The sequence below is a fragment of the Rhamphochromis longiceps genome, linkage group LG10 (genome assembly GCF_057381845.1).
Source record: "Rhamphochromis longiceps isolate RC_006_pf linkage group LG10, R_longiceps_female_GT1.1, whole genome shotgun sequence".
NCBI lineage: Eukaryota > Metazoa > Chordata > Actinopteri > Cichliformes > Cichlidae > Rhamphochromis > Rhamphochromis longiceps.
Genome location: NC_140566.1, coordinates 22,287,270 through 22,430,601, shown reverse-complemented (window position 1 = coordinate 22,430,601; position 143,332 = coordinate 22,287,270). Strand labels below are relative to the sequence as shown.

The 143,332-nt window shown below is 40.8% G+C and overlaps 5 protein-coding genes and 1 long non-coding RNA gene across 10 annotated transcripts; 2 read left to right on the top strand and 4 right to left on the bottom strand.

The window, feature by feature from the left end:
* Positions 1 to 17,407: 17,407 nt before the first annotated feature.
* Positions 17,408 to 38,176, bottom strand: LOC146660922 (uncharacterized). Its single transcript, XR_014913464.1, has 3 exons — positions 38,034 to 38,176; positions 35,976 to 36,087; positions 17,408 to 17,952 (listed from the first exon to the last, which is right to left on the bottom strand). It is a non-coding gene; the product is annotated as an uncharacterized LOC146660922 (long non-coding RNA).
* A 29,781-nt stretch (positions 38,177 to 67,957) lies between these two features.
* On the top strand, positions 67,958 to 89,549 carry adad2 (adenosine deaminase domain containing 2). Of its 5 annotated transcripts, XM_085419655.1 has the most exons (14): positions 67,958 to 68,077; positions 68,809 to 68,971; positions 69,683 to 69,827; positions 72,458 to 72,596; positions 74,361 to 74,489; positions 77,306 to 77,456; positions 77,703 to 77,873; positions 78,150 to 78,364; positions 79,002 to 79,236; positions 85,658 to 85,790; positions 85,909 to 86,378; positions 86,483 to 86,533; positions 88,564 to 88,717; positions 89,227 to 89,536. In XM_085419655.1, exons 2-11 carry the CDS (start codon positions 68,823 to 68,825, stop codon positions 86,017 to 86,019), a joined length of 1,578 nt encoding a protein of 525 aa, XP_085275781.1. In that variant the 5' UTR covers positions 67,958 to 68,077; positions 68,809 to 68,822; the 3' UTR covers positions 86,020 to 86,378; positions 86,483 to 86,533; positions 88,564 to 88,717; positions 89,227 to 89,536. The 5 variants fall into 5 exon arrangements, with proteins under 5 accessions (XP_085275781.1, XP_085275779.1, XP_085275780.1 ...); XM_085419653.1 differs by having other exon boundaries at positions 85,909 to 88,193; positions 89,227 to 89,548; XM_085419654.1 differs by having other exon boundaries at positions 85,909 to 86,533; positions 89,227 to 89,537.
* On the bottom strand, positions 88,560 to 105,014 carry adgrg4b (adhesion G protein-coupled receptor G4b). Its single transcript, XM_085421665.1, is given in 29 exon segments — positions 88,560 to 88,681; positions 89,207 to 89,371; positions 89,643 to 89,744; positions 90,441 to 90,642; positions 91,224 to 91,302; positions 91,769 to 91,886; positions 92,485 to 92,753; positions 93,060 to 93,181; positions 94,113 to 94,216; positions 94,303 to 94,339; positions 94,432 to 94,566; positions 94,663 to 94,809; positions 95,491 to 95,656; positions 95,739 to 95,943; positions 96,093 to 96,193; positions 97,070 to 97,199; positions 97,289 to 97,449; positions 97,892 to 97,986; positions 98,127 to 98,200; positions 98,288 to 98,494; positions 99,327 to 99,481; positions 99,758 to 99,786; positions 99,963 to 100,008; positions 100,154 to 100,215; positions 100,589 to 100,686; positions 102,000 to 102,272; positions 102,751 to 102,988; positions 103,101 to 103,231; positions 104,936 to 105,014. Coding segments are annotated over 29 exon segments (3,852 nt in total).
* Positions 105,015 to 105,672: 658 nt separating this feature from the next.
* Positions 105,673 to 122,851, bottom strand: LOC146660919 (four and a half LIM domains protein 1-like). Its single transcript, XM_085420998.1, has 6 exons — positions 122,707 to 122,851; positions 109,186 to 109,360; positions 108,892 to 109,066; positions 108,435 to 108,604; positions 107,613 to 107,799; positions 105,673 to 106,754 (listed from the first exon to the last, which is right to left on the bottom strand). The coding sequence occupies exons 2-6, from the start codon at positions 109,339 to 109,341 to the stop codon at positions 106,603 to 106,605; spliced, it is 840 nt and encodes a 279-aa protein (XP_085277124.1). The 5' UTR covers positions 109,342 to 109,360; positions 122,707 to 122,851; the 3' UTR covers positions 105,673 to 106,602.
* Positions 122,852 to 124,094: 1,243 nt separating this feature from the next.
* Positions 124,095 to 137,448, bottom strand: LOC146660918 (sodium/hydrogen exchanger 6-like). Its single transcript, XM_085420997.1, has 16 exons — positions 137,037 to 137,448; positions 136,416 to 136,615; positions 136,183 to 136,260; positions 135,944 to 136,020; positions 135,225 to 135,337; positions 135,011 to 135,116; positions 133,619 to 133,760; positions 133,361 to 133,466; positions 131,961 to 132,049; positions 130,516 to 130,629; positions 130,109 to 130,220; positions 128,813 to 128,966; positions 128,688 to 128,718; positions 128,508 to 128,596; positions 128,043 to 128,148; positions 124,095 to 126,526 (listed from the first exon to the last, which is right to left on the bottom strand). Exons 1-16 carry the CDS (start codon positions 137,311 to 137,313, stop codon positions 126,197 to 126,199), a joined length of 2,124 nt encoding a protein of 707 aa, XP_085277123.1. The 5' UTR covers positions 137,314 to 137,448; the 3' UTR covers positions 124,095 to 126,196.
* A 1,157-nt stretch (positions 137,449 to 138,605) lies between these two features.
* LOC146660917 (cytokine receptor common subunit gamma-like) lies at positions 138,606 to 143,049 on the top strand. The gene is made up of 8 exons (XM_085419652.1): positions 138,606 to 138,672; positions 139,032 to 139,122; positions 139,415 to 139,581; positions 139,805 to 139,947; positions 140,047 to 140,212; positions 140,505 to 140,598; positions 141,549 to 141,609; positions 142,119 to 143,049. The coding sequence occupies exons 1-8, from the start codon at positions 138,606 to 138,608 to the stop codon at positions 142,374 to 142,376; spliced, it is 1,047 nt and encodes a 348-aa protein (XP_085275778.1). The 3' UTR covers positions 142,377 to 143,049.
* Positions 143,050 to 143,332: the final 283 nt, after the last annotated feature.

Genomic DNA, 143,332 nt, shown 5'->3' with positions numbered 1-143,332 from the left:
GACTCCTCTTTTCAATGTTTCCCAATCAGTCAATCTTTATTCAGCACTCATTGTCCATAGAAAGAAATACACCCACAAAGAGACTACAGGAGTGCCTCCAATAAAGACTCATGTTTTGCCAAACCTGATATCCATTTAGCCCAGTGATCTCATTCTCAGGCGTGTTGAGCCTGAATATAAATTTTAACATGAGATTTCTTAATAAAGCTTTAAATATACTGATTCCAGCAGTTACAAGCATCTCACTTGCCATTTTAGTCTCTTTAGTAACAACCTCATGGCATCATTATAAGCTACATGTAGCTCGCTTCCCTGTATTTCATCCACAGGTGTTCTGTATACAAATGTGTACAGTATGCTCTAAATGAAGAAATATTCACTCATTCTGTACATGCAGTAAATATGCATAAGAGGATGTTCGCTTGAGCATACATTAACTGTCATGCCTATAAATATTGTTGTCATCTGTCATTGGATCTGCAGAAAGATCTGCAGGATATTTGATCTCATTACTGACAGTAAGATTATTATCTGACAATGTAAACTTTGGAAATCTGAGATAGATTTCCTCCTTAATCTATATAGAATCTAGAAATCATATCGCTCTTACAGGCATTGCGAGTAATACGCAGAACATATGTGAAGTAGCTGCTGGAGAGAAGCACTACTAGGACTGAAGACCACAAGATCATCTGCATACATGATGTGGTTCACTAAATTTACAGGCTCTCATATTCTTTGACACATCATCGACATAAAGATTCAAAAGAATTGTGGATAAAATCTCTCCTTGTTAGACAAGGAGTTATGTTGTATACCAAAAGAAAAGCTGGTTAATGTAATATCTCCTATCTGTGTTACATCTGTACTCACACTGTCTTATAATAGGTTTTATTATGAGAAAACAGCCTATTCAATCCAAAATCAAAAGCAGCTGTCATGTAATCATACAGTTAAATATGTAGTGACAACCAGGAAGCAGATTGCTTAGCAAAAAAGCTTCATGGCTATCAAATTGTCCCATCTACATTACAGGAAAAACAAGAGCCAGAAAGAGAGCTTTAAGTTTTTTAAACCCATTTCACCTCTCATCCAAGAGGCTCTTTCAGTTCAAAAACCAAAAGTCCCAGGTATTTAAGCCCTAATGCTGCTTAGGAGGTGGTCGTTGACACACTATTAATCACGTATGTCATCACATGAGACAAGGTGTGAAAAAAGGCGTGGGTCATTACCACCAGAGGTTTCAGGTGAAACCACTGTGAGACCTTGCCCCACCCTATCATGTGACCTGTTGAGGTTACTTGATGTGAGTCAGGGTTGAGGCACCTGCCGTAAGCCACCACCTCCTTCGATGATGGTCCTCCACAGTGGACATAGGTGGCCTCTTTTACTCCTATTTCAAACCATCTGTCACTCCTCACTGCACTGCGCAGCGTACACTATGTTGCTTAGTTTCTGTTTGGGAGCTTTGTTTTACGGATGAACAGGTTTATGTCCGAGGGTGTGGCTGGGTCTGAAGTACAGTATGTACTTGTGTACACGTATATGTTCCTTTTGTTTCCCTTCTGCCATAGGGAACATTTTCTGTCAAGTATGGCAGGGTCCTGATCACCCCAAGCTTGTGTTCCGGAGGGTGGTGGGAGTTAAAAGTACAGATTTGTGTATGTGGGCTTCCAGTGAACTTCAGTGTTAAGGCTTATATGTCACGATCCTGGGTCTTAGGACCCAGTGTTTTGAGTTTTAGTTCATTTTGATGTTTATAGTATGTTTAGCTCATTAGGCCTCCTATGTTGATTTGCTTATTAGTTCCCCCTTGTGTTTCAACCCATGTTAAGTCTCCCCTGCCCTTCATGTCTCTCTGTGCCCCCTCTGTTCTGTTTATGGTGTGTCTTTGCATGTTTGAGTTTCTTGTTTTCTGTCACCCTGCATTGTGCATTATGTTCTCATGGTTGGTCTTTTGTTACTCCCTCTAGTCTAGTCTCTTGTGTTCAAAGCTGAGTATTTCCCTCTGTGTATTTTGGTTCTTAGACCTCTGCCTTATGGTTTGTCTCTGTTTCTTAGTTGCTGTCTCCACTGTGTCTAGTTCGCGTCTCTGTGTGATACTTCCTGTTTTACTTTGAAGGTCCATGCCTCATGTGAGTGTTTCTAGTTTTGCGTCTCTGTCTCGTCCAGTCCTGATTTCTCCCAGCTGTGCCCTCCTTCTGTGTCTCATTCCCTCGTTATCCCTCTGTGTATTTAAGCCCTGTGTTTCTCTTTGTCAGTGTCGTAGTCTCCATCATAGCTGTGTGATTTTTCCCTGTGGCTCCTTGTGCTTTAGTTTTCCCAGTTTAGTTTATTTTGTATTGTTTTTCGTGTCCCACTCCACGCCAGCAATAAAGCTGTGTTTTTTGAGTTTACCTTTTGTCTCTGTGAGTTTGCGTTTGGGTCCTACTTTTGCCTGCACACAGCCGTACTGTGACAGAAGACTACGACCATTACATGGACCCAGCAAACCGCTCTCAGCTGCGTGAGCGTCAGGATGCTGCCTTTGCTGAGCTAGAGGAGGAGCTCCGCTTGAGGCCGTGGCGCACTCCTGACTACGGGCGGATTTTCCGAGGAACACGGCTGGCTCTCGGTGGTCCCCGGAGCTGCCGAAAGCCCCCACCTGCCGCTTCACCTGCACCCAAGCCGCGGCCGCTTCAGGTGGGAATTCTCCGCGTCCCTTCAATTGCCCACGCTCCAGCCTCCGTGTCGCCGTTCTGCACGCCGGAGGCTCGGCTATTCTCTCCGCCCGCTTCCCCTCCCCGTAGGAAGCGGCGCACACGCCGCAATAAGATGGACCATGTTAAGCAACTCCCGGTGGTGAGTAACACTGATTATCCTTCTTCCACTTCTCTGGACATTAAGAACAATAGACACACTCCTGATCCTGTCGATGTGTCCCTGATGGACGATGACATAGACTGGGAGAAGTTTTTTCATTTTGCTCCCTCTGAACAGGGAGAAATCACAGACAATAAGCACTCGCCAAAGGCTGTAAATGCTGTTAAAGGGAAAACTGTGAACCACTCTACCAGGTCAAACACATTCAGTTCCGGTTCCGTCTGTTCGGGTTTTGTCAGGTCCGGTTCAGTCATCCCCAAGTCAGCTCACTCTACAACTGTCAACCCAAGGATTTCAAAAACTATTAAAACAAGGACTGCTAATACTAAGACTGCAAAACATGAAGTGGACGGCGGGTTCATTTTTGATAGATCTGTTTTTGTCGACCCTGAGCCTGCTGTTTCTAAGACTGTTTTTTCTGAGCCTGCTCCTTTTCCTGCTCGTGTTTCTCCTCCCGGGGCAGCTCGGGCCCAGCGTACCTCTGCACCCGTACCAGTTCCTCGGGTGGGGGAGGCTGAGGCCCAGTTGGTCCCCGCTCTGGTTTCCAGGCCGGCTGAGGCTCTGTCCCTTTCTGCACCCGTACCAGCTCCTCGGGTGGGAAGGGCAGTTGCCCTGCCGGTGCCTGTTCCGGTCCCCAGGGTGAGGTCAGCCAGGATACAGCCCGTCTCCGCACCCGTACCTACTCCTCGGGTGGGAGTGGCTAGTGTCCGGCATGTGCCTGCGCCCGTCCCTGTTTCTACTAAGGGCTCAGGAGAATTCGGTCTGCAATCCACACCGCCATCACTACTGCATGCCTTTCAGTCTTTAGCTCAGTCATTAGCGCTGTTAGCCACCCAGTCCATAGTACACTTTCCCGTGCTTCCGTTAGCTCAGCCCTTAGCCCACTGTGCAGCTCAGCCAGCTCCCCATTGTTCAGCTCAGTCGTCTGTTCCGTCACCCACTCAGCCTTCTGTTCAGCCGGTGGTCTCTGCACCTACTGGTCATGCCACGTCAGCTGGTGGTTCCGGAGAACCACACCAGCCTCATGCCTCGTCCGCTGGAGGGCCCGAGGGGCCCGTCCAGCCTCATGCCTCGTCCGCTGGAGGGCCCGAGGGGCCCGTCCAGCCTCACGCCTCATCAGCTGGAGGGTCCGAGGGGCCCGTTCAGCCGCCACCTGCGACCGCCTCGTCGTCGCCTGGTCCGGCTGCATCCGAGTCTTCGTCATCGCCTGGTCCGGCTGCATCCGCCTGTGCTTCTGCTACGCCTGGTCCGGCTGCATCCGCCTGTGCTTCTGCTACGCCTGGGCCAGCCTCTGCCTGTGCTTCTGCTACGCCTGGGCCAGCCTCTGCCTGTGCTTCTGCTACGCCTGGGCCAGCCTCTGCCTGTGCTTCTGCTACGCCTGGGCCAGCCTCTGCCTGTGCTTCTGCTACGCCTGGGCCAGCCTCTGCCTGTGCTTCTGCTACGCCTGGGCCAGCCTCTGCCTGTGCTTCTGCTACGCCTGGGCCAGCCTCTGCCTGTGCTTCTGCTACGCCTGGGCCAGCCTCTGCCTGTGCTTCTGCTACGCCTGGGCCAGCCTCTGCCTGTGCTTCTGCTACGCCTGGGCCAGCCTCTGCCTGTGCTTCTGCTACGCCTGGGCCAGCCTCTGCCTGTGCTTCTGCTACGCCTGGGCCAGCCTCTGCCTGTGCTTCTGCTACGCCTGGGCCAGCCTCTGCCTGTGCTTCTGCTACGCCTGGGCCAGCCTCTGCCTGTGCTTCTGCTACGCCTGGGCCAGCCTCTGCCTCAGCGTCGCCTGGGCCAGCCTCTGCCTCAGCGTCGCCTGGGCCAGCCTCTGCCTCAGCGTCGCCTGGGCCAGCCTCTGCCTCAGCGTCGCCTGGGCCAGCCTCTGCCTCAGCGTCGCCTGGGCCAGCCTCTGCCTCAGCGTCGCCTGGGCCAGCCTCTGCCTCAGCGTCGCCTGGGCCAGCCTCTGCCTCAGCGTCGCCTGGTCCTGTGCCCTCCAAGCCTCGGCCGGTACGCCTGACACTTGGGCGCCGCCGTTGCCGTCCGCACGGACGGCCCCCTGATCAAATGGACTTCTGGACCGTCACCCTCCGGGTCGGCCCCCTGAGGAGTTGTGAACTGTTCCCTGCGCTCCTGTGTTTTTGATGGACATTGTGTTTTTGTGGCTTTGTTTCTGGCCCTCCGTCCTGGACCCCCGCCGCCCGCCCTGGGTGGGTTGTTTTTGGTTTGGTTTTGTTTTTCCTGGTTTTGGGCGTCTGGAATCCGCCCTTGAAGGGGGGGCTCTGTCACGATCCTGGGACCCAGTGTTTTGAGTTTTAGTTCATTTTGATGTTTATAGTATGTTTAGCTCATTAGGCCTCCTATGTTGATTTGCTTATTAGTTCCCCCTTGTGTTTCAACCCATGTTAAGTCTCCCCTGCCCTTCATGTCTCTCTGTGCCCCCTCTGTTCTGTTTATGGTGTGTCTTTGCATGTTTGAGTTTCTTGTTTTCTGTCACCCTGCATTGTGCATTATGTTCTCATGGTTGGTCTTTTGTTACTCCCTCTAGTCTAGTCTAGTCTCTTGTGTTCAAAGCTGAGTATTTCCCTCTGTGTATTTTGGTTCTTAGACCTCTGCCTTATGGTTTGTCTCTGTTTCTTAGTTGCTGTCTCCACTGTGTCTAGTTCGCGTCTCTGTGTGATACTTCCTGTTTTACTTTGAAGGTCCATGCCTCATGTGAGTGTTTCTAGTTTTGCGTCTCTGTCTCGTCCAGTCCTGATTTCTCCCAGCTGTGCCCTCCTTCTGTGTCTCATTCCCTCGTTATCCCTCTGTGTATTTAAGCCCTGTGTTTCTCTTTGTCAGTGTCGTAGTCTCCATCATAGCTGTGTGATTTTTTTTTTTTTTTTTTTTTTTTTTTTTTTTTCCCCTGTGGCTCCTTGTGCTTTAGTTTTCCCAGTTTAGTTTATTTTGTATTGTTTTTCGTGTCCCACTCCACGCCAGCAATAAAGCTGTGTTTTTTGAGTTTACCTTTTGTCTCTGTGAGTTTGCGTTTGGGTCCTACTTTTGCCTGCACACAGCCGTACTGTGACATATCCTTGTCAGTGTGCACAGCACAGTCCAGAAATGACAAACTATTATCCTTTGTACATTACACAAAATACACAAATCCATTATATTAGGCAGATTACAAGTGTCAGCTATGGTTCTATCTTGTGACCCAAACTTCATGTATGTAGTATATAAATGCTTTATTCATTAAATCCATCTGTCCGTCCGTCTGTCCGTCCATCCATCCATCCATCAGTCTATCCATTCATTCTCTTCGGTTTATCCAATTCAGGGTCAAGACAGGGCAAGAAGCAGGGTGCCGATGCCATTTTATCTTCAAATTTTGTTTTGGTTGATTATTTTAATCATTTGGCACATTTTCTGAGATGTTTCAATGAACAAGGAGCATACTAGGAAATATATTACTTTTACCTCTGACTCTGGTCATAGTCCATTGTAGTGATCAGAAGCTGGAATGAAGATGCTATACTTATAGTGTGTGAGAGAGACATAGTATATTCTGCCCCAGGCCCTAACAGAGTTTGAAGCCTGTGGGATAAAGCACCCTTAAGAGATAGAGCTATAGGTGCTTGTGTTTTCACCTTTGCACAAAGCCAGGTTAGTGTTTATGCTAACAAAACGTTGAATAAGCCTGCTTGTGTCCTGATTTAATGGACAGAAATTAGAGAGGAGACAATCTTATAATCTCAAATTCAGTAAAAAAGCATTCAAGAAAAGATTTCTTCTTTTGATCTAAAAAAGCAATTTTCTCCGTGTACAGTGTTAACTGACATCTAAGATTGATTTGATTCGTCATACCGATATGAATCTGTCCCAGTTTTTTCTAGGGTATCACATGTAGCCCATTTAAGAGATGTGGTTGTGTCTGCTTTACTCTGTCAGATGACCATCCAACCACCTTTTTTCCTTCATCACCCACCCACACCAATAACCTTCTACTCCTTTTATCTGTTTCCCTGTCCTTCTGTGTCCTTCTCTCTTGTATGGTCATTATCACAGAGAGGTCATCAAACAGCTTTGACTCTGTCAGTCTCACTGACCCTCAACTGGCAGTATTACACGCAAGCCGCAAATGGCAATCTCATAAATCTGTCACTTCAAATCCAGCTGGGAGAGAGCGATAAATTAGGGGAACATGCAGTCTCCTGCATTATTTAATATATACAGGAAGGATGAACAGGCCATGGAGCAGGTATTAGCAGCGTTAAGGAGTGACCGGATTAAAGCAATCAGATTAAGAGAATAGATTGCAGATGCCTGATAATGTGGCCATTCACATTGTGCTCAGAGGTTGGCGTGAGCTGTGCAAATACCCGTAGATGTGTACAAATAAGACAATATTGCAATAAGAAATCCATCCACCTATCCTCTGCCACTTGATCTGGTTGTGGAGACAGTTAAGACAAGATGCCCAGACTTCCCTCACCCAGCTACTTCCTGCAGCTCTTCTGGGGGAACTCCAAGATGTTCCCCAGCCAGCCAAAACGCAGTATGTCCAGGGGCCTCTTCCAACTTGGGCATGTCCAAGAAACCCTCACATATAAGGCATCCAGGGGGTGATCAGATGCCCGGACCACCTCAACTGTTTTGTGTTTTTTTTACTGTAGAGGAGCTTAACTGCAGTCTAACACTCGTATCACAAATTTCTATCATCATTTGCATTTCCTCTCCTCATTTTTTAAAATGTCTGTTCTGTTCCGCAAACAAAACTGTTCAAGGGAAATCTTCATGCACTGGAGGGTGAAAAACAGCAGGAAGAAGGAGTAATGTTTTTTTGTTTTTTGTTTTTTTTAAAAATCACAAATGAGATCCAGCTTTCTGCCACTCCTCATGCTCTACACTACAGTAGTATGAATAAAGAGAGCACAAGGAATTCGATTTGTCTCAGTAGGAGATGGTTCTTACCTAAAGATCTGTGGCTTGGAAACAATGCCAAATATTATTTTTTGTTCATGTTCTGCTTCAGAAATATTTATATTGAATTTAAGTTGCACAATTAAATCCTCTTTTTATATTCTCCAAAATATAATTAAGCCCCATGACTGTCTAAACATAATAAAATAATCATTTTACCCCTACTGCTTTTGTTAATTAGAGTATCGTGTCCACAGTAGCTCCATCCTAACACTTTTATCTTAAATTTCTATCATATACACGTGACCTCCGTTTCCCTTTTTCATCATTCTTCAATCTCCACTCTGGTCTGCAAACAAAATTGCTTAAAAGAAATCTTCTTCATACACTGGGGGGAGAAAATCAGCAGGAGGAAGGACTAATATTTAAAAATCCTAAATGTGATCCAGTTTTATGGCCCTTCTTGAGTGTAGGACACAGTATTCCTTTCACAGTGGGGCAGATGATTAGGCAGAGTGCTCGGTGCTGTAAATGGATTTCTAGGACAGAATAACCGGTCCTGCTGGCCTCACTCAGGAGACAACACCCTCTCCTCCTACTGTCCCTTTTCTCTGCCTTTTGCTGTCTGTCACAAAAATACATTGTTTTGTTCCAAATTCTTCATGCCCAGAACAACCCTAAATAAAGCACGAGGCAGAAGGGGAAGTAAATTACATATTTATGAAACTATTTATAAGACCTACTGTGAATCTACAGTTTCAGCCTGAAATTCGACTTTTTTCAAAGCTACCGAGATGTGTAATTTATCTACTGTATGAACTTACTAATAGCCAGTTTTATCATGTATTCACTTTCTGGCAATGGTTTTCTGTGCGCTCTGCCATATTCAAGAGTGGATAGGTACTATGAATAAAACATTGAATCCATTAAAAAATTAATCACCTCTACCTAAGGCATAATTATGGTGCAATTCCTCCCAGAGTGTACGCGCGCATGTGTGTGTGTGTTTGTGAGTCAAGTGTGCATTTATAAGCGTGCACAGAGGTGCCTGAGAGCAAATGCATACAAGTTCACAATATTTGATGTTTAATTTCTTAAAATCTCATTTCAACAATTTCCTGCCGTTTTGATTTTCGGTAGAAAATTCTGCAGCCAAACCCAAAAGTGCATAGAAGACAATTCTGCATTCCCAAGTTTACACACGAATAATACAGAATTTTGACTTTGACACCGATTGTATTTGTGTAAATTATGTAGATGTTTACATGTGTAGTGTTGACCAGCGCAACAAAGCCTTATGGTGTGCTATTGTAGAGTTGTGTTTGGGTCCTATAAAATATTCATTTGGATCGGGCATGTGGCTGAGAAAGAAAACCGTGTGGGTAGTTTGGGGATGCAAAGGACCTTGGGGTATGGATGGGAAGCTTCTCATTGATCTATGGGTAATATTTATAATCACTAACAACCTCACTCTAAATATAAGCTGAAAACCCCCCAACTTGCTCCACTTTTTATATAACAGAAAAGCTCATCTCCTCAATGTTTTTCTTTTTTCTTTATTTTTTTGCCTGACAGCCTCAAACCCTTCATCCTTCCTTCATCCATCCAGTGTATTTTCCCCTGTTGTGCGCTCCCTGGGGACCCTATACTAATTAAGCCGAAGAGGTCTTTCTGGGTAGCGGGCTGAGATGACTGTTTGAAAAAGACACGTGAACTGTGTGTGTGTGTGTGTGTGTGTGTGCATCCATGTGGGTGTGTGTGTGTCACAAAGGCCAGGCTGATTTCATGACTCCACTGGGCACAGAAGGGATAATAAATTACAACAGAGCAGCAGCTGGGGGCCTGTGATGTGAGGGTCAGTGTGCGTGTGCATCGTATGCATGTGTACGCTACACTGAGCAAATAAGTGGTTAAGTGTGTTGAAAGAAATTTCAAAATTTTCCAGAGCAAAAACTGACAAATCTGCAAGTTTTATGTGATAATTATGCAGCTTTCCATATTGGTAAATAAAAAACTAACACAGGCAATGAAAAAAATAGTTTTTAATTTGCTGCATAATTTCAGGAGTGAAAACAATTATTTTATTTGGAGAGGCACCAAAGTCAGAGAGCAAACAGGAACAATTAGCATAACTGTTGTAGAAAATTAGTAGCGGTGGATTATCCGTTATTGCCCTGGTGGTAATCAGATGTGAACAGCACACATCACTGTAAAAAAAGGGTCATAAAGATTTTAGCCTCTATTCAAACAGGGACTGAACATGGTGTCTTGAGCAAAGTGGGTCAAGGATGTACAAAAGTACAGTTGTGTTTGTCCGTCTTTATATCTTTCACTACAGTACATCCCTGTATGTTGAGCCGTTTCTGTAGTATGCACGGCAGCATGCAATTTGTGAATTTGTTGTTACCATGGTGATGTCAAATTTGGGCGACTTGCTCATTCATTCACGGTTCGTGACATAAAAAGGAGTCTAATTCTGCTCATTTTCATGTTATCCTATTTTTCTTATGAAGCAACGCAAGAAACGTTTCAAACCCATTCATTAGCCAAAGGTTCTCTGTGTGTGTGTGTGTGTGTGTGTGTGTGTGTGTGTGTGTGTGTGTGTGTGTGTGTGTGTGTAAATGTGTAATTAAAGAATGTGCGCAAACGTGGGTGTGAAATCAATTGAGGACCTCTGCCTCTAAAGCCAGAGTGGTTTCATTTACCTTCTGGGCACTTCTCCATGGCCGAGGAGTCTGGCTGTGTGACAGGCTGGAAGGAGCCACAAAAACAGTCACTGGGTGGAAGTGGTGGCCAGCTTCAAAAAAAAAAAAAAACCCTATGAAATACACCATTTTTAGTTCTCTTCCACATGATGTGTGATGGGATGTATTAGGGCCACATTAAGATAAAAAGATATTATTGATCATTTTGAGAAGAAAGTCGAAATTTAGAGATTAGAGCTGTTGTTTCAAGACAAACTGCCACGGCTGCTATGGCCTCTACAAAACGTCTTGTGTAGATGAGTTAGCAAAATCGTACTTCAGAATCGGTTTTACTTACAAGGTAATGACTTCTCTTTTAGCACATAAACAAAAGGAGATGGTGCAGAAAACTGCATCTGGTCAAAATGAAATGGCAGGCAGTGGACAGGTGCAAGGGTAAGCGTAACCCGATTGCTAAAATGATGATCGAGACTAGTTATCTATGTTATCTAACATAGCCTGAATTAACTCAAAACTTTTTTATGATGGTGGGGTGTTTAAATTACTGGTGATAAATGGCTGATTAGGAATTAACTCGAGTCTAATATTGTTTCAATTTAATTTAAACCTGCTGACATCGCCAGTTGTTTCTTTGTAGCATAACCGCATTAACGCGGCAAATCTCTGCTAGCGAGTTAGCACGGATCATGGGGCTGCCCGGCGCTAACGCGTTGACGCCAGGCAGCCCCACGCACGGGGCGATCTGCACTAACTCGCAAACGGAGATTTGCCGCGTTAATGGTGTTAACGTCATTTTAACAAGATTAACGCAGACAAAGCTGATTATTGTTATTTAATTTTTAAACTACCAAGAAGCAGACATCATAGTTCTTAAAATTCCCAAGCCTCACACTATAAATAATGCCCAGGAGGCTGACACTCTTGCCAGCATTTTGTCATATCAGCTGAGCTGAAGCCACAGCTGAAGGACAAATTGGTGGCTCTGCCTCCACTATGAGTGCAGTCCTTCAGCTGTGAGGTCAACAGCAAAACCTGATGTTTGCCACCAGTAACATTTTATTTTCTTTCAGGAGTCTGAAAATTGCTATTGACCTACAAAACGAGATTATAAAGGTCCACTGACCTGTTAGTTGTTCACCAACTTGTGTCTCTTGTTTAGTCTACGTTGGCTTTATCGTCTGTGTTTGTCTGTCTAGTTTTCCCTTTTGTGTGTTTCTCAACAGATGATTTACCAACACACACTCACTGTGCTGACAGAGGCTGAAAGAAAAAGCAATGGACAGAGAAATGCTGAGTCAAGCCCACCCGAGACTCCCTTTGCCTCAATAAAGGTACAAAGCACGTGGCCTCATCAATAATTGAAAGTTCTCCTTAAAGCTCTGAAAGTCCCAGATGCATGTGTGTTTATGTTGTGTGCTTTTTTTCTTGGACTTGTGGGTATGAGGTGCGCTCTTTTTCATAGTTTATGTGTGTATACAGTTGTGGTCAGAGGTTTACAGACACTTATCATTGGCATAAAAGTCATGGTAATTTGGGGCTTTTAAGGATTTCTTGGAACTGTTCTTTTTCCACTGTGCACAAGTTTGATGTTATTTTGGATTTCTCTAATCCACACAGTATCAAAAGTATACATACATCCCAACCGATATTTGATTAATTTGGTAACCTTTAAAGAATTAGTAGAGTTCATTTAAATTGGATGGTTTCCTGACATGGACCCAGCCGTTAAGTGTAAGCCACAAATTTTGGTTTGTTGTGGTCGGGTTTAGGGAAGGCCATTCCACAAACTCAATGTTAGTCTGATTTATTCATTCCAAAACCAGATTTGATGTATGTTTGGGATTACTGTCCTGTAGTAGCATCCAGTTTTGTCCAAGTTTCCACCTTCTAGCTGTTGATTTGAAATGAAGGTAAGAATTTGAAGGTGGATCTCCTCCTTCATTATTCCATCCATTGAAAACATCACCTTATCACGTCATGTGATTATGCCTTGTCTTGTCTCACCCATGTTGGCAGCTGCAAATTTCAGTCAAGACTGAAGGTGTGTATTTTGGAGCAGGGTGAATCGTTCCAGTGCTGCAAAACAAGAATCAACACCTCCAAGTCTGAGGCCATGGTCCTCAGGCAGAAAAGGGTGGAGTCCCCACTCTGAGTCAGGGACTGGTTACTGCCCCAAGTGGAAGAGTTTAAGTATCTCAGAGTCTTGTTCACAAGTGAAGGAAGAGGAAAGCGGGAATTCGACAGACAGATTGGTGGTATGGACGCTAGGACGCTGCATCGGTCTGTTGTGGTGAAGAGAGAGCTGAGCATAAAAGCGAAGCCAGTTGATCTATATCTCCACCCTCACCTATGGTCGTGTACTTTGGGTGGTGACCGAAAGAATGAGATCGCAGATACAAGCGGCAGAAATGAGCTTTCTCCGAAGGATGGCTGGCCTCTCTTTTAGAGAAAGTTCAGCCATGTGAGAGGGACTCATAGTAGAGCCGTCTTCTCCTCCACATTGAAAGGAGCCTTTTGAGGTGGTTCAGGCATCTGACAAGGATGCCTCCTGGGTGTTCTGGGCATCTCCTCACCGGGAGGAGGCCCTGAGGCAGACCCAGGAGAGATTATAACTCTTGGCTAGCCTGGGGGAGGCTTGGTGTTCCCCAGACAAGCTGGAGGACGTGGCTAGGGAGAGGGAGGTCTGGGTTTCTCCGCTTAGGCTGCTACGGCATTATCCTGTAAGTGGAAGAAGATCGATGGATGGTTTCTTTCTTGGTCGGCGCCCTATCAGTTCTTGATGATGTAAACTCACTTTACTGTAGACAATGACACTGGTGTTCCAGCAGTTTCTAGTTCGTGACAGGCTTTGTGGTTCTTGAGTTGCTCCTGAGTATCCTAATAAATTTCCTCTCATCTGAGGGTGACAGTCTGTGTTTTCTTAGCAGACCTTAGCAAAATGGTGAGACATCTCAATAACTGGAATCCCTGGAATCTGAAGTTGTTTAGATATGGCTCAGAGACCTTCCCAGCTTGAGTAAATCTACAACTTTCCTTAGATCTTCACCGAGTTCCTTGGAATTTCTTATTGATCTGAATATTGGTCAGTCCAATGAGCGCTGTCAAACAATTCCTTTTCATTCTGGCAAAGAGAAACAATCATGATCACTAATGAAAAGTTAACAAGTCATGTCAAGTTAAAAGATGTCACATAACCTTCAGTACCACTTATTAAAAGGTTTAAGCAAGCGTATGTATATATTTGAACCTGTATGTATAGTAAAACAGTCACACTTCCGGGACTAAAGGCAAGTCACACATCAGTCATTTCCTTTTACAGTAAAAATTCAGCTTAATGTTACTATCATGCTAGTGTTTGTAGTTAGAGCTGGGTAAGGTTACTTTAAGTACATGTCAGTGCAATGTCCTTCAGTGTGATGGAAAAGCAGCTGTGAGCAAGTCTGAGCTTCCAGTTGGGAGGAGGATGCACAAGAAGAGATAATTTGGCTCATAGTATTTTCAGATCACTCGGAGGTGGAGCTTCAAGAGTCTCTTATCAGTCGACACAGCTGTACCTCCGAGGACACTGTGATGTACTGTGATGTGTGTCAGACGGCAGATGTAGCGAAAAGCGTGTGTGAATAATGTGAAACCTACCAGCTGAAGGTTTCCAGACAGGACTACATGTTACTCCCTCCAGCAACTCTGTAATCCCCCCAAATCTTAGTTTACTCAACTGCGAACTGAGAATTAAGGAATTTCTGGCACACGCTCCTAAAGGCTGAACCTTATGCCACAAGCATGCAAAGTGCCAGCCATTTCACTTTGCATTGCTTTGAACTATCAAAGTCTATCACTTGCAGACATGAATTAGGTGTTTTGAAACACCCAGGAGACTTTTCACGTTATTTAATGGTTTAATTGAAAGAAATCTTTTTGTTTAATTATATTTTCTCTCTTTGATTTCACAAAAACAGAAAAAATAACTGTGACCATAATTCCACGTGAATATGCAATGTCCAAATTCCAATGCAAATTACTGTATTTCACCAAATATAGCGTGGCGAATGCAAAACGACAGGGGCTTTTCTTGCTGCACGGCTTAGGGACCTACACGTAAAAATGGGGAATTCATCCAGCGAGGGAAATCTCAAAGGATGATGAGATGCTGTCTTTCAACAAAAATCGAAAGGGTACATTTAAGGTCAGGGTTAGGCCAGCATACATGGTTCATCTCAAATTTCAATTCAATTTTGAGTTATATAGCTGTCTTTTTATTTTACCTCATGGCCTCATGTATGAAATTACATGCGAAAAAGTAACAAATACATAGAAGCAACATGCACGTGCACTCACATTTTATTCATATTCTGCTTCATGTTAAGTGGGGTTTAAAAGTGTTTTTCTGCCTTAAATTTACACCATATGTCATAAATGGAAACTTGTCTGAAGTCTTAAGGTTTGATTTGACTTCTCAGATGAATCTATATAAAAAAATATAACGTAGCCTATGCAAGTGGCTGATATCATTACCAGCATTCATGCTTTTGTATGGTATATTATGAATAAATTACCTTGTGGTGATTTCCCAGAGTTTTATATGCGGTGGCAGCCATGATAGAAAAGAGCGAGGACCCTCCTAGGGTTTGTTTGGTTTTTTCAGAGGCAAACATATTTGTCCTGTCTTTGTCCCTTCCTTCACATCTTTCAAGTAGTTTTGGCAATCTCCCTCCAGCTGTTTGCTGACATCTTTGAGTCCTTTTAGTAAAGCTACGATTTTGATTCCTTATATTTTGCTAGCGATTGTTATTTTCTCTGAAGAGTATGAAGAAGAACAAGCTACTTGTTACCTCTAACTCTATTCAAAACGTTTTTGTTTTTTTTTAACACCAGATCTCCTTCCTAATGCAATCTTACTGGAGATTTGTGCTACATCATAACTGCAAACCCTTCTGAAACATTACGGCATAGCCTTAAATGTAACTACATGTTGCATCCACACAGCCTGCAATTACTGTGAATGGTCAGTTCATTACTGTCGATTCCTCTTTCCAGCTACTTTAAGAAGGTATGGTTCCTAATTATAATAAAAACCATGCCTTCAGCCGTAGCATGTCAGCAAATGCCTGTAATATTTCTGAAACTATTAAAATGGACATCAGGGAATTGTGCAAAGAAGCGTGAAAACCTAAAGCATAAATATATTTGCCCCTGAAAAAACTACAACCACAACAGCATTAGTATATGTGCAACACTGTTAGCCACGTTGCTGGAGGAGGTGCACATTAGGTGATTTACATTTACCAACGTGAAACAAAGACTTTGCTTCTCACCACATTTTTGATGAAGCCCACTCGGCCGCATATGATGTAGACATCGCTGACAACATAACAGAGTCAGGACCAGTTTGCCAGTGAACTATTTTTATGACACATTTTTAAATTCCACATTGGCTAACTGATAAATAAGTCAAGGTCTAGGTAGACATAAAATATCTTCTTCCTTTCTTATAGATGTGGGTATTTTTTTTTCTTCATTAAATAAAGTTGTCCCTTTGTTTCATGACAGAATTTATCTGTATATCAGTTTAAGCTTTTGATATACCCCTATTTGTAAAATCCCCTGTTTAAAGCACTGATTGTGTAAATTCACAAATACATGTTGTGGTTGTTGCAACCCTGCTGAGAAAATTCAGTGTGATGGGTATTATCAGGTTCGTTTGGCATGCTTTTCTAATATCGAGAATCAGTGGGAGTTGCGAGCTTTGGAAGGAATAAGTGATTCCTCCTCGTCGAAGATTTATATTCTGACAGCCAGATTGTTCTATCCTAATTACTCCTCCAGATGTTTCTGTCCCTGCCGCAGTCCCCTTACACCTTGTAGCTCTGCCAGCCAAAAACTAACTGGGGTTAACTCCCTAAGTCGTAACGTGCTGAAGCCTCATTCCCGTTCAACTCAGGTGTCTCTCAAACTTGGTACAAGAACATTTTGAACTAGGAGCCCTAGCTGAAATAAAAGACGTTAATAGCTTTCTGGTTTAGTCCATTATAAGGGTCAAGCCTGTATGTATTTAGCTAGCTGGACGATACAAGGGCAAAGTTATATAACATGATATGCCCTAAGATTTTTTTTAATGTGCTATTAAAATGCTGATCTCAGAAGACTGAGTAGTTTTCTAAATGATCTGAGGGAAGGCTACTGTAAAATGAAGGTCACAGATCCACACAAGGTCACAGGAGTTTACAGGATCTAATTAATCCTTTTTGATACGGCTGGTTGATGTTTGTTTTATGAGCTGTGTTAGCATTATTATCAATGAGAAAATCTTGATGACCTTTGGAGTAAGAAAAAGTACAAGACAGGGCCCTTTAGTAAAGCTATTGAAAGCTTCCCCCCAGCTCCAAACCCTTCAGCTTACCCCCAGGATGTGTTGTGTTTATTGACACAATCTAACCCACTGGTAGTTAAAACACACATGATTGCACTACTCATCAGTCTATGGGGTCATGGAGGCACACAGCAACGTGACATCTGGGTGGGGTGCAACGGGTTGTCCCTGCATGCATGCACACAAAGCATTTTGTGTGTACTGATGCATATCTGTATCATACATTCAACAAACACACTCATTAAGATGCAGCATGCACTCTGTGTAAACATACATTAATCATCACATGCTTTCCTCACACAAAATTCCACAGCGAACCAGCAGATTCATTAATCAGGTTTAATTCTGCCCTCTGAAGGGCATTTTAAAGCAGATCAAACGGATAAATGGAGAGTAAATGTCAAAGTCTCTTTCTTCATCTTTACAGCAATAAAATCTATTTGCACAGTTCCATTCAAAAACAATTAAGTGCTTTACACACGCGAACAGTAAAAGTAAATACACTCAAACACCACCGGTAGGTTTCACTTTCCTCTTTTATTCATGTCATTTATTCATTAAATGGTCATAGAAGCAAAATAAGAGTCATGTGCAAATAAACAAACACAAAATGAATCTTTTGTGTGCAAAAATTATAACAAAGATTCCTGCCCAGAATTAGACCTCAGACATTACTGGGTTGTCTCCAGTTAATGACTGAAGATTGTAAAAACTTCATGTTTCTCAGGTGACCTGTTAAGGTTTTTACAGGATTTCCTAGAATGATGGGAAATATCTTATTGCTAATTTACAAGTGTATGGTCATCCGTTTGCAATAGAAATGTTGTGTATTTTAGTGCGTATGCTGTGAAGTTAAATTTGATATATTTGTAACAGGTGTCTGATTCCTTCTTCTGCAGATAGTGGACCTTCATAATGCAGCTCCATCGTTGCAGCAAAGACATTCCAATAACATTTTGAAAAGAGTCCAGCATCATCCTGAGAGCTGATCCTGTAAGCTGTTGCAAACTTAAATGAGACAGGAAATGCCCATGTTTTCCTCCTCTTGTCAAATTCAGGGTCGCGGGTGCGCTGGAGCCGATCCCAGCTACCATAGGACGTGAGGGTACACCCTGGACAGGTTGCCACCTTGTTGCAGGGCTAAAACAGAGAAACAGACAACCAGTTACACTCACGTTCACACCTGTGGGCAATTTAAAACCACCAATTAACTTAATGTTACAGAATGCTTATTAATGATGTGACTATGTGACAGAAGTAATAGGATAAATTCTGAAATTTCCAGAGCTATACTCTCGCTCAAATTTAGTCAGATGCAAAACTGATCGGACAGCGCTTCACAGTGTAAATGGATAAAGATCTGAAACATACTGCAAAAAGCAGCCCAAGAGTTTCCCAAAGCAAAGAAATGGAAAATTCTTCAAAACCAAAGTCAGTCCCTCGATTTCATTTCATTAAAGCGTGCTTCCAGTTACTGAAGACAAAACCTGAAGGTACAGAGGCCCACAAACAAGCAGTAACTGAAGGTGGCTAGCAGAGTGGCTCACAGAAAGAAATGCAGCCTTTGATGCTGTCCATGGGCTCTAGACCTCAAGCAATCATTGACTGATCCTTTTATTTTAAGTTTTGTTAGCTTGTCTATTTAATTGTGAGCTTCTAAAAAAATACCTTGAATTAAAGCTGAAACTGATTGTTTGGTTTACAATCCTTTGTTGTGGTGTACAGCAAAACAAATTCATCGAACTGTATATAGATTCATTTATACCATTCAAACATTACAGGCCTGCCATCAAACACCCTTAATCGTGATGCCTGTCAAATGAAATTTAGATCAAATGTATAGGAATTGTGCATTGAAAGATGAGTGGTCTATGTTAGTAATCTTGCTTAGCATGCTAATGCTATTCCATTCTCTATGTGTGCTTATTTTAACCCGGTCTCTCTGTAGTTCTCGTTCTCTTTGCCAGCAGTAGTGGACAGATGGTTAGATCAAACCCCATCAAACATTTACAACCTCACTGACACAGCCTCCTCACGGACGCTCACTCCGTGACATCACAGAGGTCCACCCATACCACCCCCACATGTGCATACAGATACAGTACCTAACCTTGTTGCAAGCTTAGAATTCTTTTATTTTGCTGAACTGTGAGTTTAAATGCATTTTGCAGTAGTGTGAATCGTAGAGAAACTCTCCCCTTCAACACTGACAGAAACGATCCTATATGCTCCACTAGACTTCAGGTTCATGCCAGGTTTCCTCTATATTGTTAAGATTTTGGTCAAGGACTTCCATCAGGACATATTGAATCCATCAGACTTGTTTTACTGCAGCCTCTAGTCCCTGGGGTCCTGTATCTCAAATAAGCGGAGAAGGACGTTAGAGGAAGGGAGGACAAGGATGATGAGTCAAGAGAGAGAGAGAAAAAAGTGAGAGGAGGAGGAGGAGGATGACAGTGTTGAGGAGGATGGGAAAAGAGAAACGTGTATGATAAGCAGCCAGGCAAGGAAAAGAAGGAGGAGGAGAGGTGGAGGTGGCAGAGGAGGAGGCACGGGAACTAATATGGACAGCTGCACTGCTGTCATGTTGCAGTGTCCTTCAAGCTTTCAGTAAAACAACAAGCAGAGTTTCGCGCCCACTGAATGATGACGACAATGTGCAGAAAAAGACGCTTTTCCGCAGAAAAACTCAGAAGACCCTGGGCGTCACTTCGTCACTGAATTCTACTTTTACCTTCTGACCTAAATGCAGGTTTTATTTACATTGCTATGCACCAATTCTGCTGCTCGGAAACAATATTTTTTCTATGAGAAACACACATAGACGCCCACGTAAACACGCAGAAACATCATCAGCGCTGACATGCAGACAAATACGTGCAACAGTTAAAAAGATCTTAATAACCATCGGTCTGTTTCTCTCCAACAATCCCACTGAGATTTGGTTGCCAAGTCAACCACGGCCACGTCGATGACAACCAGGCAGTAGTCAGCTTGTCTTCACCTCTATTGTGAATTCAACTGAGTCAAGCTCACCGCTTGTATTGTGACTTAGTGTTTTGCTCACTTTTCTCAGAAAAAAAAAAGAGCAGCTTGCCGTGGTTTAAGTTTACGGTTTTGTTTGCTGGATTAAATTGTACGTTTGTCTATATTATGCCTTTTTGCACAAATGAGTCACAGCTGTGTCTTTTCCCAGGCTATGAATTGGCTTGATGAGATCAAATATCTTTCAAGAAGCAGGGTAAAGACAAGTGGTCAGTCTAGCCAAGCCAGCAGGATTTAAAATTGCTAGCTTTACCAACAGGCATAGCAAGTTTACTTGTGAAGCACATTTGAAAAACCACAAAGACCATTTGAAGTGCTTTACATAATGAAGAACTTCAATGGCAGTAAATAAACTCAGAATTTCTGCGTTTCATTTGCACTCTGGATAGTCATCAGACACCCGATGAAAATAGAAGCCACTGAGAGGCTGGCAGCAGTACTTTAAACTATTTTCTGACACAGAGAGGTGAAGCACTTCACTTTTCTTAACCTTTGTTGGGACTCTACAGTCACAGTTTGTCAGTTGAGGAACAGGAACTTGAAGGAGCCTTCAGCTGTGTTGCAAAAATACTTTTTTCCTTCTTTTTTGTAGAAAGTTGACAGGTCATCCTGAGCTGCAAACAAGATCCATTATAACTCTTTTATAATGACTTTTAACTCTGAACTTCAAAAACTTTCTCTAGGTTAAAATAAGAATAACAACATCTTGAGTCAAAGTTTATCTGAAATACAGGTGCAGGTTTGAGCAAACAAACCATGAGGTTGCACCAGATGGCATGAATAGCCACCTTAATGGTTATTGGAACACCACTTCTTAGACCTGTATAGCACTGGTGTACGATAATAGATGGACATAAAACCATGGTAATGATGATGTATGTTTCAGTGTAGAAATGCTGAACATTTCACAGGATTTTGATGAAATGTGCCTCAGTGGAGGAAAACTGCCTCTGAGGTCAGTACTGCTGGAGCAATGCCTAATGGAGCTTAAAGTCGGACTGCAACAGAGCGAGAGAAACCTCGGGGAAAGGGTGTTACTTGTGCCACAATATATTTTGGTACAAAAAGCTGCAATCCAGATGAGATATGTTGTGTTTACAAACTGCAGGAAGACTTTAAATAGCCTTACCATCAGGAACTTTGCACGTCAGAAAACTGCCTATAGCATGCTCATACCGTATTAACTACGTGTTACTTCTTTTGAACAAAAAAAATGTAAAAATAGTTTTAATTCGTGTGCAGGTGTCATCAGACGTTTGCATCCACTCTTCATGGTATCTTTGGGCTTTTAATAATTGCTTTAAACTGTTCTTTGAGGAATGTTTTCATGAGTAAATGTGAGGCTTTGAAACCTACAGTAAGAACACTATAATAGCTGTCAAGCATGGTGACAGTAGCATCATGCTCGAGGGCCGGTGTCCTGCAGGTTGTAGTTAACACCCTGGGTCAACACACCTGAATCATATGATTAGTTCATTACCAGGCTTCTGGAGAACTTCAAGACATGTTGAGGAGGTAATTTAGCCATTTAAATCAGCTGTTTTGGATCAAGGACACATCTAAAACCAGCAGGATACCGGCCCTCGTGGCCTGGAGTTTGACACCTGTGCTCTAGGGCTACTTGTGATATTTGTACATTGCACAAATGGGATGAAATAATGAATAAGGACGACTACCACCTTCTTCAAGGTCATCTCAAATTAACAGTTAGATAGTTGAAGGTTGGACACAGTTAGGTGTTCCAAAAGGATAATAATCACAAAAACACACATACAAACTTTTTTTCTGAATGAATTAAGCATTAAACTTCTGAAATGGCTTTCCCAAAGCCCCGATCTCAACCCTATTGACAGTTTGTGGTTTATGTTTAAAAGCCGGGTCAAAGAAATCCTAAAAAAAAACAAAACCAAAATTACCAAGATATTCATGTCCCTGATGAGTGTATGCAAACCTCTGTCCACACCTGTAAATCTGTTTCCACAAGCCCCACTGATAAGGGTGGTAAATTTTCACAAATTTACAATGTGAAGCTTTAAACTAAAAAAAGAAATACTGCATTGAGGCCTTTAATGGTTTAAACACTGGTACTTTACTTACTAGCTGCTTGAATTCCAAGCAGTGATATGACATGACTGAATGGTTTAAAGTTATAAATGCTTCTGAGTAGCACAAAGAGGCTTTTATAGCATATTGTTACACCTCCACCTATAATAATCCATATGAGTCGCCATGCAATTTTTTTGCAGACAGGTAATTTACTCCTAATGACACCGGGCACACAGGTTACCAAAACAAAAGTGGCACAGACTAACAGAGGTCACAGTAACACGGTGACGTTGTTTGCAGAGAGGCAGAAGTTTCTAACGCTTGCAGATTGAAAGGCCATCTTTCATATGAGATGATTCAGAAAGATGGTTTGCAAAATATTTCTTTCTGTTACGCCTCCACCCATACACGCACATTTCAACACACATACACGCCTTAGCCTTGAGAAACTCAAACCCAGAGCCGGTGAAGAGACTAAATGCTCTCTCCAGTGTTGACAGTGCTTGACTCATTCTGCAGTGTCCCTGCAGTCATTGAGATGCATAGCGAGGTCTAAACAGAGCTCTGCCAAGTTGTGGGCACCCATTTAACCATCGCAACGAACACGCGCGCACACACGCACATGCAGGCACAGATTCAGAGCGAGGAAGAAACACAGTGACCAGGCTCATATTAAAAGGATATTCATTCGGAGCTCTTAATTCTGTGGTGTAAATGCAGAAAATATGTGTAATTGTAAAGTTGATGTTTTTTTATTTAGTTAGTTTTCATTTACAATCCAACATCAACACTGGTCATAAAACCTGCAAGAGCATGGCCATGCTAGGTATGCTTTAATTAGGCAAGCCATTATTTCAGAGCTAAATACTAGCTGAAGTGTTCTAGCGTGCTAACAGTGAAAACAGACCACTATGTTAGCTAAACATTTAGCATGCTAACATCAGTCTAGCACAAAACATAGCTGAGGCTTTCAGATATTTGTATGGGTATCCTGGAAAAGTTCTTTCCAGCAGAGCCCAGAGGAAGATTCGGGGAGAAAGTAAAATCATTCAGACTCATATATCTGGACCACATTTAAAGGTGCTCTATCGGGTAGGTATTTTATAGTACGGTGGGCCAGTGGACAGAGCACACCTGTTATATTTGGATCAAAACAGTTTCCTCTATTTACTTGCAGACAGGGCGCATTAAAAGCACCATAATATTTGGGTCAATAAAAATATAAAATGTAGCTTTTAGTTTGCATTTGTATCTTTTACACCTCTCTTCCACAGCAAAGAAATAAATAAAATAAATCTTAGCACTACAAAGGAAAAACTGAAGTTCTTTTACCCACCTGCTCCTTTGAAAAGATAAATAACGCCACTTTTTTAAGAAGCTCAACAATTTCTCAAAATTTCTATTGGGTGTGACAAAAATATAAAGAAACAGGTTGGTTTAAAGGTTATTCGGGCTCAAGCTAAAGCACAAGTTTCCTAAGCATCAGTGTGAGTCTGGTATCCAGCCTGATATTACAATCAGCTTCTATAATAGTGATTTTGTGGAATGAGCTTTTCTCTCTTGAGCCAAATGTTGGCTTATACCCCACTAACCTCAGCTTTTCTTCTTTAAAAGTCATTTTACTTTAGAAGAAAGCATCTCAATAATTGTATTTGCAAAAATGCTACAGGCATTCACTTCCTGTAAAGTCAATTAAATTTGCAGCCCAATAAGACATCAAATCTAAGTATTACCACCAGTGTGTTAGCTTTGCATGCTAATATTGTGCTTTAGCTCAAATGTCCTCAAAGCATACTTGTAGCTCCCTGCTGCTAGCATGACTTTACACTCTAGTCTTGTTTAATTGTGACTCTTGAATCATCTAACATTGTTTACTGGGCTGCAGCTACTGCTGCTCTATAACAAATAGCAGTAAATGTGTCACACTATACTGAACTTAGCTTAAAATTCACCATCAGTCTTTTTATTGTCATTAACAATATGCTTCTATTAATGGAACTGACAGATGTGCAGATACTAGCTATCTGTTATCACACCTCTGCTGTTGGTAAGTAACTAAAATGTAGTGAAAAGACCACATGAAACTAGAAATAGCAAGAAAGTTTTTTTGCATACACATTCAGAAGCAGGTGTGTGTGAGCTGTAAGAAGCAAGAAGTGAAACAAAGGTTAAAAGGCAGTGGTTTATCTGTATGCATGTAGGGAGAAAGGTTAGCACCATGAGAGATAGACAGAGATGTGTTGTTTTGTAGTTAGATTTCTCTTCTTCCACTAAGTCACATTTACCCACCAAGAACATGATAGTATCTAGAAAGACTGGCAACAGCTGTATTAAATTTGTTGTAAAGAGTCACTCCCTTTTAACTGGAAGAACCCTCCAGCCCAGCAGAACCATTAACCATTTATTACGTGAGTTGAATCTCTGTCTTTAAGAGGGAATCTTTTTATATATACATAAATGACACTGGTAGTGTCAATAACCTGATTTTGACCCTTATATTTACATTTTTACATTACCAATTCAGTTGAGATTTGCTGCCAGAAAAAGACCAACATTCATCACACACAAGTGTCATGCAGAAGGACACTTGAAGAATCTTGCTATTATTGCACCGGTGTGAAATCTTTTTTTCCCCAGTCCTCTCCTCAGCCATGCTCAGAGCAGAATGGATCTTTTCTTTTTGCACAGAAAAAATAATAATCACATGATCATGCTCTTCTAATTGGGGTCAAGGAGAAATAATCATTTAAGAAGAAAGATCTCCCTTCCTCTCCTTTTATCGCCTTGCCCCTTCATTTTATCATCTTCTGGGGACGGTGTCACAGCACACACACAAAAACGCGACCTTGCCGTTCCACTCCAATTTATAACAATTGCTGTGTGTGTTCTATGTCTGTATGGGCTGTGTGGGCTTGTGTGGATGTGATTGTGTGCATTTTACATGTGTGGTCATCTTATAAGGCCACAAAGGAAGCTTCTTTTTGTTCTCCAACAAAAGCACCTGACAGAAATGTCTCAGATATCCTAACAACTCTAGACTCTACACACACACATGCATGCAGAACAAACACACACACCTGAAGGCAGAAACAAAGGATAGAAGAGCATGCAGACAGCAGAAGCGTGACTGTGCACATGCAACGTCATTTTCTAGGAAGCTCTTTAATTCCTGTAAGAGAGAAACTGCATTGTCATTTCTAACAGAGAAGCCATTTAGTTTCTGACACAGAACTGCAGCATCAACGTTAGCACTGACTAACAGGCACAAGCAAGGTTTCAGAACATCTGACTTTACAAAAAAGTCTTACATTTAAACTACAGTGCAGCAGTTGATGGTGACGTCAGGCAGCTCCTGTCTTTCCCTGACTATGGTTATTTACACTCACACTGCTGATTAACACACCCCACTAAGATTGTGGGGTTTTTCTCAGATGAACGTTGAAACGATTGCTTTTATCCTATTCCTCATCTTCTCCCTGGAATATAATGCTTGTGGAGTGTGCACTGTATATGCTCTATACACTGTGTTAGCAAACTTAAAGGCTGTGTATAAAAGATGGACATTTAATTTGCTAATTGCCTAATTGATTATATTTTATGTGTTTTTGATGTGAGTGGGGCAGAACAGGTTGTATTTGCAGTGTGATCTTCTGAGGATATAAATGAAAAGTTACTGTTGTGAAATTAAAATGAAACAATGCTTGTATCAGATGGGACATTTTAGCCTGTTGGTATTTGATTGCTAGATAACATGATGACATCATATATCAGGCGATTTAGCGAATTATATCAAGATTTCTTTCACTCTGCTTGCTTTTACTGCAAACGACAGGTAGTATATAAGACAACAGGATTACCATGACAACCTAAAAGTGTGATTGTAAGGGGTTTTTCTGAGATGAATACGGATTCTTCCTAATTAGTGTGAAGTAACATACAAACCACATACTAGTATTTCATTCATCAGAACTGAACCGCAGACTTCATGGCAGACTTGGAGTACAGTTACCTGCACAACAGGCCATATTATTTGGCACATAATTGCCTTCAAAACACAAAACAATGGTTCAGTCACACTAGAATAAAAATTGGATGCTAACATCCTTGTGACTAGCAAATATCAGTAGTTGCTCTGCAAGTCGGATTTACCAGCTGGTCACCAACTATTTTCAATCCTAGCAACCTGTCTCCAAGCAACTGGGGTCTGACTTGGACTGACTGCAACCAATCTCAGACTGTTTGCAAATAATTGCTGTGTAATTCATTAATGCAGAGTTTGCTAAAATGTTAAACTCAGTAACACATAAGTGTGACATATGTGTGTTACATATGTGTGACACATTTCATTACAACAGGGGACTCAGACTTGACTCGACTGGTTGCCAACTGGTTGTATTCTAGTTATATTCCTATTCAAAAACAAGGTTTTCTGTTTAATGTGAACTCTTGTGTTTGTGGACAGCCACAAATGTATCATCCTCAATCAGTTCATCACAGTTAGTTGTTGTATTATTAGAAACAGGTTGCATTTAATTGATTTTATTCAATGGTCACCATCTTGATGCACCAAAGTCACTTTGAAGATGGCAACTGACTGCAACTGGTCCCTGAAGTAACCATTAAAGGCACCGCACTGCATTTGGGTCACAATAATTTTGGTTGTGTCGTAGTCTCCAGCTACTGTTTTCCCCGAGTATGTCTGTTGCACAAATCTGTTGGGATTGACTCACTTTTGGAGCAAGTCTCAAGCGGTCATTCAGAGATTTTTTTTTCTCACATTGGGTTTGCTTTCGCTTTGTCCGGTGAAAAATTGTTTGATTGTTCAGTTGACGCAGGGATAGTGTAACTGTTTATCAGCATTAGCGTCATTTGCACAGATGGTGGCACATTTTCAGGAGTGAGGTTTGATGCTTTGCTCATTAGCACCTTGTCAGTAAGGAGACAGTAGTTATTCTGACGCCTCACTCTGATTTTACAAACAGATCGACTAGAACTTCATCTTTAACCTTTACAATCAGAAACGTATTTCACACCTCTCCCACACATTTGCACCTCATCTCCACCTTGTTTCTTTTTAACATTTTTTTGCCTCCTCCTGTTGTTTCTTTCACCTCCTGCTGTCTCCAACTCGCCTCGCCCCATTTTGCTTTTGTGTTTCTCCTCCTGCTCGTCACCATCATCACCACTATTTTCCCAGCCTTCATCTTTCTATCTTTTGTGGTAGTCTGGAAAGCACAATACTCTGCTTTCGCACCAACAGACTCGTCATAGCAACAGAAGTGACTGTGACAGGCTGTATATCTAGGAGAGGACAAGAAGAGGGAAAATAGAGGGATGAGAAGGCAGTCGGGAAAGGAGGCAGAGGGGTGGAAGGAAGAGATGCTGAAATTTGCCTGCCTGATGAAAGATACTGTGGGGAAAACAGCAAGCTTTGCTATCCGAAAAGATAAGTAGGTCAGTCCTAATCTGGGGTTGAGTTTAGCATATAAATAAATAATGCAGTCAGCTTCACAGCAAAAGCACCATCTAGGTAGAAAAACTCATAAATATAGAAGCCAACTGCACTGCACTGTGTGACCTACGCTGCATCCAGCTGCCGTCCACTAATCTTCACGTCTCTGATCACAGCATCAGTTTTGTTTTCTAAAGTGCAACGATGATGATGTACAGCATCATAGTGGCGAACAGACGTGTGGTGACAGAGGCAGATGTTGTGTATAGCCCGAAAGAAGCTAACTGTAACAGAGCCAAGATACAGCAGATAGCGAAGAGGTAATCAGTACCAAATGTTGTCACTGCATGCATGTGTGCAGAGAGAAGAGAAAGCCTGGACTTTGTTGAGGAGATGGCACTGTTGGAGATATGAGGTGCATTAGACAGATGGGACATGTGATAGGTCACATCTGGTAATGGGTGGAGAGGACAGGAGAGGAGATGCTGGAAATGATAAGACAACAGCACAAAGTGAAGGTAGTAAAAGGGCAATGCACACTCACTGGCCACTTCTAATGCGATCCAATATAACAGCTCTGCCATAAACACTACTTTTTCCAAGCATCTATTGTTTTTGTTTGACTGCTAAAGGTTATAAGTCTACCGGGGTCATATTGGTTGAAGGGCACTATATTTAAGTGCTCCTAATTACCTGGGACATAGAAATGCCCCTCCTAGATTGGCATTTCTCAGTAATAAAGGTTACTGTTTTAATCATAGCCTGTCTATACACCCACTGGTTTTTGACTCTTTATTTTGAAGCTTCAACATTAGCATTTTGGCTGCTACCATGTTAGCTTTTCAGAGCATGAAGTCACTGAATTTGCATGATTATGGAGCAGAAATACAGAAATAGTTCATTATTAGCTAAACGATGTGCAGACACAGGTATTTGCTAATTAATGCTATGTAATAATGCTATGTAACTGAAGCATGAGCTTCTTAGACTGCTTCTGCAGTACCACACAGCAGACTGTCAGAAATTACATTGACAATGCTCCAAAAATCCACAAACACTACAAACATAACTGAGAGGTCCAGTTCACTGACTCCAGTTAGCTGAGGTGAAGCAGCACAGATGCCTGTGTTAGCAGTCAAAGCAGCCATCCATCTGGATGTGTTAAAAAATGCCCATCTTACAGTCTTTATAGAGGGGTATATAATAGTATATTTAGGTACATCGGTCGACTTGCCTTCTTCATTTGTCATTATCACGCTCACCACATTAGTAGAAACAATGTTTTAACTTGTTGATGGTTTAATTAAGAAGCTAGAGTTTGTCATGAATGATAAACATGAAACAAGTAGCCTAGCTTTGTTCAGTTTGATGCCATTCTCAACTCAAATGCATTAATACAGACTCCAAAGCAACTTTAAATATGGATACATTTTTAGCACTTATGTTTATAATGTTTTTCCCCCTATTAATACAGTTAATGTCACAGTTCTTTCATGAACATCTAAGGTAATATTTCTGACCCTGAGCCATACACAGCTTTGTTCATTAACCTGGTTCTATAACATACATCTTGCTTTGAGAAACAACACCTACACTTAACCCTGCACTGATATCTGGGACACTGCTGTGCACCCTGGCACGCTTCTTTATCACCATCATCCTCTGCTGATTTTAATCTGCTTTCCTTTACACCAGCGGGGTGTTATAAACCCCCACTTTCATTTCCCTGTGAGCTGAAACAACACCTTCCCTGCTGGCATTATTCTTTAGGTTTCTAATTCTTCTTTGCAGCAGCTCAACCATTTTTAACCCATTCCATACCATTTTATGGTCCTTATGGATAACCATGAGTATGATCTAACATCACACGAGATGTTTCCTGTTATACTAGATTGTTTGTAGTTTCCTCTAAATAATTGTATACAGTAAATACATAACTTTAATTTTGATGGGCGTAACTATATAGGCTACACTGAGAACAGGCATGTATTGCACAGTCAGCTGATGACCTGCCCATAATTGTAACCAATTTCAGTACAGTCTATGTTATTCTGCAAGAAAGTACAGTCTCTTAGAAACCTGATCCATTAACTAAGAGAGACACAGCACTCAAAGACTAAAGAATTTAAATCTATATGAGAACTATTTAATGGCAAAGACAGTGGCTGTCCTACTGCACACCCCAGACAATCAATCATTGGCTCTATCACAGCCAAACCGGGATTAATATGCTAATGGTGCTGTTGCAGTGACACATGTGCACCTTGTAGGTTCATGTTTCAGCAATGTGGTGGCAGACATATCTATTCTTTAACATAATAAGGATAAACCTAAGTGTAATTTACATTTTTCTTGGGTGATTGTGATTGGCTCTTTCTGTTGTGCCATCAATGAAGCCATAACTGTGTGTGACTTTTGTGCAAGCAAAGTAGAAGTAAGCTGCAGAGAAATAAGCCTCTAAAACCTTTCTTTAGAGTCAAATCAACAAACTTTTTATTATTTTTATTTTAATCAGATATCACGGTAGACTCTAGGCGTGCACAATAAAGGTTATATCTTTTCTCTCTCCTTATTCATTTAGACATGCTAGTCAAAATAACTCGTAGTCCATTTGAGCACTCACGATGTTTTCTGCTATGAGCCTCATTCACCCATTCACTTTTTTCTATGCCTTAGTGCTTTTATCTAACATCCACACACACAATCTGATGAATATATAGGGAGAACTCAGGCTTCAGCATCATGCCCAAGGATACTTGGAGTGGAGGAGCCACCCAACTGACTGCAATTTTTACCAACATGGCTTCCAAGTGGAAAGAAATGCTTTTGTAATGACTTTGGAGAGACTTCCTTGTAAAGTCCAGCAAAAATAAAATGCTTATTGAACCAGTTCTCCTGCATGGGACCAGCCATAAGCTGTTATAAGAGTCAAGGTGACTGTGCTGGCATTTGTGTTAATAACAGCATGACAGAGGGTGACTTGTCACACAACACTGTGGGCTTATACAATATTTCAGTACGTAATGAATGAGCGCAGTGGAGTCTCATGTGGACAGACCATCACAATGTCCAGTTTTCAGTGATGAAGTTAGTAGTTTAATTGAGTTGGTAGTTGTCATAATGTACTATGTAGACTAGTTATAATAGATGGTAAATTAACATAACTTTTACACCCGGCTTAGGTAATACCAGAGTGCACAAACGAGGCCGCAGCTGAACTGTCATTTAAGCATTAATTTCATTAAATTTATAATCAATGATATTGTCCAGCGTCTTAATGACGGAGCTCTGATATTGATAAATCTGTTAACTTACACAGACTGTATCCGACTTTCCTTCCTGCCTTCAGATACGCTAACCTTTATTAATATAGCAGCTTTTTCCCAGTCTTACTGACCTTTTTTAACACTAAACCACTGTACAGCACTTTTACTCTCATACATGCTCACTCCACTGCTTTATCTGCAGCAGCTATGTTACTATCTGTCTGTACTATGTTTTTAACCGCTTTATATTTTTCTAAGTTTATCTTCATTTTTAAAGTGAGCCGCTATGTTATCGGTAATCTCACCCATTTTTGTAATTGCTCAGTTGCTTTAAACACAACCCTCTTCGTGTGAACAAGTGAAACCCTGGGTTAACGTGGCACGCTGATGACCAGCTTTAAGTGATTAGGATAAGTGAATACAGATAACGGATTGTTGAAAGGGTTGCCACGGCCAAAACAACAGGGGCGACCATGGCTCAGGGGGTTGGGAAGCGTATCTGTAACCGGAAGGTCGCCGGTTTGATCCCCGGGCTCTCTGTCCTGGTCGTTGTGTCCTTGGGCAAGACACTTTACCTTACCGCCTACTGGTGTTGGCCAGAGGGGCCGATGGCGCGATATGGCAGCCTCGCTTCTGTCAGTCTGCCCCAGGGCAGCTGTGGCTACAACCGTAGCTTGCCTCCACCAGTGTGTGAATGTGAGAGTGAATGAATAGTGGCATTGTAAAGCGCTTTGGGTGCCTTGAAAAGTGCTATATAAATCCAATCCATTATTATATCACTATATAACCCCCTATAAAAAAATTAATAAATACATTTTAAAAAAAAATTCAAGTGTCTTAGCTGCCTCCCCAATTTAAAAAGAAGAAAAGGTTGTTAAAAAGACGACACCTACAGCACCAGGACTGCTTTTTTAAAAATATATTTCCAATATTTACATTATATACACACTTATTTAACTTTTTCAGAGCCAAGAACACTTGTCCACACAGCTGTACCGAACACAACACACAGGAAGTAGGGAAAGCCAAGGTGGTCTAGCCAGGTCTCAGTTCAAAGTTGATGCTTCCAGTCTCCAGCCAATGGCAACCTGCCACCTAGAGCTTATGTAACTGAAAACACAGAGCAAATTTAACAGCACCACACCCAGGCGGTGGGGATCACATACAACAGACAATACAAAATTACGATCTGGGTCATAACAGTCACATGGATGTGAGTCTGAGGCTCTTCATTATAATCCACAGAAAACCTGTGGGCCAGTTTTGTTGCACAGTTTGATGTATAAATGGGCACAGAGGGCCGGCCATAATGGGTGATTTGATTCCCGAGGGCGACGAATGACCTCACCATGTGATTGAACACCAGCGCTGGTATCTCTGGTTACTGTCGTCCTAGCAACAACCGCTAATTCTATGTGTCCAGATCTGTGTTGATGACGACAGCCTGGTTTGGACAGTTAATCTCATCTTATCAGCAGAGTCTTTCTTTTTCCCCCCTCTTTCCCATTAAATCTTGCAGACCCTCATCCTCCTTATTTATCTTATCTTCACCTCTATCACTGTTTCTGCTGTTAGGACAGCACACTGGTTCCACCCAGTCTATATAAATAACCCTAAATGTTGCTTTCATTCATTGTGTTTCTGCTAAAATATGTCAGGGGCCCAGCTATAATTGGGCCTCTATGGCGGAGACAGCCGCAGCCAGAGGCGTTATGTTTTTGGCTTGCCAGTCTGCACAGACACTTGGACTCTGGCATTAACTGTTCAGAGTTTGGTGGCTAAAGGTCAAGGTCCCTATAATCACATCCATCCCATTGTTCTGAATCCAATGTGTCAGGATCCTCTGAAGAGAATTACATTACTTAGCTGGCTTAACTTGGACTGAACACTGAACCAAGTAGAACTTGATGGGCAGAGCTTAAGATCACTGTGACACTAATTTCAAGAAGAAAAATGATAAAATGGTGGCATTTTATAATCAAAAGGTCAGAGATCATGTCTGGACAGTCATGAATTTAAACTGCGACATGACTGGTTGTCAGAGCCGTACAAATGTGGAGCTGTAGCTCCCATTTTTACTACACTGACTGCCTGCTTTTTACAGTGCTTATGGCTTCCTCTTAGCCGTAAGCCATAAGCATTAACCAAAAATGTCTATCTTGTTGTGGCAAGTCTTTAGCATGCATCCTAGAGGGAGGATGATTATTTTTTTACTTTTTGCACCAATTAATGTAATTTATTTTTTACAATAGTGACTGATCTACCAACCCAGGGACAAGAGAAACCAAGAACTTGCTGCCTGAAGTTGAATAAAAGACTATAGGTGCAGAAAACACACTTTGATGGCTTTGATCGTGTTCTGCTTCTTTCCGTGCTGCACTCCGTCACCTTCGAGCGGGTTTCATAAGACCAGTTCAGCTTGCTGGTAGAGTGCAGTGTGTGGCCTGACCGAGCACAGCTGCTGTTTATGATCTCCTGTTGTTATTCCTACCCCATTAGGACACCACAGAGCAGCTGAGGGAAACAACAAAGGCACAAACACACAGGCACCAACACAAAGGCTGAAACTACATCCACACATCCAGCACGCTGATTGATTCTGAACCTGGTGTCTGCACAGCACCTGTTAAAGTACTTTGATTCTATTTCTCGATGTTACACTCTGGCATTAGTAACTGTGTAATTACACATTTGTGATTAGTAATTCCAAGTTTGGTCCGGGATCATGGCACTTTGATGCTGGCAGTGGAACAAACGGAAAAGCTACCAGTCCAGCGTGGCAAAAGTAGGTTATTTATTCAGAAAGGGTGCGGCTCTGATTCGAGGTCTATTTGAAAACCAAACATGTTAATTCAATGTCAAATATACAAACTGAAAACAACAATTATACTGAGGGTTAATAAACTCAATTTATTCTTTAATGACCTCCTTTTTATATGAATCACAACCTTGCTCTCAGTGTTACTTCCAGATGGAGCAGCCAGCTGTTCTTAGTGAAATGCTCTTGCTCAGCACCAGTTAACAGATACCAATGAACACAGTGGAGCAATTAGCAGCTAAAAAGCCAAATATTTCCTGTTAAGAGTCGATGGACAACAAAATGGAAATGCTTAACACAATATATTGGCCACGTTGACACAAAAGCAGCAAATAAATGCAAATATACTTTCACTCCCACTTTCTGTGCAAACAAACCACTTTTTGTTAGCAAGTTTGTTTTACCACCATAAAAGCTGATAACATCAGTATTGTGCTGCTATGTCTCAGTTTAAGAAGAAACAGATCATCAGGTTTAAATAAATAGAAACAAATACTTGTCTATTTATCCAAAATACAGTACTCTGCAAATGTCACGAGGCAAAGTTCCTAATTTGTTTGTTCTTCCAAGGACCCAGGCTTTCTTTTTTTTAAGTGATCTTGAGCAATAATTCTCCAGGCTTTCTGAAGGTCTTTCACAGTTTTTCTTTGGCCATTGGCTGATTTTTCACTGTTTTTCAGTCCAGTCCTTGTAGCTGACTATTTTCAGAGGTTAAGCCACTTAACGCTGATCTATAAAAGATTCAAACATCTAATTTAAGATATGAACCAGTGTTATGCCTACACATAACAGAAAAGTTAGCAAAGAAACCATTTTACATTGTATCTTTAAAAACTTTGTTAAAACACATTGTTCCCCATTTCTTTAGATGAATTCAGTTCAGTTCAGTTTTATTTTATTTTGTTTGTACTGTGCCAGATTACAGCAACTGCCACCCTAAGGTCCTTTATATTGTAAGGTAAAGATCCTACAATAATACAAAGAAAACCCCCAACAATTAGAGTCCTTTTCCATGCCACGTGGCTCAACTCTATTCGGTTTCGGACTTTTTCCATTTCAGTCAAGTACAACCTAACGTGCACGCAGTTGATCTAGCAACGTGGCCAAAAGTCCCATGATGTAATTTGTATGCAACACAAACGCCACAACAAAGGAGCACATCAAGGCGATGGCATACCTACTGCTTGGTGTATGACTCTTTGTCAGACTCAAGGACAACTGTGTTGTTTTTTTGTCACCATTTCCCCTTATGCGCAAGCATGTGGTGAAAGTGGGAAGGAAAAACTCCCTTTAAACAGGAGGAAGCTCTGACAGACCTATGCAACCTAAGAATGTATAAAAGATTTCAAAGTTAACACAGTTTGGCAAACATAAAATTGTATTCTTGCACCAAAAAGAACTGTTAGTTGAAAACATAACATGTCTCACCACTGTGTGAGTGTGTCCTTAAAAGATCTGAAGAATCTGGACAAGTTGAGGACAAAAGAAGAAGCAGCAGGCAGTATGTAAGAAGTCGTGTCTCTTAAAAATAGGAGGAGGGGGGGGAATCCAGCAATGATCCGACATGTGACTGAAAGATGCATCTGGCCCTTGAGATGATCCACCTATTGTTCACTGAAGCCTCAACAGAAATGGTCTCAGTGGAAGGCTGACTCTCAAGAAGCCATTCTTAAAGGAGCCAAACAGTAAGAAATGATGATGGTGTGCCAAATTACACAAGAACTGGACTGAAAATCAGTAGCAACAGATCGCACAGAGTCAGGTGTCCAAATTAGAAATTTTTAGTTTAAATTGTCAGGTGCTCATAAGAGAGCTACAACAGTGAGTCTCTATAATTATGAATGCAGAAAAGTAAAATCAGATTTTCAACAGTTTAGTTTTTTAGACTCACACTGCCAGTGCAATAAAAGGATATCTGGAACTCTATCAGCCATGGATTGGCCTCCCCACAGCCTGAACCTCAGCTTTATTGAAAGCAGTGTGGGACATCACTTAACTGACAATGACACAAAAGGCAACCAACATACAAAAATGTGCTTTGAAATATCCTGGAAGAAGCCTGGAAAACTGTTCATGAAGACTACTTAAAGAAAGATTGCCTAAGAGAGCTTAGACTGCGTTAAAGACTAAAGGTGGTCTTATTATCAAATACTGACTTTCAGGCTTGTCAGAACTGTACAAACTCTGTTTTTGCCTTACATACTGTATTTCCATGTGGGTTTGCACATGTGTCAACAAATTGCTGTCCCCAATTCCCCACATTTCCCCTGTCCCCAAATAACATATAAAGAAATAAGGCATAAATCAAGACTTTCGTAATGTAATCTATAATAGCTTATGTTCCCTTTACTTACTTCCCAACCTGCCACGGCAAATGGTCTGATAGTTACTACTGCACGCTTACAAGTCCTAGCTAGCCACAGTGTGTTTGGTATCATCTGACCTCTTTCTCTCTCTCTCTCTGCTCTTACTATTGACTGTACTGTGACTCAGAGATGTTGTTCACGGCTTCCTTTTCAGACATCTGTGACCTTACCTCCTCTCCTCTCACTTGCCTCCTCCTCCTTTTCTTCTCCTATTCTCTTGGCCTCCAATTGACTTCCCACCTCCCTCATCTCTCTGCAGTCATTCTTCCACCCCTCTCATCTCTGGACATGGGAGAAGGAGTCAGACAAGAGCACAGATGCAGTGACAGGCATAGAAACAGGATGGAGAGCTGTCTCCTCCCAAAGCATATAAAGAAGTGTGAAGAGCTTGAAACACAATCTTTTTGAGCAATGACATCATTATGTGATGCTTTATTAAACTCATTTAGGCTTTATCAGGTGGCAGACAGGCCCGATTTAACTGACTGTCTATTTTCAGCTTTTTATAATCTTTTTAAAATACACTCTTTTTCATTTGAATCCCAGAATTAGACTACCCAACTCCTTACTGCAATCTCTGGCCTCTTTGAGATACAGTACATTGATAAACAAATATTTGAGCCTCTTTCAGGCATAATTGCATATGATGCAGAATTCATATTAGAATCAATGAGTGCAAGCTGCCCAGTCCTAGAAGCAGTGAATCAACCTATTACATTCATACCCGTCAAGCTCTTTTTTTCCCCCCTTGACAACAGGTTTTGTGATTGTAAATGGCCTTGACCTAGCTCACGTACACGGTAGATTGAACCTAAGTCAGCGGTTTTACACTTTGGTTGATGGGCATTGATGATTATGGGCAGCAATAGATCTACCAGATCGAAGATTTTTATTCACTTATGTTTTTACTTTTATTTTTAGGTTTCCTTCATAGTGGATGTTTATAACACTAAATGACGTCATTAACACACCACCCAAATTTACACTCTTCCTCCTTAGGTACCAAGCATGCTTAAGGTATTTCTACCGCTGTGACAATCCACTGGTGGATAAATATACTGGACATAGATGATTGGGTGTTTGCGCTTTTTGTTGTTCTGTGGACTCACACAACTGAGTAGTTTGGTCTGTTATAGCCAGTGTTGGGTAAGTTACTTTAAAATAGTAACTTAGTTACATTACTAGTTACTTCTCTCAAAAGTAACTCAGTTACTTCAAGTTACTCGTTACTTTCAAAGTAACTAGTTACTAGGGAAAGTAACTTTGGTTTTACTCAGAATTCTCTTGTTAATGTGTTTCTTCCATAACTTTGCCAGTCTTCTAGCTTGCTTACTTGCTACAAGTGCACTGTGCCACCTACCAATAGAAAGGATATGATAACGTGCATATTTCCACGAGAGAAATCCCACGCCTGGACCGTCATTGACTGCTGCCATGATTCTAGCCTACGTCACAGAGTCATGTGCGCCTTTTACATCCAACACAAAAACTGCAGTCGTGGTGCTTTCGATTGTACTCAGAACTCAGAAATTCTGCCTTCTGAATAGGAAGATGTAGGTAACACCAGACTGCAGATGAGCTGCATACAGGGCTGGACTGGGAAAGAAAATTGGCCCGGGCATTTTGACTAGAAACTGGCCCACCATTATAGGAAAAATCATAAAGCCTTTGAATGAAAACAAACACTGTTGTGACAGTGATGTGCACTGTTTTGATGGTATATATGCATCAATCTATCAATCGTTTGTTGTAAGATTCAGATAATTATTTTTTAAAAGCTAGACATTTTAAAGTGGGCAAAGTGGGCGATAAACAAACAAGAGAGCCGATCAGCTGATCATTGATCAGTTTCATGATTGAAGTAGAAACGGGAGAGGGAGGGGGGAGAATGAGAGAAGAAGAGGCAGCTGTGCAGCAAAGACACAGAATAACTCCAGCTTTGTGCCTTTTTCATTGTAGCTGAATTACGGGACAAACTGTTCCTTTTCACCTCAATAAGAAACGCGTAATATTTTCTCTGAATACCAGACGGGACGGTTGGCAACTCTAATAACTTATGAACAAAATAAGGTTCAACATCATTAACTTCATAGCACCCACCCAGCTGTGTAGAAACTCCGTCATGCTAGCTAGCACGCAGTACGGAAAAAGTCAGAATAACGAAAATAAACTCCACCTAAGCTTGGTTTATATCTGACCCAGAGAGACTGCAGGTCATAACTTCTTACCTGAAGTTCAGTTCACACTTGGACCGGCGGCCGCCTCGGGTCTCTTTTCCTTCTGCGTCCCTTTTCCTTCATCCACCTGCTGCCTCCACCACTTGCTAATGTTACTGAATCTGTGGAAACTCCGCGATGCCACCACACGAAGTAACGAGTAACGACCCTATCTAAATCCCAGTAACGAGTAACGCGTTCCTGATTTTAGCATAATAACTAGTTACCGTGCTCGTTACCACAATAATAACGTAGTTACTGTAACGCGTTACTTAATAACGCGTTGGTCCCAACACTGGTTATAGGCATCCAAATTTTAAGTCTCACATTTAGCCATTTCCACGTCCAAACTCTTTTTCAGTTCTCAAACTCAAACAAATACTGTAGCATCACTGAGAACTGAAAGTGGCTCAGTTTATTTTATCTTTAATAATAATAAAAAACGACCTGTGTGGCCTCTCCCCCAGGTGTTACAATAAAATTTAACATCATTTTCAAAAATCAGGAGAGTCAGGTCACATGTTAGTTAGGTATTACCCCCATTAGCTTTACGGATCTCTTAAGGTTTCATAAAGATGTATATTTTTTTCAGTAAAGGTTTAATTGAGCGTACCTTTTTTTATTATTATTGTTTTGGGTTTTTTTGGCGCTATGGACTGCATCCCACGCAGAGACTAAAAACCCATCAACTTTCTGTGGCAATACAGACACTCCCCTCTCCTCCTCTTTAATCGGGGTACCGGCGGCACAACAAAGGTTCCTAATGACAATAACTTCCAAAAATGTAGAACCGGAGAGAGATCATTTAGCATATTTTGGTGTCCCATACCTGTTCGCAGATGCAATTTTGTTGTCAGAGAAAATTACACTAAAGCTTTCTTAATCTTCCTGGAGCCCTGATTGTGCGGCACGGTACTGTTCTGACACTAATTTTCATTCCCGATGGCCCCCGCCTGTCACGTTTAGCTAGTTTTTGGGTTCATACCGTGTACTCTCACCCCAGCAATTAACTTAGATTCACTTTTTTTTACTACAGCAATATTTTTGCTGTCTTTTTCTTTTCTTTACTTTTTTTGTAGATTCCAGAACCACAAAATAAACATAAGGAGGAAATAGGTGTAAATCATTAATAATTATTTATGTTTACTTATATTTATTTTCTTCTACTTTGTACAGTGTGCATTTTTCTCTGTAGTTGCAAAGTTTATTGCTGTAGGTTATAGGTTACTTTTTATTGCAGCCGTATTCATTTTTCTGCTGTAGAAATTTGAATTTCCTAGAGGACTAATCTCTTAGTCTATCTTATCTCATCTTATCTTATAGTATCTTATCTTATCGTAAACCTCAAAGTCCCAAATACAGCAACATATCCAGGATTTGTGTTTTTCAGGGCTGTACTGAAACTGTAAATGTTTCTAAGATGCAAACAACATCACATCCAGTGCAGTCAGATCGGAGCTTGAGTGATCTATAATGTGCAAGCCCCCCCGGGTTGAACTCTTGTGACAATAGCTGCAGGTTATTGTTCCAATGCTTCTGATGATGAAAAAGGACGACTACAGAAAAAGTCGAGATGCGATTCTCCTCACAAGCAACATCCCATTACTTAAGTTTAATTTAAGACAATATAACACACAAAACACCTTTCACTCTCAATCCCAAATAGCTCAGTCACATTGAGCAAAGAAAGCACTGACTGTACTGTTTTTTTTTTTGACAACACGCTCACAAACCGACACACACAGTGAGAGGATTGTTGTTTGAAGCCAATTCACCAGGCCTCCAGCAATGACACATGGTCATGTGACTCCTTCCACGTGACCCCCTTGCACTGCATTTCTCTCTGTGTCTCTCCCTGTGAGGCACATCTGCATCGCTGCAATCGAGAGGCTAGAAAAAAAAATCTGACACACACATGTCAGATAAACACACACACAGACACAGTCTTGTAAAAGTAACACATAAGTAAATGCACACAATACACTCACATTAAACTTTGACCTGAACTGTAAACACACATCAACCCTTTGTTGGGCAAAGATACTCATGTGATGATGATGATGACGTGACCAACTTGCAGAACTGCAAAGCTCCACAGTTTATTTTTTTCTTACGCTTGAAGGAAAAAAAAATATACCCTGTACTCTCACCCTACGTTAAAATGCAAAATTGACAGATTTAATTCAGTAATATGAGCTGGTAGTGAGTACAGCGTCGTCCTGGAAACGAGCCAAATGACGACCTGCGAGCACAATTTGACAAGCTAATTATTACCTTCCTAAGCAAGTCAAATGTCATAATGCTTTATCTACACTCTACCAGCGAGCTGTGAGGAGGAATTTCAAAATTTCATCAGGACATTATCCCGTGGCCTAAAAAATAAAGTGCCTTACGTTTAATGACGCAAGCCATTCATCCATTGCACAGCAGCAGAAAACAAGCAAAAACATACTCGTCATCAACATTTTGACACTGAATGTCATATTTTGTGGTTTGTGAAAGGAGCCTAAGTTCTAATGAAGAAGAACGGTTCAGGACACCGAATGTCTGAGGTGCCTTGGACCACTAAGATCAGACGTAATGATGACGAACAGATTTTCTGCAGTGTTTTTAGGTCGCTGATACTTTTCTGCCAGCCAATTTGTCACATTTTGTATCTGCAGTTTCCAGTCGTGACAGCCACCGTCTGTTCCTGTAGCTTCTGTAACTCAGTGCAATCTTACATTTCCTTAAAAACGAAAAGAAAAAAAAAAGCCCGTCCTGTGGTTTACCATCCATCCACGCTCATGAGCAGCTGTTTTAACGAAGCGTTTTAGTTTAGCGATGGAGTAATCAGTGCATGAAGTTATCCTGACTGAGTCTTATCCATATCCATAAAACGTTGTCTTCTGAAGTCATATTTAAAGGATATTAGTGCTAAGCCCGGCTTTCTAAAGACTTAGTGTGATTTGTTCCCAATTAATCCACAAGGCTGTAAGACTTGTGGGCAGCTTTAATAAAGACAGCTGGAAAGACAATTAAAGTCTCAAAAACACCCTTAATTGATCATATGGTGTACTACATAATGTTAAGTAAGGCTATCCCAAAAAACTTTAGGCAATGAATAACCGGTGTTTCCATTGTCTTGTTCTTGACATCCTTCTCTTTTAAAAAAAATACCAGTGTCACTGTTTTCTGCACAGCCATTAATAATACTGCATCTTTCTCTGATTTTCTACCACTAGAAAGATTGTATAGATGAACTGCTTTACATTACCCTTTTATCATTTAGATTGAACCACTGTTTAACAAGAACACAGAGTGAACAGCAGTCCATCTAAGGTTCATTTTTTTGTCCATCATACCTTGAGCAGCTTTGACTGTAAAGATAACGTAAGTGTTTCGGCCATGTTTGCTGTTTTAAGGCCTTGTCATTGTTTCAAATGTGTATTAAACTTAAGGTTCTATTACTTAAGTATAGTAGTATAATTAAGGTTGCTTTACAAACCTAAAATATATGATAAACTATGGGAAGAAAGCATCCATACTCACGATGAGTCCAGTGCAGTAGCAGAATTATGCAAAACTTCTTTTTTAGGTTATTTCACTGTTCACTGACACAAAGAAAGTATAATAAATAAATGCAAAAGTACATTTGAAGAAAATCACATATGTGCAGCGTTTGTTTATATAGTGTATTTATGTGTCATGATATTGTTCTACAGTATGCCAGAGAGTCCTCAAAGTGATTTTATGGTTCACGATACCAAATTTAGCAATGAGCAAACAAATAAATAAACCTTATACAGCTTTTTAAAATAAATCTGTTAGATTCTTCTCAGCCCATCTGTCTGAGAAGCAATGCTACTGCCACTCTCGGCAGTCTACTTTTACAGAAAAATAACTACAGTGGGGCAAAAAAGTATTTAGTCAGCCACCAATTGTGCAAGTTCCCCCACTTAAAATGATGACAGAGGTCAGTAATTTGCACCAGAGGTACACTTCAACTGTGAGAGACAGAATGTGAAAAAAAAATCCATGAATCCACATGGTAGGATTTGTAAAGAATTTATTCGTAAATTAGGGTGGAAAATAAGTATTTGGTCACCTCAAGCAAGGAAAATCTCTGGCTCTCACAGACCTGCAACGTCTTCTGTAAGAAGCTTTTCTGTCCCCCACTCGTTACCTGTATGAATGGCACCTGTTTGAACTCATCATCTGTATAAAAGACACCTGTCCACAGCCTCAAACAGTCAGACTCCAAACTCCGCCATGGCCAAGACCAAAGAGCTTTTCGAAGGACACCAGGAAAAGTATTGTAGACCTGCACCAGACTGGGAAGAGTGAATCTACAATAGGCAAGCAGCTTGGTGTGAAAAAATCAACTGTGGGAGCAATCATCAGAAAATGGAAGACATACAAGACCACTGATAATCTCCCTCGATCTGGGGCTCCACGCAAGATCTCATCCCGTGGGGTCAAAATGATCATGAGAACGGTGAGCAAAGATCCCAGAACCACACGGGGGGACCTGGTGAATGACCTGCAGAGAGCTGGGACCAAAGTAACAAAGGTCACCATCAGTAACACACTACAACGGCAGGGAATCAAATCCCGCAGTGCCAGACGTGTTCCGCTGCTGAAGCCAGTGCATGTCCAGGCCCGTCTGAAGTTTGCCAGAGAGCACATGGATGATACAGCAGAGGATTGGGAGAATGTCATGTGGTCAGATGAAACCAAAGTAGAACTTTTTGGTATAAACTCAACTCGTCGTGTTTGGAGGAAGAAGAATACTGAGTTGCATCCCAAGAACACCATACCTACTGTGAAGCATGGGGGTGGAAACATCATGCTATGGGGCTGTTTTTCTGCCAAGGGGACAGGACGACTGATCCGTGTTAAGGACAGAATGAATGGGGCCATGTATCGTGAGATTTTGAGCCAAAACCTCCTTCCATCAGTGAGAACTTTGAAGATGAAACGAGGCTGGGTCTTCCAACATGACAATGATCCAAAACACACCGCCCGGGCAACAAAGGAGTGGCTCCGTAAGAAGCATTTGAAAGTCCTGGAGTGGCCTAGCCAGTCTCCAGACCTCAACCCCATAGAAAATCTGTGGCAGGAGTTGAAAGTCTGTGTTGTTCAGCGACAGCCCCAAAACATCACTGCTCTCGAGAAGATCTGCATGGAGGAATGGGCCAAAATACCAGCTACTGTGTGTGCAAACCTGGTAAAGACCTATAGTAAACGTTTGACCTCTGTTATTGCCAACAAAGGTTATGTTACAAAGTACTGAGTTGTATTTTTGTTATTGACCAAATACTTATTTTCCACCCTGATTTACGAATAAATTCTTTACAAATCCTACCATGTGGATTCATGGATTTTTTTTTTCACATTCTGTCTCTCACAGTTGAAGTGTACCTCTGGTGCAAATTACTGACCTCTGTCATCATTTTAGGTGGGGGAACTTGCACAATCGGTGGCTGACTAAATACTTTTTTGCCCCACTGTAAATATAAATAAATGCGTATATTTTCTGTTGGAACTACTTGAGCTAATGATTTGTTCCATGTGAAATTTGTGCCTCCCTCCACTCTAGCATCCCCCGTAGACTCTGACATTCCTCAGAGGTCAAAGTAATTATTTGTTCCAACTACTGCTCTCCTGAGTTTGATGATTTCTTGTGGGAAGTGATGAGGTCAAAGGATGGCCACCAGAGATCAACGCTACATAATTTGCACTTACATGGCTAAGTACCATCGCATATTCTGTTTGTAAGCTATTCTAAACAGCTGTATTATTTGCTATTTACTTTTTCCTTTGCTATAATACACTGTAAATGTGTTTTACAGTGTTTGGGAATGCTAAAGGTCACACAGCTAGCTTATACGGGACTAAGCTAGCCACATGACAGAGTTCAGTCACAGGATTTTCTGTGCATGTGGGTGTGCGATAATGTAAATGACACAGCCCTTGTGTGGATTCCATGAAAACCTTCTAACCGTGTGAAAAACAGAGAAAAGGATCACTGCCTGTCTCAGGACCTCAGCGTCTCCTTGTCCCTGAACCCTTTCTTTACCTCTTTGCCATCTTTACCATTATTTGATTCACATGTGTAAAGGCACCAGTCTTCATGCAGGAGGAGTGACTACAAGCTACGAGCTAACGCGTGTGCTGTATGGCTAATGTAAGTTGCTGCATATGTAAGTGGATTAGTCGCTTACCAGGGAGGATAGGGCGAAGGAAGGGAGAAGCACAGGAAAGAATGAGGTAAAGGCAGGGAGGAGAGTAAATGAAGGGCGACAAGATGGCAGGATAGAGGAGGACATGGAAGAGACTGCAACTCATCAGCTTTAGCTTTGTGTCCCAGCCAGCAAGACCTAATTGATTGAGACAGCTAACTTCCAGTAATTCAGCTGATGAAGCTTTTCACTCTCAGGACTGCTGGCTGGACACAAACAAACTCACCGGCAGGGCAGCTCAGGAGCAGAGACAAAGACAGAGTGGCAATGAGAGGGGGGGGGGGTGCACGGTGTTTTGTTAGCATGCCGACCCACAATCAACCCCTTGACACACTCACGCGCACACACACACACCCACCACCATAACTGAGCAAAGTGCTGATAGGGCTGTTCTCATTCCAGGGTTGGTGAAGGCACATGCATGGTTGGCTGGAGCTGTGAAGATAATGTGGCATGCTAGGCAGTCGACAGTCCTACTGGTGGTGCAGAGGAATGCTGCCTGACTAGACCGGCCACAGCCTGAGCGCTTTCACCCTCGTTCAAATTATCTTTGCTTGTGTGTAGCCAGCGCAAATCCAGCCTTACAATCTATTCATTTCAGCTCTGTGCAAAGCAGTCTCAACCTCACCGAAATTAAGGGATAGCTTCGTGCAACCAGATTATGGAAGGCACCAACCGCTTCTCACGCCCCCCCACCCACCCTCCTCTGCCCCTGAGGCTCTTTCAATCCCCGCTTCATTCTCAACCACGCTGCTGCATGTGCACGTGTACCATAAATAGACACAGAGAGGCTGCAGAGGGAGATCTGCGGATGAGAGACTCATGACCCGAAGATTAAGACTGCTGCTGCAGCATGCAATTGAAGCCAAAATCTGGTCTGATGTTCTGGATTAGGAAGAGAGTGGTGGGAAAGGAAAGAGAAGGAAAGGAGGATGAGAAGAGGGGGAAAGCAATGGTGAAGAAGAAGGAGGTGAAGAGAAGAAGAAGACAGGATTAGAAATGCTTCATGATATGTGGGACTTACTTTGTATTGAGGTTTCCCAAGCTCTTCAGTAGATATTACACTGATATTTCATCATTGTACTCTACAGTAGATTAGATTTTGGTCCTTAAATCCCCTCTCACTCTTGAGCATGAAATGTCTCTGGTTTTAGTTGGAAAGCAATAATCTGCCCCCGTGTGAAAGCCACATCAGACAGATTTATGAAACAAAGTACGAGGGAGAGAGGAGGGAAAAATGGGTTCTGATGCAGCGAGAATTTAAAAAATAGAAGGTGTGTGTGCTTTAATCTTGTTTTTCTTGCAGACTTGCTGCAGGTGTGCAGGAGCGAGTGAGCTATCGTGATTTTTGAAGCTGTGCAGGTCATCATTTCCTATTGTGCATAGATATGATTCTATCTTTAAAGCTCTGAAGATTGAGGTCCCTTAGGAAATGTCCCTTTTTTACAAAACCGAATATCGTTACTAATCAAGTGAACAGGAAATGGACAACACATCAACCACGTTAGAAATAATGATTTTTAGCTACAATTACAAAACTTACAACCCCAATTCCTGAGACATAAATGTAATTATGAACATGATGGCCCTAGCTGGGCCTCCTGATACTGCCCTTGTGTGGGCGTGGTGTTTTTCTCTGCCTCCTCTCTTGCTCCACCCCTCTGTCTCTCTCTTGCTCTTCTCTCTCCCCAGGACACAGCTGCTGCTCATTGGACTCATTTACCACCTGGGCCCAGTCAGCAATCACCTCTCTGAGGTCATATAAGCTGGGGATAAGCTGTGAGCAGGGTGGGGCGTTCTTGGTGTGTAGTTATCCTGCCTGAAGTGTGGAGTTGTGGAAATAGTATAGTATAGTATAGTATAGTATAGTATAGTATAGTATAGTATAGTATAGTATAGTATAGTATAGTTGCTTTACGTGAGTAGTGTGGGCTTGTGGGCCTCGGCAGCAGTAAAGCTAGCTGCTGCTAGTGATAGGGTGAGCTTGTGGGCTCCTGGAAGTGCCTCCTCGTGGTGTGGAGTTTTTGTTTGGTTGTGTTCTTTGTTGTTGCAACCTTTTTTTTCCTTTTTCCAAGTGTTATTGGTAAAACGGTGTTGCTGGCTCTTTATGTTAAGGTTATCTATAATAAAGACTATTGTATTTGCTAAATACCTGTTTTCCTTTCATTCTGTTCTGGACTCATTTGTTACTGGTCCCCTCACTCGCATGCCTAGACCCCTTCGGGGGGATGTAACAATGTGGTCCGGGATATGAATAGAAGGGACAGCAATTGAGTATTAGTGGGTTGTTTGCCGGTGGCCTGTTTAGTTGTATTGTATCTGCAGTGCTCTCTCTCCAGTTAGAAAAGGGGAGTGTCTAGCTGAGCGTAAGCTCCTCCTTCAGGCACTCATTTTTTATTTTGCTTTTTTTATTTTCGGAGTAATCCTGGGTGGGGATTAGTTCCCTGTCGGGGGTAGGCTTGTCGGTGATTTGTGCACTTGATGCTTAGCCTTTAAAGTTGCCTCGAGCCTGGTACACTCCAGAAGCTAACTAGGCTAAGATTTTAGTAGGCAGGTCTGGGGAGAGGGTCGGTGGTAATTTTATTTATTGGTTAACCTGTGGCCACATGGCCCACCCGTTTTATTCATTTGTGTATTGGAGGTGGTGCTTCTTTGTTGTTACTGTTAGCCTCAGGTAGTTGTTTTAGTTTCAATGGCTACCTTTGATATTGCCGTGTTTAAGGAAAACCCTTCGTTTGTCCAGCTGGACGCCTGTAGGAAGAGGGATTTGCATGAGGTGGTGTCATTCTATGGCATTTGTGTCTCCACAGCTCTGCTTAAGGCTGAGCTGAAAGCTGCTCTTGTGTCTGGCTTGGTGGAGAAAGGGATAAGATAAGAAAACCTTTATTAGTCCCACACGTGGGAAATTTGTTTTGTCACAGCAGGAAGTGGACAGTGCAAAGTTATGAAGCAAAAATTAGAGTATAATAAGAATAAATACAGTATACAACTGTACAGAATAGAATAAAATACTATACAGTGGGGCAAAAAAGTATTTAGTCAGCCACCAATTGTGCAAGTTCCCCCACTTAAAATGATGACAGAGGTCAGTAATTTGCACCAGAGGTACACTTCAACTGTGAGAGACAGAATGTGAAAAAAAAATCCATGAATCCACATGGTAGGATTTGTAAAGAATTTATTCGTAAATCAGGGTGGAAAATAAGTATTTGGTCAATAACAAAAATACAACTCAATACTTTGTAACATAACCTTTGTTGGCAATAACAGAGGTCAAACGTTTACTATAGGTCTTTACCAGGTTTGCACACACAGTAGCTGGTATTTTGGCCCATTCCTCCATGCAGATCTTCTCGAGAGCAGTGATGTTTTGGGGCTGTCGCTGAACAACACAGACTTTCAACTCCCGCCACAGATTTTCTATGGGGTTGAGGTCTGGAGACTGGCTAGGCCACTCCAGGACTTTCAAATGCTTCTTACGGAGCCACTCCTTTGTTGCCCGGGCGGTGTGTTTTGGATCATTGTCATGTTGGAAGACCCAGCCTCGTTTCATCTTCAAAGTTCTCACTGATGGAAGGAGGTTTTGGCTCAAAATCTCACGATACATGGCCCCATTCATTCTGTCCTTAACACGGATCAGTCGTCCTGTCCCCTTGGCAGAAAAACAGCCCCATAGCATGATGTTTCCACCCCCATGCTTCACAGTAGGTATGGTGTTCTTGGGATGCAACTCAGTATTCTTCGTCCTCCAAACACGACGAGTTGAGTTTATACCAAAAAGTTCTACTTTGGTTTCATCTGACCACATGACATTCTCCCAATCCTCTGCTGTATCATCCATGTGCTCTCTGGCAAACTTCAGACGGGCCTGGACATGCACTGGCTTCAGCAGCGGAACACGTCTGGCACTGCGGGATTTGATTCCCTGCCGTTGTAGTGTGTTACTGATGGTGACCTTTGTTACTTTGGTCCCAGCTCTCTGCAGGTCATTCACCAGGTCCCCCCGTGTGGTTCTGGGATCTTTGCTCACCGTTCTCATGATCATTTTGACCCCACGGGATGAGATCTTGCGTGGAGCCCCAGATCGAGGGAGATTATCAGTGGTCTTGTATGTCTTCCATTTTCTGATGATTGCTCCCACAGTTGATTTTTTTCACACCAAGCTGCTTGCCTATTGTAGATTCACTCTTCCCAGTCTGGTGCAGGTCTACAATACTTTTCCTGGTGTCCTTCGAAAGCTCTTTGGTCTTGGCCATGGCGGCGTTTGGAGTCTGACTGTTTGAGGCTGTGGACAGGTGTCTTTTATACAGATGATGAGTTCAAACAGGTGCTATTCATACAGGTAATGAGTGGGGGACAGAAAAGCTTCTTACAGAAGACGTTGCAGGTCTGTGAGAGCCAGAGATTTTCCTTGTTTGAGGTGACCAAATACTTATTTTCCACCCAAATCTACGAATAAATTCTTTACAAATCCTACCATGTGGATTCATGGATTTTTTTTTTTTCACATTCTGTCTCTCACAGTTGAAGTGTACCTCTGGTGCAAATTACTGACCTCTGTCATCATTTTAAGTGGGGGAACTTGCACAATCGGTGGCTGACTAAATACTTTTTTGCCCCACTGTATACAGTAGAATAAAATATACAATAAGATAAAAATAGAATACAAATACTATATACAACTGAGTAAAAATACGATGCCAGAAAAGATTATTGTACTTAGTGTTATTGCACATGTGTGTGTTTGATCAGTTAGTCTTTATTGTGGAGTCTGACAGCAGTGGGGAGGAAAGACCTGCGAAATCTCTCCGTCCCACACCGTGGGTGCCGCAGTCTCCCACTGAAGGAGCTGCTCAGTGCTGTCACAGTCTGCTGCATGGGGTGGGAGATGTTGTCCAACAGGGATGACAGCTTAGCCGCCATTCTCCTGTCACTCACCACCTCCACTGGGTCCAGAGGGCATCCTAGAACAGAGCTGGCCCTTCGGATCAGTCTGTTCAGTCTCTTCCTGTCCCCGGCAGAGATGCTGCCGCCCCAGCAGACCACACCATAAAAGATAGCAGAAGCCACCAGAGTCATAGAAGGTCTTCAAGAGTGGGCCCTCCACTCCAAACGACCTGAGTGTCCGCAGCAGGTACAGCCTGCTCTGCCCTTTCCTGTAGAGGGCGTCTGAGTTATGAGTCCAGTCCAGTCTGTTGTTCAGATGAAGACCAAGGTACCTGTAGCTGTCCACAGCCTCAATGTCCATACCTTGGATGTTCAGTGGTTGCAGTGGAGAATGCTTGTGCCTGCGGACGGAAGTCTACCACCAGCTCCTTGGTTTTACTGGCGTTGATCTGGAGGTAGTTCAGCTGGCACCAGTCCACAAAGTCTTGAGTCAGTCCTCTGTACTCCTTGTCGTCCCCATCAGTGATGAGGCCGACTATTGCAGAGTCATCAGAGAACTTCTGCAGGAAGCACTGGGTGGAATTGTGGGAGAAGTCTGCAGTGTAGATGGTGACGAGGAACGGAGCTAGAACCGTTCCCTGTGGGGCCCCCGTACTGCAGACGACCCTGTCCGACACACAGCCCTGAGTTCTCACATACTGTGGTCGGTCGGTGAGGTAGTCCAAAATCCAGGTAGTGAGGTGATGGTCCAGTCCAGAGTTCTCCAGCTTGTCCTTCAGAACCGAGGGAAGAATAGTGTTGAAGGCACTGGAGAAATCAAAGAACATGATTCTCACAGTGGCCTGAGATGGTTCTGAGGCCTCTCCAGACTTCACCAACGTTGTTTTGCTGAAGCTGGTTCTCCATCTTTTGCCTGTAGCTGTCCTTCCCATTCCTTATCAGTCCCCTTAACTCTCTCTGCACCCTTTTCAACTCCTCTTTGTCTTTGGATTTGAAGGCCCTCCTCTTCTGCTTGAGGACAGCTTTAATTTCTGGGGTAATCCAAGGTTTGTTGTTGGAGAAACACCGTACAGTCCTGGTAGGTACGGTGTTATCCACACAGAAATTAATATAGTCAGTAATGTATGTAGTAAGGCTGTCGATGTCCTCTCTGTGGTCGTCACAGATCACCTCCCACACAGTCAACTCAAAACAATCCTTAAGAGCCTCCTCGCTTATATGCTGGGGATGAGTACGTTCTTATGTAGTCTGGAAGATGAGTGGATGATGGGGTGGGTGCAGTTTTCTCTGTGGTGGGGTTGGGTGGACTGTCCTGGGCTCTGTGGGGCTGAGCTGGCCCCAGGGAGGGGTCACTTGCCCCTCCCTTCCTTCCCTCCCCATCTCCAGCTGCCTCCCTCTTCCCGTTTCACCACAACCACCCACACATGCAGGGCCTTGGAGTAGGGGTGTGTCACCAGGGTGCAGAGGAGGCTACCCTCCTCTGTCCCCTTCTGGCTGCCTCTGCCTCAATTTAATCCCACAACTTAGACATTCAGAATGGGATCCTCTTCAGTAATTGATTTAAGTTGTTCAGCAGAATAGCCATGAGGCTACTGCCTGTGTTTAAGCAGCCTCTTGAGCAGCAGCTTCCATCTCTTTAGTGTGTTGTCTTCATAGAGCTTTGAAAAATAACACAGCATCCACTTGTCTTTTGCGAGCTACTGCTCCAAACATTTTATTCACCATTCACAAACCAGTCTTCTTTTATGGAGGCAATGCCCCTGGAGGCATTCATGAGCCCTCTCAAATACAGCGCCCCCTCCTGGCAAACCCCATCACCACATGAACACCCACACATCACCACATTTAGCAGCTTCCATCTCTTTAGCAGCTTCCATGTCTTTTGCTGCCAGCCTTTGGTTTTTCTTCCACTGCTGAATCTTCTTTCTGGCCAGTGCAAGGCTGTGGCTATATGCTCAAAGGACTCAAAATAACAGTCCACCTCAGTGTCGCGAAACACTGGAACCAGACGAATGTTTTTCCCCACATCAAATGGTGTGTCTGCCTGCCGAATGGAGGCAGTCGGAGAAAGGGAAGCCTGCTCGAGTTTCAACTGTCGCAACTTAACAGCTGTCTCCGCCTCCACCTTTTTCAATTCAACCTCCCTGGCTCTGGCAAGCTCTGCGTCTAAACGCTTAAGCTCAAACTCCTTCTTTAGCTGGAACTCCCTCTCACGATCCTCCTTTTCCAACTGGAGACGAGCCAGGCGGACACTGAGCTTAGCGTCCAGCATTGAGCCTACTGATGATTCAATGGAGAGGTTCGAAGTGAGGCAGTGTCATAGGTTTGTCTTCAGGAATCCCCTGAGCAACAGGCGTAGACACTGATGGCGCTACACCTTGAGCTGGCACCTGCGGAACAGGCTGAGATGCTACACCATGCTCAGGTGGAGTGGCAGACACTGGCAAGGGCACTATCCCTTTCTCCACCAAGCCAGACACAAGAGCAGCTCAGCCTTACGCAGAGCCGTGGAGACAGAAATGCCATAAAATGATGCCACCTCATGCAAAACTCCACACCACTCCACATCACAATGAATTTTAAGAAAAATATTAACTTATTTTGAATTTTAATTCAGAAACACATTTAATGCTGAAACACAACAAAATAAATAGTGACAAGGCCATAAATGTCTGAGAACTGAAGAGACCGGCCACTCGACTTTTAGAGGAACATTGTCTTATTCTTGCTTGAAGCAGACTTCTAGCTGCTCACCAGTCCTCGGTTTTCTGTGTCATATTTTTCATTTCATGGTAGTGAAAGGGTTCAACACCTACTCTTCTACTGTCAAGCCATGCTATTGTAATAGCTGTATTATGCGCTTTAGAATTGTCTTGCAAAAATATGAAAGCCCTCTAAAAGACTTGCAGACCTTGCTCTGATGGCGTCTCTCCAGATGTGTAAACTGCCAGTTCTGTAGGCACTAATATACTCCCATACAATCAAAGACTGAGCGTCGATAACGAGCCCTTTCCCCTTCAGTTCACAGGACTAACCACACAACAGTCTTTCACTTTTCACAGTTCATTTTAGATGAGCTTTGGCCCAGAGAAGATAGCAGTGTTTCTGAATCTGGTTCACATATGGCTTCTTCTTTGCATGGCAGCTCTTTAACCTATACTTGGAGGTGGCACAATGAGCAGTCAGTGATTTCTGGATGTGTTCCTGAGCCCATGCTGTGATTTCCATGACAGCATCATGGCTGTTTTTAAAGCAGTACCGCCTGAGGGCCCAGAGATCGCAGGCAGCCAATAGCGATTTCTGGGGTTGACCCTTAAACACACAGATTTCTCCAGATAATGAATCCTTTGATGATGTTACGCAGTGTACATGATGACATATTCCAAGCCTTTGTTACACTGAAGAACATTTTTCTGAAATTTTTCCACAATTTTTAGCAGATTGGTGAACTTCTGCCCATCTTTACGCCTGAGAAGCTCTGCCTCTATAAGATGCTCTTTTTATATCCAATCATGTTACTGACCTGTTAACGTTATTAACGCCACTGTCAACTTTTTTTGAGATGTGCTGCTGCCAATTCAAAATTTGCAAATATTTTTCATTAATGTGTAAAATGTCTCAGTTTGTGTTTGATGTGTTTTATTTGATATTTCTGGGGCATAAAATATAGATTCATGAGATTTGTAAATCACTGCTTTCTGCTTTTATTATTTACATAATATTCAGCATCCCAACTGTGGAAGTGAGGTTATAAATGTTTTTCCTTTAAACTTTGCTTTTGACAATTTGTCGTTGTAGTTTTATGTGTTTTATAAGATATATATTGTATAGCCTCTACTGAGACTTTTTGCCTCATTGTCTACATAGACTTTTACTGGAGTGAAATGGTGTGACAGTCTAATAGTTATAATTGCATATGCCTAATTAGTTAGAAGTCAACGCATTTTAAGAGCGACAAGTTAAGAAGTTAGATTCAATAGCACAGATGTCGGATTAAAATGTGTTATTACATAATAGAATAATTATAAACACAGATGACAAAGAAGCCTCAGGACCACATTTGTCACTCAAGCCCCACTGATCTCAAGTAATGAAATACTAGAAGAGATCACCACAAGGCCACTGTGTCACAGTAATTACAATGAATAATGGCTCAATTAAATGGAGGGAGAAGGGGAGTAGTTGGAAAAAGTGAAAGATACATTTTAACTTAAAAAATGTAAAAGTAACATAGTTCATAATAACTGTAGCTCGCGCAGCATTTCTACTTGCAGAGTCTAAGAACGTCATTACCACACTAGGACTTCATCATCGGGACATGCGGGGCAGGACGACAAATGTAAGTAGGAATGATAACTCGAGACTGTTCATAAGGAATGAGGCGAGAGTAGAAGTAGAGATGAAGCATATCGACCATTATGAACAAAGTACATTAAAAAATAAAAAAAGACTTTTGGCACTCAGAAACATGAATTGAGAATTTGCTGTAAAATTCAACTGAAATATAGACAAAAAAAAAATAAGTTTTATTCATTTGAATAATCCAAACAAGTTTATTTAAACAGATTTCATTAAATCTGATGTTTTGTGTTAAATTTATGAAACAAAATTACACAGAAAATTGACATGTAATCAAATTACTTAAAGTATCTATTTTGGGCATAAATACTTTCAGAGGGTATGTAAATAACGGTTATCAAGACATGTCAGTTGTTTAACATTGCAATATTTTATGTAATATTAAAACTTTCGTAATCACTCTGCATAAAAGAGTAACACTCTGTATTGTTAATATCTTTAGTGGCACTTCTTGTCCTTACAGCGAGGCTTTCTTGTGAATGGTAATATTTATCACTTATATTGCTTTTAGTCTCTTGAAAAGAGACCCTGAAATAATCTGTCTGTTTGTTTATAACAGCAACCAAGAAAAGGGCAGAGCAAAAAAAGACAGGTGGTGGTCCTGCACCCCCTCGTCAACAAGTTGGTATAATACCCTCACGGGAAAATCGATATCTCTCTATGGGCACACTGTCGCGCTGAGCTAAAGGATCCTGTCTATCCCGCAATATACGCTGAATTCTGAAAACTCTCCTTATCAATCTTGCACCTTCCGCAATGGGTTGCTCGCGTACAAACGGACAGGACATGGCTGCGACAGACTTCCCAAATCCACCTTCGCTTTTATAGCCATGGTCTCTCATCTTGATTACACGAAGTAATTTACTATTACTACTCTAAAATATGATATATATACATCTGTAATAATCACATACATGTAATAGAATGTTAATAGTACATTTCCCTTTTTTTAGGAAATGACCTGTATGTATCTGTATGAAATCAATAAATGGATCAGGTGCTGCATTATCTTTAGTTACATTGATAATATTTATTTATGGGAAAACAGTGGAAAAATATCGCTGTTGCTTTCGTATAAATGAAGCGGACATACCTGAGTGGCCGCGATCTAATCCTGTTTACATAAAGTAAGCCTGCTCCTAAGCAGGTTTACGCTTACGGAAGAAATCGGTAGTCTGCGAATCAAAAACATGTATTTTTTAGTATTTTGATTTAAAAAACACTTTACTATAAAGCTGGTTGATATAATTGTTTAGAAAATAAACAATCATGTGCAAAATTATTTTTTAGCTGAAGTTTGTGCCGGACAGTTTGATAACTAACTCCAGATTCGGTATTTTATATATGTCAGGTCATCATTCAACCTCTGAGCTGGTGAATGTAAACATATAGGACACTTAAGGGATGTGCTTCACAACACTTTTGACATTGGAGTTGGAATAGATTTTAGTGATAAGTAGGCTTCACAGACAAGCAACATGTCACATAACCACTATATGACAGTTGAGGGAGACACATAAGTGGGCACAGCGGGAGTTTGTCAGATGCTTCAAGGCATGGAATGAAAGAATATAGAATCTCTACTCTCAAAGAGGCAGCGGAAGGGGGGGGGGGGAAACAAAAAAAACACAGTGTGCCAGGAAAGCAGGCAGCATATTGGTCTCCACTCATTACATTGTCACCATGAGCATCCAATCTGGAACTAGTTGGCATGAATACAATCTGATCCCACCCTGATTGTGTGTGGTTCGAGGCTAAATTACTTTTTTTCCCCTTTTAAATCAGGCTACTGCATCTCATTTGAGAAAATAGGTCTAGATTCATATAAAACTGAGGATTATGCGAAAATACACACACGGGATTGGACAGTGGACTGCGTGTTTGTGTGTCCATAGAGATTTCTGTCTCTCCGCATGTGTCCATAAATCGGCAGTACACATGCATGGATGATTGCTCATGTGAGCTTTCATCCATGCTGCTACATATGTGCAGGCACACTGCATCTGAAGTCTTGTATGTGCCTCTGCTGGCTCATGGCTGCGTGATCGGGCCACGTCCAGCGATGCTTATGCATGTGTGTGTCAGAGCATCGTGCTGTTGCAAAGGAAGGCTGCCATTTGTTTGTGTTTGGCCTGGAGAGGACTATCAGATGCCAAGGACCAGCTCAGCGGAGTGGGGAAGAGAGGCATGGATGAGTTGCAGAGGGAATCAAAACAGCAAAAGGAGGCATAAGCCTGTTCTGTTTTGTGGCTTTTTCTGGTAGAGCTACAGTAAGTTAAAGAGTGGAAAAGTCCACATGAATTATTTGAAGTTTTCAAATAGGACTGAGTTCTTTTCAGAGGAAACAGTACCAACAACACTCATTCTTTTCTGTAAATCTTTACATTTCCATATTTGATTGCTCTTTCTTTCATTCATCTATCGAGGGGGTATCTCTTAGACCAGCGGTCCCCAACCTTTTTTGCTCCACGGACCGGTTTATGCCCGACAATATTTTCATAGACCGGCCTTTAAGGTGTCGAGGATAAATACAACAAAATAAAACTAGTACCGGTACCGAAAAAAAAGAAAATTTATTCATAACACACGTGAAAAGACCAAGGAAAACTGAGTAAACGATAAAAACGATAACAAAATAACGCTGAAAACCGATAAAAACCCTGAAAACTATACATTTCACACGTGAGCCTCAACTCTCGCGGCCCGGTACCAAACGACTCACGGACCGGTACCGGTCCGAGGCCCGGGGGTTGGGGACCGCTGTCTTAGACAATCCTTCTGAAATCACTGTAACTAGTCGGATCCACGGAGGCCTTATTCTACAACAGACAGTGTCGCACTGCCAGAGACCACAGAGGCATTTGCCTCAGTGGGTCAGATCTGTCCTGTCCAACTTACAAATGATAAAGCAGGGAGTTTCAAGTTGTTACGGAATAATCTATGCACTGACAAAGAGTTTGAAGGATTTTAGGTGGGTACCATTTCTTTAGCTGACGTTACAAAAGAGACGTTAGCAGCTTAGCATTCAACTAAATGTGAGCTCTTCACTTCTATTCCTCCAGCAGAGAAAGGCCTTCAGAGAAATGTCACAGGCAGTCACTGAAGCTGAAGATGACAATTTAAATAGGAAAAGTCATAACTTCATAATTTTATTCTGCTGTATCAGGTATCTGTGTGAAATGTTGCTATAAAACCAGGTTAGCAAAAGGTCACATTAACCTTAATCTTTTACCTCTGCCCTTCAGAATATAATCAGAAAATCTAATTTGACCAAATTCAAGGAAATTTTAAGGAATGAAACTTACAGACAAAATGATACAATTATAACCTAAGTACATAGCCTGGGTATCACATAGATTTTCCAGAATAATAAGCCTGACAGCATAAGTGCTTTTATCTTAAACCCCAGGTGTTACATTTACTCGCTATGAAACAACCCAGATCTGCCAATTTACTTTCCTCACTTAGTTTTTTTATACCACTTGATGTTGTTGAGTGAAAAGTTACTTCCTGCTCACTGAATTTTCATTAAATCTTCTTCAATAGTTCAACATGCTGCCGTCTTTACAGTAGCCTGCCTCATTAGCTGGCAACCTTTCCTGATCGTATTGCCTCTGCGGCTGACGTGAAATGAACCTTTATTTGCACATAGGGCCGCAAACATGATACGCAACAGCCGCTGCATATCTGACCTTACAGTTGACAACAGTAACTTAATCACCACTGATTGGCACGCTCTTTAATGTGGCCAGGGCTAGCGGAAGCATCACTTGTTGTGCACTCAGGCTGCCAACTCGGCCAACACCTACATCACACGCAAGTTTGACTGCTAACAAGAGTATCTCTCCATATTTCAGTTTCTGTCATCTGTTAACTGCAAGCACACTGCATGGTTTTAACAAGCACTAGAAAAGAAAAACTGAGTCAAATTGAAGATTTTTGGCTGATGCTTTGGGGTAGCCCTATGCATAAGTGATAGAAATGACCTTTCAAAATAGACAGTGAGGACAAATGGGGAAATCATGGCAGCAGGAAGAAAGGGAAAAGAAAGGAAAGAAGAAAGTACACAAGAAGGGGGAGAAGACTAAAAGTAAAACCACAAAGACACGCATATGTAAACACACACACACTCAGAAACGGTGGTATAGACCTTGATCACTTATTCATTCAGACCTGAGGAGGGAGCCAGGAGGATCAGGTTGCCTAATGACTAAAACACACTCTCACTCACTCGCACACACAGACACACACACACAAGCAGCAAATCCCACAGGCCCGGGCCCGCCAGCTCAATTGAATTACTGTTATCGTATACCCAGGGCTGAGACAGGGGACCCTGTCTGCCCACCAGCCACACCCTCTGTGTTTGCTCTGCACTGGAGGACACACTCACATGCAGGATCAAATACCAGCACTATACTCAGTCTGCAACACTACTGCAACCTGGTCCCATAATAGCCATCATTTACAGTCAGTATTGATTACCCTCTGGCTGACTCTTAGTTATAAGCACTCACACACACAACATATAAAATCTACAAAACTACATTTAATGGTATTTTTATGTTGGAAGACTAAATTCCTCTATGCACACTGTACACAGATGCATGCACGTACGTGCGTACACCCACATTCAGTCTGCACTCACACACACGTTCCCAGGATGTTAGATCTCAGTCTATTGATTTCTACTGGGAATGGAAATCACTCCTCTACATTACGCTGCTCTCTCTGCCATCTTCGTTCTGCTCCTTTTGTCTTCATTCGCATGCATGTTGTTTCATTGTTCAAACTAAATGGAAAAGAGAAGGACTACAGACGAGGGATGATGAAGACTACTGAGACAATATGCTGAATGATGTCACAGAAACTGAGCAAAACTCCAGTGAATGGGGAATTGAAGCGCAGCTACAGAAGCTGCATTTCAAATGCTCTGGGTTTGATGCTCAAATATAAAGGGACTGCATGGACCGTGCAAAAGCCCCCACAAAAATGCCTAGAATGCAAAGTTCATACATGCATACATGAATGCTTGAAATGACTAGCTATTGAACTGTAATGTAACAAAAAAAAAAGTCAAAGGAAGATTGGAGATATGGTAATCCACCCCATATTCATGGAGGATTTGCCGGATAGCATTGTGGCGATGTGTGTAACGTTTCGATAATTTCCATACATCTCCCTGCCAGAAATGGGGGAGCCTGGACGGGGACCAACTGTGCCGCGTAGATGATGGCTGGTGGCCTGCTTACTGTGGCGTTGATCGAGGCTGCAGAGAGAGAGAGAAAGCTAGAGAACAGAAAGACGGAGAACCAAAAGAGAGAAAGGAAAAGAGAGATGGGAGCACAGAGAAAAGGACAGAGGGAGGAAGGGGAGGAAGAGGAAGAGGGAGAGATTCAGAGCTGGTGCAGCTGCCATGGTAACCGGCATCACCTTGGAGAGGAACAGAACAGAACCGCTCTGGGGAAAGACCCAGTGTGTGAGCGCATATACACACACACGTACACACAAAACTCATCAAACAATCACTTTCTCATTTATGTTTCATCAACACTGCCCTATTTTTGGATGTGGAGTCTTGGTTGAATATGAGAAAATTTTTTGGGATCAACAGTCGGTTCAGCGCAGTTCAAATGACGCCCCGCTGGCCATGGATGTTTAATTGATACGTCTGAACCGGGGCAATATCTCATACATGCTTCACTTTCATCGCCTGCTCCTTTTGTGCTCCGCAGAAAGCCTCATATCGGCCCGCCTCTTTTTCATACGCATTAAATGTACAGTATCTGCATTAAATTTGCATGACTGCAGAATTCCACAGTGAGAGCATGTAGGCTTTAAACTGCACCACAGTGCAAGTCTGCCCTTGAAAAGTCTTGATACATGCGTACAGTATGCCATACTGTACTGTTTGCTTTCCTTGCCATCTGAATATGCATATACTGCATCCCCTGCTGTGGCTGTGAGGAGGACTTCCCATCCCCCCATGTTTCACCCAGAGTGCAACGTGAATCCGATCTGCATACGTGTGAAAGATTCCCCCTATTCCGTAACCTTATCTTCCACGCTATTAATTTTATGGGAATATAATTAGACGTTTGATTAGCTCAGCCTTTTTTGTTTAAAATTAAGTTTCACATTTATCTTACCGTTCTTCTTCCCCATCCTTTTGATCATTATGTCTTTGTTTAACACAAAAATGATCCTGAGTGAGAAAAGTGTTTTAGTTCATGTTAAACTCACTGATGAATGTATAGTCAAACATAATAAAGCCATTGTTTTTGTATTGTGAATATTTCTGCATTGACGATTAAGTTAAAAAGTGTAAGATTAGACCCCAAGTATGTTCAGAATCCAAGAATCAACACTCGATTAAATGAATACATGGAAGAGTTGAATAATTTGTACAATTTTCTTAAATAATTAATGGTAAATGTTTGATTTAGAAGCTGAAAGATGACCATCTACCTTGACCAAACAGATTATTGCACATGCACACCTAAGCCCTCTGCAGCAGTGCTGGACTTGCTTAAATGTAATATAGCGGAGAAACAAACTCAATGCAGATGTCATTCTGCTATTTATAGCATAGCATGTGCCAGAAAAATGTGCTAACAGATGCAATGGGTGTAGCAAGGACATATAGGAGGTAGGGGAGGTGCAGACAGTGATGTATCAGGAACCGAAGGCTGTTATCCAGCATTATATTAAATATATATATATGATATGACTTTAAAGATACAAATGAGGAAACAGGAAACAACAACCAAGTCAAAAAGTGCACAACCTGCAGCTCTTAGAGGCTCTATTAGGACACACATGCAGTGCTTCGAGCTAAATGCTAATATGGTCGAGCTAAATGCTAACATCGGCCTGCTAATGTAGTTACACATTTCTAGTGTGCTGTGCTGTTTAGCAGGACTCATGCTTCGTATGGCCACTGTCATTCTTAAGAAATAATCCAGTACTCAATTGTTGTACTATTGACAAGTACAAGCTACTGGGCATCAGTGATTTTGGTGAGTTGTTTGTACGACAAGACAAAATCCACCACAGCGACAGCCAGAAGTAGCTCATACTAATGTGTTTCTGTATCACCAGTCTTTTTTTGTTTGTACTATGAACGGGTCTGCATTCTAAGATCTTTTTATACTTTTGACTTGCATGTTTTATAGCTATTTTCCAAGCTACTTATATAATCTATAAGTATTTCAGGCTGATATACAAAATCTCTGCATGTCAGTTTGCTTGTGTTTTCACCTTAGGCCCCTGAAGGTTTATATTTATATTGTATGTTTTATAGATATTATGATGTTATCATATTCCCTAGAAACCACTTAATAACAGGATAAAAAATTTTGTATTTATGCAGGGATAATCCCTTATTAAAGTCTTGGTATCATTTTTAGTTAGCAACCACCTAGCAAAGGGCTAAAATAACCAGCTTTTGGCCTTTATGCACCTACAGTAGCTTATGAAAAGCATCCCAACTTTTTAATTTCATGGCTGTAACGTCTCATTTATATCCCACAAATTTCAGTTAAACCTGCTTAGCAACCACCTAGCAGCACCCTACAATGACCAATTTTTAGCATAGACAGTGCTTAGGAAATTTATTAGACCACCGACCATAAAAGCAAGGAAACACAAATATTATATATATAATATATTAATATATTTATAATTTGTTAATGTCAGTTTTATATCCATAGCTTTGTTTAAAGCAACAAGGCTGACCTAAGTGCTTTACAAGTTTGTTAAAAAATTGCCAACAGCACACACAGACTACCGTGTAGTACATGTAGTACGTACAGCACGTGCTACCTATTACATATACTAGTTTAACTAATTGAAACGGTTACAAACATTTCTGCCAGTAGCTGTCAAGACATTTCAAAGCCACAATTCTCAATTGCGCTGTGGCACTAGAGGTAAATTTCATCAGCACGGAAATCTTCAGTAGACCACAAATGAGTGTGACTTCAGCTTACTTTGCCTTACTTCAACTGAGACACACTGAGATGGGTCGTTTTTTGGGGGAGGGGGGGTTCTTCCAGGCCAGCAACAGTACATGTGGTTTCTTAAGTGGCAGTCACTTAGTGTTAATATGATTCCTGGATTCCTGGCAGTGCCTATGGTTAGTGATATGTTGGTCCTACCTACACAGACATCTATCATCTTAAATGTGATAATACAAGGTCAGCATCTGTTGACCATATGCTTTGTGAAAAACGCAACGAGACTGTGAGAGCCGTCTACACACCTCTGCTGCAATATAGATTCCATTAAGGCATTTAAAGGCATATATAGGGAGCTTATAAAAGTGGTGGCCATTATTTCGTTTGCATGAAAACCTCATAGCTCCACGTACCATGTGATCACTTTAGCAGAATGATATAATGCTGTGGTTCTATTCTCCAAGGACTGCGTGTCGTTCCAAGCTTTACTGCGACATTAAGAAAAAAAAAGACCAATTTGTTAATCATAAATCCTTAAACATTACATTTTAGAGATAAGAGGTTTCACCTGCATGCACTAAATGTAAAATGATACAATCGTGCAGCCGGATGTTCTACTAATGCACACAACGTGTTTATGAAGGCTGCTGCATATCCTATAGCTATGCTTGCTCTCTCAGGCCTCTACTTTAACCACAGCATAGAGGAATATAACACTTAGGCCTGTCAGGAAATGTCTGAATGAGTCTTTGATTGTGGCATTTTTTAAAATGCCCATTCTTTGCTTGATAATCTCTGCCTTTCAGAAAGAGCTCACCTTTCTTTTCTGCTTTGTTCCCCTCCTTGAACCAGCTATGCTATTATATATAATATGTTTGTAATTTGCAAAGACAGTGAAGTGGCTAATACACGATCAGATGCTCTGGTTAACAAATAAGTGGCTCAATCACAAGGAAAGGAAAGGAGAGGAGAGGAGGATTGGGAAAAAAAGGGAAAAAAGTGAGGGGGAGGCAGGGGGAGGTCAACAGAAGGAGAGGCAGATGCTCGTGCCTCAGATGCCTGTGCGCGAATAATTATCCTGATGAGATTCACCAAGAGCGGCACGAAATGCAGAGGAAGAGGAGGCGGATTTGGGGAATACCTCACGACGCAGAAAAGAGAGACAAAGGGTGATTAAGTTTTATATAAATGTACTGTAGTACAGCGTGTACATGTGGGTTCGGCATGCCGCTACCCACCGCTTCTCCTTCATCTGTTCTCCCTCCTCGTCATACACCGGGTTAGAAAGTGGAGCCTCCCTCTCATCCTTGAAAGATGCATGAAGCAGCAGCTATAGAGACACAGGGAGAGACTAGAGGAGATAAAGAGAGAAGGTGCACTAAGCAGAAATAGTCTTCAGCTCCATATAAGAGCACATAGGTAGGTATGAACTCCCAGCGTGTGTCTGTTGAACGAAGGCAGGAAGGACAAAGGAAATAAGGGCAGGTTCAGGTTTTTTTCCTTTGCTCTGGTTTCTTTTCCCTCATCCTTGATTGAGTTTGCATGCATCGCTGACCTCTTGCTCCTTTTATAATCACTTTGTTCAGCCTAGCATCAGTAGACACGTCTTTCTTTCTTTTTTTGTGCCGGGCAGCAAAAACCATCACGTCTCTTTCTTCACGTTTTAGTGAAAGACGGTAATCTCTATCTCTCTACAACCGAGCACATTTGTAAGGATCAAAAGACAAAACCAGCTTTGTGTCGAGGATGCGCACAACCAGGTCTTCACAGACACAGACGGAGGCTCTACTTACACCTTTCATGTGGAAGTTTTTTTTTATCACAGATGATATCTTTTTTTATCTATTAAAATAGAAGGCTTTTTTTATGCTTCTGTAAACATATCATTTCTGTAAAATCCAACTAGACTGTCAGTACTAGATGATTTATGACAGACACAGACAATGTCTATTGATATTTGAGCTTTTAGATTCTTTTATAATCCAAGTAAAACACGACTGAGTTTTTGCAATGTGAAGCCATGCTTTAGCAAGAGCTAAAGAGTGTGCTAGCATCTCTATGAGGCATTGATGCAAGAGTGGTGTGAGCTGACAATAGCATGCTCACATGGACACTGCAACAATGCTGATGTTAAGATGTTTCATATTTAGCGTGATCACCATCGCAGTTAAGCTCTCAAGGAGGAAAACAAGAACTGATTAGCAACCTGCTTAAATCACAGCACAGCTAATGCAAATGGAAACGTCCACTTCAGCAGTGTTGCTCTCCATCTTCCTCTAGTACCTCCTAAAAGACTAATATCCTGTTCAATTGTTCTTTTTTCAATAAGTGTTGGTCCACATATAGGTGGATCAACACTTGTCCAGTGAAGCACAACACGTGCTGCTTCTGCTAGAAGGAATAAGAAGGTAGAATAGTAATAAGGGCATCATTATAATCGTATGCTGAGAATATTTAGGGAAAGCTGTGCTGGATCCCAAACCCCAGCGCTCTTTCCTTCTCCCTCTGTTCCCTCTCTCCTCTGACTGATGCTGCTGATTTGTAGGTCATGTGTGAGTATCAGAAATAAACTGAGAGAGTGGGTAAGAAAAGGACTTTTACCCTCTAGTGGTGAGCCTGGGGAAAGGCCTGTCAGAATCATTTATGGGGGGGAAAAAAGATGAATGTCCAATTATCCCTGTTCAGTTGTGCATGGAGACCGTGACCCAGTTGGAAATCAGTTTTACAAATTTCCTTTTTTTTTTGATTCACAGGCAGCTTTCATCCAGTTAAATGTGAATGAGGCGATGATGCTGCACGAATGTGCAATAAAGTTATAGAAATGCTGTAGAAATGTTAGCAAGCTGAAATAATGTAGGGGGCGGGGAGGGGGAAGAAGGCTATAAAACCAACTTTCACCAGGCACTAAATGTAAGGTTTAATTTTAAATGCACTTTCAGTGTTGTGTAAGCTACATATGCCCAAACACACACACAGTCGTTCATACGCTGCTTGCTTTATTAGACACGACATCATAAATCAGAGGCAGTTTTTTGGGATCACTTTCTTACTCAAGGACATTTCAACGTGCAGCCTGGAGGAACCAGAGGTGGAACTACTGACCTTTTACGTGACCTTCTTGTGTAGTTGTCTGTGTCGTAAATTATTAAAAGTTTGTTGGGGGTTTTTTCAGTTTTTTAAAGTGCAATTGTCTCACTTACTGCTGGTATGTTTCTTCCGTTGCCACGGTATGTGCAAGTACATTATGTGTGGAGAAACGGTCACAGACCACAAAGGTCATCCGTTGAATTGAAACACACACAGTACCATTCTGTAAATTAGGTAAATGAGGGACGGTGTCTTTTACACAATCCTTGGCATTATGGTTGGGAGGAACAGAAAAGGGCAACAATTCTAAAATTCATCATAAATGAGAATCTTAACATTTCACTTTAAAAAAAACTAAATCTAATAGACGGTGATTCTGCGGGGAGTCGGGAAGGCTTTAATTTCAGGGTCCTTTGACTCTCAAAGTGACGTTTTTCAACAGATAGCTGAATTTGAGGAGACACAATGTGTCTGCATTCATCACAAAACAGTCCTGTTATATTTTACTCAAATCTATATCTTATCTATAACCACATATTGTACATATGCTGCACTTCAAGTAAGTGGCCACTTCATTAGGTACACCTTTTGTATGGTAGATTGGACTCTTTTTTTTTTTTCTTTTTTTTTTTTTACCTCCAGATCTCAGTTAATTATTCATGGCAAAGATTCAACATGGTGCTGGAAACATTCCTCAGAGGTTTTAATCCATATTGACATGATAGCGTCACACGGATTTGTCAGCTGCACATTCATGATGTGAATCTCCTGTCCCACCACTTCCCAAAGGTACTCTGATGAATTGAGATCCTGTGACTGTGGGGGCCCGCTAAGTACAGTGAACCCACTGTCATATTCAAGACCAGTGTGAGATTATTTGAGCTCTGTGACATGGCAGTGTATCCTGTTGCAACAATTACTGAAAAATACCAATAACCACGCCTTGGGCAAAGTCTCTTAAATCACGCTTCTTCCTCATTTTGATGTACACTTTGAATTTTAGCAGGTTGACACTTCCATGTGATTGCCTGATTTGATATTTACAAGTCTACCTAATACGGTGGATGTAGACTGTATGTTTAAAGTTTAACCTGGAGAAAGACATCCTGCAGTACAAGAAAGTTAAAGGTGAATTTGTCTTAAAGGATTTTTGCAGTTTGTTAGTTTTTTCCAAGTCGTCTGTAGACATGCCAATTTTTAATGTTTGATAACTGTCAAGTGAAAATCTGACAAAATGTTACACAAAAAGTGAGACAGCCGACTGAAAGACACTGCCTAACCTAACCATGGTGCCAGCAGGCTTGAAAAGTCTAAGGATGAGCAGAAACAGAATGTAACTGAATTCCATAACTGAAATAATCCAGGTATTTCTACCATTCATAAAAAGAACATAGCAGCTAAATATTTATCCTACTGTATTTGCACATAGAGCACATACTGCTGTATAGTATAATATGCAGTAGCCAAAGATGATGAGAGAAAAAGCGGCTGGTGTAAATTCAGGTTTGCATTGAGAGCATTATCATAAATTAATACATGATAGTGTTATCTGTGACAGTCGGGCATCAGCAACAATGCTCATCAACAGTGCATAGAGGGGTTTTTTTTATTTGTTTTTTTGACACACATAGGCACACATACGCAAGCGGGCCAACACAATCACACTTTCACAAACACGTGCACATAATAACATATGTTTAGAAAATTGCAACAGGCTCAGTGTTTCACAGTTTTGCTTGTCTATATTCCAACACAAAAACTGTGACAATGTATTTGGGAAACAGTGTCCCTAAGCAGAAAAAAAAAAGACTGTATCAAGCTCTGTGGTTTCCTCCGTCTCTTTATTTTAATTAAAAAAAAATAAACAGGGAAATCTCTCAGCCCTGTGAGCGAATGTGTGGGTGTGAAAAAATAAGGAGACGAGAGTAAGAAAGACATTGAAGGGGAGAGTAAGGGGAATAGAAAGAGACAAAGACGGGGAGTCAGGGAGGGAATAGGTGGTATTTAAAATGAAGATGACACCCGGGATAGTTTCCATTGTGCCTCAGCATGCTCTCTTGAGATGGGAGTGACTTAACATTTCACAGTCTCCTGTGAAACACAGGCACAGTGAGACATAAGCACACACACATCCTCATAGGAGAGTCTTGTTTGGCTCAGAACACATACGAAGGCTTTCTCTTGAGGTGACAAGAAGGGAAATAGAGTTCAGTCTGCAGTTTCACAATGATGGGCGGGGGGGACACATTACTCCACTGCAAATCACACGTTCTAATTTTAACTGTGGCGTGCTCATTTCATCATTGGAGGTTCGGTGTGTGTTGTGCGTGCACTCTTATCAATGAATGGGCGTGCAATGTATGTGTGTGAACAGTGCTACAGATTTATTTATTCATAGAAATCACCAACCCATCGCTGTACCTGTTTTGCTTATTTACTGTCAATACATAAAACATGAATGATCCAGCCTGGCAGAGTCGCCCTTTCATTTCCTCTCATTTCCCGAATTCAATGGAAATTTCACCGAAATTGATTAAATCCACATGGATATCAGTGTAAGTAGAGATCTGAATCTGGGATATTTACACATGTGTGTAAGAGGCATGAGTGGTCAATCCTAATATGTATATTTTGAGATCACTCCTCAGATGCATCCTTATTCAGTGTCTCTCAAAACATCATTTTATTCCCATCCGCTGATTGACAGCCGATCATCCATCCATCTGTCAATCCATCTTCTTCTGCTCATGCAGTTTAGGGTCTGTCATAGCCCTGACAGCTGATTATGTTTCATGCATGTCTGTCATGCTGAGTTGACACCATTAACATGTTTGCATCAACATGGGGGTGTGCAAAAAAAAAGAAAAGAAAAGAAGAAGAAGCATATATTCAGCAGTATGTCAGCACCTCTCTGTTTTGTGTACTTGTGGTCTTTGGATGTTTTTTTTAAATGACTTAGGGTCACCTCTGGGTTGTCAAAACAGGGGTTGGTTCTTATAAGGCAGAACTGGCAAGCACCAGTTACACATGCAGGTGGAAAAGTGGCATCAGGTCCAAATCTTGGGAAAGTTACACCTTGTATTCTCACTCTGATGATGCGGTTTCACTGGAATGATCTGTTAAGAGTCCTTTCCCCAAACCTTATTCAAAACAATTCATGAAGTGATGATGTGAATATTTCCAAATTGTAACTGAATATAATTGCAGTCTATACAAGATCGAATTTCCCAGAGGAACCCACCCGAGGGATTAATAAAGTTATATCTTATCTTATCTTATCTTATCTTATCTTATCTTATCTAAGAGTCAGGCAGCATATGAGTGAAACATGTCCACATACCTTTTGGAAAGTTTCTCATTATAGCTATATTTATTAATAATTTTATATAATTTTAATTGCATTGGCAGGTGTTGACTTGAAGTAGCTGCTTCGGTCACTTGCGCGCAGATTTTCACACCTGTTATCGTCTCTGGGTTGCAACGGCTTCCCACGTCAGATCTAGCTAGTCTTTTAAAGCCTGAATAAGCGTTAAGTGTAAAGGTAAGCTTTTAGCAGTGTATTTGGAAGTTAAAGTGTTAACTAAATACTTAGTCGCTGGCAAACTCGCGGTGAAACAATTTCATGTTTTATTGTTTTCTGCCGGGACTGGTAGAGGTGCTCTAACGTGTGGTAGCAGAAAGATGCTAACGTTAGCTTTATCAGTGAAGCTAACGAAGCATTGGTGGCTAGTTTAGAGTTAGACGTTCTTTCCAGTTTGAAACGGGTAAACTTGTTCATATTTTTCCTACTGTCAATTAATTTCAGCTCGGTCGATACTTTTGGTTATACTAGCTAACTCGTCGTTTACTTTTGATAGCAGCTAACTAGTTAGCCTCTCAGCTAAACCGCAAAGCTGCAGAAAATGCACACTTAAATTTTGTGTTGGCGCTGTGGACTAAAGGAAAAGGGAAATGTTATCGCCTCTAGACATCACAATTTATCATCAGCTGTCAATAAGCTAGGGGTTGTTACTTTTGGTTTGCTGTTAATCGTGTAGTTAGTGTAGCTTTATTGGGATTATATATTTAAACAAAAATGTCATTTCATGAGTATGAGTATTAAAAGCTGTCAAGGCACAATGGGATGAACACACTCATTCCTACTTTTGTTAAATATGTATAAATGCAACAGTAGCAACTTCACGCCACCATAGGGCGAGAGGCGGGTACACCCCGGACAGTTCGCCAATCCGTTTTATTTATGTATGTATGTATGTATGTATGTATTTGCAGGTTGTTCGAACACCATGACTAGTCGAGGAGCATTTAAATATTCGAGAAGAGGTGCTGCTAGTTTCTGGTCTTTGTCAGACCGTGAGCTGAGCCCACGCCCTCACTGTCCTCAGGTCCACAAGACAGACGATGCAGACATTTACACTGATGCTGCTGGGCTGAGGTAATGGGGAAAAAAAATATGACCGCCACCTTGTCACATGCTGTGTCCACCTGTTTGGACAAGGACTTAACTTTTGTATGTGTTCCTACTCACCTCCGTATAATTGGTGGAGAGACTTGAAATGTCCTTGAACACAAACCCTGCCTTTAAACGCGACAGATACACTTTCACGTTTCTCTCGCACATGCTGGGACAGAGGTAACTAATTTTCTGTTTCACTGCAGGGAAGTGCACTCTTGATGCGTGGGTCAATAAAACCAGGATGTAACTGTTTCTTTGTCAACAGCAATTTGGATTTTATTGTGTCTTACTGAGGCTTCACAGCAGGCAGGTGAACAGCTTGCTAATGAGTCCAGTGTCCGGTCCAAAATTGGGCACATTACACTCTGTTACTAATGAGTGCACCCATTGTTTCAAGACAGTGAGAAAGACAGTGGCTCTTGTGGTTGTGAAACTTCTCATGTACTTGATTTTAATCTGCTCTGAACTTTTACAGCCTCATTCATTTACTTATGCAGTTCTATTTTTTGTGTGCAGTCTTAGCAGGTTGTTAGCAGTTTTGTTTTTTGTTTTTTTAAGAGGAAATTGTAGGTGAGAATTATCTTAAAATAAAAGCAGCTGATAATACTGTTAATTTTTAGCTGTTTGTGCTGACTGAATAAGGGATCAGCTGTTCATTTCCTAGTGGGTCTGTGTTTGTTGCCCTCCTAGGACAAACGAACATGCAGCTGGAGACTATGATACAGCACCAGAGGCTCTGCTTTCTGAAGGAGACCACAGACCCCAAATCGAAAAGGGCGCCGTCCCCACACTCAGCCATAATTATGATTCTGGTGACATAATGTTGGAAAATGAGGTAACTATATGAGTATACACAGATCAGGTGTAACACCTTGACCACCTACCTAATATAGTGTTGGCCCACTTTTGCTGACAAAAGAGGCCTGACCTGTTAATACATGGACTCTGCTAGACCCCTGAAGGTGTGCTGTGGTATCTAGCACCAAGATGTTAGCAAGCAGATCAGTCAAGTTTTGTAAGTTGTGCGGTGGAGCCTTATTTGTCCACAACATTTCACAGATGCCTGACTGGGTTGAGATCTGTGGAATTTGGAGGCCAAGCCAACACCTCAAATATGTTGTTGTGCTCAGCAAACCCTTTCTGAACCTTTTTTTGCTTTGTAGCACATTATCCTGCTGAAGGAGGCTGCAGCCATCAGGTAATACTGTTTCCATGAAAGGGCGTACATGGTCGCCAACAATGCGAGGTGGTATATGTCAAAATAACATCCACATGGATGGCAGGACACAAGGTTTTTCAACAGAACATTGTCCAAAGCATTACACTGCCTCTAAATGGTAAATGGCCTGCATTTGTATAGCGCTTTTCTAGTCCATAGGACCCCAAAGCGCTTTACACTACATTCAGTCATTCACCCATTCACACACACATTCACACACTGGCAATGGCAAGCTACATTGTAGCCACAGCTGCCCTGGGGCGCACTGACAGAGGCGAGGCTGCCGGACACAGGCGCCACCAGGCCCTCTGACCACCACCAGCAGGCAAACATGGGGTTAGTATCTTGCCCAAGGATATTTGACATGCAGCCAGGATGCAGCCTGGGATTGAACCACCGACCTTCTGATTAGTGGCTGACCTGCTCTGCCACCTGAGCTACAGCCACCTCTAAGACTACGTCCACACGTACACGGGTATTTTTGAAAACGGAGATTTTCCGTTTTCGTTTTAAAAAATAATCCCGTCCACACGTAAACGCAGAAATGAAGGAAAACGCTGCTAGGAACATGCCAAAGCAACAGGTGGCAATATATTCCTAACCGTGTAGAAATGTTGGCCAATCAGAAGTCTAGAAGCCTCGGTGGGAAAAAGTAAACAAAGATGGGGCATAGAAGCAGAACCGAGTCGTATGTGTGGAGGGACAGTAACTGTGTGTATATGTAAGCATTTAAACACTGCAGAGAGTAGAATTAACAGTAACAGTATTGTAGAAATTCATTTCACCGAAACAATAACGTGGCGCACAGTGTGACGTCAAAAAAGGCGCACACCTTTGACGCTGCATTTTCTGCGTTTTCTCCGTTTTTCTCGTCCACACGTAAATGCAAAAACGGAGTTTTCAAAAATATCCACCCTGGCCGGAGTTTTTAAAAATCTCTGTTTTCAGTGACCGAGAACGCCGTTTACGTGTGGACGAAAGGTGCAAACGCATAGAAAAATCTGCGTTTTCAAAAAATACCAGTGTACGTGTGGACGTAGCCTAAGATGGTTTGCCATCTTCTTGTATAGTACGTTCTGGTGCCAGGTGTTCCCTACGTAAGAATGCCTCACACAGCCGGCCATGATTGATATGAGGCCACCTTCTTTCATTGCTCTGTGGTTCAGTTTGGAAGCTCACCTGCCCACCACTAAAACTGTCCAACTGCAGCTCTTGTCTTGCTGAAAAGCTGCAGTTTTGGAGATTGTCTGACCTTGTTGTCAAGCCATCACTCGCTCAAATCCTTAAGCTTGCCAGTTTTTCCTGCTTCAAACACATCAACTTTGAGGACAAAATGCTCACTTGCTCGCTCACATATCCCACCCACTAATAGGTGCTATGATGGAGAGATAATTGATGTTATTCAGTTGAACTGTCAGTGGTCATAATGTTATGTCTGATCAGCGTATATAAGACCAAGGTTTTCTGAAAGTTCACTGCCGTTGCATTTAATGTATTATGCTATTAAGACTTTTTCATTAGAAATCTTATCTCAGACGATGAGATGCTGACAAGGTCTTATACATCTACTTATCATCTCTTATTCAGAAGGTGTACTTCACAGATTAATTAAGATATGTGAATTAATTGTGGCATTAAACCATACTTGAAAATCTGACATCAAAATGCAATCTCAATATCTGCGATAATTAACATTAAATTGCTTGACTGGCAAGCAGAACAGTGGTTCATACCATTATCCAGTTTAGTGAAGGGGCTCTAAACCACCTGCAGCCACCTTGTCACTTTAACTGTGAACAGCAGAAGTGCATTCAGTGCTTATCTCACACATAACACTGCCTTCCTTGTGTTTCCTTGATAACGGCTCAAGATCAGTTGGCTCAAGAATGATAAGAACACCAGAGTCCTGTTTGTTTTGGGGTTTTTTTGTTTTTTGTTTTTTTTACCCTCCTAAGACCCGAACTCTTCCACAGCAGGCATTTTTAATTTCTCTTTGATGTTTGGGCACATTGGGGCTCAATGAATGTAAAAACAAAGAATTACCAGATTTCTTTCTTTTTTTTTTTTCTTTTTTTTTTTTTTACCTTATTTTTGTTTTTAAGAAAAATAAGAGCCACAAATGAGGATATTAGTTTAAAATTTTGATAGAACAGTAGCAGTATAATGTCGTCGTAACCCAAAATGTAATGTCCACATATGTGGACGCCAGGTCCTAGGAGGTTAAAGAAGGGTTTTGTCTTTCTCAGGCTGAAGATTCGGATGATGAACCAGCTGTGCTCTCCCTTCATGGTATGTCACCTCCTGAAAGCATACTGTCAGATGAAGATCTTCTAACAGAGCAGGTCAAGGACATAAACCAACCTGATACAACCACAAAGACTGAAGGTACAGTAGCAATTTAATAAAAGTAAAACTTGAAAGCGCTCACATTTTCAGTGGCACTTCTGCAGTTGCTACCAGCTAGTATACACAGAAACACCCTGTTTGATAGTTTGTTCTCACAGCTGCGAATCTGCTCCCTCCAGTGTTAAAGGCACAATTAGATGTCAGTAGATATCAGATTATAGTCATGAATTATTTTTTTCTTACAGCTTCCAATTCAAATGCGTAATCCTAGTTATAGTGGCCATTGTAGTACAAAAAACTCTGGCAGCTGTGGTTAGTGCAGGAGGTTGTTAAACCTTTCTAAAGGAGTCTGATACGAGATGATGAGTAAGTGAAGCTCACTTCTTTCTGATGACAGTGATACTAAGGCAAGTTGTTGAGGATATCCTGAACTTCTTTATGCTCCTGTTAGCTGGCATTAGGTAAACTTTCTTTGAAGTGGATCTAACATTGTTGAACTCTGACAATAAGCGAAACAACTCTCACATGATGTGAGAATGTAATCAAACTGCCGTACATTAGGTGGTATAATGTTAACTCAAAACCAGCTGTTGTTGTTAGCTGTTAGCTGGCTCATTATCAGCTGTCCAGAGATGGGATGGTTGCATGTCTAATCTGCTGACAGATTTGGGAATAAAAAGCATGTTTATGCACACTTGTATGTGTTAGTTTTATTCAGACACTGGTCCCATTGTCTCTTTCCTTTGTGTTTTTGCTTTTTGGTGAAGGGGACCCTTGTCACATGATTAAAAGCATAGGAATGATCCTTCATGTCTTGAGTCTGAATGTGTAGAAATTAATTGCAATTGTGACTGGTCTCTAGTATAAAACATAACACGCAATTAGGTGGAATGGCGAAGTCCATGCATTTAAGATGGTATGTTAATATGGCAACTTCCACAAACCGGTCACTGCTCTTGTGTATTTTTAATGGATTAATTCTAAGGCTTTGACAATGCATCAATTTGTTTGCAGACGTAACTACACTCTAATCGGTGTATATTTATGAAGGTAACATTCTTATTTTATTAAAATGACCTCAAAAAAGACTGACTGTAACTTTAAAAAAAATGATTGTTGCCTGTGCCTGAGTCACTCTGTCCTGGTCATACAGTCATCGAATATCACTACTGATCACACACAAGTCAGTCATCAACCTCCCTTCAAGAAAATCTTTTCACACGTTCACCCTTTTAAGGTCTTTTTTTCCTGTTGAGATTGAAAGCTCCGTTTCAGGGTTTTCAGATCAGTGGTTTTCAAACCAGTGGTCTTGTTCACAAGACACTCCTATATTCAAACCTATGCAAAATGCCCTCTACTTATTTTTATTTTTTTTTATTTCTTTTTGAACATATTTTAAGATGAAGGCGCCAAGTGTGACGCCTACATTTTTCTTTCTGTTTGTAAGAAGTTCTGCTTGCTTATACCTCACCTCCACTGCTTCATCAGACGCTTATCTTTGGACTGAAGTGTTGCACGTTTCTTTCAGAAGTGTACAATAGATTAGTTTAAATACATTTCTCTTCATTTTAGCACATGTGGTAAACTCCTTTGTCACTACCAGCATGAGGGGAAAAAAGCGAAGTTCTCACATATATTCAGCCAGTCAGCTGACAATGTTTATGATGTGTAGCAATATCATAAACATTTTCAAGGCAAAGTCCTTCTGCTTCCACAGTTTTAAGGACACTCAGATGAGTGATGTCCAAAATACGCTCTGTCCCTGATTATATAGCTGGATTCTGCTGTTTATCTTTCTTCCAGTTTGGCGCACTGAATGGCACAAGAATCACATGGCAGCTATAAGCAGTGAGAAGTTTGACAGCCTCCTGAAAATGTGTCCAGATTTCTATGCCTGCAAGAGCCACATGGCAGCATTTGTCTTGATAAGAGGTAAGCTTCTTGTACACGTGCAGTTTTCCATTAGATTTGTGCACTTCACTGCAGGATTTTATTGTTTTCATAGTAGGTTATAAGTGGCTCCTGGATATTTAGTAGATGTATCCCGTTTATTTTTAACCTTTTTTTTTTTTTTTTTTTTTTTTAAATCTGTATCTTAACAGTGCTAAAGAAGGAGACTAGTTTTACTCTTAACTGTCTATAAATGCCTAAAGTGAGCCTGTACCAGTGGCAGGTCATTATTGCAGTAGTATGTTAAATGTCCAGACATTAGCAGTCCACATCATGAAGATTTCAAAGCATGAAAAAAAGGTCGCACTCAATTATCATAAAGTGTGTATGATATCACATGTGAGCCAACTGGAAATTTCCATTAAATATGATGGGTCACTCATTAAAAGATAATATTGTGGAATTAAAGCAATATATGCAGACTCTTTCTTTTAATAATCATGGAAGCAGAAGATATGTGTATATAAAAACATAATTCTTTGGCACTTCTATGTGAAGTAAAATAACGGAAGTTATAATCTGAGCGAGTCAATTTAGAAGAACCATTTAGGAGATGAAACTCCTTTTAAGACACAGTGTCTAAATTGCACAAGCTGAGAGCTAATTCGATATGACTACCGAATGCACGACTACACAACTGTGCAGCATTCCTGCACAGAAGGCCTCTTAGTTGTTTGAGAGTTGCCATTTAGACTGATGTAAAGTAATCTCCTATTAATGAGGTCAGCAGTACAAGCAGTCCCTATGAGTCTAAAGGTTCAGGCTTCACAGTGCTCTAAATGCTCAGTTCCTGACAGGATTTGTTGTTGTTGTTGTTTTTTTTAACCTGGTATCATCAGTTTAAGCGCACAGCATCTCCACACATGTGCTATTCAAACCTTCAGTCGTTTGAAAGAGAAATGGCTAAAGATTCAGTCACACAGCCTTAAGGTGCCACTTTTATGGTCAGTGTTAGGATGCAGGTAGCTATTGGAGTATTCTCCTGAACAGTAGGTGTCACCACTGAGGAGATAATGCTACATCAGTGCTGATAAAGGAAGTAAAGTTAAAACAGGAAGCAAAGACATTAAAAACAATGTTGTTGTTTTTCTCACTAAGGTTGTGTCCAAATTCATGGGCCGCGGTTTACGTAGGCGGGGTCCTCAGAAGGCTGGGTAGGCCGGAAGTAAACCGCTGTGAAATTGGACAGTCTAGCTTTCAGATTTGCGTCTCGGTGGAGTTTAATAAACTCAGCTGCTCCTTGCTATCTAAAATATAACAGGACACTGGTGTAAATTCTCGACTATCTCACACTTCTGTTTATTCAGCTCTGTGAAAACCAAGGAGGAACCCACCCGGGTGATTAATAAAATGTAATTTTAATCTAATAACTTTAATCTCAGCCAAACTGATTTACTCACGAACAAATAAAACACTGAAAAAAGCCAAACAATAACATTTTTAGGTTATCTAAGCGACTCCTATATCACGTTTAACCTGAGTAGCAAAGGACCGCGGTGATCTGAAAATTATGTGCCGGCAGTTGTGCCGTTCTCGGCGGCTCTAGTGACCCTCGAGCTCCTGGCTAGCTATTGATCTGGTGGGTAACAGATGTCTCCGAAAACGTCGGAGCACTTTTGCAAATATATGATATCTTGATAAACCTAGCAGATATTTGAAGTTTACACAGCTACATTCTCGCCTGAAAATATGTTAAGTTTATTTTGTGATCGAGAAAGAGTAATAAGATTAATATTAAAACTTAGTAGCGGAAGCCATTGTTGAAAACTGGAATTGGCTGGGCCATGCTATGATTTCTGGGATATGGAGGGCCACAAAGGATACACCCGACCCAACCTTCAAATTCGGGGAAAAGGAGGACACATTTGTCAGCTGCATTCGGAGGAGTCTACGAATTTGGACAGCCTTCGGCGTGTCGCTGTGGCGTAATCGGCCTACAAATGCGGCTTCAGGAGGATGCAGCCCATGAATTTGGACACCCCCATGTCTCTAAAATGTTTCCAAACTGTTGCACCATCTCTCTGTATGTAATCTGTTATTATCTGACTGACTGAATCAACATCAAAACAGCACATCAGCACAAACAGATGTGATATAACTTTAGTCATGCCGTTCAACAGGTGGTGAACGGAGAGCATAAAAGTACCTTTAAGAGTCAGTCACACAAACTTGGACACAGGTTGAGGACACCCTACCAATTTCTCGTAGAGCAGTAAAGAAAGTGTGAAAAATGCTCATCTTCAAAGTAAAAGCTGCAACTTTTGGAATCGTGCTAGTTCCAGCGGTAAAGAACAGTTTTCACTTTAAAGGCAAAGGCTCTCCATATCTGGTTTATTATGATCGTCTCATTATTGTACCATTAGTAGTTGGTGTTAAGTGTTTGAAGAAAAGATGGCATTTTCCATTCAAACTAGAGGAATAAAAAAGAATAAAGAGAAACGGGAACTCAATAGTGTGAATGCCTTACAGCATTTACACAATTATGGGCAACTGCGGCAATCTGCTAACAATTTTTCAGTCACAGCTCTGGTTTTAGGAACAATTTCAACAAGTAAAAGCAGGTAACCACTTGCCAACAAGTCGGGGATTACAGATTCTTCCCTAGTGACTGAGGTCTTAAGAGGAACCAAAATTACTTGTTTCAGTGGATTTGCTGCTTCAAGGTCCAGAATAAAATAACTAAATAGTATTTTATAAGCATCATTCTGTGTCATCTTTACTTCCATCTCTCGCAGTCATTGTTAATTAAAGCTATCGCTAATGAAGCTTTGAGAAGAAAAACTATCTTTTCCCCACAGAAGTTCTGGATACAGCAGGTCGTCCATGTGAGCAATACAAGGTAGTGGCAGTGGGATCTGGCCGCTCAAGTTGTAGCGAATGGCTTTGCTACAATGGGGTGATGGTTCATGACAGCCATGCCATCATCATTGCCAGACGGGCTCTTTTAAGGTACTAACTTCTAAAATTAGTTCCTAAATACTTCATCCAAATCTCAAGAATGCAGGTGTTAAAGTGCTGGTTCTGATTTAGAACACCTGAACTTCAAATATCTATTCTTAATATTCAGAATGAAGATGTAAAAAGCAGGCTGCAACATCTCACTTGCTCTCTACCAGTTATAATGCTTCTGATTCACTGAAAGTGCTGCTGCAGCTTAAAGTGGGAATAATATTTATTTTTCTGGCTTGTGTTCAGGTTTCTGTATAAACAGCTTTTGCTGTTCTTTGATGCTGATCCAAAGGCCAAGGAGAGCTGTATTTTTGAGAGTAGTGCAGCCAGCCACCAGCTTCAGCTCAAACCCAAGATCAGTCTGCATCTCTACACCAATCAGTGTCCCGAAGGAGCTCCTACGAACTTCTACTTTAAGTACAGCAATCCGCTAATTATCCCATTCTTTTGATTCTTTCTTTATACATGTTTTTAAGTCATATTTTCCTGTGTACTTGTAAAAGGTCTCAATTCAAATCTGTGGATTTATCTTCCAAGAAATGTGACATTTTGTACATGTTGTAAAACACAGAATAATATTAACCTTTCTATGGGTTAATTTTAACTCTGTTTATAATGGACATTAAATTTTGTCCATTACTCATGAAGATTAAGTTCTAGTAAACTAAAATGTAACATAATGTCCTGTTTTAGGGTTTCTGCAAACGACACCTGGACCTCTATGGTTCTCCAGTATCATTTCAAAGGCCTACTGGTCCCTGTGGCCTACCTTGACCCGAGTCTCTGGGGCGCCAAAGTCTGCTGCATGTCTGGCAGTGACAAACTTTGCCGCTGGACTGTTACTGGGATTCAGGGTGCATTACTGAGCCACTTTATTCAGCCGCTTTACATCACAAGCATGGTACTAGGTAAGACGCTTAAAGCATTTATTCTTTATTAGAAGGGAAGTGCAGCTAGACCCATCATGAATACCTGGATGTTTTTCTACAAATATTTGGATCAGCACTAGAATGTAGTGGTTTCTTCCGTTGTTCATGCACAAGTTTCATGAAAATTGGTGTTTTTTCTACTATGAACACATAATTTATTCCCATTTTTAAAGGTTGGTTTCCAAAGAGCTGAAAATGGTCAGGTACAAGAGCTGAACTAAAAATGAGTGAAAAAGCAGCCAATGGCCAAAGTAAAACTTTGAAAGACCTTCAGAAAATCTGGAGAACTATTGCTTAAAACCATTACAAAAAAAGTAAAGCAAGTCTGCTTCAGTTTATTCTTTATTAGCATTATTCTGTATGAGCAAAATATAAAGAAATGAGGGGTGGGTCAACAGTTTTGCACAGTATCTATCTATGTACAGCAGAATCAGTCATCATATCCATGTATCAGCAAGATAGTGAGCCAACGCATTTCAAAATATTGGAAATACTGACAAGCTTTAATTCCAGTTCAACGTTGCAGATGTAATTGGCTAAAGGTGGCATCATAACAAACTAAATTTTGCATAAATTAATTTATTTCTGTTGCAAATGTTTCTAAAATCTTACTTAGGAGGCCAGAAGCTCATGAACCAGGAAGTGTCTGATATCACCAGCAAGCGACTGGGTGATGGATGGCAGATCTTTCTGCCGCAGTCCTACAAGAAACATGACATCGTCTTTGTCTGCGGGGACTACGTGGGGCCTGTTGTGCCCTCGCTGCATCATGAAAACCTCAGCATCAACTGGTGCCTCGGGGACCAGGATATTGAAGTTTTGGACAGCAGCAAGGGCTTGATTGTGGAGGGGTAAGACCCTTTTTTTCTTTTTCAAGAAATCAGTCTTTGTCATAAATTAGATGAAGTTTTTAGAAAATGTGGTGTTTCTACACCATAGATTTGGGACAAGTATGAAAATTTTCCTTGTGCTGTCATTTGTAGAGAAATGGTAGAGCTGTTGTCAGAGTTGTCTACTTTCATGGCCTCTGTGTTGCCTGGGGCTCCTGCCATCACTGGGCTTTGCTGCTGCCGACAACTGCTGATGTCCAGTAGTTAGTGTGACACAGACATGGCTTTCTCTGGAGGCTGTTTTGTCCTTGAGCAGAGATTACAGCCAAAAATAGATTTAAGATCCTTTTTTTTTTTTTTTTTTTTTTTTTTTCCCACTGCAGTGTTGCTGCCTATTTCAGCTGTTGTCCTCTTGCTCGAACTGTTATTTTTAGGAAAACACCATGGTTTTAAGTGTCAACTATTTAGAAAGGAAAAAAAAGCAAAGAAAAATAGACTTCTGAAGAGAATTTAAAGGCAGGAATTCAGGACACGAGGTATGCAGAGGGCTGCTCTCTTTAGAGCTTGCCACAGCAGATCATATGCATCCATCTCATCCTATTCCCAACATCCTCCTCTGTCACACCAACTCTCTCTAGCTTTGTCTCCAAACCACTCGACCTGAGCTGTTCCTCTGATGAACTCAATTCTAATCATTTCCATTCTGGTCACAATGAAAAATCTTAAAATCCTCAAAATTTCCACCTCCACCTTGGTTTTCTGCTCTTTTTTTTTTTTTTTCAGCATCACTGTCTCCAAACCATCCTTTCAGTTCTCATTACCATCTTGTAAACTTTCTCTTTGACTCTGCTATCCTTCAGTCACAAATCACCCCTACACTCATCACCACACTCTCACCCTGCCTGCACACTCTTCTGTTGTGCTCTTAGTCTAGTGCTTTGGATGGTTGACCCCAGATATTTAAGCTCATCTTCTCCTGTCTCCTGCTCACTCACAAGCGTATTCTGTCTTGCCTCTAGTGGCTTTCATTCATTTTCTCTTCAGGGCATACTTCCACCTCTCCAGGCTCTCTTCTACTCCCTCCCTACTCTCACTAGAGATCTCAATGTTGTCTATGAACATCATAGTCCACAGAGACTCCTGATGATGTAATCCCACCCCCACTTTGAACCCACCTGCCACTTCTACTGCACACCTCACATGTCCTGGACCACTCTTCATCAACATTTGAAAATCAGAAACTGGTATGAAACCATAACTGCTGCTCACCTCTATCCTTGATCTAGCTCCAACAGCTCTCTGTCTATCCCTGCTTTCTCTCATTTTCTTCATTCATCATCCTCAATGTATTCCATCCACCTTTTAAACACTCTTCATTCATTAGTACATTTCTATCTCAATCCTCGGAAGTGTCCTTCACCACTTCATCTGTACGTTTGTCATCTGGCAATTCTTCCCTATCACCCAGAGCCTGTCTCAACTCTTCCCTGGACTCTGACTAACATTCTTCCTCCTTTAACTTTCACCTCTGCATTTGCTTTTTCCTCTTGTTTTCCAGAGTCATCCTACTGGCTTCCATTTCATTCTATCCTAGCTACATTCTCCCCTGACAACTCCCTGCAGTCTCTTTCAGATTGAACCTCATGTGTAAGATTCAGTCCTGTGTGTACCTTCATCCAGTCTTATGCATTACCCCAGATTCCTCCCTTTCTTGAAGCCCTTTTCATCCTTTTTACAAAACCCACCACCATCTGACCTTCTGCATTTCTCTCCTTAACATCATATCTACCCAACACCACCTCAACACCTCTGTTCCCTTCTCCTTCATGTCCATTGAAATCTGCTCCAATCATCACCCTCTCTCTACCACTTCATACAAATTACTCCAGAATTCCTTTCTCTTCTGACATCCAGCCTGTGCTGCAGACACACCTAATAGTCAACATGCCTGCTTTGATTTCCAGATTCAAACTCCTGTCTGATCCTGTCTGATACTCTTCACCTCCACAACACTCTCCACATGCTTTCTTTTAATAGTACTCAGACTCCACTTCTCTTTCCATCTTCAGTGCTTACAGATTTACTCAACCACCTGTCATAAAAACAAGAAAACATGAATCCTATTTAATCAAACAGTACATTTGAAAGTTCATGGATAACAATAATACTATTTTTTGCATAAGTTTTATCATTTTGATTAAAGAGCTTATCCTTGTGGATTAAACACTGCAGAAACATTTTTATTTTTACCAGTACTGTTAGTTTAGGGCAGGTGTGGTGTAAACCTTATATTGGGTGGTGGTCTAATAAATTGGTTAAGCACTGTACACCACGGTAGAACAATATCTGGCCTTGCTTCACTTCCACCTGTTCTCCTGCACACACAATATATCTTCCTTGGTTCTCTCTTGTTTTCTGTCAACATTAGCACAATTTCCATGGTCACCTTGGCTAACAGTATCATAGACAGTGTTTTCAACCTCTTCTCTGGCGAATCAACTACAGAAATCTCTTGATGAGCGGAATGTTTGAGTTGACAAAGATTTTACGCTGGATGCTCTGTGCACATGCGCAATTGCGCACTGCTGGCACGGTCTCTGTGCACAGAAAATCTGCGTTGCGCACAGAAAAAAACCTAACCTGAATTGAAATTAAAACTTAAACAATTCTGTTTTGCAGTGTTAGTCAGTGAGTGACTGGCTGCTCCCGTATGGGATTAGAACGATGCCACCTTATCCCATAGTCCAGCCAATAATGCGATTCACATTCGTATATACGCAGCTAATCAACGTGGTTGACAGGCTATGACAGCGTCCTTATGTGCCGACACCGGTGTTTTAGCTAGCAAAGCGGCGTGGCTGATGTAGAGTGAAGCCTCGTTAATGACAACGTGTACAACCATTGGAGATGTGAGCAGGACAGACGGAACAATTGATGGAAAAACTGTGGACTTTATATCAGTTTTTTAATAGTGTTGATAGGCCACGTAAAACCAGAGTTATGATAAAAAATATCTGCAATGTTTGGTTTTCTTCCTGAATACTATCGTTGTTTATATTTACTGCGGGAAGAAACGGTAAAAACGGCGTTGCTCTCCACCTGTGAGCAAAACCAAAAACCCCACCTTTTCCTCTTGGTGGAAAAATGTACCATGTCGACCAATCAAAAAATGATATGGCAACATGGCATTTAGTTGTTTAGGAAGGGGTAAGTTTTAGGAGTGACAGCGGTGTTTTGAGATGTGAGAGATTTGCGACGTTTAGCGCAAATTTTGTGTAGTTAGTGTGTAGTGTAGTTTTGTTGTGTGTGTCAGAACAATGAGGCGACTACCGAATGTTACAGGTGTTACAGCAGTGATACATCTCCTGTTGTCAGGCCTGCAGGTATCAGGCTGTTGTTCTCCTTTATCTCATAGTGGACAGAAATTATTTTATGGAGTGGCACAAATAATGTGTGTGGCATCAAATTTGATGCAGAACAGCTGATTGTTCTGTAAATAGTTTGAAATTTTTATTTTTAAAAAACACCTTGGCTGCATTTTTAGGTAAACAGCTGCAAAAACGTTGTTGTTTGCATAACTCAGTTACTTTTTTGAAGAAGTAACTAGGGCTGGGCCATATCATATCGTTCACGGTAATACCGGTATAATGTTGGGCAACGACAAGAAAATGAAATATCATGATAGAATATGGGTAAAACACGCATGCGCAGTGGCTTTGTTTTCATACGCACATGGCGAAAAAGGCGACGGAGAATGAGAAGGGTGAAAGCGGATCATTGAATGAAACAGATGAACCAGAATTGGTTTGTAAAAATGCTGCAACTTCAGTGGTGTGGAACTGGTTTAGCTTTCGTCCGTCAGATACACAACAAAGCACTATTTTTGGTAGAGCATTGCTAGCGGGCCGTCGTTATTACCGTGTTTTTTGGAAAATACAGCACACTTAAAATCAATCCTTTGATTTTTCTGAAAATCGACAGTGCCCCTTATAATCACGTCTCGTGGAGTGATACATACTGTGCTTCAACATAATTATACTGTATTGTGTGTGTATAACCTCTTTTTAAGTTTTGTGGATATTATACATGGTTATACTGAGGATATGTCGGCCAATTTCCACTGGAAATGCGTTTTGGTTAAACTGTCAGCGAGGAATTTACATTCGCACTGTTAAGTTTTTATACAACTTTAATGCAGATTAAAAAAAAACAGCTGCTTGTTTAAGTGGAAAATACATAGATTTTTCTTTTTAACTAATAAAGTTGTGGATTGTAAAGTATTTTGTCTAGTGTCAATTATATCGTCAGTTATATCGTTATCGCAAATTTTCAAATCTATATCGTGATAAATATTTTTGGTCATATCGCCCTGCTCTAGAAGTAACTATATAATTAATTGCCCAATATTGGTCATTATATACTGTATTTTGGAGACAGAGAGTTACAGGACTCTCTCCCAGACCACAGACTCATACAAATCAGAGCTTTCATATTAAAAAAGAGAGAAAGTTGTGTTTTCAAAATTGGGGTCCAAGTTATTTTTACTTCCAATAGTGTTAACATACACAGGCCATGAACAACATTTTTTTTTTTTTTAAATTTTCATTGTAAGTGGGCTAAAGCAGTTAATTAAAAGTAGTCTAACATGAATGTAAACGCTGTAATTTGATTATTTTAATAAACCATGTAACTTGGATGCTGGCGTGACCACAGTGCACACGTCTGCTGTTGCTCACAGTGGTCCAAGGGACCGCTCAGGGCGTTTGTGTGTTCGCTCAGACACATGAAAAATTAGAGGGAACATTGCTCAACCCTTCCCATTTATCTGGACTTGGGGCTGCCACTTGGAGTACACTGGCTTGTGGACCTCCTGTAACTGAGCTCAGTGCACCTACTCATAAAACTTCCAAATATTAGTGTGAAAGGAAAGTTTTCTTGAATCACATGACATTTTTTTTAAATTGGCGATTTAGAAGTCTTACTTTCTATTAACTATGATTTTCAGTACCGAGGCACTTGGTGAGGTTTTTAGGAAATAGTTATCTTGGAAGGATTCAATAGTCTTTCCCTTCTAAGTATGCACTGGACATGTAATGTCTCTGAGTAATAGAGAAACAAAGCTAGGTTTTGAAGAATATCAGGGGTTATAGACTTTGTCAGGATGGAAGAGACCTTAAATTATTTGAAAATGAGTCTCTCTGAACAGGCTCTGCTAATGTCAGCTTCTGTGAGTGCAGTCACACTCAATTCCTCCTCAACATTTTGTCTGTTTAGGCTGCTGGGTTCCTCCCCTGTGTCTCACTCCAGAGTATCCCCTAAGAAATGTGTTAGTGGTAGTGGTAAGTGCTGCCTGCAGCAAACCCTTCCTCTCTTTCTCTCAGCCAGACCACAGCCACACTTTACCTCGGCAGTGTGATAAAATTGTCTCGCCAGACATGTTTAGCACAAATAAGCTCTGAAGCAGAGTGTGTCCCCACCAGAGTAGCATTGCATCTGCCATAAAGGTCAAAAACAGTGCTGCAATGAGAGGACATGTTTTTCCATTTATAGTTTTTGGAGGGTATCATACCCTAAATGCCTCACTGCTGCTGGCTAATTGGCTGCAATCACTGTACATTGTCTAATATGGTTAAATAAGAAGGTGTGAGTATTTAATCGGGCTCCCAATTCAAACTGATAACCGTAACAGCTTTTGGATACATTGTTGTATCATGTCAATATGAGCAGTGCCTGTACATGAAGTTGGACTGCAAACGAAGGAAGAATGTGGACATTAAATGATACAGAATTGAAAAGTTGAATCTTGTCAGGTGGAAAATGCATTTCAATTAACAAAGGACAACTTTTGTGCTGCAAAATATGTTTTTTATTGATTGCATTGTGGCAGAATGACACCATCAGCATTAAAATCCAGTGGCTGCAAATAATTTCTAGGAAAATGAAGGTTTGATTGCGCAGCAAAAACAGGAAGAGGAATGGCAATTTTCATTTCCTTCTTAGCTGCTGGTCACATAATCTCCACAGCTGAAAAGTGTTTTTTAAAGCTTTAAATAATTTGTAGCTCACCTGGTAGAGCGTGCTTTACATGTACCAGAGGAAGAGAGCTTACCATAGTGGCCTGCATTCGTTTCTGCCCCAGGTCCTTTTCAATCATTTCCCCTTTTTCTCTTCACCTTCCTGTCTTTTTGTTCTTTTCTAATAAAATCTTCAACGGCAGTTTTAAGAAGAAGTGTGTGTGTGTGTGTGTGTGTGTGTGTGTGTGTGTGTGGGTGTGGGGGGGTATCAAATGCACCTAAAAATTGCTTGCATTAAAAATAGTATATCTTTTGTTGTATAATGAAAACTTAAAGAGGACAAATGCACCATAAAGCAAATTTAAGTAATGTGTGGGAAACCTTAACTGTTGGAAAAATGTTAATGGTGGATTTTAATGTTTCTCCAGCTCTCCTTCTGTGAGCGTGCCTGGCTACTCAAGCAGACTTTGCAAGAGAGCCCTCTACAGTTATTTCCTCAAAGTTGCACAGCTGGGTGGGCACACCTATCTGCTGGAGCTTCCCACGTACCACAGTGTCAAGGTTTGTGAATCCTCACTGTGAACTGTGCAAAGCTTTCCATTTGATGAGTAATAGAAGGTTGGCTTTTTAGTTCACTTATGTGATGTCTGATGATGTAAATGGTTTTATTCTTTTATAGGTCGAAGCCAGTGTCTACCAGACGGTCAAAGAGCTGGTGAGACAGCAGTTCCTGGAAAACCACGCAGGACTGTGGAATTCCAAAAAGCTGGTGGATTGCTTTAGCGCTTGAACTCGCAGCTGGAAACCCGTCATGCCGATGTTTACCCAAGTTCCTTGAGAGATTTGATTTGCTGTTCTTCTCTGCACTTTGCTAATTACCTTCAACAGTAATTGTAGTTTTGTTTTATCTACGACATTAGAGTTTTCAGTTTGTGTAGGTGTTTGAGAAAAATAAACAAGGCCCTGCTGTTGTGCACCAGACTGAAGGAGTCAGTTTGAATGAGTTGTGGGTGGAAACACATCGCTCAAAGGCTAACAGTGCACAAAATGGGGAACATTTTCTCTGTCGTGTCAAGTAGAACTGAGCAACATTATTGCCAGAAGCTTGAAAATGAACAATTCCTTTTATGGAGCTCGTGTTATGAAAAGGTAACTGTGTGCGTTTTTTATTTAATATTACTGCCATTCACTATTTTCAACATTTGACCTTTTTTAAATGTGAATTATTTCATTTATTTTTTGTGCATTTGTAGCCAAACTAAGTCCAGTCAGAGTAAAATCAGCACCTGAAGAACCAAAATAAGGTCTGTAATGAGGTCCATGTGTTCTCTTGTGTTTAATAGTAACTTAAGATGAAGTAAAATGGAGAAAAATAAATGTTTTCTTTAGTTTTAAATGTTAGATATTAACACATGTTCTCTGTATGCTTTCTATTGCACAACGTTGTGTTGTTTTGCACGCGTATTAATTAATCAGGAACTTGTACAGCTCGAAAACTACAACTTCAGAATTTACCTGTCAATTCAATCAACACCTCTCTTGTATTCTTGAAGTGAAAGGTGAAGCGTGACAGAACTGTCACCAGCTTTTTTGCAGATGCAAAGGTGAGACAGGCAATATAAAACAAAAATATCCTTAGTAAGCTCTCACGCATCGTGCTGGGAGATGGATAAGTTGTGACTCCACATTGCTACAAGCCCGTCTCAAAGAATGGCAGCTGCATGATTAAAGCATACAGAGACTGCGCTAGTTTAAAAACACTTGTTTCCATGGGCTCTCTAAAATGAGCAGCAGAGACGTCCATAATTAGACTAATTATTCAGAAACATCATATGTTGATCAGAACAAAGGTGTCAGAATTTACACAAGCAAAATGGCACTCGCAGCCACGAAAAAATAAAGTGTGGTGATCTTTCCGTCTGTGAGCTGATTGAGGGATGGTTGTGGAGTTGTTTGGTTTGAGAACAGTTTCTGGCAAAAGAAATTAGGATAAAGATGAACACAGTGAGACTTCTGTCATCTTAAATTTAATACTTTTTTTTTTTTTTCTTACACAAACTGTGTGGTACCACGGTTCATTGTCACCATGGCTCTACTCACCAGTTGCTTGGCAACCAACTCCTCCTTGGAACTGATGCAACTGCTCGTGTCTCCATAATTATAGGCTCTTTTACAATATTTAGCAAAAACAAAAACAATAGAATTGCATGAAAAACAATATCTAATGAAGCTGCAGCGATGCTTGCAGTTTAATTTGGTCTGACATCGCATGGATTGCATCTGTGGTTATCCTGAATTAAAGTACACTATGCTTAGACTGTGTGTAGTTGTGGTATATAACAGCTGCTTAAAACTTTGGGATCACTTTCCAGTTGACCTGATTCTGAAATAAAAGCATATTTGTTTTATGTTTTTTAATCTAAAATAACATTTAAGCAGAGAAGAATTCTGAATGACATTTATTTATTCTAAATTATTGAGGATTTTAATGGAATAACTAAATACACTTTGTTTCTGTGGTCCAGTGACATTCTGGGTTACCTACATGTATATCATTTAAAACGATCATTAGAAAAATAATTTGCTCAGCAGAAATTGGTTATGCTGGTTAAAACATTGATTTATCTGGCTTGTTATGTGTGTACAGTATCAGCCTTTGGGTTGGGTTATAGTCTCAAATAAACAAACTTTTTTCTGAAGCATATCTCCGTTACGGTTCTAATAATTTAGTCAATGTGGGAAAGTGCCGAATAACTAAAGATTTTGTACGACGCTGTGCTCGCCTTTATTCTCAGAACAACACAAAGGAGGGAAAAAAAGAGGCACCAGTACTCAACTGATCAAGAGCAGAAGAGCATCACAGTCCTTAGACTGAGTAACAGATCATCAGCAGGCAGCCTCATTAAATGTTACCCGCAAGTACCGTATCGTGCTGGTTAAGAAAGGGACTGTGGAAACTTGACTGTGGGTCTTGTTTTTTTTTTTTTTCTTTTTGTTGTTTTTTTACGCTTATCCTCATGGAATAACTTTCATTTTGTAAAATATGTCCACTCTGGAAAGTTTCAGAATTTAAAAAAACACAACATGTCATTCACACAGTTTGATGCTGCAGACACACAAATCGCTACAATAATTAAACACGATAAAACTGCATTAGGTTGAAGCAGTGCTGTATTAGTGGTAGTTGCTAAACATTGAATCAGTTGACATTATTGATTTATTTAATAATAAATATTTGCAAAATTTCTGATCAGTTTCATGTTACATGGCTAAAAACACTAAGACAAATCTTTAGTGGTAGTCAATGTGTTGCGCTCTTCTTTATTCTTGCTAGTGAAGCACGTGATTCCTCCAGCCAGGTGTTGGGCTCACCCCTCTGCAGGAAGGCGGACCTCCCGGACCCAAAGGGCTTCTCTGAGGTTGAGGAAGCGCCAACGAATTCATAAAAAGGCCTACAAGATAATTAAACATCTGTGAGCAATTCAGAGGTGTGAAAAACCTGTGTGTGTGAGAAGAATGTATACCTGGGAGTTTAAACTGAAATTGAGCTGTCAGATGGTTGACGGAAACCTTTTTAAGGAATAACAGACATGTCCTTTTACTTCTGTCTAAACCAGCTTAATTACAAAGCCTGGTAATTACTTAACGTCAGTGCAGTCTCATTAATGTAAGCAGTGACCTTCAGTGTGAATTTTGGCAGCTGAATGCAACGGTGATCGGTGATCATCGTTTTACTTTAAGGAGCCTGAATCTAAACAGGATGAACTGTAACTTTTAATTGTAAGCTTAAATGTCTTATAACAGATTAGAACCAAGGAAGTTTAATGTCAACAGAGGAAAGTCCACCGAAGAATGAACGTCTCGCTGAAATGTCATCATGTACTTAATTTATCTTGCTCATGATAAGTGTACTGAAATGTCTTGACCGAATCATAGTTATGAGTTTAGTCAGGACGTGTGGTGCCTAGTTTTCTCACCCAGATCTGGTCTCTTGCAGGATGAATCTCGCTGGCTGTAGTTGGAGGAAGCTGACGTGCTATCTGTGGAGGAGGACTTAGTTGAGCCGACTGATGGTCTTATTGCTCCCGGAGGATTTGTTTTGGGCTTTGCCTGAGCTCCAATCGAAGCAGAGTTGCTCCATTCTGGACAACAGTGGCAGACAAGTAATATAAGTGAAGCCCAAAGTAGAGTTTGCTGCTTTGCTTTCATTGCAAGTTACCCCATAAGTTGAACTTTTAACAGCACCAAACAAAACAAACAGATTTGTTAGATTGAGTGTGATCGAGTCTTTGCATAGTATCAGTATCATGTACTAATTTCAGTACTACTTTATGAGCCTCAACAAAAAGGTTGCCATAAAAGTAACTGAACTGAATTGATGAGGTCACACTGTGTTACGTGTGGGTCTCATACCAGAGTGCTCCTCAAGTCGAAAACGGCCAAAGCAGAGGTGAATCCTCCACTGTTTCCTGACATTCTCCTTCATTAAACAGTGGAAGAAGAATATGAAAAGTCCTGCAGCAAATAGAAAAGTAAGAAAAGGTCGTGAGCTCAAGATTAGATAAGATCTGGGTTTGAAGCTCTTTGTTCCTCGCGCAGGTATTTCTAATTTTCTCTGGAATAATTTCATATAGAGAAGTAAACAGCGGTGGTTGCTTCACTCTAATATACAAAAGAAAGTATTATAAGAGAGATCAGTAGAGGTGAAAGCTGTTGTGATATGGTTGCATCATTTGGCTGTTTGAAATCTTCCTTTTCATCTTTTTTTTTTTCCCTCATCCGAGCTTCTTTTGAACTCCGGTTGCAAAGGAGGGTTGTTGTGGAAAACTGCACACGTGGTTAGCAAAATTTCACACAATAAATAAATCCACAACAACACCCAAAAGGTCGTCTTCTTAAAAGTAAAGCACCATCTTTTTACAAGTCCGTGCATGTTTATAATGTTTGATCTTTGGCATATTACACTATCCTTACTTCTCAAAATAGTTTTGACTGACTGAAAAGAAGAACTAACACAGCCAGATGTTCATGTCAGCTAATAAAGACACACTTGGCTGACCGAGACGTTAAGTATTCAAAAAAACCTCAACAGATTGAGGCTAAACAGTTACTTATATGGTAAAAATAAGCTTGATGACTTTCAAACTTAAAATAAAATTCTATCTGGACGTTATCGAGCTTTCATTAACTGCCTCTGTACAAAAGGACAACCTTGCAGGCTGTTGAGTCCAGAGAACAGATACAGCAGAACTATTCTGCCTGGCCCCCAGCCAAAGAAGCCAAGAGTCCATGTTAGCCCCAGTAACAAGGTTAGACTGGCAACTCCTTTCAAGTCCTGCATGACTCCACTCCTGGTCCCCGCCGGGCTGTTGGCTCGCATACGTCGAATCTGGATTAGAACCACCACAAAAACCTAAGAGGAGATTGAAAAGAAGCCTCAGAGTGGTTGGATTACAGGCACATGGTAAAAGGGTCAAAAGCAAATTTACACAGTAATAAAGAATGTGTCTAATATGAAGGGGTTTTTTTTCTAACTCCACCAGCCACTTTGTTAGATAAAACTGTTCAGCTGCTCATTAATGCAAATGTCTAGTCAGCCAATCACATGGCAGCAGCTCAGTGCATTTAGGTATGTAGACATGGTCAAGGCAACCTGCGGAAATTCAGGCTGAGCATCAGAATGAAGATTTCTGATGATCAGTTCTGATTATCATAATTTGGTATAAACAACATTAAAGCATGGATCCATCCTGCGTTATATCAACAGTTCAGGCTGCTGGTGGTGTAAGGGTGTTGGGAATATTTTCTAGGCACACTTTGGGCCACTTCGTACCATCTGAGCATCATTCAAACGCCACAAGTTGCTTGAGCATTATTTCTCACCATCTCCATTCCTCTTTGATCACAGCGTACCCATGTTGAATTTAAAAGGAATAAGGAGAACACATAACAATCTGACAAGTAAAATCTTTAATGAAATGTGAAATGATTTACCCCGGTGTTGAAGAGAAAGATGAACACAGCGTAGGCAACCACAGACACATAAAATGTCACATCGTCCTGGAGCCAGCAGCTGGGAGGGTGACAAACAGGAAAAAGACAGACGAGGCATTAGTAGACGAGATCAGTGAACACGATGAATGATCAGTGTGGTCGTATTTGAACCTTCTGCAACTAATGAAAACATCTTACTGACTTATCATTCTTGAATCATGTGTTTGGATAGCCCGAGAGTGTAATACCATGTTACATGACTTCCAATATGACATCAGATCAGCTTGATCTGGCTGAAAATAAAATGTGAAGGAAATGGTTTTATCTATTTTTGAAGATTTGTGGTTTTACATCATGGATTTGCTTTTGTAATTGGAGAAAATGTGTTGTGATATTCATTTTTTTCCAGCTAAGAGATAGATATAGATTCTTTAGATATAGAGAGAGATTCTATGTGAAAGCTGAATGAAACCTTCAACTCTCTTCAGATCATCAAGTATGTATCAAGATATGAAAAATGAATAAAAGATGAATCCAAAACTCACAAGTTATCAGAGTTGTCCAGCAGCTGTAAGGTAGAAGAAGAAGTGTCTGTGTAGATGTGACTGCCGTAGGCCTCTTTGTTCACGATGAGCACCAGGATGCAAATCACCAGAGGAAGCCCTGGATGGAGATTTCAAATACATACAAGTATGTATGTACTTACAATGTCATACCCTCAGAAAAACAAACAGAAAATATAATTGCTTTTAAAATTAACCCTTTTTGTTATATAAAAATAGCTGTCTAATGTAATGCACTTTTAGAATTGTTGATGATCATATTAAAAATACCCAAACTCTTAAGTAATCGCTGTGAGGCTATACTTTAGGTGTCACACTGCTCAAAAAGCTCCTTGTCAGGCAGTTTATTCTCTTTATGATTTCAGAAAGAGGGGAAATCATTAATATGGCCCAGTTCCCTCCATCTGCTGTTTAAATTTTGATTTTGTGAGGTGCAGCCAATCAGAAGGTGACCTAAAGGGAGAGGAGCAAAATGGTTTAATACTCTGCACTGGGGCCCAGTATATGATAAAGATTATTTTGGAACCATGACTCATGCAGAGCATCTCTGCTAGAGTCTAACGATCTAGAGATGGACCTGGAAATGAGCATAATGCGTCCCATTAGAGATTTTTATGAGCTGTCATCACACCATATAAGTAATAATGTTTTCTGTGTTGCCATTAACTAAAATTCAGTCATGCAAAAATGTGACTCACCCCATCCCAGAAAACAAAACTTGAGCATATAAGAGGGCACGTAGGCGTTGAATACTTTAACAAGGGCAAAGTACATGTTAACGGCCTCTAATCCCATCCAGGTGAATGATGCAAGCAGGAAGTAGTGCAGGGTGGAGGCCACAGCCACGCAGAGAGGGTACAGACCCCAGGAGGACAGCCAGGAGTTGACCAGAAACACCAGATTCAAGCCCAGCAGGGCCAGAGAGAGGTTGATGAGAATCTGAGAGGGGTAGTCTCTACGAAGCTTTCTAAGAGAGATATAGACATCGTGGAGAAAGTCGAGAGGTTAGGTACTATGATACTTTTGTGCTACATGTAGATACACGTACAGAAAAACCTTTAGCAGTGAAGTAAACTCAACAAACCTGAGAAATGCATGCATTAAAATACCACCATGACAGTGAAACTTCAGCATATCCTTTGCTGTTTTCTAACACTGAAAACAATGTGTGCCTCACTTAAAACAATAGTTTTCCTCATACGTTTGAATTGGTGTTGACAGGCCTGTAGTAGCACCCACAGATCTGTGCTGCATGTAAGCAGAAAACGCTTACTCGAAAGCCGTGTACGTGAGAACGGTAATTCCCAAGAAGAGTGACGAGACTCCACAACCAAGATAGGTGATAATGGTCAGGATCTGCTCATTAGCAGGGTCCAACTGAGTCCTGGCGACATCCTGGAGACATGGAGACGTTTGGTTACAGGGCTGTATTTTCCAGTGTGCATTATTAGCTCTTGGCTGATCCTGTTCCTAACTGTTCCCATATGCAAGTTTACTTTATGTAAACTTGCATAAAGCCCAGCATCTGTCTAACCACTACTACACTGAAACACTTTTACTATCTCTAGCACTTATAGTAAAATTAGTTTCATCATAGCTCAGTGATAAAGTATAGGAATGGGGTTTTATGTATTTTTATTGTGTTTAATTATATAGGGGGAAAAATCTGACATTAATTTATGTAAAGGAAACAACTTGTTAATCAAATAATTTAAAGTGGTTAAAAAAATCCTCTTCGGTAGGCATTCATTACTCTGTAGGCTGAAAGCCACAGAGTAATGAATAAGGGACACTGGTCTGCACCACAGAAACCATGGAATAATTAGCGAAATAAGTAAATCTTTCTAAATAAAATGTATTAGAAATTAATTATAGATTCAATACATTATGTATTTATTTCAATTTTTAATTAATTACAGACACGTTTAATTATTTAATGATGAATTTATCCATTTAATTTTGGCGTTCTTGGTACTGAATAGCCCAGGAGGCATTTCTCATATTTATTATTATTAATAATGGTGCAATTGTTGCAAAACAGCAATCCCATTACAGTATATGTTGTCGGGAGTTACTCGAACATAATGAACTGTTTCAAACTTTTCTTTGCAGTAGTTTATTTTTAAATATTATTCCTTTAGTGCCCTCTGCTGGTTAAGCCTGGTCAAAGCATATTGACACCACTGCAATTCAGTTTGATACAAGAAAAAGAAAAACATAATTAGTAGTGTGTGTATTGTTGCTGCTGTTACCAAAACTTTAAAGTGCTCTGCCAAAATGTGCTTTTTAGGAAACAGAAAAACAATATTAAAGTAGTAGTTTGTACCAGAAGAACTCCAAAGTGTGTGAGATGATCACACAGGCAGGTTGTGTAGTAAGGGCTGCTGTTGTATTTCCGACATCCATAATTGTCCCAGTCTCCTTGTCCATCTGCATGAGAAGAGTAATGTTTAATGTGGCCCGCTTCTTCCAGAGTTGATTTGATTTGGAAGAATAGGACTGAGATCAGGACGTACTGTTTTTATTGAAGTTCCAGTACACACACTCGACCTGCTTGTAAGGCTTAATCAGAGACAAAAGAAACATTAATGCATTCATTGATTAAAGGTGCTTTCATTACACGCAGTGTATATTGATAGAACAACCTCTCCTACTGTGTTTGGTATAAGATGTTGGAGTGTGACTTCAATATCTTCTTCCAGGTCTTTGATTGGACAGCTGGCGTTGGTCACACTGGCTGCCACCACAAAAGTGTTGAGGGTCTGATCTATTTGTCTCCCCTGAAGTTAAAACACAGTACATACGAATAACATGTTTCACTAATAAGCATCTAGGAGCAATTCTTCACAAAGAAGTGGCTTCATAGAAAATACCACCTTAAAGAGCGACGCGATGGCGTAGAACTGAAACTGGATTCTCGGTCGGGTCTGATTTGGGGCTTGTTGGGGGAAGCAGTGCTGCAGGGCAGATGGGAGGGAGATGAAAGCCAGTGTGCTGTTGAGGGGATACCTGTTGATAAAAATCTATAAAGACAAATTTTCTTAATTCTTTTTAAAGCTCAGGCAACATGTTTCAGCTAACAGCACCGTTGATTTCTGAGATGCACTGCAGACAATTTGAGCAGCATTAATGCGGTAAGTACAGACTCATCTGTATGTTTGCTTAAATATCGCCAAGAAAGACAATGTTTAGTGTCAGTTTCAAGCTGCTGCAAACAGCACTGTTCAAAGCAATGACTGTAGAAAAGCCTACATTTATTGGTTCAAAGTAGCATGTTTTATTCCACATGTGGAAACCTTTTGTAACACCTGTTCACCTGCTTCTTAATGCAGACATTCAGTTTTATTTATATAGTTCCAGTTGACAACAACAGTGGCCTGTAGGCACTTTATATTATAACATAAAGACCCTACAATATTAGAGAGGAACCCCAACAAGCACAGGACTGCCCTATGAACAAGCACTTGGCAACATTGGGAAGGAAAAACTCCCTTTTAACAGGAAGAGACCTCCAGCAGAACCAGGCTCAGGAAGAGGAAGAAAGCTGCTGAGATGGAGCGAGGGGAGAGAGATGGGGCAAATGACAAAATATTAAATCAGCCAATCACATGGCAGCAGCCTTGTAGACATAGTCGAGTAGACCTGCTGAAGTTCGAAGCGAGCAACAGAATGAGGAAGAAAATTTACAGAGAAATTTTGCCGACCTCGGGTTTTTTGCCAGTAGCATCAGACGCCACTCCAATCATTAAACTGTTAAACTCTCCAGGAACTACATCCACCACTGCGATGCCGATGGCTGGAGCGACCAGGGTGGAGGAACCCTCATAACCCACTATCCTGTCTCCCATTGCTTCTGTAATATTCAGGATGCTGGAGAGAAAACAGAAGATTTTAGTGTCCCCACATCAGATTGTTGGAAAAGTTTATTTCTCGTTCTGCATTCATTCCTTACTTGTTAGTAAAAGGCACCAGGTTGCTCTCAGATTTCAGTATGTTTGAAATAATGTTGAGAAGAGCTTGGCCCAGCTCTGGTGTGACCACACTGACGTTAATGATGTCCTGCAGCTTGTTGAGGACTATCGTCAGTTCGTCATAGTTGAGTGTGGAGTGGTTACTCAGTAAGACTTCAATCATATCTACCACATCCTGAGCACTATCTGGAAGTTAAATGGCACAACTTGTGAAACAGGCATTTTTATCCCATTCTAACTTGTAACACAGCACATGTCTAATATGTAACAGGGTTTATGTTGGAAATACAGATGTTTGGGTAATTTTAGAGCTGGGAAAAAAGTCTGTGACTGACCGGCAGTTACACTGACATGGTACAGGTCAGGGATGGTCTCCACCACTGGACCACAGTCTTCCAGCTCTGGAGCCATCCAATGGGTATTGAGCTTGCCTTTACTGTCAAACAGAAGGTGGACAGAGGGAGAATGCATAAAAAAATCTGCAGAGAGTAAAACCTTTAACCTTTTTTTAAAATTTTCATCATCTGGTTATACTGCCACCTCAGCATGTTGCATATCAACATTTGCTAGCCGCACTCTTACTGGAAAATAAATGGCATCGGCTAACTACCCAACAACAGAAATGAGGTTAATTGGATGGATTGGTGACATTATGTGAGACCTCACACAGCTGTGAGCCATTTTGATTCTGAGAATTACCGATCATTTAACCTCTCATTAGTCACACTGAGGTCTTGATTAATGCATTTACAGCAGAGCCATCACTGAGTGTTGTGACACTGAGTCAACACGCAGTCTTTAGAACAGCAGTAAAGCCATATAAATGTATACCAACGGATGTGATTAATACTCAGACGTATCCATGTGTTAAATTTATCAGCCAGCCAAATACATAAAACACACAGCACACTTCAACTGTAAACATGAGGACAAATGTCAGAGCATGTGTACTTTAGCAGTGTTGGTCTAATAAATCTTTACTGCTGGATTGATTTCCATTACTTTAGCTGCAGATATCCAGGGCATCAAGAGGATGAAGCCCAGTAATTTTTTTAATGTTTTTTCACTAGTAAAGGTTTATATTGTTGAGTAGACAAATCCAGCAGCCCTGATAATTCTAAGCTTTTAAAAAAGTCACCTACATAGATGACGAAACCCACAGATTCATTGCAGCAAGTTGCCCAGCAGTCTTTCACACTATGCTGCTTTTAAACTCAACCATGTCACTGACCTGTTGCCATTTAATCACATATTTTGTGAGATGTTTCACTTGGACTACAAATGAAAAATGATTAACAGTCCGAGCTCTCACCAGTGTCGAGTGGCGTGGTGGTCCGGGTTCTTTGGGCACGTTTGATTGGCAGTTTCTCCTCCTGAAGTTTCAGGCCACACAAACAGGCCTTTCAGGGTTTGGCGCATTTCTGCATTGCACTTAAACGACACTGGAACAGTGAGATGTTTGAGAAAGAGATCAAAATGAGAAGATTTTCAGGGCTGGGTCCCCCCCCCCCCCTTTTTTTTTTTAACTCACATATCTGGCTTATCTCTATGTCCTCAGTGAGTATGGAGATGGACCCCTGATTATAAGGTGTCAGCAGTATGTTTCGTATCTTCTCTTCGATTTCATGTATGTCTGACTGCATCATGACTTGGACCTGGAAAATACAGCTCTCTCTTCTGGAAGTAACAGAGCTAAATATGGTTTGCAGAATGACAATGCGCTCATGTACATAGCAAATATAACATCATGATGTTATACTTTTTTAATATTATCTGTGTAAAGGCAAATAAAAATGAACAACGTAGCAGCCAGTTTCCTCCTCCTCCAGGCAGAATTTCAAATTTTTTGTTTATTGTAATCAGTTCTAAATAAAATTGTACGGAGACACACAAAGCTTACCTTGAAACTGTGTCTGCTAATACCTGGGAAAGAGTAAAAAGGATGAAGATGAAGCTTTCAGGGGAGAAACAGCCTTTTGGTTTAAGAAGTCACTGACATATTTTTTATGCTTACTTACTCTGGTAGGGTATTCTGACTGCAGCTTAGGATGATTTCTGGAAGTGAGATCAGTAACTTAAGTTGTTCAAATTGAAAGACCTTTGCGTTCATCAGAATGTGACATATTTCTGGAACTGGGTGAGTTGATGTGTGGTACTCTACCTTTGAGCTTTGGGGACCAGCTGAAATTGAAGCACTGTCATCAAGTTGTTTGGTAGGCTATTGTTGAGCTGTGAAGAGGTGAAGTTAGCATTCATTTTTACTGCATTACTTCTGCTGTCAGGATTTTACACCCCTATATTTAACCAGGTGAAGGAAAAATAGTTTCCTGTATCTTAAAATAAGAGCTTGGGTGTTCTGTAAGACTTACCCAGGACCTAAGGATCTGTTCTGAGTCACAGCCGCCTGTTATGGACACGTTCACCTTAACCTGAAAATACAGTTCTGCAAAGGAAATTGAGACAGATCAGAAAGTTTTCACCAAGTAATTTATGATGTCAGATGAACCGTACATGCAGTTGTGAAACTGACCGGAGACATTTTCAGGGTTTGTGGCAATGGTCATGGGCGTGGCTACGGTAGTAGAACTTGTACTTGTGATGATGCTTGTGGTTGGGGGTCTAAATTCGGTGGTAGAAAAGGGTGTGGAGGATGGTATTGTGGTTGTAGAGGTAATATTTGTCACCGGAGAAGGCTGTGTCATCGTACTGGAGCTGCTGGTTTCAACTAAGAAACCATCTGGAAGATGCATGTCAGAGACCCACAATGAGTTTTTCTGCAAATACTTCACAAGACCGCACACGTACAGTGCTTATTAATTGGTTAGACCAACACACAATGAACAGTTTATGCCACGTCTACTTTAAATGAACAATATTTGTTATTACAAAAATGTTGTTTCTGTAACGGTTAGTCCAAATGTATGCACAAACGCTTCAATCAAAATGATATTTGTTCATGTTAAAATATAGATAAATATATAAAAATGGAAATAAATATAAAAACACCCTTAAAATTTCATTTATTTCATTACTAATTAGATAAATTAATTTTTGTGATTGAACGTTATGCACTCAAGAAAGTCCAGTTTGTCAATTAAAATTTGGGAATATAAATGTGAATTCAGTTTGATATTCCTCCTCTGTGTCTGCAGAAAAGCTGGAGAACATTAAAAACTTGCAAACTTAAACTGATTGCTTGTTGGTGCATATACCAAGGTAATGACCTAAAGCTACTGCAAAGCTTTGCAGAGATTATTCGACCAAGAAAACAGAATCTGAAATACTGAAACTAATGGAAAACTTGGGATTTATTGGATTCAAATAAAGATCACACAAACGTTTCATCCAAAGCAAGTTTCTGGAAAGAAAACTATTAAAAACTATTTGCAACAAAAGAGACTTTTGAAAAATACCAAATTTAAAAAAACAAGGCAAGACCAGGAAGAAACTGTTATGAAAGCCAAATGAGATTATAAAAAATATAAAGTTTTTTGGTTATTATGTACGAATAAGAACTATAATTAGTTTTTATTAACTATTATCAGTTTCTGTTGAGAATTGTTTCCTACCGACAGGTGTGGTGTGTATGTTTTCTGCATCAGCCCACAGCTGTAACAAACCACTGGGGTCGTTGTAGGGATTTTTAAGCCTCGTGGCTATTAGAGACTGCACATCTGCCACATCCACAGCAGGGATGACATTCACATATACGTTGCAGCGAAAACTACAAGGAAGACACAAAGTCATGCTTTAGATACCACGTTCTTATTCTCTTCTACAACAATGCTTTTCAGGTATTTCGATTATTTTGGGCTCTTTAACCAAAGTTAAAGCCCAACCAAGGTTTTTTTCTATTAAGATGAATGTTTTTCCCAGATTACAAAATTTTTTTGTTTTGTTTTATATACAAATGAAAGAAACATGTCTGTACATTAAAAAAAAAAAAAGTCAGATAGAAATCACACAATATTCTGGGAACTGTAACTCTCTACCATATTACCTGTTGACACTGGAGGGACTGAACCGCATCTGAAGAATAGAAGAACATTTAATACGTATGAAACAAGATGCTGATAAAGATGCTGTCCAGGTCTTACACTCCTACTGTCCTACTGGCCAAACAGACACAGCTATATTTGCATTAAGATAACATCCCCTCATACATACATCAACCTGATGCATCAGTTGAGCTCTGATGTTCTTACCAGCTGGTCTTCATATGGTGTTTTTACGAGGTCTTCTGTATTGGATCTGAAAATAAGAAAATCAAAGAAACTCAGTAACCTTATGGCCCATTTGTTCCTCCCCTCTGACATGTACTATAAAACAAGATTTAATTGTGTGACACACAGTGAGATTCAAATGAATTTTATTGCAAATGTAAATCATCTCCTACCTGGATAGTTCAAACACAGATACTATGTGTAAATAGATGTCGCTCGGCAGCTCCTGTCTGAGCTGCAGGAACAACAAAGAGCAGAAGGCAGTGTTATAGCCGCTGAGATTTACTGCTGCTGAATAAATGTAAAGTAAAGCCTGCACAGTATAATGAAGTCCAAAGCAGCAGGGTCTGGAATTTTTCAGAGAAATAAATGACGAGAAGTCTGACCCTACACAAATTCCCGCCACAGCACACACAAAATTCCTGGATCCAAAACAATATCTGGATTGAGTCTGTGAATTTCTCTTCAGAATATATATTTTAAAAAATGGAATAAATGACATGAACTCATTGGTAGAGGTAATAAAAATAATTATTCTTATAACAGTTTTTCAAGAATTTAAAAATAGATGAATAAACCTTTTTTTTTTTAGTTTTTGTTTGTTTTACCCATTGGTGTGCGATGTCTCTGGCTGTGTAGATCTCAGTTTTGTTCTCATCCTGACGAATAATAGTAATTATCAGTTTCACTTGGTAAATGGACCATGCTGCCAAAGAGAACATAAAACTGCATTAAATGTTTGTAGATTTCATTTAAGACCATAAAAAAACAAGAGTGATAACTTTCAAGCCTACTTCAGTGTGTATATATTTATATATATATGTATTTTTTACAGTTTGACAGATTTTTTTCTTTATCTTATAAATATTTGAACCTGACCAATATACCACTGGGCTTGAAAGTAAAGGAGAGAAGGGAGAAATTGTCATATTATCTTAGTGAGGACTCATAAATAACTACAGATAACAAATGCTGAGAAATCTCTGGGTTTTTTTTGTCTGAATAAAGAAAAAAGTATCAGTCGATATATTGGATTATTGAATCACTAAATATTGGTATCAGTCTTAAAAATCCCCACATCACTCTGCCTCTATTTAATAATGGCTGCTTATTATTATAAACCAGTAGCTCTCAAACCTCAGAAGCCTGCAGAGTAAAATGACTTTACAGCCCACCGTTTCCATCAATCATTAACAATTAAAAGGATCCAAGTCAGACTTGACTTAATTGAAAGTCTGTGTAAAAGCATCAGCATTTTTATTTTTCCTAAAAAAATACATTTATTCAGCTTAGTTTCACCAGCAGCCACCTGGTGTGTCTCCCTGCCCCACGACTGCGACCTGCCCCATAGGTTAAGAACCACTGTCATAAACTATATATTTTGTATTATGATGAAGAAAAGATCAAACTGTATTTTTTCCTATCTGCACTGACCTAAAACTGGAGCAGCGCTTTCAGCTAGAGGGAAAGATTCACGTGGAACTAATACTGCGTTTTTCATATGGCTGAACAGACTGTGTGAAAGGAATTTTCTTATGTAAACTAAGCTCTATAGTGCTATGAAAGAGGATTAGGGCCAGTAAAAGAAAAAAATCTTTGGGGGTCATGAGTTCTGACTTCTTCCATATTTCTGAGAAAAACTGGAATGTTTTTTTTTCATAAAATTCCTGCATTTAGTAGCCAAGAAATTAGAATCATTAACAAGTAAAAGTGTCAACATTTATCATCTTATTGAAACTGTAGACTGTTCCAGTTTTGTAGAGATGAAACAAGCTGCTTGATTAATGCTTCGAATTTTCATCTAATTGATTATGAATTTGTTTTTACATTTACTTAACTGCCAAATAGACAGGTGGTGAGTATTTAATGTGAGGGGATACACCACAGACAGCCAACAAACTATCGCTGAGGCTGGAAAAAGCTTGATGAATGTGGCATTTACTGCAGTAAAATAAAATCAGATGATAACGGCAAAGGTTTCAAGTGAAAGTATTCAGGGTTTGTAAGTTGCATGCTCACTGCAATTCAGGCTGCAATCTTGTAGTGGAGCACAGATCTGAGTGTCCCAGTTGTTTCTCTCCCACTTCACAACATCCCCCTCTGTACAGTTCATTGATGCCACTTCCTTGCTACTGCGTTCTCTCCCCCACATCCGAAACAGAGAGAGTTTTCCCGACACACGGGATATAGGAATGATCTTTATGTTGCCGTTTACAATGAAATGTCCTGATCCCAGAGTGAGCGATCCATTGGGGGCCAGTGTGGAGCACGAAGAGGAGGCAGAAGAAGCAGCTCCATAGAGGACTGTGAGAGAGGGAAGGCATACAAAAGGTGGTCAAGGAAAGACTAAAAAAATCACTGAAACAGCCAAGGCAGGTTTTCCATATCATTTTCTAAACAGGGAATGTAGCTGTAGCCCAGATTCATTTAAGACGTCATGAGCAAAAACACAAGACGGCTATAACTCTTGATAGTGACCTTTGTAAGCAGATTATCACTTGATGCAACCGTGTTATCAATATATAAATCATTGAGATGTTCCAGCCAGACAAGTTTTAGATAATAGACTGAAAAGGAGCACCTGCATTCAGTATTGCCTGACAGCCTGTGTAGGAAAATCAGAATCAGTTACAGGAGAAAACTGAGAGGATCAGACTTCTAGATCCCAAAAGCCATTTCTAAAAAACATCTTTATTTCTTCACCAATCTTTATTTCTAATCCCAGAATAAAATTAGGCTTTTAAAGAGCACACGATGAGAGGAAACCCACCTGCCGTGAGGTTCAGCAGGGTCCCTTTAAGGTATAGGGCAGGTCTGTCTTTCGTATGTGACCAGGTCAGGCATAGTGGGTACCACTGTGACTCAAGGAGGACGATCTTCTGGGTCCTCCACTCCACGCCAAACAACCAGACCACTAAATGACCCGCCTTAAACCCCAGCCCCAGCTCAGCATACTGTGCCTTTGGATGTCGGTACATAAAGGCGGTCCACGGTGAGGAACCTATGGTCTAGACATGTTTGGAGTTAGTGAGATTTCATTTCTTTAACTGTTTGGCACCTTTAAAAATATCCCTGTGACAGTTAAACCAGTTATAACTGCAGGACATTTATCATCAGTACCTTCTCTAGATTCAGGTAGAAGCAGACTGTGAGCTCTTGCAGGGGGGGGATGGTGATCTGATGCTTTAGTGTCCAGTGGCTGCATCCTGCAGTGAAATTAGCCACTTCCCCCCATAGACTGAACCTAGGCACTGAGAGAAAAATACATCGTTTTTATAAAAAAGTGCTTCCACAGCAGGAAATCTGAACAAAGGGAGAAGGTTTTACCTTCAGAACCTTCTGGACGTTACATAACTTTCCTATTACAATACTGAATGCTGTTTATTGATCATGTATTCTAATTTATTTATGAGATCTTGAGACTGTCTTTCTGGATGGATTTCCTGATCATTGGACAATGTCCAGACTTTGTTGTGTATTTTGGTTGGAAATGAGCAGTGGATGTTGATAGATCCACTGGTAGATTTTCACCATACATTGTTGTGGAAGCAAATCACTTTTGGAGCTTCTTAACTGGTTTTGCTGGGTATTATATGAAAAAAGAACATTTTTCATTCCTGAAAGGAGTGTGTACAGTCTGGTTTTCAAGTAATTAAGACACTTAATTCAGCTTCTGCATTGAGTTTGATCCTTTTTCAGTTTTAGTTAAAACTGAGAGTTGTCGCAGTGTGTTGGGAAACCTCAATTATGTTCATATTTAAACAGGGTTGGGTTTTTTCTTTGGTTTGTTTGTCTGTTGAAACGAAATATGTTTAAAATTTTTCATCTGAATTAAATAATTACTATATTATTGAAGTGTTTGAACTGTTTTATGCATAATGTCCCATTTTTAGAGGTTCATAATTAATTGGACAATTGACTGGCAGGGAGGTTCTGTTCTCTGGTTATTAAGCAGCAAAAAGAGTGGAGTTTATTCCAGGCTTTTCAGTGAAACTCCATTATTGGGCTGAAAAGGCAAAACAACCCGGTCAGAGAGACAGCAAAAACTTTAGTAGTAATCAGCAATCTGCCTCATTCTTACAAAGCTTGCATGCACCAACCAACTCACCAACAACAAAAAGCCAGAAAGACCACAAAAAGCAACGAAAATTGAATTATTTCCATGGTTAAGAAAAACAGCCTTAAAACATCTAACAAAGTAAAGAACACTCGATGAGGGGTTGGGTGGATCTACCAGTCCAAGAGACATCTTCAAGAAGCCCTTTTTCATACTTTAGACTCAAAAGATAGAAAACATCTAAAAGAGCTGGCACAGCTCTAAAAAAAAAATCAACCTTTATAACCCTTAAAATTCTGTGAGTCCACTTACCTTTGAACATCTGAAAATGGGGGACTGTATAAAAATTCCTCAAAGTTAAGTCAATGCTTTTGTTAACATTGAATTTAACCCATAGATTGTTTGATTTGAAACGCACTGTGATGGTGTACGCAAGCTCAATCACAAAAAGAAAGAAAAAAAAACACTTATAAACCTAACTGTTAGTCTCATTGCAACTCTTTTTTTTTCATTGTCAAAAATTACCCTAATGGGTAATTATCTTTTTGCTTTAGAAATCATCATCAGTGTGTTTTGCGGCCACTTTTACAGACCCGGCCACTTTAAAAGGAACGTGTGAAGAACATTTTTTTCTTCTTTACTTATTTAGTCAGCAGGAGCTGAATCTGGAGTCAGTTAAACTGTCTACAGTATTACATCATGCTTTTCCACCTTTCACCTTGTGGTCTTTAATGGCTCTACATGATATACGTGAGGTTTGTTTTAGATGATTTTGACTTTTTTACAATCAGCTGACTTTCTCACAGAACCATGGCTTCAAGTAATACGCAAACATGATTTGTGATCAAATAAATTGTGATCTCTTTTGTATTTTTTCCATTTTTTTAGTTGTTCCTACCGTCTGCTTTAGCAGGACCCGGGCTGCCCAGCAGAGACAGAGAGAAAAAAACATTCAGGTAATTTTGAAGGATGACCATGATGAAATCTGAAAAATAAAATTAAATAATTACACTATTATTTGTGCATTAACTGTATAATAAAGTATTTTTATTATTAGAATTATTAGAAGCATCAAAGTTTATCAAAGTTTTTGAGCATAAGTGAAGAACTTACCTTCGACAGAATCGCCTGAAAGCCAGGAGATGAATCTGAAAGTAAATCCTGGTCGAGATTCTCAGCAACTACACTTCATCCTGCAAAGTCTCAGCTCACTGGTTTCGAACAAGCTCTGAGACGATGCATAAAAATCAAGTCACAAACCTTTGTCTGTGACCGTGAAGCAGGTAATGCTGTTGTCTGGCTGTGATTGGTCGGTTCGTGCTATTATGTGTGTGCAGGTGGGACAAAAAGTCAATCTATAAAAGTGTAGGAGGAAAAAAATCACGGCCACACAAAAGCATACGTGAAACGGTAATTAGCTCTGACAAACATGCACTGCTTTCTGTCAACACTACCTGAACATGAAGACCTAATTACTCTTTCAAGGCTACATGCATGGCCTTCAGTAGGTTGGTATCTGTCCCTGTGCAACAAAACCATCCGTATAAAATGTGAAGTTAAAAAAACAAACAAAAACAAATTCATTAAAAATAAACTGAGAAATTGAATCAAAAAGAGAAAAAGTCATTCTCAGTTTTATAGAAAGTTTATTTGAGCTTTGATCTTCACAGAAACATGCAACATTTATTCAGATTTTATCTTTATTTAGAAGTGAAAGGGTTACAAATTTTATTTATGTAAAAAATACAACAAGCAAATATCAATTAGCAGTTAAAACTTAAATACGGACACATGAACAATTAAACGCTGCAATTTAAGCAACCTTAGTTTTTTTTTTTTATCATTTACCGACTGCAACATGACACGCATTGATTTCTGAGCTTTTAACAACACAGTAAATGAAGGTTAGCTTTAGCAGAATAAGAATGAATGATGCAGCTCTAACAACAGAGTCGGGTAGCTGTTGGTAAAAATACTGTTCTCTTACATTTGGACAGAGAGAAAAGGCTCCTGTCACCTCCTGTGAAAACTTGTTACTAGTGGTTCAAAACACCAGCTCACACATTTTAATGTAATACAAGTCTGACACGTGCCGCTGCCGGACTCAGAGTTTCTCATTTTCAGACGTAGACGTCACTTAACATCAGAGCAGGTTAAAGTACTCACATCAATTAATCTTCCAAGATTTCAGCTGGATAATAAACAGAATATTGAAATAAGATGCTTGCTGGCATGTAAAAACAACAACAACAAAAAACAAACAGGTAAGGTTACATCCTTTTATTCTTTTTTTAAATTATTATTATTATTTTATTAACCCGTCCTCCAGCAGAGTCATGGTCTGAGTGCTTTGTTTCGCCAAACACATTTGCTTTACCAAGGGGAGCACTGTAGACTCTATCACCTTATTTATTTACTTTATTTTATTTCATTATTCACATTATTATCAGAGGGGATATAATGCCGGAGCGGACAGGAAGTGAAGGCCAGCTTGGTGATAGAAAGGAGAAGAATGCAGGGGAATAGGTTTACATCATTTTGAAACGGGCATAAAGTCGTCCGTCTCTACTTGTTGCCGCAGTCAGTGCAGAGGATGTCTTTTCCCTTGGCTACGAAACGCTTGTTGGACAAACTGAGGGAGCACTTCTTACAGTTGAAGCAGTATTCATGCCAGGAGCTGCCCTCATAGTTCACCACATTCACCCCTTTACCAAAACCTGAGAGGAGAGAAGAGCAGAGGGGAGTTAGACCGTGTCTTTGGTCTACCTTTGTGTGCCACCTGCTGGTCTTAATCAGTAAAGACATCAGCTGTATTTGAATTGCCTTAAAGCACATCTGGATCCGTCAGATGAAAAGTTACAAAACACCTTAAAATCATCTAAAGATTTAATTTTTTATCTTCAAATAGTTATTAGGTTTTTTTTAACATCATGGTGTGAGGTCCCCCCCACCTACACCTCTCTTTGCACCTTTGACTCTCTGTGTCATCCTTTAAAAAGCAGCTTAAAACTCATCTGTTCATGCAGGTGTTTGCGTAGTGTTTGTGTGCCTATGTTGCTTTTGGCATGTGCATTTAACTATTCTTTCTCTGGAAAAGTGCTATAAAGACAAACTTCCCTTTCTTTCTTACTTACCTGGTAGCTGAGTGCACTCAGTCATAGTTATGGTTCTGGTACAGCTTCCATTTACCTGTTGTGTTTATTTTAATGCCACGAGTTTAACTAAGAACTCAGATCTCAGCTGAGATCTGTGTTTACTTGTTAGTCGGTCCAGTCTTTCATGCTGCAATATCACAGACTGCATATGAAAGAAGGATGTAGCCACTGTGATGCAATAATATTTGTTGCAAACACTTTAGCTGAGTTTTTATGGACACAGCAGATACTGCGCACTACACCAGCTAAGATGTCATTCGAATGGTAAAGTGCCACCTGCTTTAACCTCCTTTTGACTCTAATAGAGCCATCACTTACAAAACAAACACCATGTTGTATTAAGACTTAGACTAACGAGTGAGAACATGCTCTCATTGTGAAAGCGCTGGTGTTTAGAAGGAATTCAGGTATAAAGCTAACCTGTGATGGGGTTCTGGCAGCCGCTGCACTTCTTGGCCACGGAGGTCTTGTAGCAGTCGACACAGAAGACCTGCTCCTGGTGGTTGGTGAAACTCGTCCCTGCCAGAGGCTTTGCGCAGGAGCTGCACACGAAACAGTGGCTGTGCCACGGCTGGTCCTGGTAGTTCACTCCTCCAGAGGTTATAGGCTGGAGATAGAAGTTAAGGGATGTTTTACCATCCAATTAAAATAATCTTTGAGTAGTTTAATTACTGTTAAAATAACATCTCCATCCGAGATTTGTTTAAATATTTTCCTTGGGTTTATTTTAGCCTTGATTTAGAGACGACAGTGGAGAGAAGGCAGGAAACTTAAGAGAACAAGCAGGTTGCTGTAAGCAGCCTCTGCAGTAGCCCCATGACATACTGCATGGTTCGCCTGCTCAACCAAGTGAGATACAGTGGCTTCCACATTTGTTACATTTAGCATAGTTTGGTATGAATTAAATAGTCGAGTTAAAAGTACAAATGAAGCAATAATTTATTAATAATCTGGTCAGTCATTAGTGTAATGGGGTAAAAGGCTAAAATGCAATTAGGCTGCAGATTTCCCTGACAGAAAAAAAATTATCCTAAGTATCCAAAGATTAAGATTTTATGAATTATTGCACTATTACAGCCTGCTTATTAAAGGAATTTTGACATGTCAAAGCAAATAAAAATAAAACAATGAACACAATTAAACATTTAAATGGCAGCGTGCCTAAAATTGCTATAAAAATGTGACTTCAAAGTGATCTTGGTGATATGAGGGTGGCCTGGTTCCCTGTGTGAGAGAAATTACCTTCTTGCAGCTCACGCAGTGTTTAGCGAATTTGTCATCATAGCAGGGGCTGCAGTAAATGTCACTTCCTTTGGAGAGAAAATTCTGTGATCCTATTGGTCGTTTACAGCTGTAACAGGTGAAACACTCGTCGTGCCACGAGTTCCCTTTGTACTCCACGCTCTCTGTTCCTGCAGGGGAGAGGAGAAGGATTATTACTGCTAATGCTGAATAAATACAGTAGTATAGAGGACATTTTTAGGCCTGCATGAGTCCTTTTATTTAACAATAGTTTGACACTATAATAGTCAGTACACCCGTACTGCCCTAAATCATGTATATATTTAGATGTTCTGATGAAGAAACTCTTTTGAAAATGACTTTTTCCAGCTAACTCTTTGGTTTTTTAATCACACAAGACAAGCAGATCAGTGGGCCACCCTCTACAGAGCATTGGTGTGAATGTGATCAGTCGTACCCGCCAGTATGGGTTTATAACAGCCGTGGCAGCGTGGAGCATCCTCTCTGGAGCAGCACTTCCCACACATGATGCGGTCATCCTTGGTGCTGAAGGGCTCCTTAGCAAGAGGCTTGTAACACTTTGCACAGCGGAAACACTCCTCGTGCCAGTATCGGCCCTTGTGGCTGAGCTCCTGATGGAGGAAAACGGAGAGATTTTTTGGAGGGTTTTTTTGGATGACAGCTGGACACAGGTGGCAGGAAATACCAAAACTTCTAAGTCCACACAGAGAAATGCAGCTCGATAAGACACCTTTGTTTCCACGGAGATGGGACGGTGGCACTCGGCGCAGGAGTTGGCGCAGAACTTTGTGTGGCAGCGAACGCACACCGGCCTCCCCTCGTTACGGACGAACCTCTTCCCCCCGAGGTCCTCGCGGCAGTAGAAACACTGCGAGCTGTCCGCCATCGTCAGGATACAGTCCCACCTGCAGCAAGAACAGAACGGAGGGAGGAAGTAAAAGCTCTGCCCAGCAACGGCGGTAAACACCACACTTGTTTTGTTTTATGACAACAGATAACGGTTCATATTTTATGATTCATGGGTCAAAATGGATTTTAGTCGTTTGTGGTTTCAATTAAGAACTTTTGGTCCTCACCAAACAGCACATCTTTAAAACCAATCACAAAATTTTAAGCATGAGCTCATTTTAAACAATCCAGCTGCAATTATTTATTCTCATTATGGATGAGCCTCCTGATCATGTGCTTCATTAATCAAATAATTTCTTTCTAACAGTTCTGGAAGCAACTTCCATTTTCCACCACTTCTTCAAACCATCAGGTTATTTTCTTCTTATGTTCTGTGTGCAAAAATCTTTGAAAAACATAAAAAAGTTAGATGAGACAAAAATGATTACACGGATTGCTCGGAGCTGAAATTTCTCCACAGAGCACATAGACCATAACTATTCACCGCGGCTCAGCTCTGTGGGATGTTTGAGCAGCTGGTGAAACTAAGACACCATCAAAGAGGAAATCAGAGGCTGAACTGGGATTCTGTCAGCTCACAGCTGCGTGTGAGCTGTGTGTTATTCGAGCTGATTTCGTGGATACACAATGACGTATCTGTCAGTGTTTCTGTGTACCTGTGTTTACAGTGGTTGTGCGGTGCGCTCGCTTCCTCTCCATTTATGCATCTTATCTCTTCCTGTTAAAGCAGCTCCTAACTGATAAGTTTGACAGCAAATTTTACAGCTGATTCGGGAGGCAGATGAATTAGGCTTTTATTTGCTCTTGACTTCCTCTTCCTTCCTCTAGTAATCTATCCATCCTCATCTTTGTATTCCCAGGCCGTATACCTGCCCTGTTTCAGGGACGTGTCCAGATGTGAGAGTTTGTGTTGGTACTTGTATTGTGTAATACTACTTTCTTGTACTCCACAATATTTTAGATGCATGTATTGCACTCCATGCCATGCATTATAAAGCCAAACACCGATTCTTTTCTTTTTCAGCCATCATTGTCCTCTTGCATGACCCAGTTTGTTTGTGTTTGGTTTTCTCCAGATGTGGTGCTGTGCATTGTGGCCAGATGGCTTCACTTTGTCGTCGTCTGTCCTAAGGATCTTATTCCAGACGTTTTGTGGTTTATTTAGATGCAAATTTGAAAACCTACATTATGCTGCTATGATCTTTTTAGAGAGAAGAGTCTTTCTCCTGGCAACCCTTTCAGCCAAGTGAAACCTATCTAATTATCTATTATTCTATTATTATTAATTGCAAATATTAATGTTAGTAATATTAGTAGAATCTCACAATTGTAGCCTTCCTGAGGACCAACATTTGTTACTTTAATGGAGAATGAGGAAACCAAGAAGGTCATTAGGAGAGTAGAAGCTCTATGAGTCAGTGCCCCGTCTCCAAGGAAACGTATCTGGATCCATATCAAATCCTAATGGGTTCTTCATTTGCCCGTGCGTCATATCTGCACCAAGCTTTCTGAAATTCTGTTTGCTAGTTCTTGTTTAATCATGCTGACGAGCAGCACCGCAAACGTTGGCACACTTGATTTCTCACACTACAGAATCCAGAATTCACTCTCCCTAAAATACAGGACACATAAACGCCCTAAACATAGAACCAAAATCACCACGTTGACCAACATAAATCTGATCACAGAGCTGTGATTACAGGGCCAGAAGTTCAGACGGTAAATAATAAACAACATGTTGGTTAAAAATGTATTTTTTTAAAATCACAGCTACACAAAGGCACGGAAATATGGAAGAGGAGCGATCTCTACAGTCTGTTCACTCACTTATTTCCCACATCAGGTTCATGCTGCCTGACCACGAGGAATTCTCACAAACTGCTGTGAGACAAGTGTGTGTGTCCATGTGTGTCTGCACAGTGTGGTGAACGCATGAAGGAATGCCTGGCATGACTAATGTGGTGAGATCAGGAACGCTGACATCCTTATGACAACACACACAGACACACACACACTCCACTTCTTAAATGAACCACTCCCTTAGAAACCACAAACTATAGTGTTCACCTCCTGTATGGAGCGACATGTCGGCACACATTCACGAGGAAGTTCTCATTTTAGGAAACTCCTTTCCCAGTCTGTCCACCAGCCATTTCTGTAGTGCATCAAATGTAAAGGTCATTTAACTGTTGTGCAACTGTTATATGTACAGTTACTAGTCACTTTATTATGTGCCTCTTGCTAGTACTAGGTTGGACCCCGTTCGGTTCGGTACTAGTTCGGGGAGGCATCTGCTCGCTGACATCTCGGGGGGCTGACACCACCATAAATGAGTGGTGTGCGCACATGTGTGTATGGCTGGGCCTGGGTCTGGCAATTGCTGATCTTTGCCCTTTGTAGGGCATGTTCAGCAGGAATCAAGACAACACTTTTCTGGTCTTATATTGTCCAAATTTGGCAGGCCTGTGTAAATTATAGTCTTCGTTTCCTGTTCTTAGCTTACAGGAGTATCACCCTGTGTGACCTGCTACTGTATTCCATCTACTTCGAGGTTTGAGGTGTTGTGCACTCAGACATGCTCGTCTGCATACCTTTGTTGTAACGAGTTGTGTTGCCTTCTTATCGGCTTGGAGCTGTCTGGACCTTCTCGTCTGACCTTTGACATTAACATTTTACCCCAGAGAACTGCTGCTCAATGAATATTTTCGGTTTCTCAGATCATTCTCTGTAAACCCTAGAGATGGCTGTGTGGGAAAATCCTAGTAGATCAGCAGTTTCTGAAATACTCAAACAAGCCTGTCAGGCAGCAACAACAAAGTCACCAAAATAAATTTCTTCCTCACTCTAATGCTCGGTTTGAACTTCACCGGGTCATCTTGACCATGTCTACATGCGTAAGTGCATTAAGTTGCTGCCATGTGATTGGCTGAATAGGCATTATTGAGTGTGTAGTGGCCATCACAAGAAAAACTGTTTGCAACTTGAAAACATTTCAAATTGGGATAAAATGAGCAGTTTTTTAAACATTCTACTTAATTACAATAGTGCTTTTAGCTCAACAGTAATGTTACCATGGTAACATGCTGATGTTTAGCGAGTATAACACTAACATGTTTTGCTAAATGTCTCTAAACACAGCTAAATTAGTGGTTATACAGGAAAAAGTGACGTTTTTGCCCAACGATGGTGCCAAAGGGAATGGTTAACAAAGCCATCAGCAGACATCTCATACAAAATCATAAAAAACGATCATCCCGTAGGACCTCGAGAGTCTGTGCAAAAATAGTATAGACTATCATTTCACTTCCACAGAGGCCACACTTTCATCATGGCTAAAATACCACTTTTGAATAACTTGACCTTTTCATTCAAACATCTGTTCTTTAGCTCATCTGGCAGACTCATCAGCTCGTGCCATAGCGAAGCGCCCGTCGTCCATCCGCAACTGACGAGAACCAGAATTTAATCAAACTCACATACGATGGGTCTTCACCCAAATATGTTCAAGATAACATTTGTCATTTTCTTTTTCTCTTTTCATTTCAAAACATAACTCTCATGCTTTGAATTATTCAGTTACACCTAATTTTGCTCCTGGTGTAGTGAACGAAGTTGAACTGAAACCACCCATCAGATTCTTACTGCTGATGAAGATCAAACATCAGAAGATACAAAACGATGCGACAGCTTGAAATATGGTGTCGTCACTGTGTATCCTGTGAAACGATGATGCTCATGCCTTTTATGGACGCAGTGAATGCTGGAGCACTTTGATTGGGTGGTGTTCTGGATGAACTTGTCGTGGATAGAACGGTTTGCGAGCCTTCTTGAAAATTAGAATCTATTAACCCTCTGATGCATAGTGGTCACTGGAGTGGACAGCTACTAAAACGTACATATCTCTTTAATGCATTGGTTTCTATGGTGGAACTGCATATTAGCCTCTAGAGTGCTCTCTGCTGCCATGCTCCATTGAGGTCAATTCAGTGTTCAGTTAGTGCAACTGCAAGTAAATTTCCTCTGAATCAAAGATGGCAGACAAACTGTCACCCCTGCCGACCACTGCTGGCATATCCTGTCAATCTTTCTATGCTAAAAGAGCCCAACAGGTAAAAAAAATATGATGATATGCAGTAACATCTAGGGAAGGATATTATCTGTTTGGAATAAGAAATTGTTATGTCTAATATGTAGAAAACTACGATTAACCATGTGTCCACTGTAGTGGACATCATGCATTACCCACTATATTTTTTTAACATAAGTCATAAATTGTCTCACTGTTTTTTGGGACTGTTTTGGTTATAAGTAAGCATATAATTGTTACATTTATAAGCTACTCATTTAAAATGTATATTTCTGTGCAGATCAGCTGTAGTTTGAGTTACTATAATAATTATTTTATCATATTTTGTAGACTTCAAATGCAGCAAAGAATAAGGCAGCGTACAGAATAGTCCAGGAAATTCCATCCAGCTCCAGTGATGATGATTTCATTGATGAGTGCAGTGATGATGAGTTCAGTGATAAGTCCAGTGATGATGAGAGTGGCTGCCAGAGCAGAACAGAGACATAGGAACTACGGACAGCCTAGGTGTGATGAACACAGAAGTGTTTGGAGATGCAGAGACTAAGATGTCAGTTTGTGTTTTCTTCCAGCATGCTACTAAGGGCTTGGTAATACTGTCCTGCATCGTTATAGAACTGTGTAGACTCAAAAATGTTTCTCTTGTTGGAGATAGTTTGCCATATTCAGGTGTAGGATTCACAGCTAGGACTGTTGATTGGTTTTGTTATTTACGTCTAAACATTGGGGCCTTATGAGTTGAAAGTTCCAAAAAAATTGCTGAGATGTTTTTCAAAGGATACAAGCAAACAAGTGTTTGTATATTTACAATAGAACACAAGGTAATTAATTTTTATAGTAAATTCACAGTATTTCATGCTAAGTGCTCAGGCGCATGTAGTCCACTGGAGTGGACAAGTTTATAACTTTATAAAAAAACATATTTTGGGGGAAAAAAGAGTTGAACATTTTTTTTCATGTCCTGAGAAGAATAAAAGCACTTAAGAAAAAAATCTTGACCAAGGCTTTCATAATTCATGCATCAGAGGGTTAAGAAGTCATTATTTTGTGCAATAAATCTAAGCAATGACAAGCAAACTAAACGCTTTCTTTGTGAACTTCACACATTAGAATACCCGCTGAACTGCGATGGATCTGGATGAGCTGCTAGTGTCAGTGAGACATAATCGAAACTGATCAAAATGATTTTTAATGTGTTTCAGCTCGTTTGTTTGCAAGTGATTTAAACCTTCAACACAAGTCTTTTTGTTTTCCTCAGACTGGGAATGCTCATGAAAGCACATTTTTATGGCATAATTCAAAGTCTCAAATACAAGCAGATGAACATTTTCACAAAGTCTGGAAGGAAACCCGATTTTAATTTAATATCCAGTCTCAGGCTGCTTTTTGACAGACGTATGAGGCAGAGGTTAAAGGTGCTGTGGTTAATAAAGTTGATTAAATAACTTCTTTGTGGTCTCATCTCCTTAACAGACAATAAAGCTCCGAACTGTGGAGCTGGACATATATCTTCCCCTCGGTGGCCGCCTCAATCATTACTCAATGGAGCAACCAGCAGCTGTCTGGTTTATTTGGTGACTGGGTGTGAAGAGGTTACTCATCCGTCTCCACTGGAAGAAAGCAAGTCCTGTCAGATAAAGGCGAGGTCTGGCATTTACCTGTTACCTCCTGTTTTCCCTCCACGCTTCTTGACATTTTAATTCCTTCTCTTCCCAAACTAATAAGGATTCAGCTAAGATTTCCAGTGCTCTCAATCCTGCTCCGTTTCTCATTTTTGCTTTCACCTGCAGAGTCGAACTTTGCAAAGACACAGAACTCTGCTCAGTAACCGCATAGAAGGCAGTATTGATGCTTGGCTATGAGCACCGTGAAATTGTTATCTGATGGGAGCTAAACAACGGCTGACAGGAAGCCAGGACTAAAACAAATGAGGTGTAACTGACATCAGGCAGCTCCGAGTACACTGTTGCTGCACGTCTTTACTTTGTTTTCCAGCAATAAATAGCACTGTGTAACAACACTGCAGCACATACACATCGTTTTCTTCCAGCTAAAGCGGCCAATACGAAACTCAGTCAGATCACCACGGAAAAATTAGGCTGTGTCACGCAGTCACGGCTAAAGGCAGAGTTGAGGGCAGTGCTGCAGCCAAAGAAAGCTCATTGTGGGAATGTGGAGCTCTCCATGGAGTGACATTAGTTTGTCCACACTTGGTAAATTTTATTTTTTAAGACTTTTAGTTGGCATTGGCATAAGGCACTGGTGGTAAAGGCTTGTGTGAGTCTTTATTTTTCTTATTGACAATAAATCAGAGTAAATTATGTGTTCTTGGGAACTATTTAAAGTCAGATAAATGCAGGATTGTGTGTGTGGGATTGAGTCAGAGGAACGACAGGGCCCATGGTTTGTCTCACTTTTAGTAGTTTCTAAAAATATTGGTGCTGTAAAATAAAGTATGACAGGGTTAAGATAACCAGGCATGTTTGTAGAAACGGTTCATTGTTGGTTTTGGTCTTTTTATGGCAGTTGTTAACAATAAGAAGAGTGTCATCCTTAATCCGTCATGGACTGAGTGTTCAGGGAATAAAGAGAAGTGGGAGTGGATTTCGGCTGCATTAGTTTTAAATCACCCTGAATCTTTTCCCCTCTTTCGGTTAAAGTTTCAGCCACCTTAGTGTGACGGTTACAAGTTGAAGCACTTCCTCCAACCCGAGCCTTCCACACTGTGTAAGCACAGAGCGCGGAAAGGTGACATCATGTCATGTGGACGAGGAGAAAATCAGGCAAACGTGTGGGGATGTGAAAGAGACAGCGAGTGCGCAATAAAGAAGCAGAGACAGACAAGAAATCTGCCAGTGCAAACATGACATAGTGTGGATTATTTTAGAGTGTGTACCAGCCGTGTGTGTGTGTGTGTGTGTGTTGGCATGAGCTTATCGCTCAAGAATGTAGTGGAAAAATGAGAAACAGGAAGTCTCCATCAGAACTGTGAAGCTGGCACAGTTCAGCCACACACACACACACACACTGAGTGAACTGTTAATATGCTCGTCCATACAGACTGACTGTGTTAAACTCATATGTCATTAATGCAGATTCCACAGACCCTGGCTCAACTTACGTCGCTCAGTATGTGCTGCAGGTGTGACCTCAGCGCTGACTTTTCTTTAAAAAATCACAGACTTAGCACGGCAGCCAGTACTTCTCTGCAGCCTGCAGATAGCTCTGCTAACCTTAACATGTCTGTTGTTCCAATTTCCTCCTATTGTGGCATTGCTATGCAGATTTTAGTGATGGGATAGATAACAAATTCTTATCATACACTTGGATTCAGAAATGAGACTTTCCTCTGGTTGCACAGCAGGAAAAATCCTGAGTATTGATAAGGAGTCACTCATTGTTTAAACATCAAGGCGAGGCATGAATGATGACTTAATGATGTTGCAGTTGTTGAGAAGCTTGAGACCTTTAAAATGTGGAAGTCTAAAAGTTTAGCAATTTAATGACTAACTTCGTGGGGGAAAAAAGTTGGGTAACATTTTGCTTTGCAAAGTTAAATCTACCCAAAACACAAGCAAACTGATGTGTATCGCATCATTGTGACACTTTTTTAGTTAACACAAAATAACTGCCTGCAGGGGCCTCAAGTCTGAATTCATCGTGCGAGTTTGCTTAGAAAAATATGTTTTAACCTCTGCATAAGCAGGAAGTGAAACTTTTGAGACTGCAAATGTCCACAGCATTAACCTATAAAGGCATTTAAGCAATCTTGTTTCTTACGTCTACATTAACAGTGATAACGGCCTGACGATGAATAAACTATGAGGAACAGAGGATTCTGGGTTTAAACCTTTATGTGTGGAATTTATCCCTGTGGTTCCATGTGGGTTTTTTTCCATGAGTTCTAGTTTCTCCCCTATCTTCACAATATGTTCATTTTTCTATTAAACCTCAGCATTAAAGCAGATTAGCTAGCTGTGGTCTCAGTCACACAGGCTTAGTTAGTTTTCAGTTTTACCTTTCTAAAGAAAAATTTGCATTCCCCAACTTGTTGACAAGAGGTTGGTGTAGCTTGCTGTATGTTTCTAGGTAGGTCTAAAAGAGAATGCGGCACCAAAAGTTTCCGTGCGATTGCTTTGGTCACGAGCAGATTGCCCGGGTTGCATATAGTTTGCATGGAAGACACCAATTTACCTGCAGATGCTTACCAGCTGCATGATAGTAAAACTCTTTTTGAGAAACCAAAGTAAATGTGCTCATTGTTGCAACCAACACATTTACTTTGAAGGGAAAATGTCTCCATTTACAGATTGCAGAACACTTTTCACACTTTCACTACTGCACTAGGAGCAGTTGGTGTTTGCAGACAAGTCTTCTGTACAAACTTCATGCAACCTGGGTAATCTGTTAGTGACTAAAGCAATCGCAAGGTGGTTTTCTGTGCAGCACCATGCACCTCATCACCAACTGGCTGGGAAATACACACTCTTCCCTAGCAACTGGTGGTTGCCAGGAGGTTGCCAACTGGTCTCTAGGCCTGTATGAATAAAACCTTGAATGGTTGTTTAATAAAAATAAGTGAAGAGAATTCACGTTTTCAAAAAGTAGCTGCAGCTTTGTTTATATAAATTAAAGTTTCCAAAACACAAAGTGTCCATTTCTGTTTACTTGGTTGAAGTTGTGTTATTTTAATGGCAACAATAGTAACAAGCAAACAGTAATACTTAGAATTTAACACCTGTAGCGTGAAAATATGGAAATTCAAAAGTTACTGGTCATTTATTAAAAGTTTCTTAAAGTTTCTTCATTTTCATGGAGAGAGTTAACGTTAGCAACCATCTGCACAGGTAATAACACATTACAACATATTACAACAGTAATAAAATGATTTAAAGAAGATGAAAAAGGATTTGGCAATCTCATCTGCGATATCTGAAGGACCTTGTATCAAGTTTAAGTGGCAACAAGTCTCTGGCTGACTAAAGAAAACAAAGATAACAATCTGATTGGTGCCCTTGTCAGTTAGGTGGTTGTTCTAAAGACTTGGTTAAAGTCCTTTGGATTACCATATAAAAGAGGTGTGTCCGTGTCTGAAACCAACAAAATCAACAGACAAAAAGAATGCATCGCAGCACCGTGACCAGAAGCTGCCCTCATTAGGATGCAATGTTCACAAACTGGTTTGCTTTATAAACTACATACGTATACAACTACCTTGGACACAAAGAGAAAACCATATTACCATATATTGTTGTTCAGATGGTTTCTCTTGCAAAAGAAGTGCTTTCTTTCAGTGAGTTTACACATTTGGCAGATACCTCACTGGATTCATTTCCTCTGCTATATTCACCAAGCAAAATATTTCTTAGAGCACCTTTAACGATCACACTATAGCCTTATCGTGGCCTAACAACACTGCAGTTAGAGTGCTCCCACCACTGATCCCAATCATTCTGGCTGAAAAAGAAACATATTAGTGATTAAAGCTGGGCAGCAAGTTCAGCTAAACATTTGTATTCTAGCGCGGGCCACAAAGAAAAACTTGAATGACTGTTTTACCTGGCCCGGCTGAGAGCTGCATTCCAGACAGTGGGATAAAGCTGATACAACAGATCTGAGTGAGGTCAAAGAAACAGCATGTCCCGCTACTACAAGACAGGCATGATGGCTTTACCAGAAGCTTCTGGTTAGATCCACTTAACCCACCTCGCTTTGTCTTGAGTTACACACTCCACTTTCTGCACTCATTTCTCCACTCAGTAACCGAGAAGACCTTTAAATCAGGAGCTAAAATACGTCTGACCAGTTTTCATGACATTTTCCATGTGTGTGTGACAGTAAGACCCTCTCCACTCTGGCACCAGAGCAGTCCTGCTGGGAAGACTTCCAAGTTACTCGTAAAAGTTTAAATTATCTCATGTAGTCTCAGGGGTTCTCCTGTCTCCAAACTGTTCCAGTCTACCCTCATAAATCTCCAACCAAGAAAATCCCTGCAAATCTCCGTTTCTAACCATTTTTCCAGATTCTTACTCCAGCCACTCCTCACATGAGTCGAGCCATTTTTAAACATCCAAACAGTTCCTGTATAAGTTCAACAGTTCAGCTGCTGTTTGCTATATTTCTCCTAGTCTTCATTCAGATTTATTTTTAATTAAATTTTCTAGCCTGGAAAATATTAGCTAAAGGAATATTTTGAATATTTATTTTTTGAAATACTTCAAGTGTCTTGTCTGTCAGAAACCAGGATTAGCCTAGCTTAGCATAAAGACCACAAGAAAGGGGAAACAACTAGCATGGCTCTTTCTACTGCTTAAAAAAACTAAATGAAAAATAACTACGTTAAAATAAAATAAGCTACAGTGAACTCACCAAAGTTACAACCCAGTTGATATATTGCTATGGCCAATATATCTGTCAATATTATGTAATTGTTGGTATCTGATATTTAGATAGCTTATAAATGACAATTTAAAAAGTAAAGATAAAAAAAGGAAGAAACACCCTTCAAATGTGTTATTAGTGTTGACAGTGTATACTTTGTCCACCAGAGGGCGCTGTGTAGCTTCCCTCTAGGTTAAAACAACCATAGCAGAGTCAGGGAGAGCATAAATGAGTAACCCACAACATGCTTTAACAATATTCACAAAGGGTCACTGCATGTTTGATTTGGCAACATTTTCGCTGCATCCACTCCGGATGTGGAGCCCCTGTTATATAAACAACAAATAAAATAATAATAAATAAAAAAAACATTTTTATACACATAATCTAACTGATCCTTAAATAAAAAAGTCAATTCTATCTATAGGATGTGATGTTAGATGCCGACTGCACGGAGTTAGGAATACTGTACTGTACGCTTGTTGATTGACTTTAACAACTGTGCAGTCATTAGTGAGCATCAGAGGGGACGATGGTTGATTTTTCTTTCTTTTTTTCCCCCTAAACCAGATCCACACTAGGGTGAGATATAAGCAGATGCTCCACTGTGGTGAGCACTAAAGGGAGCAGCTGAAAGTTGTCCTTTCCCTGCTTCTGGTCTTTATGGCTAAGCTAAAACCTCCTGGCTCTTAGCTTTTTATTCAACAGAAAATGTATGAATGAGAGTGGTGTCACTCTTACTTAATGATAAGTGGGAAGACTGCTTCCCCTTTTCCTTAAGATATCCTTACTTTATTGGGTACACCTTGCTAGTACCAGCTGGGAAATATTCCCTACAGAACTGCTTTTTCTTCCAAGCTCCTTAGATTAGTTTAAGACAGGCTTAGACAGGCTCTCCAATGTTGGTGAGCCTGCGTGAATTGTAGTCTCAGTTTCCTGTTCGTAGGAGTGGCACCCAAGTGTTGTCTTCTGCTGCTGTAGCCCATCTGCTTTGTGGTTCTATGTGTTGTGCATTCAGAGATGCTCTTCGGCATAACAAGCGATCTAAGCGATTTAAGTTATTGTCTGGACCACAGCTACCTGCCTAACTGCACTAAGATGCTGCCATGTGATTGGCAGATTAGATATTTGTGTTAAGGTGCAGTTGGGATGGCTGTGCCTCAGGAGGTAGAGCAAGTTAAATAATAATCAGACAGTTGGTGGTTTGATACTGAAACCCAAGCTGGTCCTGATGTGTTCATTGGAGTGTGAATGTTAGATTGACACACGTTGTCTAAAGCACTTGGTGAGTGCTCAAGTGGAGTGGAAAAGCAATTCTGTTAAGAAACCATCAATTTACAATTGAAAACTTAGGAAATTTGTAACTAATAAAGTGGCCCTCTTCCTTTCGCATGAGACAAGTTTCCACACCCCCTGATCAATGTCAGCACACCCAAACACAACACAACAGGTTTTACTGGCTGCAGGACAAAAGGCAACACACACACACACACACACACACACACACACACACACACACACACACACACACACACACACACACACACACACACACACACACACAGGAAGCTTTCTGTTTCTACCATGCTATCCATTGGAAATCTCTATTAAAAACTAAACTCTAGTGTTCACGTGACCATTGGGGATCAATAAAAACAGAAGACCACAGTGTCTGCACCTATTTACATTCAATCCTATTAAAATCACAACAGGCAAAACACAACAGGGAGTTACCATGACGTGAAGGAAGACCAGCAGCATAAAGTTTTATTGGGCTGGGACGTCTTTAATGGGACTAGCTCACTCTAATTTCTTTAACATGCTTAGAATCCAACTGAAAACTCCCCACAGTTGTGTGTGTGTGTGTGTGTGTGTGTGTGTGTGTGTGTGTGTGTGTGTGTGTGTGTGTGTGTGTGTGTGTGTGTGTGTGTGTGTGTGTTTGAGGCAGTGGAAGGTAGGATTTGGTTTTACACACTGTCTGTGTGTTTGCTCACAATAGGGAGTGATGTTGTACTCCATCATCCAGCAACAAAAGGCATCATTTCCCCATACCAACATAACATTGTGACTGTTTATTTAACCATGTGTCAGTATTTCAGCTTTATTTTTAGAACTGAAGCCTGCATGGCATTTTTGATACATGTGTTAACACACCAGTACCAAAGAAAAAAGTCCGGGGAGCTTGAATCCAGCTGGTAGAGCATATGCATCAATTACATGGCTACACGCACACGCATAAACGTTGGACAATGAAAAATAGCAGTACAAGAATTTTAATTGACCTCTGAGAGGCATTTTTTGGCCTCAGAGGTTCCATCATTGGACGAAAAAAACAACAAAAAAAGTCAGACTTCCTAACTGGAAACAGATTTCAGGAGCAGCTCAGGCTTTCACAAGTCAGCATGTAACTGTAGCTCACACGCACTCAGACTGACACTAACACACACACACACACACACACACACATATTACACAGACAGCCACACACACATATTACACAGACAGCCACACACACATATTACACAGACAGCCAACGCCCCGGACAACTTTAAGCCTAGTTTCCTCTCCGGATATCAAGATGCTGCTTTGCAGATTAAGTGTAAATGAAATCATTGCAAGTGTAAGAGAGGAAGAGAGCTACAGGAACCAAAATGTAACCTGCTCTGAGTTTGCGTGTTTATTTATTATTAAATAAAGTAAATAAGTAACTAAAAATCTGCAATACTTATTAAAGACTAATAACTGGAATACTTAAGTACAAAATAACCTCGCAGCAGCTACTCGGTCCCGTTTAAAATCCAGCTTTTATGAGAAGAGGCTGGGGTAGTCCGGTACAGAGGGTTAACAAACAGCGGTGCTCATCGGTCGGCTTACCGGGATCAGAGTGAGGTCTGCAGCGGTGGATGAGCGGCTCTCTGGAAGCAGCGGAACTCCGCTTCAGCGACGGCTTCACGTGTTATAAATACTGCAGCCTGTGGCCGCATCAACTCCAGCCAAACACCCACACCTCACACCGAGGCTCAGAGCTCAGCCTTCACAATAAGAGCCCACGCGAAGCCTCGAAAAGAAGAGTGGGTTTTCAAAATAAAAGTAAATATGAAGTTCAGTCAGCAGGCTTTCACTCAGAAATATTATACCTTTATGCGCAATTTGTATCTAATTAATATTCAAAGTCCACGACCTAGTTAAATGATGGCGCCGACATTTTATAAATATAATATATAATGCAAAAAAACTTTGCATGGTAGAGATTTTTATTTCAAATACTCCACAGCCGAACGACACACGGAGCTCGTCAGGAACTCAGTACATTACATGCTTTTTTTTAAAGAGTTACATAGCCACGCTACATAGATTTTGCAACACACACAAAAACTTGGTTTCAGCTCTATAAACATAATCTAAACACACTGTAAAGATCAAAAAGATACAATTTCTCAATCATCTCATTTTGATTTGTCCTTTAAAGACTTCGTGCAAGCTACACTTAATCACTCATGAAGATGCTTACTGCAATTGTAAATATATATATATATATATATATTAAACATACTTGGTGTCCCATCCTGCTCTTCATATAGCTGAGGACTGAGAATATAAATCTTGCTACATGCACATATATACTGTACATCAGTCATGTGAACAGAAATGCTGTGGAAAAACTAAGAACAGCCTTCCTGCTTCCATAGAAATTTGAAAAGTAAGTAGCAGCCAGGCACTGCTCAGGGGTAACAATCTGTGCTTGCTTTAGCCACAGGCTCTAGCACCTTGAGGTCCACCATGAACTCCTCTGTATGCCAGATGAGAGGCCATCTGTCTGACAGCTAAAGCTTGGGCCAAGCTGGGTCAAGCAATAAGAAAAAGATCCAAGCACACCAACAAATCTACAGCAAAATGACTGGAAAAGAAAAGATTCAGGGCTGGAATGGCCCAGTCAAAGCCCAGACCTCCACCTGATTGAAATGCTGTGCATAAAGAGAGCTGTGCATAAATGAATGCTCCCAAAAATCCCAATGAACTGAAGCACCATTGTAAAGAAGAGCGAGCCAGAATTCCTCCACAGTGACGTGAGAGAATGAAAACAATTACTTCAAATTATTGGTGCTAAAGGTGGTTCCAAGTACTCAGTAACAGGACTGCACACAGTCATGTGAAAAACAAAGTTTTCACATGACTGTGTGTGTGTGTGTGTGTGTGTGTGTGTGTGTGTGTGTGTGTGTGTGTGTGTGTGTGTGTGTGTAAAAGCAGAAAAATCTATTCCATTTAATATCACTAAAAGTATTTTTATTTAATTTCAGTAGAACTCACAAGTTGTCAGACTGAAAACACACTGTTGTTAATAATTTTAGGACTAAACAGGGAAAAAATTAATTTCATCTGAAATTATAATCTCCAACATTTTTTAAAACATCCACTTATCAACCCATTGCAGGTGTAACAATCACATACACAGTTTCCACAAGCAAATTTTTATATTTCAAATATTCAAAGAGGTGCATGTCCACATTTGTGTAAGAATCTCAAACCTCAATACTGCTCGAAGATCAAAAAGACAACACATTTGGAGCTCGGCACAATTAAAACCCATGTATATTTTTTAAGAGGTCTAACTTTGACCGACTTTCTCTTTAGGCATCAAAATAGTTGTAGCTATGTGAGACGTGCCTGGTGAGCACAAACAAGGGTGTGGATTATCTGAGGAGACATCTCCCAGTGAGGTCAGAACATATTTGATGAGCCTGGTTCCCAAATAAGGGAACACCACCATCCGGGAGCTCGAGTAACGTCCCCTCAACATTCAGAATCCGCTCATTGTTACTTCATTTTCACATGTCACATAAGCGTTTTGATAAATTTCACTTAGGAACTTTGATCACAGAATGCCTACGTTTGAAAAATATGTGTGTTTCTATCCATTAATGCAAGCACAACATTATTTATTATATCATTTGCACTCTTTTGGGCTCTTTAGGACCGAATGTACTGAGTTACACCACAGGCAGTCAATGAATGGCCTAATCAGTCGAAAAGATTTTACATCATACAAAAAAATTAAATTAAATTAAAAAATAAAATAAAAAATCACCTTACTGCATGTTAGCAAATCAAAATATGTACAAATCTACATTAAGTAAATGAGCTTCTGAATAGGCACTTTAATTCATAACAGTTCAGCCAGCTGTCAGTTTTCTTTGATGAGACATCACAAACACATAGAAGCTTGTTTTGTTTTTTTAAACTCAACCAGATGGAGGCAGAAAATCGAGAAATAAACTAATATTAGCCCTAATAACCACATCAGTATACTTGGCCAGACTGCCACACACACACACACACACACACACGTAAAATACACACACAGGGAAGCTCTAGTTTCCAAATATAAAGTTACAGCTTCTGCTACAGTACAGAAAGGAGACATTTTTTTAAACATGCATACAGTCCAGGAAGGAATAATCGCCTCCACCTGTGAAGAAATCTGTAGCGCTATTACGCCCTCCACCCCTCGGAAAAAAGTCGCAATAGGAGCCTTTCACCAAAAAGAAATCTTACACAAAAATACAAATAAATAGATAATAAATAAACTAAATGAATCAGCATATAAATAAATCATTTTGTTAAAGAAATCAATGTTAAATAAATAAATCAAACCGTAAACAGACTGATTTAGAGGCAGTGCTAAAATCTAAGATGGTGGAGATGCTCCTGGGCACTGGTGTGGATGCAGTTCGTTCTCTTTAATCAGTACCTGCCTGTTTGTTCTGCTCAGGTCTTTGTTTGCTTCCTCCTTTGATAATCTCCTAATCACATGCTTGAACTGCTGATGAACTCTGGGAACAATAACTAGTGTTAAAGTGAGCCAGTCTGTGGATATGTTAGTGGGATTAGTTACCAAACTGTAGTGTAGATGGGCTTTAACGCCCTTCAGTGTTATGCGTGGTGCTTATCTTTAGGTAGAAACACACAAAAGGAGCTGGAAAAATGTGAACTGTGTATACAGCTAGGTTTATAGAGAGCGCTGCCATATCACCAGTGTGGGATAAACACAGGAGCAAATGAAGCCTCCTCATACGGGGTGAAATGTAACCTATAAAATCGAGAAGCTCTTGATTTAAAAGTCCCTCATGTCACATTCAGTGTCACAGTTATCCCGACTTAAATCAAGCTCAAACTATTTTAAAACTGCATGTTAGATGGATTGGTGGTGAGAAAATCAATCTGTGCTTTCTGATTGAAAATCCCAAAGAATTCATTTGTTTTGTTTTTTTAAATATGTCATTATTTTGATCAGTCGTATGTATGGTGTGTATTTTTTTACTTTAAGTTGGAAACAACAAACTGTGTCCTCAGAGCGGCAGCTTTCTTACAGTCTGTGCCTGTGAGGTTCAGAGCGCGGGGGGGAGGGTGGTGGAGGCAGGGTGACGGTAGTCGGGGCCTCCACGGGGTCATCCATGGGCAAGACCAGCCGCGTTCCCCGGATCGCCACTTCGTGTTCTGCCACGGAGAGCTCGTGATCCAGACCTTCATCGAAAGAACCTACACCACCCCCGGCGCGGGCGGTCGAGGAGTGCTTGGGGTTGACGGTGCGGGATCCGGACGCGTCCGTGCTGACGGTGACGTCGGCGTACATGGAGCTCACGCTGGCATCGTTCAGGATGAAGTCAGAGTCGTCGTCATGGAGCTGACCTTCATTCTGGCGAGTGGGAAGAGAAGAGGCGGCCGTGAATGCTTCCACACGAAACTTAATCAAAATTAAGAATTATCCTCGATCAGTATGAGTAAGTTTGCATGTACAGTACTGTGCAAAAGTCGTGAGTCATGCCTTATTTCTTTATGTTTTGTTGGGAAAATGGGAAATAGGTGCAGCGATTTACTGAAACATGTGAAAACATGCATGGAAACAAAGTGCGTGAAGTAAAGTAAGTGAGTAAGTCAATATTTGGTGTGACCACCTTTATTCTTCAACACAGCCTGAACTCTAAGAAGCTTTCCTGTTATTTCTTTATAGTCTTTAGGAACAGTTCTCCAGGCTTCCTGAAGGACAACATGATCCCACACGGCTTCAATAATGTTGAGGTCTGGGCTCTGGGGAGGCCAATCCATGACTGAAAGTGTTTTATTGTGTTTTTTTACTCCATTGGCAGTGCGTTTGGGATCATTGTCATGCTGACAAATGAAGTTGTTGCCCGTAGATCAAAATCTGACCTGCTTTCATAATTCAATCAATCAATTTTGATAAGATCCCCAACACCACTGGCTGAAATGTAGCCCCAAACCATGACAGAGCCTCCACCGTGCTTTAAAGACGGCCGTAAGCACTCACTGTTGTACCCGTCTCCTGACCTCCTCTATACACATTGTTAAAACAGAAGTTTGCAAACTTGGGTTCCTCACTCCATCAGAGCTGTTGCCACTGATTTTGAGTCCAGTTCTTGTGTAATTGGCATAACTCAGCCTTTTCTCCTTGTCACTCTTCCTTAAGAAGGGCTTCTTGTCAGGCACCCTTCCACTGAGACCATTACTGATGAGCCTTCAATGATCAAATGAAGGTCCAGATGGATGTCTCAGGTCCTGAGTCAGGTCTTTATTGATTTCTTTTCTATGTCCTAAAAATGATTATCAGATACTACGCATCTGCTTTAGATGTTTCTTTTAGAGTTAACGCTTCTTCTTTAATCCTCAAATTTTCAGTATCCTCTGATATTTTTTAAAGGACATGGCACAGAAATACTAGTTTATTCCTGTCACATGGCTTTTTCTATAGATTAAACTAAAAAAAAAAAAAAAAAAAAAGGGAACAAATAGTGTTTTTTGTGACAGACTGCCTAAAGATACAATTTAAAATCTTTTTGTTTGCCAAGTTTTCTTAGTTTAGGTAAGTTTGTTCTGCTTGAATAATTCATAGATAATTTTTAAGTGTACTAAAAAAAAAACAAAGAACAACTATAAAAACATTCCTCTGAAAATGGTCAGGAACATGGACTTCATTGGAAAAAAGGGAGTGAAAAAGCAGCCAATGTCAAAAGAAAAACTTTGAGAAGCCTTCAGAAAGTCTGGAGAACTATTTTCTCAAAGAGCACTTCAAAGAAAAAAAAAGTTACAAGAAAGCCTGGCTCCTTAGAAGGAAAATATAAATAAATGAGAGGTGGCTGAAGACTTTTACAGTCCTGTAAATCTGAATAACTCATAATTCTTTTTCATGTCCAAACCTCATAGGCCTGTGGGCTGGTGAGGCATCGAGCCAGTGGTCCGCAGCATGCAGGCAGAGTAGCAGTGAGAGGCGGACCGCTGTGTGTCAGGAGAGGTTTCAGGTAGCTGGTGAACAAGCTCGTGTCAAGGAGTGCACAATATAACCATTTTAAAGCAGTCTGGTTCAGCTGTAACAATAATGACTCAACCAGGTTTTCAACCGCAGCAAGTAAAGGAATATTTCTGTTTCACAACATCACTGTGAAACTTAAAACACATTTTATGGTTTACTATCATTTTTTAGCTGAAATGTTCAAGTAAAAGGTTTAACATTTTACAAACACCTTTGTGAAAAGCACGATATAAAACATAGTAAAATAAATATCATCACTCTATCTCTGAACCTCCTGTGTTGTTACGTGCTAGAAGTTTGTAAAGAGCGCCCTCTGGTGGCCACAGGTGAACGCATCAGGCTGAAAGGATACTTGTGGTCAAAGTTGTACCATATCCTAAAAGGCCAGGCGCTCTCGTGTTTGGTGCTCCTCCGCTGTGACCCATCCAACGCGCCTGAATTCTGTTCAGCAGAAGGATGATAATGACATGGCGTGCATTTTTATTTCATCACAAAATCAGACAAATTAATACGGCGCTCAACACCAACTCACAGCGTTGTCTTGATCAGAGTCCACACCCACCCTAAAAAAACAAAACAAAACAAAAACATGTACTTTGACAAAGTTCAGCGGAGGTGATGCAGCACAAACAGTAAGATACACGGAGGCCGGCTTACGGTATGCTCATGAAAGATAGCATGGGTGTGGTGCCACCACCACAGATCCACACAGTGAAGAAAACGATCAGGAGCGTGGTTGAAAACATCATCTGACGGGCGTAAGTCGCTGTGTCTCGAATGGAAAGTGCAAAGGTCATCGCCCCACGCAGACCTAGAGGAGACGAAAAATAAAACAAGGATGGGTGAAAACGTTTTATTAATTATTGCTCATGTTGTGGATACATAGGCATATGTAAGCAAATAAGAAAGCAAGTCCAAAGAATGCAAGTCATTCTGAGAAGACCGTTCGCGGTCAGGTTTAGGTTAAGTCTGCGGGAAACAAAGCAGGTGCCCTGTAGTGTGAAAACAACTGGAAAAACCAGAGCATCTTTCACATATTAAGTGATGTGTAGCTGATCGTTGGTTGAAGGTGGACATTTCAGGCTCCAGATGTGCAGGTGACCGACGTCAAGTATTAAAAAAAGTTTGGTTTCAGTCTTTGTCACTTTCATTAAGTCTAAAGAGGCTTTGGTGTAAATAACTACAGCCTCTCTGTGAATGTGAGCCGTTTACCCTTTGAACTTTCACCAACAATATGCTAATAAAATACACAACTCCCACTCAGACTAATGAAAATGAAACTTCAACTGAATTCTTCTAGACGATAAAATCAAAACTGAAACATGTACACCCACTGTGGAAACAAATGAAAAATCCTCCTTCTTTTTAGGGGTTGCCACCGCACACTAGTTGCCTCTCCCTATCTCTAGCATCCCCCTCTGTCACATCAACCCTCTCTGTGTCCTCCTTCACTACATTGTCTTGAAGTCTGGAAGCCCCATCTTTAACATAGCTTTGTCCAATATATCCACCATTGCTCCTCTGCACATGTGCAAACCATCACAGCCTTGACACTCAAACTGAAACCACACCTAATGAATATTAACTATAACAGCTCTACAAGTCACTGAACTTTATTAACGTTCCTCTTTGCTGGTCTCTTCCTGTGCGCATTCCCCATTAAAGTGCGGCAGCGTGCCTTTTGTCTGTTTATTATTAACTTAATAAAAGTTAATAATAAATGCATCCTGTTCTTGGCTTAACTACTTCAGTTATTTCCTGGCAAGCTCATGTGCTGTGCGATGGTGTGGGTGTTTTTGCTTCTCCGACTGCTGGTATATGTAGCAATGCTAACGAGCAGTTCCAAAAGTTTTCTCAGCGTACTTAATGAACCGTTGACATATATAACTGAAGGTTTAAGAGGAGAAACATGGTTTGAGTCCAAGCCTGATAAACAGCTTTATGCTAATGTACCTGCAAACATCATAACGTGCTGAAAGTTGTATCCGATCTTGTTCTTGCGGCCCAGGTTGAGGAGGAAGGACAGAGGGTAGATGTTTGCAGCCCTGCCCAGAAACACTGCCACCTACACAGCGCAGGAAGGTCAAGGACACAACACAGGAACTCTAACACTGGAATGGAAAATAATCACACGTAGACGTAAACACCAGCTCGGCGGTGACTAAGCTTTGATATGCTGATTTGCTTGTGTCCGTGATGTTATTTTTGGCCTTGGTTAAACATGAAATAGATGTTCAATTGTAACGGTATAAATATATATCAAATATTTTTCAAGGCACATGAAACAAAAGGTTTTTATCCTATATCCTGATGCACCGCAGAGCCACTGACTCCTTAACCACCAGCAGAGTAAAGGATACGAAGGCTCCGACAATGAAGAGAGGGTTGAAGACGTGCGACTGGAAGGAGAAGAGCGTCAGACCCATGTAGGAGAAGATAAAGTTCTCTGCCAGGAAGTTCAGCAGCTCAAACAACTGAAGGGGATGAGAAAAGCGGATATTGAATTTCATTTATATATGCTACTTCCCCAGTTTTTACACTTCCTTCTATTTGAAACAGTTAAAAATTTCCAAAATATTCTTGCGCACCATATGACCAATGACCAATGACGACTCTGGAAGACCCAGAGTTCGGGAGAGGTCATTTAAAAAATGCTTGTCACATTTTCTAATGAAGCTACATTTGATGCGCCTGTTCTGCAGGGGCTTGCCAATCAAACATGTTAACCACTACACCAACAGAACATGCTTGTCAGTGACAGAATGCAGTGAAAATCAATAACCTGTATTACAGAGTCCCCTCATAAACATTCTTCCAGCTCGCACACTACAATGAAGCGTCAGCTTTTAATTAACTTTGACTGTGCATGAGAGTGTGCATGTAGTTGCGAATCATCTGATGTTTTGGACATGTCTTCCCCTAGGCCTAGTCACGCAGGACTATAGGTTGGTTGGTGACCCACTGGCAACCTTTAGTCACTAGGGAAAATATGTACTCACTGTCCAGTTGGCGAATGATTAATGGAGGTTGTTGGCACCAAAAACCTCCTTGTGCTCGCTCTGGACAGATTCGCGCAGTTCACTGTAGTTTGCATGGAAGATGCAGATTTTCTGCAAATACTTTGCAGCTGCTGCCCGTGCAGTCGTTAAAAGAGACCTTCAAAGTAAAAGCTGTGCCTTACCAGCGCAAACTAAACATTTCAAAGCCGACATAAATATTTTAAGCTGGTTTTCAGACACTTGAAAGCCATTTCCCACATTTGCTTCTTTTTTTGTCATATCTCTATCTCAGTGCTGCTTTTGAGTCAGGTGACCACAAGTTTCTGCGTGTCATATCACCTTTAACTCATCAGAAACACATAACTATGATAAACTCATATCCACAAACATCCTGCATTATCATGAACTGATACTGATGATTGTAGTAACTGGTTATTAACATTTAGTTGATATGAACGTGCAGCTTTGTGATGTCCTAGCTTCAACAGAAGACAGAGCTTTGAGTTTGCAGGACACGGAGCAGTCGGCCACATCAGCTCCATCAGCTCACTGTTTCTGTGAATAAATGATAGCAGCTCGTGGATTTCTCAGAACTTTCTGCAAATTTGGCAAAAAGTATAACCAAGCTTGCGCTAATGCCCAAGAAGCAGAGAAGCTGTAAGTCATCCTTCCTTTCAAGATATTTCACAGATGTAATTCTTTGCAAACCAGATCTTTAAATGCAACAGCGCAGCAACAACTGCTGCTTGAAAATGAATTTAAAACAATGGGATCAAGCACATTATATAAGTTATACTGCATTTCACCTGTTTGGTCCTGTCTTGAGAGTCTGGTGAGAGATTATTGTAGGTGTAGTGGGCCTGAGTGATCCCACAGAACAGCACAGCAACGACACCTGAAAGAACACACAGTCATCCCACATCAGCAATCGGTAGGTCGATAATTGGGGGCGACCGTGGCTCAGGGGGTTGGGAATCGCATCTGTAACCGGAAGGTTGCCGGTTCGATCCCTGGGCTCTCTGTCCTGGTCGTTGTGTCCTTGGGCAAGACACTTTACCCTACCGCCAACTGGTGCTGGCCAGAGGGGCCGATGGCGCGATATAGCAGCCTCGCTTCTGTCAGTCTGCCCCAGGGAAGCTGTGGCTACAACCGTAGCTTGCCTCCACCAGTGTGTGAATGTGAGAGTGAATGAATAGTGGTATTGTAAAGCGCTTTGGGTGCCTTGAAAAGCGCTATATAAATCCAATCCATTATTATTATAAGCTTGGTGAGATTCTGCGGTTCTGCTACTGTCAGTCAAACCCAGAGATGAAAATCCAACGATTACCAAGCACTGTGTGTGTGTGTGTGTATCGTGTATTTGTTGACATGTTTCTTCATCAGTAATTGTATCTTAAGCCCACAAACTGTCCGCAGTAAGTTGCAGTTTTAGAAAACTGGGCATTTATTTTACTTACTGTATATATTTATTTTTACTCACTATCGAGAGAACTGAGCTGAGAGCCACAGTCAGCACAGATGGGTAGGAATCTACTGAGAGACAGACTAAATAGACATTGTTGTTGCTGCTGTTTTGTCATTTGACAGGACAAAAATGAATTCTCCAGTTAGACACTGGATAACTGGCACCATGAGAAGGCAAACAAAGCCTGTGTCCTTATCTAAATCTTCCTGTTTAGGAGAACAAAACTTCTAAATGTTATTATTAGTGTCCACTCCAAACAGATATTTGTAACCTTTTGTTGTTAATGCAAATGCTTGAACAGCAAGTGATAAAATTCCTTCAAATCCATCATATTGCAGCATGCCACACGCTCCCCAGAAAAGACAGTAAAACAGTCAGTTTTACTTAGTAGACCAGCAACTGTGTTTTAAATGAAGCTTCAGACTAACACAAGATCGATATCAGATGTCTTCTTGTGAAGACCAATGACTTCTCAGACCTGACTGATCTTTGCAAAATACTACACAGAGAAATACCTAAGAAACACACAGATAAGCTGACAGACTCTGTGCCTCCACAGAGCACTTAAATGACTCCTTCAGGGTAGTTTCCAGTGAAAGCATGTGTCACCAAGCCTGTGCACATACACACGCACAAACTCACAAGGTGAAACCACTATCTCCCACACTGCTGCAGCTGCTAATCAAATACGGAAGGCAGTGTTGTTACAACTGCATGCAGGAGACTTTGTTGCAGGTCTACCTGTGAACCCGCAGGCCTCCGCCAAGAGAAAGGTGCTCCAGGACATCAGGAAAAAGAGCGCCGTCTCCAACAAGGGGAAGTCCCGCAGCTTAGTAAACTTGGTGACGTGATGGAAAGTTAAGGGACCAAACAAGGAGGCGTGGCAACTTTAATACACTGGAAACAGGGAGAAACTGTATCGTTATTCATTTACCTCTTGCACACACCTGTGAATGTAGATGTAAAATATGTCATGGTAAGAAACAAGTGAAAGGATATGAGGGCGGTCACAACTCCTGTAACAACACCGAGAGCAAAAGAGCCGCTGAAGACGCCCAGAAAGACGCCGAAGGACTTCAACATGGCCATGGCCTCAAAGCTGTGGCTGTTGTCGCCTGCAGGCTGGTACGCCACAATGGAGCTGCAGGGAAGACAGAGAGCATGCACGCAAAACCATTTAGAAGAAAAAAGGAAGTGGGGCTTTACTACAAAAAAGGCCTCACTAAGGAAAGGGAAGCTGGTCAAACACATGCTCACAAAATAGCGTCAGGAATGAAATCACAAATGCAGCAACCCAACTCCAAGAATGGCTTCTCTTACCAGTCTCATCATTAATTCAGATGAACTTTGTTATGATTTGGACATATCTGCAAAGACTTCAAATATGTGGAGTTGGGTTTTACAGTCATAAATGAAAAAATAAAAGGTCTTGCATGCTTCATTTGAACTCTATCAGGTTAATATTCTGCAATAACCTTTAATGAGCCTAAATGACTAAAAACTTCATAAGAATAAAGGGTTTCCTGGTGATTCTAGAAATGGTGGGTGATCTAAAAATCAAAAATCAAAGTAGGAATGGATATGAAAGGGCTGCAGCGTCTCAGGAATGAAAGGGAGGGTGATGAAGGATGATCCTGAAGCCTACCTTCTAATGTCTGAGGTTCTAAAATATTAACAAAAGCAAAAACCACGCAGTCCCCCTGACCAACCCACCCACCGAGGAGTCACTGTCTGGTTTTCTCCCAGCCATTCCTCGGACACCTCAGGTAACAGTGAGCTCTCGTTTCTTGCGGAGCGCACAGCTCCAGCACCATGCCTTCCCAGCTTTTCGAAGCGGAGGAGAACACTACATACATACGTACGTACGGGCAAGGCGATGAATGACACAGATGGGTGGAGACAGGTAAGCAGTGAAATGACAGGGACTGATGTTAGTATGATTAATGCGTGTACAATACAAAAAAGCCATTTCTGCCACAGTTAGCTCAATGCAAGCACAGGTTTTATGGGACTAATTAGAAAAGAACTAGAAATTATAATTACAACTGTATCTGTTCTTTCTGTCTGTAATGAATATGAAAAAACTGGCACTATTGGGAGCCCAACTGAAGGAATCAAACACAAAATTAACAGTTTTTCTTCTGCATAAAAATTTATTTAACTCAGATTTAACTCAGGTTCCAACAGTTTGAGCTGAATTGTTCACCAAAATGTAATTACTTTAGCAAAAAGCCCCAGCTGATTGAGCCTAAACTGCTACAGCTTCAGAAAGAAACATTGCACCAATTATATCAACTAATATCTCTTAAAAAGCACTTATTGTTTTGTGGCGGGCATTAAAAATTGTTCGTTAATGTGGCACCGATGCTTCAGTGCGTCAGTAATACGTACGAGGAGAGGACGATGGCGACGGCATCGTTGAGGACGCTCTCCCCAAACAGTAAAGCGTAGAGGTCCACGTCTACCTTTAGCTCATTGAAGATGGCGAGGACTGTCACTGAGACAGAAAATAAAGAGTATAAAACATCTAATTAATAACAGGAAAGCTGTTGAAAATGGAATCAGATGCTTATCTTCTCTGTTAATTTTGGATGTGGGTACCTACCAGGATCTGTTGCTGAAACGATGGCCCCAAAGAAGAGGCAATCAGTAAAGTAAAAATCTCCACCAAGCTGCCCCACGACTTTCATGAAGGACACAAAGCCATACATGATCAGTCTAGGAGAGAAAAAAACAAACAAACACTCAAACCACTACTATTCAGCAATAATCTGATCACATGTAGGAATGCAAGGTCTGCAGTGTGGTATGTACCGGGCCGATCTGCACCTTAAGGTGGGTGGATACTCTCTCTCACCCTCACCATCTTCAGAGGTCTGCAACCTGGATGTGATCCTGGACTCCACCCTCTCATTCACATCATATATTAAATCCATCTCTGAATTTGCCATCTACCACCTGAAGAACATCTCCAGACTGTGGCCAGTACTCTCAGACTTTGCAGCTAAAACCCTCATTCATGCTTTCATCACCTCCCGCCTGGACTACTGTATCTTCAGAAATCAGCTCCTAGAGTTCTTACTTGTACAAAGTCCCAGTAACACATCACCCACACCAGCTCCTGGGAAAGTCTCATATTTCCTAAAAGATCTATCTCCTTGCCTACATGCTCTTGCTTCCCAGTATTTATCTGACCTTTTCCTCCGCTACACAAACCTTGGAACCAGCTATATAAATCTAAGTTACTATTGTCAATATTATCGTTGCATGGCATTATTTTCTGGCCTATTCTGAGCTAACTTCTGAGATGTTTACTTGACTTACCCAATAACAAAGCAGGATATAACTGTTCCGATGAAAGCATAGGCGAGGATAGAACCGATGTTCCTGAAAAAGTGTCTCTGAGAAAGACAGAGAGCAGGTGTTTATTTTAAGAAAGAGGCTACGAACAAATGAATAATCTTAAAAAGAAAACATTAAAGACAAATATAAACCCTTACAGCTATATATTTAATAACAGATACTTACATAAATCTTTATATAAAACCTTTTGACACTCTTACCCTTTTCAGACTGTAACCTGCATGGAAAATAATGGGAGGCAGCAAAATGTTGAAAAACACCTCTGGGTCAAAGGTCACCTGAGGAAAGCAGTAAGATTAGTTAGGCACTTAATTGCCATCCATCCATTTTCATTACATTATGAGACATACATATCTCGCTTAACAGACTGTTTAGTGTGAGACATGCACACTAAACGGCCAATACTTCAACCCTCCACCATCTGTTCCCTTGCCTTTCTCAGCATCTCATCGTCCTGCACTTGGTGACCTTTGCCCTGTCCAACTTCCCCCTTCAGAGTGTACTCATAGAACCGTCCGCTGACATTGACCAAGAGAGTGGCAGGACTGCCGTTAACGGCACAGCTGAGAATCACGTCGCTCATGCTTTGGGGGGCGTGGATGCCAAACCGCAGGATCACACCCACCAACAGTCCTTTGGGAAAGTGGAAAAAGAGAAAAGAGCAAGTGAAATCAGAACAGGCAGCACAGGATTTGAAGTTAACTATTATTTGAGGAGGAAATTAGGCTGAGATTGCATTTAAAACTGTTGAATCAACCAATACTGATAGGAGAATTATTCTTACAGAAGTGAACTTTATTATTTTGAAAGGAAAGGATAATTTAATAGCTATAAATAGGAATTATAGGGCCCATCTCTAGTCATTTGTTTGCCATTTATTGTTGCAATACACTACCCATTATCGTGTATTCTGTTGCAACTGTTTTTTATTAGGGATATCACTCTGATTAGAAGTATGCTGCCCAAGATACGTGAGATTTACCTGTCAGATTATTCAGCTAGCATTAAAGCTACGTTTAATGGACTGATATGAGGGCTAGCTCGGTGTCCTTACCATAGATCATGGCAAGCCCTGTTTCGTGCAGGAACCTGAATCGGCGGTGTTTGAAAAGCCATATGGTTAGTATGGTGAGCGTCAAGAGCATTATGAATATCAGTAGGTAGGCACTGTCCTGTCGGTGGCTTTCCTCTGCTATCCTCTCAGTTGCGCCGTTGTCCATCGCACCGCCGTCGCCTTGGCTCCCGACGAGCAGGACTGTGAGCAGAAAAGGCAGCAGCAGCGGCGCTTTCGACGGCTTACCGCCAAGAAAGCGACTCCGTGTGAATCCCATTTTGTCTCTGTGTCCAAACAGTTACATTTGTTGTTAAATTAGTGCTGTTTTTTTTGCCGGGAAACAGCTGATTAGATTAGAAATTAGCTGGACCAGGGTAAATGACAGGTCCTTCCTTGCCGTTACCAAAACACTGGGACTTCCGGCTCTTCAAAATAAAAGCTCGTCACGTTGCTTAAGCAGTGTGAAGGGCAAAGTTACACATAAACGCGTGAAGGTTGCACAATCAATCCACTCATAAAATACACTAAAAATGGACATGAAAAAAATGGAAACTGATAGCGTCGTTTAAAAAAGTAAGAAACTTGTAAATTATAGTGAATTTATATTAAAGCAGTATAAAGTCACAATAATTTATACCTACTTAAAGGAGGAGGGGTGAATATTAACACAAACGTGTGTGGCCTGTTAATATTTTAGCAAATTCTTTCAAGTTCCGCACTTAAAAAAGTAACCGTTGCTCTCTTTTTATTACTTTTTTCAAAGGCTATTTTTTCAAGAGGCTGAGATGATTAAATTATTTAAATTATTTAAAAGAAGTAAGTTAAAGGCTTACTCATTCTCTCTCACAGCACTTCCACACTCACACATGGCGCCACGTTAGCAGCAAAGCCTAACAGGTGCTGCAAAGCAGATTAGCACTGCTTAAATAGCCCGTAGATCCAAGTCAGAGTTTTCAGATTAATTCTCTTACTATTGAATGCTGACACCCTCGCTCTGAATATGAGTAAATATAGCCCTGCTGTATTTATATCACTTCACCATGTCACCACAGAGTCGGTCAGAAATGTGTTTTTCATGTAGTTTGAGACACGTACTAGATAACTTTGTTCTGTAACTTTTTTTGCCTTTGTTTGGACATTTTTCAGACAACACCTGTAAGACACAAGTCTTGTCGCTACTTGGTCTTTATTTCTGTTAAAAGTCTAAGATAGATAATAGATGGCTATTACAAACAATAGCCAAAACTTGATTCATATTTCATTATTGTATTATAGGTTACTATTTTATTTATTCATTTATTTTTTGTAAGTGTAGGTTACATACAACAGGCCTATAATATATTTTAGTTTATGAATATTGTTAACTGACTGAATATTGTTGTTCTTGTTTGTCTGAGGTCAACTTTAATTATGTTACAAGGAAGTGATAAATCATCGCAGTGTTTGGTCTAACTACAGGAACTGATGAGAAACAACACCGCAAAAGTCGGCTCAGTTACGTCAGACAAACAGCAACAGTCGGAGTTGTAACGTTGCAAAAGTACTCTTAACATCCTGTTTTAGTGCGCCATGATGCCGACGAGACTGCTTCTACTTCTCTGTCTGATCGGACCTGTGTTTGCCATAGAAGCCCCTGGTAAGATCAATTACACAAGATCGAAGTTATTACAAATTATAGTCTACTGATGACATTTTTTTAAGGTTGAGTACAAGTGTCTGAATAGTCAGTGAGTCTGTTTTTGGCAGATCTACATATATTATCTCCTGCGCGGCTAGCATTCAATATGTATTTGATCAGCTTCCTTAAAACAGCGAATCAGTTATGAAGAAAGGACCTGAGTTGTTGTACCTTGATATAAAAATAATTGCTATGTAAATTAATTAAAATCAGTTTAAGGTCATGGGTGTTTGACTCTACTGTTATGTAGAATTTATATGTCTAACCATTATCAGTTTCTGAAAATCATTTTCTCAAATTGGTCATATTTTTAACAGATGTGGATTGCTTGATTATCAATTTGAAAAATGTTTCCTGTACCTGGAATAAGAAGGGGACACCAAAGGTCAACTACACCTTCTATAGTAGGTGGGTAACCGCTGATAACAGCAGTGGGACATCTCAGTGACGTCTTCTGAATTCATCAGATTAGAATTAGGCTGGTTGTGCTTCAGTGGAAGATGTAATGAAAATTCTTCTATTTTTCTGATAAACTTAACAGTTAAACATATTTAATTGCTAGGCCCTAACAAATAAAACAACAACAACACATTTTTGAATAAATGATGAACATATATGAACATATTTGGTCATGATGAATACTAAAGTAGATATGGCTCAGTACTTTGCGTGATTGTTTTTTATTATTATTTCTACACAGTTTCTTCAATAAGAAAGAAAAAAGCTGCCCACAGTATTTGACAGAGAACAACATGAACATTGGATGCATCCAGCCATGTGAGTCTCACGACAGATTCATGACTTTTAACACCAAGCTGGTACATGGCAAGGATAGATTTAAGGAGACACATGGACTTAAAAACCGAGGTATGTATTTACCCTGGCCTGGAACATAACTGTATTTAAAATAACAAATAAAATAATGATGGAAAAATTAGTGTACTTATTGGGATTTTTTTTATTTACACTTTTGCTTAAATCTAAAAAAAATTTCCAAGAAAATTGTGGGTATTCTGACATGAAAGAGGCCTTAAAGTATAATGTATACTGGCATGTTTGTTCATGTTATTACACGTCTGTATCTTTTCAGTCAAGTTAAATCCACCAACCAACCTGACTGTTCTCAATGGATCAGACTTTAACTTGTGGTTTTACTGGAACCACACTTCTCCTGCTCGTCTACATTGTGTGGAGAGTGAAGTCCGCTTCAGGACAAACAACAATAACTGGGGGGTAGGAAAAGAGTTTCTCTCATCCTTTTTAATTTATTGCTTTGTTTGCCCCTTCTTGTTCTCTCTTCTTGTGTTTTCTAAAATCCATCTGATTTTCTAGTTCTCTAAAGTTAGCCCCGAGATACAGAAGTACTGCACCAACTCGCCCTCGGGAAGTTCCCGATATGAGCTGCAAGTGCGGAACAGAATAGATGAAGGCTGTGGATCGTCTGACTTCTGGAGTGATTGGAGTGAACCTGTGTTCTGGGGATCCAACAGCAGCATAGGTTAAAAATTCTACATGTTATGAAGAAAAGATGTCGTTTTTTCCCCAAAAATGTAATTGAATGACTGCTTAAACACGGCAGATGTTTTTTTCTTATGTATAGCTGACTTATTTTCTGTAGTTTTCAGAAATAAAAAATTATGTTCGTATAGAACTTTAGATTTATTTCAGTTACTGTTTGACCCCAACATGCTTGGTTAAAATTCAGAATTATGCTTCCTAACAATGCGTGCCCCAATATTTAGAGCTAAAAGATTTATACAAATAATATTCTTCTTTTTTCTTCCTCACAGACTCTGACTCAGTGCCTCTGTGGATGACATTGCTCTATGTGGTGGGTGCCATCACCCTCATCCTGCTGGTGGTGATGTTACTGCAACGTGAAAGGTGGGTTCTTCCATAAATCAGATGATTGATCTGTGATCAGATCACAGATCCAACTGATGTGCCACGAAGTCAGTTTAGTTGTGCCATGCGATTTTGTGATCGTAGATTAGAATTGGAACCAGCATATGACAGCAACCCAAATGCCCACTGTGTTCATGACCTTAAAAAGTGTTTGCGCAAGATTTTTTTTATCCTCAAATTCTGTGGAATTTACTTAGGATACTGAGTAATCACCAAAACTAGGGTTAGGGTCGCCATGCCATGGCTACTTGTAAGCCTCTACCTTCAGTTAGGTCCCAAAAGGGTTCAACACAAACAGTGCTGGTGGGCCTCTGGTGAGTGGACCACTGGACCACTGGCACACGTCTTAGAGAGGAATGTGGTTTCTCACCTGTAAGACATGCAGACAGGCTTTTCTGCCCGAGGCTTAAAAACCCCAGATGATGCTGGCTGACATAAGCTTAGTCACAGCAACACTTCCCCCTTATCCATCCCAGACATCACCTATTATTTGTGTCTTGGTTGTTTTAACTTCCTGTTTTTTTCCTGTTTTACCTCAGCTAAAGTATCCAGTCTGCTTATTGTTTCCAGGTTGTTACTGTAGTCAGGGTTTCCAAACACTGGTGTTTCGAGCTTTCCCAAATGCATTCTTTTCCCTCTTCTTGCATTTTGCCCCAGCTTGCTCTTTGTTGATTGATCTTTTAAGTTCTTGTCATCTGTTTTCTTTGCTCTTTGCCTGAGTTTTTTGTTCTGTGTGCTACCAAGCCATGTACGAACTGTGAATGCAAATTTGACTTTTACTGGATGTCCTGCATCATGCATTCGGATTCCTGATCCGGAAAGCTCAGCCCCACTCAGTTACAGTGCTGAGGTGTTAGCGTGAACAAAGTGAATGCAAATATTCTTGTTATGAAAAACCGAGAGTAACAGTGTCCCTACCTCCCATACAGGCTCAAAATCATCCTGATCCCTGCAGTTCCCAAACCATCCCCGATTCTTCATGACATTGAGGTTAGTAACATCCAGAGGTCAGTCTTATCCTTCCAATTCCCAGTCACACAAGATTTCTTACTAGATTTCTAAAGCTAGAAAACTAATTAAGATACTAAAAGAATAAAATGAAGAGTAATAAATATGCATGTTAGTGGCTGTATGAGACCGTATTGGGTATCACAGTGCTTTGATGTTAATGATAACGCCACGATTCATGATAGTCCATTCAGTATTAGTAGAAAAGAGCACCAAAGCATTAGTTCACATCTTCTGGGAACCTTAAATGTCTGTAGAAGTCCTGGCAGACAGTTTAATAGTCATGAAATTGTCCAGATCAAGAGGTGAACCAGTAGACTGAGAACAGCACCACTTAATGGCTAAAAATATAAATACTCTTGTGTTCAAATGATTTTTCAGCGTAGAGCTCTGGGGAAGGAGTTACCCATTAAACAATTGTAACTCAAAAATCCAGTTTGTTGCATTTATTTGTCAAATTAATGTAAAGATTTTTTCCCCACTTCTTTAAGGACTGGTTTCAGCTCTCCAAAGGTCTGAAAGAAAATTTTAAAGCAAGCTACAATGAGCAGGTCTGCCCTGTGCGTGAGTACAACTACGTCTCCCAGTCTGACAGCATGAACTCTGACGACTCCACCTCCTCTGTCAGCACCAACCAAACCCACTGCTCTGTGTCCATCGATGTGAACGATGCAGAAGATCTGTATGTCCCCTTGTCCTCTTCCAGCTCCCAAGTTCCATCTGAGGAGGTGCTGCAGGTTTCTGACTAAGCAGGTCGTGAACCAGGGTTAGGTTTGCCTGAGCCAAACTATCGGGACTTTGTTACACTGATACATCTCCTGCTTGGTGACAGTGATTATTAGAAGGGTTTACAACAATTCCCAGTGTGAAGAAACCCAATATTTGCTGGAGGTATTTAATCAGTTACACCCGAGCTTAGCCTTTTAAATAAAACCTCAGACTACAGATTTTAGTTTAATAAACTTGACCTTAACATCTCTTTGAAATCTTTAACCTCACAGATACATAGTACTCCATCTTAATAAAAGGCTTTTCCTTTTTGTTAAGACAGGTGGTATAAAGTGCTGACACTCTTGAAAACATACTTTAGATGATATGCATTCTTGAGTATTAATCAGGGTGCAGCGATCAGCTCTCTGCTTCCATGATGTAAGTTTTTGAATTTCCTCAGCATATCAAAAATCAAACTGATGTTTGCACTACTCCCCCAGAAGAACACAAATTGTGAAAAATGCTTCCGTTTGGTGTATATCAGTGATTTTAACTGCAGCACATTCTACTGTTAATCATTCCCATTATTTTTATTTTTTTACATAAGGTCTTGGAAAACCTTTTAGCTCATTCGCAAGCACTTATTTAAGTTGTTGTATATTATTGCATTGTATTTATTGACTTTTAATGTGTTAGGTTGGAAAATAAATCCCATGATTTTGGCTAGTTTTGTTTTTGTTTTTTTGTTTTTTAAATAAAACATCACACATGTCTACACACACTTTATAATAAGGCATTACCTGTATTCTGTGAAGCTGTGTACTTGAAGCTTGCATTGCATGATACACTTTGACACTGTGTGTAGCATCCCTGGCTGAATGATGGTCTCTTATACTGATGCTTCACAGAGGTTTTATTGGAAATGTTTTTATTGAAACATTCAGTGAAGACACCGTAAGAGCTAGGAGCAAAACAAAACCAGCAATATTAATAC

Bases quoted from the DNA above. Each gene is read 5' to 3' on its own strand.
- adad2 (XM_085419657.1), top strand. From the start codon at position 68,823: ATGACTAGTCGAGGAGCATTTAAATATTCGAGAAGAGGTGCTGCTAGT. The intron at 74,490-77,305 runs GTAAGCTTCTTG...TTTTCCCCACAG, and splicing joins AGCATTTGTCTTGATAAGAG to AAGTTCTGGATACAGCAGGT. The intron at 77,874-78,149 runs GTACAGCAATCC...GTCCTGTTTTAG, and splicing joins CCTACGAACTTCTACTTTAA to GGTTTCTGCAAACGACACCT.
- LOC146660919 (XM_085420998.1), bottom strand. From the start codon at position 109,341: ATGGCGGACAGCTCGCAGTGTTTCTACTGCCGCGAGGACCTCGGGGGG. The intron at 109,067-109,185 runs GTGTCTTATCGA...TTCCTCCATCAG, and splicing joins CCATCTCCGTGGAAACAAAG to GAGCTCAGCCACAAGGGCCG. The intron at 108,605-108,891 runs GTACGACTGATC...TCTCCCCTGCAG, and splicing joins TTATAAACCCATACTGGCGG to GAACAGAGAGCGTGGAGTAC.
- LOC146660918 (XM_085420997.1), bottom strand. From the start codon at position 137,313: ATGGGATTCACACGGAGTCGCTTTCTTGGCGGTAAGCCGTCGAAAGCG. The intron at 135,338-135,943 runs GTAAGTCAAGTA...TTTCTCTCCTAG, and splicing joins ATATCCTGCTTTGTTATTGG to ACTGATCATGTATGGCTTTG. The intron at 133,467-133,618 runs ATATCCTTTCAC...ACTTTCCATCAC, and splicing joins CAGGAGTTGTGACCGCCCTC to GTCACCAAGTTTACTAAGCT.
- LOC146660917 (XM_085419652.1), top strand. From the start codon at position 138,606: ATGATGCCGACGAGACTGCTTCTACTTCTCTGTCTGATCGGACCTGTG. The intron at 138,673-139,031 runs GTAAGATCAATT...TATTTTTAACAG, and splicing joins GTTTGCCATAGAAGCCCCTG to ATGTGGATTGCTTGATTATC. The intron at 141,610-142,118 runs GTTAGTAACATC...CACTTCTTTAAG, and splicing joins CGATTCTTCATGACATTGAG to GACTGGTTTCAGCTCTCCAA.